At 33.0% G+C, this 115879-nt stretch overlaps 3 protein-coding genes and 1 long non-coding RNA gene across 14 annotated transcripts; 2 read left to right on the top strand and 2 right to left on the bottom strand.

Moving 5' to 3' along the window:
* Positions 1-14069: 14069 nt before the first annotated feature.
* Positions 14070-44642, top strand: LOC127718280 (heterogeneous nuclear ribonucleoprotein L-like). Of its 5 annotated transcripts, none has more exons than XM_052224278.1 (17): positions 14070-14159; positions 16620-16729; positions 17098-17146; positions 22115-22153; positions 22869-22948; positions 24157-24235; positions 25926-26108; positions 27571-27634; positions 32026-32097; positions 32763-33130; positions 33917-34072; positions 35254-35375; positions 36932-37062; positions 38628-38701; positions 41015-41072; positions 41531-41626; positions 43239-44642. In XM_052224278.1, exons 1-17 carry the CDS (start codon positions 14097-14099, stop codon positions 43367-43369), a joined length of 1875 nt encoding a protein of 624 aa, XP_052080238.1. In that variant the 5' UTR covers positions 14070-14096; the 3' UTR covers positions 43370-44642. The 5 variants fall into 5 exon arrangements, with proteins under 5 accessions (XP_052080238.1, XP_052080239.1, XP_052080237.1 ...); XM_052224279.1 differs by lacking the exon at positions 38628-38701 and adding an exon at positions 37839-37912; XM_052224277.1 differs by having other exon boundaries at positions 22869-22969; positions 32026-32079.
* Positions 44643-51248: 6606 nt separating this feature from the next.
* LOC127718766 (ankyrin repeat domain-containing protein 50-like) lies at positions 51249-58964 on the bottom strand (the record flags this gene model as incomplete). The annotated part of the gene is made up of 1 exon (XM_052224818.1): positions 51249-58964. A coding segment is annotated over one exon (1707 nt), but the record flags the coding sequence as incomplete, so codon positions are not given.
* On the bottom strand, positions 58948-87782 carry LOC127718278 (ankyrin-1-like). The gene is made up of 6 exons (XM_052224273.1): positions 87644-87782; positions 76570-77035; positions 75181-75410; positions 69786-69975; positions 65434-65508; positions 58948-62548 (listed from the first exon to the last, which is right to left on the bottom strand). Exons 2-6 carry the CDS (start codon positions 76787-76789, stop codon positions 58968-58970), a joined length of 4296 nt encoding a protein of 1431 aa, XP_052080233.1. The 5' UTR covers positions 76790-77035; positions 87644-87782; the 3' UTR covers positions 58948-58967.
* A 6835-nt stretch (positions 87783-94617) lies between these two features.
* LOC127718282 (uncharacterized) lies at positions 94618-97840 on the top strand. Of its 7 annotated transcripts, XR_007989697.1 has the most exons (6): positions 94618-94979; positions 95336-95512; positions 96006-96200; positions 96378-96695; positions 97405-97582; positions 97746-97840. It is a non-coding gene; the product is annotated as an uncharacterized LOC127718282 (long non-coding RNA). The 7 variants fall into 7 exon arrangements; XR_007989699.1 differs by lacking the exon at positions 95336-95512 and having other exon boundaries at positions 94618-94959; positions 95986-96200; positions 97746-97838; XR_007989698.1 differs by lacking the exon at positions 95336-95512 and having other exon boundaries at positions 97746-97838.
* The last annotated feature ends 18039 nt before the right edge of the window (positions 97841-115879 follow it).

Here is a 115879-nt window from a genome sequence, read left to right as displayed (position 1 = left end):
TAAAAGTTTTGATTTAATATGATAAATAGGAGCTGTACCATTTGTGAATGCATTCCATACTGACGGTTGATATCAATTGTAAAAGGGCATGTTTCAATATCATAATATTTAGCATTTTCAGTGCTTACAAAATATTAAAGGAAAGTTGAATAGTTGTATGTAATAAGTATTTCTAAATTATTCAATATAATCTGTCTTATGTTGAATCTAATCACCATTCCATTTGTTGGCTTCGTTTGTGTTGAATCATGATAGTTTTTAAACTGTTATAATTTTTAACTAATAGTAATATCATGGACCAAATACTGTCTGAGAAGTACTTCATCAGAATTAATCTACTATAGTAAGTTATATCTTCAAATCGTATTAGAACAGGTTTTATTCATAGATAAAATTCTATGCGGATGCCTTAAAATTAATTTAAAGAAATCAATGTGAAACGCACGAATAACGTTTCATCCAAGGATATATGCACAGTTCTGCGGAAATTAACTCCATCCGTATTGCCAGCTATTGGTACAGCATAAGAAAAAGGTAAAACTGATCGAAAACTGCTGTACACGATAGTAAAATTCATTGTATTGCAATTTAAGCTCTTAATTTTGTTAAGAAGAGTACAAACCGTTTTCTTGGCAACGGTTGCCGCTAGTAGAGCAGGTTAACACATGTAATATACTTATGTGAAGTATTATACATGTTATATTAATCGGATAATAAAAATGTTGATGTTAAAAAATGTAAAAAACATCTATGCATGCTACAGTGGGAAATCTATTGACAAAATATTACCTCCCCTGTAAACACTGAAAACTAGGGGCGTGTTTTTTTGTTCTTCGGTTGTGAGCCAGAAGAGGTCCATTTCTGGTTTTTTGAATAGGGAAGATCTTCTGGCTCTCTTCCACCTCTTCTTTTTTGATAGGTAGTTTAGACGGCAGAGGCACATAACAAACATGGCGTCGTTTAGTCTAAATGACATTAATAAATTTATGAATGCAACTATATTAGAATGTGAGCTGTGTTATAAACGTTTTTATGGTATGACAGTCTTAGTAGGACATCCATGTAGGACGATAAGCTGGATAAATATAAGAACTACACGGACAATAACAGTTACGGGACGACTATTTGATATTCTAGGGAAGGGATTTTGATTGATTATTGTTTAACGCTACTTTCAACACTAAGTTTGGCTATTACGTGGTGGTCAGTTTAAATTTATAGATGAAGGATGGGGAAGGGAACAGGGCATTATTAACTTTTTCAATTTGTCGCTAATTATGCCTATTTTTTAGCTCTTACCAGGCAACTATATTCATATATGAAATCCTCCTGTCCCCCATCCCAATAAATGAATAAATATCAAATGGTTTTTCTTCTTATTAAACACAATTTTAAATCAGTGATTGATTGTTTGTTGCTAATTTTTAACGCCCAGTGACAAATATGTCATGCATGTTCATGACTCGGTTCAGGAAAACATGAGTTTAAAATTCAGGTATATAATGTAAAAACGAAGAGATGTATGATTGCTAAAGAGGCAACTATCCACCGGAGTTCATATATGAAGTGGATGTAAGCAATTATAGGCAACCGTAATTAAGGCCTTCAACAATGACAAAACCCAATACTGTATTAAAAGTCGTCTATAAAAGGCCCGACGTGAAAAGTGTGAGAAACAATTCAAACGAAAAAACTAACGGCCTAATTTTACATAACAAAATAATTTACAAAATATCAAATATGAGTCGAGGCATGAACCAACGACAACCACTAAACTATAGGCTCCTGACTTGGGAAAAGCACACAAAGATTATGGCAGGGTTGATATAAAAACGAAGATTGCCAATGAGACAACCGTTCACAAGAGACAAAATGACACAGCAATTAACAGCTATAGGTCACCGTACGGCCTTTAACAATAAGCAAAGCCCATACCGCAAAGTCAGCTATAAAAGGCCCCGAAATCACAAATGTAAAACAATTCAAACGTGAAAACTAACGGTCTAATTAATGGACAAAAAAATGAACGAAAAACAAATATGTAACACAGCAACAAACGACAACCACTAAATTACAGGCTCCTGACTTGGGACAGGCAGATACATACAGAATGTGGCGGGGTTAAACATGTTAGCGGGATCAGGCCCAACCCACCCCTAACCTGGGACAGTGGTGTAACAGTACAAGCACATGTTTGTGAGCGCTCAGTCCTTCCCGAAGCTGGGACAGTGGTGTAACAGTACAATATAAGAACAACCTGCACAAATCAATTGCAATTAGATTAACTCAAAAGATCGGTTCGAGACACACAAAAAAAACTTACATTAAGACAATAGACACAAAGCACCGAAATAAGAGTATGCAATTACTGGAAGTTTGTTCAAAGCTAATAACAACTAGTACTGAAATAAATCTTGTTCTCCCAGACTGAAGTATCAACCAGTACACAACCAACGGATTTATTAAAAAAAAAGAAAAGAAAAACAGTCTGAGAAATGTCTGGTATACATTGTATACTTGCATATTGATACATATACAAGGAAAATTTTTGAAAAGTGGTGGTCCGAAGGTTTTGACCATCGAAATTTTGCAATAGAAATAATAGTTAGGACCAGAAGATTTTCTTCAAGGACCACCAGAGAAAAAAAATGATTTTGAGAACTTTCCGATATCTTTGCTTTATACAAAAATAATCCAGTTTGGTTACTTTAAAAAAAAAAAGGATAGACAAGATGTCCTTTTTGATCATATTCGAGACAAACATTGACGAATTTTTGTGCAGTTTAAGACTATTCTTAAAAATCAAATAGTGGGGGTTTAAGCCAGATTTGTCTAGCAAAATTGAGTTAGAGGAAAGAACAAAGAAAAATGTCACGAACAGAGCACACTTGCAGTCATGTCTACCGGACGTATCTTAACTTTCTATAAAGTCATCGTAAACTTCATTTATGTCATCCAACATAACAAAAATCTGCTATATTCCACGGCAAATTGAATTTTTGTTTTAATGATCTTCCGTAGAATATCTCTAGAAGAGGTCCAGATTCATTTTTTTGAACTCTTCACCAGAAGACATTCTGGAGATGTGCAGAAGAGACCAATAAAACACGCCCTAGATCTTCGCAATGTTTGTCCCATTTTAGCAAGAACGCTATCAATAATAGATCCACGGGAAAACGTTCTAGTAGATAGTAAAAATAGAAATGATTTGCAATAAAAACAAAACTTCCATTTAATGTTATCATTTCCCTCCTTAAGTAGCTAACAACGAGTAAAGCCGGCTATAGAAGCTTGATGTAAAATGGGTTTAAAATGTTGATGTGCGAATAAATTCCTAGAGTACCAACTTCAATTTATTTTTCTACCGGCTGTATATCTCTCTGGAACATGCTAATATCCGTGTTTATATATACATCTAGACTAGAGAAAGTCAGGGAAAAAAATTCCAAAGGAATCGATTGCAAAGATTGGCACTTTTGAAATTAAGTTACAAAGCAAATTCAAACGGACCTTATCTCGATGTAAACATTGAATGTGAATAGATCGAGAAGACCGCAAATACCTGTACAAAAATCGAGACGACCTTTTCTTAAAATTGCATAAAAAAATAGTAAAAAGATACCTACTTTATAAGAATATTTATCTTTAATTTCTTAACCTGCACAGACATACTTTTGAATTTTTATATTCACGAAAAGATAATATTTCTCTATTGAATGTACATGTGACAAGAGCAGACCGGTGTGCTCGATAACTTAGGTGTGAAAAAATAAGTATACTTTTGGAAATTGTAACATGCTACTTTGTGGAACACTCCAAAAATTGGTGACCCGAAAGATCTTTAGATTTTGTATATACATGATTTTTTCCATTTTTTTTTTTTATCAATATGCAGCAAAGATTGACATTTTTTAAATTTCAGTTTCACAAGCTTCTAATGCAATTATCTCGATAAATACTGAACATAAAACATCGTGTATTTGCATGTATATTTCTAATAACACAATTTAACAAATAATTTCTTTAAAATGTACAATTATTATTTAGAAATAACTTTTAATCAGTATCGTCACCGGCATTGTTTTATTATTAGATTCTCGACTCTATCATAAGAAGAGTGAATTTTCTTTTGTTTTCGTTCACTAGATTTCCCACTTGCTACCTTTATCATCAGTATGTTTTTGTTATCTCTACCTTGCTGGATGGTAAAATTTGAGCTGCATTTAATTTGACGTGGGAAAATGAAGAAAAAAAAGACAAATTCTACATAGAACAACCTCGTGCAATCGGAATAACGATTGCCGCCATTATAAATACGAACATTGCTGTAAATAATGATCAATTGATTACATTTTCTAAATTATATATGACAGGACATTTTATAATCTTTAATCTGTGCTCATAGAACTAGATTAAATAAATGACTATCAAAGGTTACTTGTGACTTTTACAAATAAGGCTTCAATAACAAACATATCATATGGGGACGTGCTTACATATATACCTGTACTTGCTAAATTATGTAAATGGAAAGGCAACGCGCACTTTCATTTGTTTTAGGAAATAGTGTTTGGTTCAGTGTTTCCATTTCATTGTTTTGTAGAAAAAATATAGCGGAAATTGTGAAGTCAGTAAAAAATAATAGTTCAGTAGAAGACATATCTGTAAACAATAATTATACATGTATTCGTTTTCATTATCACAATAAACTGTACAGAAGAACACTTATTGGTATTGTAATGTAAAACACTCACCTGTAAAAACAATGGATTCTGTTGATAGAAAGAGGTAGTTATACTCATCGTAGGCTAATAATAATACTTTTTGAGTGAAATATTAGCCTGTACATATGAACAATTTGTCAGTTTCAGAAGCAAATGTAACTGTTTCTAATTTGTCAGTTTCAGAAGCAAATGATAATATAAACAATTCGTCATCTTCAGAAGCACATCACGCAATTTATAAATCGGAATTCTTTTTAGTTACCCAGATTTGTGGACCACTTATTTTGCTATTGCTTTAAACGTTATCATTATAACAGCCTTCCTGCAGAAAGATTTTATTTTCCCGTCAACAATCATTCTTGCAGCTTTAGCATTTTCAGACACCATTGGTGCCATTTGTCTATTCTTTCCAAAACATTTCGGATTTTTATTCCAGCAGTTGGAGTATCGAGAGGATATGTCAGTCAGGATTGTTTCCAGATATCCGTTTTAATTGTCTATTCGTTTCTGGTTGTACACTGTTCCTATTTCCGCACTTCATTCTATATCATTGACCATGTTGACTCTTACAACATTGCTTGTCTTACATAAAAAGTAAAATAACAAAAATACCGAACTCCAAGGAAAATTCAAAACGGAGAGTCCATAATCAAATGGCAAAATCAACAGCTCAGACACATCAAAAGAATGGAAATTAGCTGTCATATTCCTGACTTGGTACAGGCATTTCCTTACGTAGAAAATGGTGGATTTTACGTGGTTTTATAGCTAGGTAAACTTCTCACTTGTATGACAGTTGCATAAAATTCCATTATATTGAAAACAATGTTGTTATAGCATTGCCGATCGTAAGCAGGAGATTTGTTTTTGAAAAAACATTATCACTTCACTTTTATCATACTGTTGAAAAATTATCTCCCTTTTAGATTTATGTTTCATTTCCAAGAGAAAGCAAAATTCTGTGAAATCAGTTTTGAAAAATGGGTCATCGAGTTTTTGTCCCAATACGTTTTTATTCTAGGTTCCATAATTTTTATCTTTACCACTGTTTTCCTTACAATATGTTCAATTTACATAAGCGCAAAACTAACTTCTTTTATCGCACCGCCGGTAAATTATCACGTTGTGATTGGTTTAACGCCGTCACGTGGTGACCCCCTATGGATCCGTAGGGGGTTAGTAAATTTCATAGAGGGTTCATGACGTCACGTCTACTGTTAATAGTGACGTCATCTATTAATGTTGTTGTGTTTAATTGTTTATTTCTCTACAAAACACAGCGGAAAAAAGTATCGCGGGCGATAAATTCGTTATACGGTTAACTACTGACCACCTACGGACCATAGAGGGTGAATAAAATCCATAGGAGATTCGGCCTTCGGCCTCACCCCCTATGGATTTTACTAACCCTCTATGGATCCGTAGGGGGTCAGTAGCGAACCATATAACTTATAGTAGCCCAACTATCCAACGTACAGAAACTAAACGCCCACGAAATATACATAGACCGGTCTGCAGTTATTGTTGTCCTAATTGCAATTATTTTTATCGTATCAGAATTCTTATCAATTATGTGAATGTTTCAAGTCATCTTTTTAAGTCTGATTTTCTATGTAACAATCTATTTTAAAAATTCAGTGATTTATCGCTACTAGTCGTAGGTTTTGCAGCGAACTATTTTGTTTATCTATCAATAAGCAAACAACTCCGCTCTAACTTGACAAGACATTTGCAGTGGTGCTTTCCCTTTATCTATAAGCAATACATGTATATACCTGACGGAAGGTCTTCGAACATATAACATGTAATGGGGATATAAATTAAATTATGATCTACCATGAGCAAATCGACTTTGGAAGATAGCATTAACATACACAGATACACTGCCTCCTATCTACAAAAAAAAATGAAAACAACACGTTAAATAAACAGACCAAAAGCTAAAGAATAGAGAATAATGGGGTGCTGAAATATAATGAATAGAGAGTATAGGGGTGCTGAGTATAAAGAATAGAGAATAATGGGTTGCTGAAATTTAAAGAAGAATATAAACAGAAAATCATGGGCAAAAAATTGTATTGTGCACGCTATTGGTGCTTCTTTGAAAAAATGCGTTAGATAGCGGGTTAATCCAATTCACGCTCTTTTCTTACACAATATATATCTATGATCAGCATATCATTCGAAAGGAAATAAACCAGAGAAATCAATAAAATATATGAATTTGTGCTTTGTATATTATGTAAAGAAAAACTTTGCTCATTTCGACGGCCATAACGTCATTTTAAGGGTGTCCCGCTGTTACAATTTTGTTGTGTGTGTGTCTTTGAAATCATAATGCGGACTAGTGAGTAGGTTAAATGAGATAACATTTTACAACAGTATTGTATACAATTGATGAAAAATAGCTTCATTAACGTTTTTAACTGTGAGTGAAAGAAGATTGTCAGAAGCGTTGAGCTTAGGAAGAGAAAAAAATGCCCCATTTAGCTGATCAGCTCCTATAAAAACTTTCCGCCTTCACTATTATAAGATATAACAGATGCAAGTGGCTTTTAATAATATCAGAAAATTTATACATGTCCTAAAGAAGCTTTATGAAGTCATCACTATATAACTGCAGTCTTACTTTCAAAACATCGTCAGTTTTCCCGTGTCCAATAAAATGTCCCGATGGATAAAATGACGCATAGAATAACCAAGAGGCTGTTTATTAAACGAAATTTTATTTGATCCCCAATTTTGAACACCCTTTAACCGATATGAACGGAAAATACATTTAATTTATTCTAAAATGATGTGATATATATTTTTGTTTGAGCTGCAGGTATAAAATACGAAACGATCTAAGATGTCCAATAATATGTCCCCATAACTGTAATTGGACGTTCACGTCATGATAACGCTAAACTATATATTTTTTGCATATTTGGCATACAATTAATTTTATAAAATGATCTGATCTATATTAAATAAAGATCTTGTTTAAATATGCATCAAAGTAGATCTACATTGTATAAATAATTTAAATATGACGAAATATTTAAAACGGATGTTTGACAAAGACCAGGCTCCGAGGCCAAAAATGTGAGACAAGTTTACATACACAGTCTCACTTTTAGAAAAAGAACATACAGTGAAAATGAAAATGCATTCATAAATGAGCTCATCTTATTGTTTTCCCTTAGCCAGATTATAAACGACTCACAACCAAGCTATACACCCTGACCTTAATTCCTAGCTTTGTAATTAAAGAATTGTGGAACTATATATGTGAATAAATTTTTCTAGCTAGTTTGCAGAGCCGGTATTTTGTTTCCGTTCTTATATTCTTAGCTCTATGTAGTAGTATAAATATATATATGTTTACTGTGAGTAGAACATTCTTGTATCATCTACCTAGCAACATATTTATGAAAAAGAAGGTTGTTACTTCTAGAAGTAATGTGTGGCATAATGGAGTTTGTTATCTCGAATCTCCAACATAATTGCCTGCTACATTGGCTTGCGATGGACGAGTATTAAAATGTTAATTGAAACTTGTCTTTTACATTAATTTGAGTGTTAGGGTAATAGTTGTCCGACAAATATTATGGATTGCACGCAACTGTGTATGTAGCAGGTCCAGTGTAATAATTTACAGATACTCCCAAGTACATTTTAACCTAGTTTAAGCTCCCTTTAGAAAAAAGTCACCATGCACTCTACCCCACATCTTCCAAAAAAAAAATGTCTATTCATATTTCTTGAAAGCGTATATTTTGTGGGAAGTACATCATTGTTTGCATGCATAACCAATTTATAGAAAAACTTATGAGAGAATATTAAATACAATAAATATACTGCACACACTGACACCATAGTTTCCTTTTTCACCACTAAATCAACCACAAAATGTCTGCTGTGTGTATCGATGGTTCTCTCTGAGCACTTCGGCCTCCTCCAACAATAAAAATTGAACGCCACGAAATAGCCAATCGTGCTGAATTTGGCGTTAAACACAAATAAACCAATCAACCAATCTGCTTGTGTAAAAGTTCATTTTTGTGCATAGTAGATTTATTTTTTCTCTTCGCAGAACGTCACAAAAATGGCTGGAATATTGCTTTTTATACTTGTTAAAATTAAAAACACTCTAACCGAAACCCGAAACCCGAAAATAACCCGTTTGAAAACGGTCTAAAAATGTCAAAGAAAATTTAGTGTTAACCGATACACAGTCATATTTTGAAATTGGAAGCGCTAAAACAACAATTCATAGAATAAAACGTACATGAAATGCACTCCTTGTCCAAAGTACTTCCTTTCAGAAAACATTGATCCATGTATATTTACGAAAGCAGGTACTTAAATAATATATATCTTGTCACAACAAAATGAGTATATTTTTAAAAATCGGTTTCAGCCTACTGTTGATCAAATATCAGTTAATGTAGCTTTTTTGGGGGGTCTATATAAAAAAGGTTAGAGTTTTTCATTCTTTGCTAAAGTGCTATAATTTCAAAAACATAATAAAAGTGTGGATCGCCGACCTTTTTTTAGAGCTTTAGTTTGTGAAAAATGTTCAGATTTTGTAAGGATTATACACGGGAAATGTACATTTATACGAATATAAAGAAAACCAAAAAATAGAGTTTTAAATAATTTATATATGAGAAGACAGCTCTTATAATATGCTCTCCGAAAGCATAAAAAACAAAACGGAATACCCGTTCTCGGTCGTTTTCTTACTTCGTCACAAGATAGGTAAATGTATTGTAAATTCCTTTATAAAATAAATTATAAACATTCTGGATTATTTGCCTGATAAAACAATCATGATTTAAATATTTCAATCAATGAAACATTTTTTTTTTTTAATGAAAAAGATGTAACCATAAGATAAGCTCATTATTTATTCTTTTTTAATGAAAATTTTACAAATTAATTTCTTTTATTCATCATTCAATCTTGCTAACAATAACAGTAAAAAAAATTAATCGATTATTTGCAGCTTTCTGCAATAAAAAAATAATTATTTAGACCCCGTTCTACCTTAAAATATTGAAAATCGACAATAGCAGGACAAGAACAAGTATTTCTATTTCAAACGTGATGCATATTTTATAAAGTTTTTCTTAAGGGATTTATCAAAAAATATTGCCAATTTTAAACAATTTCCACAAAATCGTAATTGATGTCAAAATCGTGAACTAATACGCATCTGATGATGATTGTTCGAGTTAAACCGATAGTATATGAAATATGAATTATAACACCAGTATAAGCGACTTTCTTTTTAGAAAAAAATGAATACAACGGACATCTTATGAATAAAGTGTAGATAAAATGAGATTATGAAAAGAAAAATATCAGGCTATCGTCTATCAACATCTTTCAAATAATCAAATTAAGAAGCATTTGAATATTAGCCAGATTTTAAAAAGACACATTGAGGGAGAGAAAATACCATCATCAACAACGTGACAAAAAGAAACGTATGATAGAACAGAGACAGAAACAAGAAACAAAGTATTAACAATTTTACTAGCCAAGATTGAAGAAGCCTTGCGGCACAAAGAACATTGCTAAATTTTCAGAAAAAGAAGAAACTTATAATACAGATATATATGCACATAATATTTTGGAAGCACGCTCTTCATACATGTCATAAGAGAAAGGTAGTGTCCGTTTTTCCCTGCATTTGTTTCGCTCATTGTATCAAAATCAGTTTTGAAGTTTCAAAACATTCTGAATTTTGAAAATGAAAGACGCTAAATATTTTTTAATTCTATGGAAATTTGGATATCAATGTTTGCATTTTTTAATGCTAACCCCGGCATGGAAAAATGAAAATTCATAATAAAGCGACTACGAAAATCTCTGCAAAATGAAGACTTCTTAGAAGAATGTAAATTCAACGTTAACTTTAAGTGGCATTTTCACATAAGTGAAAAGCTTGTACGCTTGAAACGTTCTTTGGAACAACGTTAACATCCTTGTTTTATTGGCTCAGTGGTACCAATACCGTGCGCAACGTCATAATAGAGAAAATTGGCCTTAAAAATCAAAGAATATAGAAATGGAGGATCCCATCCAGACCCTCATATATACAAACAAACAATATGTAAGTCAATACTCATGGCTGTCATAAAATTTTATTTGATATCAGATAACGACTTTATTTCTAATGAAATATTAATTTTTCATCGTTTTAGAAATGGTTTGTCTTTGAATTTAAAATTGGATTCACAGACATCCGTGTACTTTATCTTTTCAAAAGATATTCTGAGTGAATAGAAATATACGAACGAAACAGTTTGGGTCTATACTTTGAAATGTTGAAGTTCGAATCCAACAATATAGTTTCAAAATGTAATATATATGTATAATGCAACTTCAGTTACTTATATTAAAAAGGGGGGGGGGTTAAAACCCACGAGTCGAAGAAAAAGACCACCATGGACGAACGAAAAACAAGGAAAAGACAAACAACAGTTCATCAAAACACCACACAGAAAAGTAAAGATTCAGTAACACAAAATCCACTATTTTGGATTGAACTTAGGTGAACTACGGGTGAAAAGTTGCTCCCCTAGTGACAACCGTACCGTTGCTAGTGTAATCCACATACAAATGACATTACTTCAAACGCCTTTGTGAGGGTCTGGGTTGTTTAACAGAATAAAGAATACTAAGCAAAAAGTACAGAATAAAGAGCTAACAAATTAAAAATAGAGAAAAATAGGCCAAAAATATGAAGAAAAGAGAATAATGGGGGTGCTAAATTATAAAGAATAGAGAAAAATGTGACAAATGAAAATAGAGTAGAGCAAAATTTTGTAATATTCTGAAGGTATTGGTACGGACTTGGAAAGAACATCCTGGTTTCATTTCTACAATACGATGAAGAAAAAAAAAGTTTTTAAACACAAAAAACACAAAACACAAAAAAATCATCAATTGATTTTGGCGAACGATGAAATAGTTATTCCAATAATAATTATAACGAATAGCCGAAAATGATAATTTTACACAAGATGTGTTTTAATCGCTGTTTAAGAAAACAAACTGACTTTATCAACAGTGGAAAGTCCAGCAGCAACGTACCTCCCCTGCAAACACTATAAGATCCAAAAGCTCTTCGCTGTTTTGAACGGTCTGACTATACTGATTAAGAGTTCACAGGAAAACGTTCTGGTAAATAATTATATAAAAAATCAAATGAAAAAAGAATGATAAAAAAAATGTTATCATCTCCGTCTTGATAAAGCAAGCGATTATGACAGCAGGTTTAAGGAGTTTTGTGTTAAATTGGTTTCGGCACACCAATTATCTCTTTATATAAGCAGCTATGAAAAAGACCAACCAGCAAATTTTTAATATGTACCGGATCGTGTAGAAAGTCTTAAGATTTGCGCAACGATTAGAATATAAGATGGCTGGCACTACTAGTATAATAGTCCCAAAATATGGTTATATACGAAGAGGATGTTATAAAATCGTGTTGACAAATATTTCGGCTGCAGTAGTTGAAAATCTAGAACACTTCACACTTTCATGTACTAGGAATAAACTACCTCCATAAAATAAATTCATACCTAAACAACTTAAAGGTAGGGCTATACTTGGACATAGTATATTGACACGGCCGTTGATATCAAGTTCACTCCAAATCCTCGCAAGTCTCGTAAAATCTGGTGGAGTCCGGTAATTAGGTATATCATAAGGAAAAACCTACGAGATTCTAATCGAGAATACGGAAGGGGGACAATGTCTCTTTTTTTCTTCTTCTTTCATGAGGAATCACAAATTACCCGTATACAAGCACGGTGGCATAAGTGTACTATTATGATAATAATATTATAAGCAAGAATTCATATATATTCAAGTGAAGCTGGGGAAGGTTAAACGATTAATATTTCTTTCTTTTATAAGATGCCAAAATTTATTATTTTTTAATTTTTTTTAATTTGCCATATATATTTGGATCATATTATTAATTCCCCTTGGATTTTAATATTAATAATTTTTAAAATTTTAACTTTTAATATGGACATATGACAAATATTTTAAAAAATGTCACAGAGGGATTTTAATATTGGGTATATAATCTTATTTTTATTTTGATTTAGCTTATTCTTAAAAGTATATAACGAAAGAGACATATTTTAGATTTTAATCATTGAATACTACTTTTAGAAGTCAAGACCAATTCAAAATGATTTTTTGACAGCCGAAGCAGCTTTATAAGTTATAAGTTTAATACCACATGTATAATTAAAGACACATTAACTCCCTATGTAAATTAAATCCTTTTGAGTATCACTTATTTTTATCCAGCTATTGCTTTTGACATACATAACACCTATATATGTAAATAATATAAGTTTGTAAAATTAAACAAAATAAAAGCCAAAACTGTATAAATTACTCTTAAAGTAACATTCACAAAAAAGAAGTCTACATATGCTGTACTGACAGTACATAGTCTGTTAAAATACATTTACAAAAACAAAAGTTTCTCTACATAATTGTCCTTATACTCTAATATTATTAGAGGTGTTCCTGACTATACATGCTATATAGGAAGCTAAATTAAATACATAGAAGAAGAAGATTCTAATCCCGTTAGTATAATAGTCCCCAGGTCTATATCAGAACTTGGTTGACTGTGACATGCGTATATAAATAGTATAAATACAAACAAGTCTAAATTGAAAACAACGTTCAAACCTATGATTGTGTTGGATAAAAACCGCAATTTTTATACGTGTGCATACAAAAAGTAAATAGTATAAATATACACACAAAAGCATAAACTATGGAATCCATACTAAATTAAAAACAACACTTCATGGAACTAGAAACTTTATATTGCAGTTCTGACATGCATACCAGTAGAATGAAACAGATGTCGGGGTAGGGGGCGAGGGCGTAGCATTGGGCATGCTTCTATACAAGATCATATATATACAAGTCATGTCATACACGGACACATTTTACTACCCAATTCGCTTGATTAGTAGTGCTTATATATAGCTTAAACATACTTGTATCTATTGTTTAAGTGGTGTTTTTCACCTATTTTATACTTGGATAATTCACTACGTAGTGCTTTAACACTTTTTTACGTATTTGCCACATAGTGCTTTAATGGTCCCTTTTAATATTGGGCATATTTTACACGGCAAACTGGCGATGAACGCTTTTATCCATTAATATCCAATGGATTGGGGTTGTAAACATTTTTTTCTTCGGCTAATTTGATCCGATCCCTTCGGCCGATAATGACTGTTCCCTAATCCCTGGCATGATCGAACTTTCCGGGATTAAGGAACATTCCGTCATTGTCACGGTATTTGTTCTCTCCTTAGCACATTTGCAAGAAAAATGGCCGGATACGAGGGTCATGTTAACAAAAGACAAAGAGTTGACGATACACATTATGACAGAGTAAGTTGTTGTTTATATTTTGATAAATCAATCCATCTTTTGATAAAAGTACAAATTCTATAAAGTGCAATACGAATATGTTGGAACTAGGATCGTAAGTTTGACCGCGTGGGTAGGGGAGACAATTTACCATAATTATTGAATTAACTTTTGTCATTTCGTCTCTTATTTTTCTTGGCATTTGTCTTTCATCCTTTGACATATGATTTTTATGTTCTTACTTCAACGGTTGTGTTTTAGTTCGTCGATTTTTTCAAATGATGAATAGAATTTCAAAATTCGAATATTTTTTTGAGGGGGTCTCATTGGGGGGTTCTGATCCCGGATCCCGCTTACTGTTTTGTCAGATTCCCGTATCCCGCTTACACTATGTACGTAAGCTATCTAATTTTTTTGTAATTTCCCGTGTCCTGCTAGACTTCATTTCCCGTTTTCACGGCACAATAATTTGACTTTCACGTGTCACGCTTTCAAAAAATCGGCAATCCCGGGTCACGCTTAGACCCCAATGAGACCCACTTTTGACCCTCTGTCTCCGATATTCGATAAATTTATCTTAGTGTTTAAACTTTAAAATAGGTTTGTTATGTATTTTTAATGCTTTATATAACTCCTTATATATTAAAATATATGTCCTTCATACTTACTCACAAATGTTCCATAGAATCAAAAATTGCCATCCAATGTAAAAATGAGGCAGTATAGTTGACGGTTGCCACTTACCACTACCAGATAATATCTTGAAGCAAAGCTAACACCCATTCCACCTTAGTCCAAATAATAATGACGTTTTGAAAGGCTATTTTTTTTTTGGCTGTGATGCCTTCAATTCCTTCTATGTCATATAGCAGAAGGCATTTTTTCCAGCTGCACTTTCAATGCAATATTTTGAGACCTAAATGCTATTTTACCATGAAATTTTCACTGACGGCTAGAAATGTTTGCAAAATCTTTCTTTTAATGTTCTTATTCAGTAAATTAATCATGAATTGAGTTACAATTGCAGCCAAGTTGACAATGACCCACATTTTTCAAACCTTTCACAAGATATCCTTCACCTCTAGAATTTAATACAAATCAAAATAAACTCCATAAAATCTGAAACCCAAATTTGGGATAAAACAGCCCTCAAAGTAGCTTCTGAAATGAGGTTGCCAACTGGCCACCAGACATGAAAAATTAGTGGTCAACTCAAAGTTTCAGTGGCCAGGAAATAATTTCAGGTTGCCTACATTTTTTTTCTAGCTAAACAACCCTTGTGAAATAAAAGTATTAAGTTTTTGTTCTGTGTTTTTATGTTGTTGAGTGTAGAAAATAGTTTGTATAAATCAGCTGTAAAATAACCACATGATTTATTTAATTTTATTTCATTGTACATGTACAAATGTACATGTTTTCTAACAATCTGCGACGTTTAGCGGTAGTACGAAGCCCCAGTCTACATGGTCTAGTAAAATTCTTATCGGACTTGAGCAGAAGCACTGGTGATTGCCCCATCGATCAAGTGAACGTCTGAAATCGTTTGCGAAATTGTAGCCGGTATTTTATTGAATCTATGAGAACATGTTACAAAATTGTCACCGACCGTGTTTCATCTGTGTACTGACGAAATCGAGAACGAGGCTTGACCATGTGCTTTCAATAAACACAATCTATCAATGCCAATGGTTTTCTTTCAAATGGCATGTTATAGTCAAAGTTGTGACTGAGTGCAAAATACGAAGATAGTGTGCCATTTTCAGTCAATGCTTACAAATGACCTACAATTACCTGATGCAATAAAGCGCTGACAAGATCAAGCTTAAATCTAAAGGGCGCTTGAAATACAGTATAAATTTGTGTAACAGTCAAGCGCTCAGACGATTTTTTAAAACTCTGATCAGGGCTTAATTTCCAAAAATTAACAGTCGTCAGATCTTCAATATTCTAATAGCCCAAATGGTGACCAGTTATGAATTTTTGGTCGCCAATCAGCTTTTAAAGTCGCCCAGGCGACCATTTCAGTAGACTAAATTGAGGGCTGTAAAATAAATCAAAAGGTATGGAAATCCAGATCAGTCAAGTTTTACGGAGTTTATATACTGGTGGAATAACCTGTTTCGTACATTTCAGCTCGTGTAAATTTTGTCATTTCCATCGCCTATCCAGTTAAACCATCAAACATTTTTTTTAAATTGAATTCAAAACTGTTAATGATTATTCCTTTGTATATTCGGTTCAATTCTTATGAGGAAAGAAAATAAATGGTATGTCTAATGTAAAGGATAGGGACAAGAGACTTCCCAGAAGTTTCGCCTACTCCCAACATGAAGGGGGGAAATGACAAAATGTTAAAAATAAAATTTACTGCGCAAAATGTATAATTCTTATTAAAATATTCAAATTTGCATGTTTGATTTGTCCACATGTGTTAAATTATTTTGTCTTCTGAATTGTTGGAATTCCTTCTTTTACTTTTAGGAAGACAGACACAACCCTGAACCATCACCGGTGGTCCACGTTAGGGGATTATCAGAATATATCACTGAGGCAGATTTGATGCAGGCTGTGCAGCATTTTGGAACTGTGAAGTATGTTTCATGTGTGTCCAAATGTTAAAGATTTGATTAGAAATGTATATCCTACCATCTTCATGTATTTGAAAGCAACAATTTATGCAAAAAGGAAAATTTCTAAGGTGACAGTATGGTTGGACATATACATTGCTGTACTACAAATCTTATGAAAGGAGTCCTAATACAAGTGAAGTTCAAAATTATTTTAGCGGTGTTGGCCACTGACATTGACCAATAAGTCATGAATGTCAGTGGAAGTCTGTAACTAATTTGATGTTTTCTTTAAAAACATTTTGAAATGCAATGAAAAATGATATATAAAAGTTGATGTTTGTATACGTTCATGAAACACATGTTAAGTTATTGTGGTATTCTTTTCACAGTTACATTATGATGATGGGGAAGAGACACCAGGCTCTAGTTGAATTTGCTGTAAGTATGGAATTGAATTAATATGAATAAGAGTTGGTGGTATAAAAATGGTAAATTTGTCTTGTGAGATTGCAACCCAACAGCACAGGTTAGCCATGAACACACTTCATCTGAATTGGATTTTTATTACTTCCATGTCAGTCCTGCGCACTCATTTTAAACTTCACTTTTGTTTTAGATATTGAATTCAATTCCAAACCTTTACTCATTTTTTTCTAAAATATTAAATGTGCAAGTCTTATGAAATATGTAGAAGTTGCATTTCCATTCCAAAAAATGGGCACATGCATGACACAAGAGTGGGCTTAACTTTTAATTGTGTGTTAGAAAACAATATGGAGTGACACATTTCTATTTTACATCTAAATACTTGCTCATACGTTACTTTTTTAAAAACAAGTTCTGCTTTTTTATTCAATATTTTTTGAAAACCTGAGGGTAAAATAAAAAAGTTTTAGTCCACAGCAGGCTAATGAACAGTATATAGGATTAAAATTACAGTGTGTATTTAAACATACTTAGGGTTGACATACCAGTGTTCTCCCCAGGATTTTTTTAAGGAGCAAAATTCAAGGGCGTGTAACTCTTTTTTTAGAGTGAACTTTTGTGATCTGAAGCAATAAGTCATAAATCGTGACATGCAATATGAATTATAATGCTTTGTGTTATGTGTTTAATAATGCAGAGTATTAATGAATTACAAGAATATATATATGAAATAAATTGATTTTAAACACAAAAGTTATTTATATTCAGTCAATTAAAGAAGTCAAAATATAAATATTCATCTCTACTCTCTGCTCCTTCTAGGGATATTGTTTCAAGATAGTGTTATTTTGTTGGACAGTCTAGATCTGTTCCTCAACTTTGTCTTTATCCTCTTCAGGGTTAAAAATTAAACCCCCACTCACAATAACTTTTGCTTATACCCTATTTAACATTTCTAAGCCATGAAAACTCAGTCAGCCACTTGTCATTGAAACCAGAAACTGTACATGGTGCTTGCTTTTATCAATTGCTATAACTTGAGCTTGGTTGGGATTAGGAGAAGCAATGAAATCTGCTTATACTGACAGTGTAGACCAGGGCTTCCAAAATTATTTTTAGCCAGCCGGACATTTTATATATTATTCCGATTTTAATCCCTTAAGACAAAATAAACAAAAGGCAATTATGGTAATCAGTTGCCAAGTTGGCCATCCCAATGATTGACATTGAAAAAAACGATATTAAACTTTCTTTGGTTCAAATTTGAAGTTCTGACGTAAACTGTTAAATTGGCAGTGCATCATTCGAAGTGTGCAACTTCAGAGTACTTATATCTGCCTTAGCCTCTTTATTTGTGCAAAATAACGTTGTCAAAAACTTTTACTTTCGTTTTATGAAGTAATACCGGATGTTATCTTGACAATGGTAAAACATGGACCAGAGACGGATATGTAAATTCCGTATATGTTTGCAAAGTATGAAATCTTTCTACGTTATTTCTTCAAGAATATATTCGAAATAAACGTAAGATAAAGGTATCAATGACAATTTAAGCATTTTTTTTGAAGAAATTAGGAAGCATAATTAAATGTCACACATGCGCACACGTGTACTAATTCAAACAGAGACATGTCTCTGGTTCAAACAACGTGGTTATGACAATTTTTCATTTTCACCTTTTTAATTTTTTCATCAAATCATATTTTGTAAACGTATTTCTGATCATTTAAATCTTTTTGACTAAATTAATTAGATGCAAACCGCTGAAATGTAAGAAAATAACTTTGAATAGACCGATCAATGTCCGGTTCAAAATAGTTTACCTGTCACCTGAACAGGTAAATTTCAGCTGTTCGACAACTAATTAGCCTTGATTAAAATGAGAAGGTATTAAAGTAGGGGTTGTTTTGATAGTACTTAATGAGCATGTCACCTTTATGACCGGAAATGTGTGGCTGTTAAAGGCAAAATGTTGGGTCAAAAAGATCGCAAATTATGTTAAAATGACCGTCTCTTAAGAAAGCATTGAAAACTAAAAAGTAGATGACCGTTTTATGCTTTTCCCAGACGGACTTTTACCGGACATTATACAAATGTCCGGCATATATGACCGTTTTGGAAGCCTTGGTGTAGACGGAGGTGTATTCCCCTTTTCATTAGAAGTCATTGGTCTGAAAAAAACTTCTACTTCCATCATCTACCTTTTGCTTATAATTCACCCCTTTGTTATTTGCAGAGAACATGTTCATTCAGAATTAATAAAATCGAATATGGTTAAGATATTTGGTATACAACTTTTTAAAACAAATTTTTTTTTTTATAAATGAACAGCTGACCAGTTTCCGTAGTTTCACATTACGCTTCCGTGCGTATAATTGTTTAATCCTATCTTTGACAGATAGATATAAACAAAACTTTACAAATTCATTAAAGTTAAAACCATTGAAATTATTTACCAGTGACATTATACAGAAGCTGCTGGGATTCTGTACCCGTGTTGATTGTCACATATTTCCCGACGCACGGATTCACGATCGATGTTCAATGATCATTTTATTTCTAAAAATATGACAGTTTCAGACGAATTTACCTTGCAAACAACATTTTTTCACTTTCTATTAAAGTAAATCACTCCTCGTTATCTTTAATCAAACTTTATTTTAATTTTTTCAACTAATAATACTTTCATTCATAGTTTTCATCGTAAATATCTTTAGCAATGTGTATTCAAATTTATCATGTGTATTCCACACGTTCATTGGTCGTGTTTAAACATATTCTTCTTCTCGACCAATGAAAAAATTCGTTATATAAATGGTCAAGTGATCACACACACGATGCGTAAATACAATGTATTTGCGATCTATTTCTTCAATTTCTGCACTGAAGTTTTTTAAATTTTTAATTTTCTTCAAAAAATATCTATCTTCTTGATGATCGTTTATGCTATTACCTGATAACATAGTCTGATAAGGCTGAGATAAGCGTGGCTCAGGTAAAACTAATTATCAGTTATTGTGTAACACTGACTGACCCATCAGCAGTGATCAGTAACTTGACAATTTTAACCAACATTTATAATGAAAATGTGAAAATTAACACGCTGCGGGATCAAGTATTAAGGAACAGCGGCCAATTAAGACGCTGTGGGATCTACAAAAATATTATGAAGGCGCTGCGGCACGGCAGCGTCATATTGGCCTGGGGAGAACACTGCATACTACAGGGACTTTTATAGCTTGCTGTGTGGTAATGGTATTGCTCATTGTTGAAGGCCATACTGTCACCTGTAGTTGTTAACTTCTATGTCATTTGGTCTCTGGTGGACAGTTGTCTCAATGGCAATCATACCACATCTTATTTTTATACCCCCGCTTTAAAAAAGTGGGGGTATACTGTTTTATTATTATACCCCTGCTTTAAAAAAGGGGGTATACTGTTTTACCTCTGTCTGTCCTTCCGTCAGTCCATCCGTCCATCCCATGAATATTTTCGTCACATTTTTCTCAGGAACTACTTGACAAGGATTTCTGAAATTTGGTTTCAGGGTTTATATAAGTAAGTTACACCGTGTGATGCGTTTTCAGATTCATCACTCAACAACTTCCTGTTTACCCAACACTTGTATTATTAACACATGATAGCCAAGTTGAAAATTTTCGTCACATTTTTCTCAGGAACTATTTGACAAGGATTTCTGAAATTTGGTTTCAGGGTTTATATAAGTAAGTTACACCGTGTGATGTGTTTTCAGATTCATCACTCAACAACTTCCTGTTTATCCAACACTTGTATTATTTTACACATGAAAGCCAAGTTGAAAATTTTCGTCACATTTTTCTCAGGAACTACTTGACAAGGATTTCTGAAATTTGGTTTCAGGGTTTATATAAGTAAGTTACGCTGTGTGATGCGTTTTCAGATTCATCACTCAACAACTTCCTGTTTACCCAACACTTGTATTATTTTACATATGATAGCCAAGTTGAAAATTTTCATCACATTTTTCTCAGGAACTACTTGACAAGGATTTCTGAAATTTGGTTTCAGGGTTTATATAAGTCAGCTATACCGTGTGATGTGTTTTCAGATTCATCACTCAACAACTTCCTGTTTACCAAAATATTTCACCAGGGGTATCATCAGTGAGCAGTAGCTCACAGTTTTACTTGTTAATATATACATGTACATTAAACTATGCACAAAAGCATGCAAGATTGTCAATTTGAATTAGTCAAAAAGGGGAAAAGTACCAAGCAGAGTTAGTAAAAAAGGGATAGGGTACCAAGGAGGCAATCAAAAACCATAAGTGGAAGGAAAAAGATAATACTATAACCCAAAGAAAAAGAACAAATGATAAAACAATAGTCCTAAAAACACTAGCTACACAGAAAAATTTCAGTTGAGTGCACGTGTCAATAACATGAACTCCTCCAAAAAAAACTAAGGGTGAACCACATGCTCCATAATGTAAGACTATAAATTACCTAAAAATCTTACAGCTCTTCTATGTAAACAAAAGGTAGGTAGTCTGTTTCAGTCTGTTTACTATATACTGGAATTTGATTGGACAATAAACATAACTTCATTGCATGTCAATTTTTATTGTCTAATCAAATTCCAGTATATACAAAACAGACTGAAACTCTGCCTACCTATTGTTTGCAAACATCCAAGCAAACATAGCAAGCAAGTTGATCAAAGGTTTGCTTTGCATGCTTTTATAAAAGAGCTGTAACAAGAAGTAAGTCTTAGAGATCTTAACTGCTGAAACTCAACATAACAATGATTTTACAAGAAAATGTATAAAGCATCATATTTATTAAAAAAGTTAAATTTGGATTTTATTTTTATTTTTTTGTATGAAATTGAATTGAAACACATATTAGAATAACAAGAACATGAAGAACTCTTTCATATTTTACCAGAAATGTGTTATGAATGTAAACTAAAAGTTAATTGTTTTTTTTTTCTCTACAGGATATATCTGGAGCAAAAAACTGTGTCAACTATTCCTTGGTAAGTATGAAAAAATTGTTTGGCCTGAAACAATATGTGTGTTTTGGGTTTCCTTCCAAAAAATTAAAGGGGCCATAGGTTAGATTTTTTTTCTGACACAATCTTGAAAAAAATTGTGTTTTTCAGAGTTTTGTTATGATATTTTACATACTAATAAACCTAAACTTCGAATATCTTTAGTTTATCAATGAACAAATGCTGCATAGGTTTCACAAAATTTTTTATCAGTTCTGTCTCGCATGTCTCATATTTTTACAAAATGAGTTTGGCGTTGACCACAACTGATATTAAGTTTGGTTAATTTTTTTAGAGAAAAATACTCATAAAAATGTTAGGCTCTGTGCTCAAAATTAGGGTCGGTCGCAAAACCCTAAACACATACCTTTTTATGACCTTAGTGTGTAAAAACATAGATTTCACATAGTATATTGATTAAGCAACTATAACACATTTTTTTTGAAAGGTCATGTATTTATTAGGGACATCTTGATTTCAGTCAAACACACATATTCAGTTATTGGTAATGGTTATGTATGATTGTGCTCTCTTCATATGTATTAATTGTTGAATCCTAGCAATTTAAGAACAAGTTTTGCTGAAATTAAACAAAGCAAAATTAATAAAACAAACAGTTATAAAAATTGAAAATGGAATTTCTGATGAATTGTTTTGACTCTATTATCAAATAACATGACCGTTTTATATTGATTTTCAGAACAATCCAATTTATGTTGGACAGCAAGCAGCATTCTTCAACTACTCAACTAGTCAAAGAATTCAAAGGCCAGCACCTGGGTATAATGATCCCAATTACATGTAAATTGTAGAACCGTTTGTTAGTCAGGAAAATTCTTTTAATATAGTTATTATTGTATAATCTAGGCATAGCTTAGAATGTAGAATTCTATATACTGTACATGCTAATTCAGAAATATTTGCAGTGTTGAATAATAGACAAAATTGTAAAATTATTTATTGTGATTTCAGTAAATGCTGCATACAAATGATGCCAGCAAAAGTTTAAAATGCAAGTTTTTATTTTTTGGGAAACTCCGCTTGCAATAATAGAATAAAAACGTCGCAAAAAATTCTGAATTTACAGTAGTTATTATATAATCTTGGCATTGCCTAGAAAGTGAGCTCAGCAGGTTTTTGCATTTCTTAAACATCAACTCTGGCACCCATTGAACCATTTTTGACCAATATCAACATGAATATTTTTTATAAATGGTAATAATGTATATCACATGTTTCTGTAAGAGCTCACTTCATGTGTAACAGCTTTGCCATTGTGTATTTACCATAACAATTAAGAAACGTGCGCAATCTGGGGCGGATTAAGGCAGAGGTGTAAGTTCGCCTGCGGATTAAGGCAGAGGTGTAAGTTCGCCTGGACTAGAATTGTATATCATCCAAACCATTCAACCACACAAGTATGCACTTCAAGCATAAATAAAAAACGGATCAATTATTAATATTTAGAAAATTTGCACAAATAACATATTTTATGGAATTATATTACCTATCAGAGATCATGTGTGTTAATGAATTTTACAGAACTAGTGAATTAGTATTTCTAATTTTAAGCAGAAGTTTTGCTTTCCCCAACAAGTTATTTCTTTGTTAAATCAATGTGTGATTCAGTTTTCTTAGTTCTTCATTGACCAAATTCAATTGTGGCGTCAAATTTTCTTGCCTTTAGTGTGATTTTACTATTTTAACAGCAGGAAAACGAGACTAATAACGTCTCAAAGAAGGAACAGATTTTTTTTATCAGATTATTGATGCAGTAACTTTAAATTAGCCAACATCATTTAGGAAACCAGATTCCACTGTTTTCTGTGCTGTAAGATATTCCTCCACTCTCAACAATTAAATATAAAAAAAAATAATTCTTGAGTGAATAAATATCAATTACTGCTTGATGCAGCGGTAAAAATCTAGATCCCTATATTTTAATATAAAGGAAACTTCCTTGATTATTATTTCATTACTTTTTACAGGATGGGAGATGACCCTAATCGACCACCAAACCATATACTATTATTCACAGTCTTGAATCCACAATATCCAATCACTGTGGTAAGTACAACATTTCTGATTGGTCTACAAATTATTCATTTCAACTACAACAGTTTTTGTCTCACCTTGACGGAGTCAAAAAGCAAGACATAGGTATGCTGTTTCCGGCGGCAACGGCAGCGTCAACAATGTATTAGTTTGTGATTAGGTCTAGTTCATGGTGAACCACTAGTGGTAGGTCAGTGATATTTGGTATGCAGTTGTATTAGCATTCGCACATCTCATTACCATGGAGATTATTTGGCCCCGCCCCCTCAGTCAAGGTCTATTGACTTTAAAACTTTGCTTAGTTGACATGTATTAGTTTGAGATTAGGTCAGTTTATGGGGAACCACTAGTGATAGGTCAATGATATTTGGTATGCTGTTGTATAAGCATTGGCATATCTCATTTCCATGGAGATTATTTGGCCTCGCCCCCTCATTCATGGTCTATGACTTTGAAACTTTTGCTTAGTTTTCATGTATTAGTTTGTGATTATGTCAGTTTAAGATGAATCACTAATGTAAAGTCAATGATAATTGGTATGCAAATGTATTTGCATTTGCAAGTTGCATTTCCATGGAGCTTATATAACCCCACCCCCTAATTATGGTTCATTGACTTTGAAACTTTTACATAGTTTACAAGTTAATGTTTGTGTTTAGGTTTGTTTAAAGGGAACGACTTACGAAAAGACAATGGTATTTGGTTTGCAGTCGTATTAACATTGGCACATCTCATTTCCATGGAGATAGTTTAGCAGTATACCTTCAGTCATGGTTCATTGACTTTGAATATTTGCATAACTTACATGTTAAAGTATTACTATTTTAATTTCAACATTTGCATTATCAAAATAACAAATAGGCGAGACATATCTCTGTGTTAACAGTTGATGATGGCCAGCCATTGCTAAGTACAAAGTTTTGATTGGTCTACCAAATAACGAGTTATATTGTCTTTAACAATCCTGAATAATACTGACATATATAGCTGTGATGAGTTGCTAGGTTTGCAGCATTGAGTAAAAGTCTGAAAGTTGACTGGTTTATTGCAATAATAGGCATTAAATCTCAATTTGAAATTTTAGCCAGAAATAGTGGACATATTGGGAACTAATCATATTTTCTCCTTTTAGATATTAAACCAGTTTGTTTAAATATGAAAATAAAATGAAGATTAGTCAGTCATGTTGGAGATTCTTTGTAATTGTAACTCATGGGCAAACAAAGGAAGCATTTCTTTCTCCTATATGGTTTTTAAACTCTTGTGTAAAACCCTATGATCTGATTGGACAACAATGTCATTGTTGTCAATGAAGCTACCATTTACATGTCAACAATGAATAAGCTGCCAATTGAACTACTTGTAATCATCTGGGTTTTTTTTGCAGGAGATAAACCCAAATGTGATTTCAATTATTTTTTAACCACCTGGTTGATCTTTGTAACCAATGAAATATGATTTTCTGCATCTTAGTTTGGGGAGTTTATTTTAGAGCTACTCCATTAAAATGTATGTGGGAGGGTAGGAAGGGACTTTCAAAATATCCCTACAACCAAGAACCAATTTTTAGATAATTTTGCATAATGTTATTAGACGCATACTGAAAAAAGACCCATGACCCACATTAAATAATTAAACTTCCCTTCCTACCCTCCCACATACATTTAATTGAATAGCCCTTAATTGTTCTCTCTATTTTTAGGATGTTATGCAGACAATTTGTTCAGCCCATGGTCAAGTGTTGAGAATAGTCATCTTCAAGAAGAATGGTGTCCAAGCTATGATTGAGTTTGAGAATGTTGACTGTGCTACTAGGGCCAAGCAGGCATTGAATGGAGCAGATATTTATTCTGGTTGTTGTACACTCAAGATTGAGTTTGCCAATGTAAGAATTATGATTTACCACAAAAAAATGATTTCTTTTGCTTGAATAATTTCTCAGAATTTGTGTCTAATCAAAGATGCAAATTAAAATTCCTAAGAAACTCTGAATAACCACACAATTTTGGTAAATTTTGTCTAAGACCAGTACATGTAAGAGTGTCTTGATGGGGTTTTCAGAATAGAGAAGGATAGGCTAGACTACAGAAAAATGGGTTAAAAAAAATTAATGGAGAAGAACAGGCCGAAAAAATAAAGAACAGAGAATAATGGGGTGCCAGAAAAGAGAAAAATGGGAATAATATATAAAGAATAAAGAAAAATTACTTAGAAATTTTAAGAATACAAAAATGGAGGACCCCTCGTCAAGACCTTCATGTAAATGACACTGGATATGAATAGAAAAATATATATGTCGGGGAGGCAGCAACAAAACCAAACATGAAAAGCAAAATGACATTTAGAAGTCAACACTAGACTGGTGTCTCTACAATATGTCAAACTAAATCAGCAATCGAAAAAAAGTAGTGGACTGTCCGACACATTTAACAGACTATCAAATATTTGCACTCAATATCAAATTCTTGAAATGACAGAAAAGCATCTACTTACAAGGTTACTGGCTGGGGACAGGCACATAAACATTCTATTTATAGAATCTACACACGAAGGTCAATCGTGACAGTGATATTTGCTGATCAAAAAAGGTTAGGGGTGTCTTTTTGCGATTTCACTAACATTTTGCAGTTTTAATTCAGAAAACACTGCATTTCTATTTACAGCAATTGTCACACACATTTAATTGGAAATTGTATCTTCATATGTATATAAATGATTCTGTTCAATTGTATAACATATAAAATTGTTCTGACAATGAAGGAAAAGGAAAAATTCAGACAGTCCACTTGACCATTTAAATAGTTGGCATAAATTTAGAAAAACAACGGATATGTGGTATCCATCCATGACACAAAATCAGTATTTGCACAGCAAAAAAAAACCACAAAAAGCAAAGGAACAGCGCTTTTATTGCAGTTCTTCATCTCAAAGTCATATTGGTTCAGATTTGGTCTCTGTCTAATTATGCTTATCATTCTTGTGCATACAGTCAAAGTACAAAAAAAAATAGTTTAATTCCGCCTCATGTTAATGTGCTTGGTCCATTTCAGATATTGTGCCAGATAGTTGGACCATTTCAGAAATTGTGCCAGATAGTTGGTCCATTTCAGAAATTGTGCCAGAAAGTTGGTCCATTTCAGAAATTGTGCAGGATAGTTGGTCCATTTCAGAAATTGTGTTGGATAGTCATTGTTTACTACTTAGTACTTTTTGTCTTTGAAAGAATAAATAATATCTGTGGTCGGTTCTTGGAATTCGCTTGTGATTTAATTCTCTAACTGACAAAGTTTGGCAATGCATGTAGTTGTATGTTAATTTGTATGAAAAATTTATTTCTTCTTTTCTAGCAAACAAGACTCAATGTAATCAGAAATGACTCAGAAAGTTGGGACTACACAAACCCTAATCTAGGTAAGATTTGTTATATGTTGTACCCATTTTTTCAACAAAATCTACATGGCGTCAAAAAAGCGAAACTTGGGTATGTTGTTTCCCACAGCAGCAGCAACAATTTGTTAAAGTTTGAGATTAAGTCAGTTTAAGGGGACCCACTTAATGATAAGTCAATGATATTTGGTATGCAGTTGTATAACTATCAGTACATCTCATTTCCATGGAGATTTTTATGCCCCACCTAGGGGCAGTATGTTATTCGGTCTGTGCGTCCGTCCGTCTGTCTGTCCTGCTTTAGGTTAAAGTTTTTGGTCATGGTAGTTTTTGATGAAATTGAAGTCCAATCAACTTGAAACTTAGTACACATGTTCCCTATGATATGATCTTTCTAATTTTAATGCCAAATTAGAGTTTTGGCCCCAATTTCACGGTCCACTGAACATAGAAAATGATAGTGCGAGTGGGGCATCCGTGTACTATGGACACATTATTGTTTTACCCTGCCCCTTCAGTCTTGGTCTATTGACTTTGAAACGTTTGCCTAGTTAACATGCTAAAGTCTGTGATTAAATCAGTTTTAAGGGAAACACTTTTGATAAGTCAATGATATTTGGTATGCAGTTGTATAAGCATATCTTATTTGCACAGAAATTTCTAGGCCCTGTACCTTTAGTCATGGTTCATTTTCATAATTTACATGTTCAAGTATCTATTTTCATTTCAACATTTACATTTTACTCTCAAGATTACATACATGTGAGACATATTTCTGTGTCAACAGTTTAAACTTCATATTATTATTTTTTTATATTCCTTATTCCACCTGGGAAGTTTAATTCCTGATCATGTTGAAATAGCTCATAAAAACTTACCAAACAATAGAAAGAATGAATTGATTTTCATCCTAACTTTCTTTAAGAGAAAAAAAATGGTATTGAGGAAACTACATCTGTCAATGGTATGTCTGTCATAATGTGTTAAGGATGGATCCAGTGTCAAATTTTACATTTACAATAATAGAACTCTATATCTGTTTCCTAGAAGGACATAGTTTTACAGCAAAAGACCTTATGATGGAAAAGTAATATTTTTTTTTGCTTTCTGTCAAGTATTTTCTATTATGGCAAAAAAATCAAAATTTCATGGAAATAAATGCTTATATCTTGAACAAGAGGACACATTTGAAATTCATATATTTTTTAGTCCTTTTAGACTTCAAAAATCTTTTATCTTTTTTGGCATTCGGTGTAGTTTTTCGTAAATGGCTTCTCTATTTTAATACCTGGATCTGAGCCTTTGACCTTTTTTTTTTGTTATTCATTGAAGTTTAGTTTTGTATTGTTGTTGACATTTTAAAAGTTTCATACATATAAAACATTATTTGTGACATACAGGTTACTAAAATTTTCATGAATAATTGTTGAAATATGTTGCTTTTATTTTCAAGGATTTGTAAAATAACATTGAAACTTGAATTTTTGCAAACATTGTTACAAGAACATTGAAACTCTTCATATACAACCATTAACTGTAAGTTAAAGTACAAATAGAAATTTTACTTTACATTTCATTTAAAACATCACTTTTCCACTGGCATTTTGAATCACATCCTTAGTGTTCTCTAGCATTGTGGGAGATCATGGATTTTGTCAAACAAAAGACTTAATTGATATTTACTGATTCTCTGTGAAAGGTTCAGGTATTGAAGAAATGGCAAGACAGTTCAGCTAGAAATCTGTTTAAGTAATAGGTCTTCCTGTGTACCTAACAAGTTTTCTTGTAAAAAAAAAAGACAGTTCAGTCTGAGGGACTTGAACATTTCCTATTTTTACAAAAACATGATTTTGTGGAAGATTTTTTGGCATCAATTTTTCACCTATGTAAAATAGTAAAATTTCGATTTGTACTTAAACTCTAAAAGACATAACTGTAGTTCTATATTTTTTCATTACACATGTACATTCTGTAGCAATTACATTGTAAACTATTTTACAAGACAGCTTATACATTTTGAAAAATGACATTGTAATTTTTGTAATTACACAAAATATATTTGTAGAACATTTTGAATATTGATATACTTTTTTACCTGTAATTCAACATAAACACAATACTTTTTTTACATGTAATTCGACAAAGCATTTAACGTAAACAGTTAAGATTTTTTTTTTTTACGACAAGTTAATTTCAAACGTTTCATTTCTAAAAGATAAAACAACAAAAATATATTAAGTTTACAAATTAAACAATTTTGCATTATGAACATTTGACTTGTGTGAGCAAAATGAAAACTGATTTTGAATCTACAAAATTGACAATCTTCCAAAAGAAAACACTAAAATATAGCAGTTTGGAAAAGAGACTTAAATTTTATGTATTTTCTACAGTATATAATTCGGATACAGAAGTAAATGCATAATTACAGATGTTCTCAATATAGAAATAAAGAGATCAAAACTGAAAAATATGTTGAAATGTAACAGTCATGGACAGATATTTACCTGTAAAAATGTTCTTTTTCATTCATTTTTGTTAAAAAAAAACTTTTCCACTGTTTACCAGAAAATTGGTTGAACTAAAAATTCAGGATTGAATCAAATTTAAAGCATACAAGAAAAAAATGCTCCTAAAAGAAACAATGGAATTTATGCAATCAATATTCTTGGTAAACAGTGACCAATTATTTCACATGTACCTTTTAAAATTCATTTCACTACAACAAGATTCAGCGTTTTACTTGGAAACTTAGTTCTGTGGATTATTACCTAGTTTGCAGCTTGGAGATTATGAAAAATACTCGATTAAACAAACATTGAACTAATAGCCTACTTGTGGATGCCAAAGAGATGGAGCCTGAAAGATGACAGCTTACGTAATTCCTCGAAATGCTTTTGCAGAAACCAGAATAAAAATACATGTATTGCAACATACAAAATAACTCCAGTCATTAACCTACTCTCACAGAAATATAAATATGATGGATTTTTCAATTGTTTTACAAATCAAAATCTTAAAATAGACAAGACAGCATTTTAAAACTTGCAGAATCAATGAAGACTCAAACAGACCAATCAAGACCTGGATTTGTACCTTGAAATTTCATACAAAATGAACTGTGACATATATGGACTTTATATTCTTACCACCAGAAGAAACAAATTAATTGCTTGATACCTATAAATGGATATACCTACAATACCTGGTTATAAATCAGAAAACGAAAAAATATCAAGGTTGGAAAGCAAACAATAAATCTCTACAGAAGTTTCATCCTAATCCCACAAAGACAGACCATAGACAACATACAATCACCCAATGGGAAATTAAATTCAAACAGACCAATCAAAACAGGGGTTACAAAAACAAAAACCTCTCTTTATAATGTACTGATTGTTTCGATTGGTTATTTATTAACAGCACCATGGGAACAACTTGGATGCAGACTTCTTCAAGTGCTGTATTGTGGATGAGTCATCAGTGGTGTACAAGATCCTACTGAGGCATTATATTATAGATTAGAATGTTACAAACATGTATACAATCACACAAACATTTGCAGTCTTTTTATTGACATATATTGTTTATGATTGCTATCAGTGGAGCTTTTTAGGAAGACTTTGTAAAATGTATCACGTTCTTACATTCTACATCAAAATACCTCTTAAACTTGTATTTTTATCAAACTCATAGAAAAAGTTAGAGAGTTTTCAGATAGATGGGTATCATATAAGAAAAATAATGGAATTTTTAAAATTAGAAAATGGGCTCCTTCAAATATATACAGTAAAGATTATCCACTTGTAGTCCCAGTTCAGTTAAAATCTGTTATAATAAATTAAAAAATCGGCTCGTTCAAATATAAACAGTCAAGATTATTAACTTTGTAGTACAATTCAATTTAAAAAACCTTAGAAGAATTGAATATTTAATTTTGTGACTTAATGCACTTTAAATTGGACTCTCCTATAAAAACCAAAAACTTCAGAAACTTGACAAATTTAAAAAACATTTAGAATTAACCTTCTGGTTCAACACTTCAGAGTTCTGAAAAAGTGGTGGTCGAAGGCTTTGACTACCAAAATTTTTACAAAGGACCGATACAATTTTGATATTTTGCAATAGAAATAATAAAAAGGACCTGCAAATTTTCTTGAAGGACAACTAAGGAAAAAAATATTTCAAGAACTCTGGCATTTGATGTTAAATAGTGATTTCCATACATAATGTTATGTTTATGTATACAAGTGAAGAGAATACATTGAAATGATTTTATATTCTAAATCTTGAAATTAGATAAATGGATGATTATGGTTTACATTCTTTATTATATATAGATCATAAAATTGAGAAGTAAAATATTTACCCGATATATTTGTTGAATTTTAAAATTTGAAATTTTATTTCTACAGGAAATGAACCACCAGGAGCAGGACGCCCACTTTTACCAGATCCTAGATATCAAGGTCAGCAAGCCTCTTATGGTAATTACATACACAACGTGGCCGAAGGTTGTATCTGAAAAAAAAATACAGTATTTTGAAGTTAAAATCGACTGAATTTTGTGCAAAATTATGCACCCCTAGGGTGACTGGGGTAATGTGATAGGTTATAGTTTTGATTTTGGGTTCACTGAGCATGAACGTGATCGTTTTGACTTGTTTTTAAGGAACAAATATTGGTACTGAATAAAAACTTGAAAAGTTTATTGAAATTAAACCAATTGATATTACACACAATTTCTATTTGCAAAAACAACCTAAAATTTAGTCTATGATAACAAGATACTTTTATATCACAATACTAATAAAAAAAACTCTATTTATTACTAAGAGTTATAATTCCTATAAAAGTATTATGTGCCTTCTTAAAATTTATTTCATTGTTTAAAGCTGCTTCTCCTTTGATCATCCAACCACCTTAGTGGTCTCAATGATGATAGCCCTCCTTGAGAGTTGGAGGGCTTTGTGGTAGAATCCCTAGCCTGGTGAAATAAATTTAAATTTCAGAATTGCTGCTATTACAGAAAGAAAAAGGCTTTATTTATTAACTATATTGTTGTGCACCTTTTGTTCAAAACGGTAAGAAAAACCTTACAATTGAATGTATATGAAAATTTACTGTTATATTTACAACTTTAAATCTGCAGGGTCAGGACCACCACCACCTCAGGGAGGTTACTCACAAGGCCAAGGGGGGTACCAACAGCCTCCAGGATCAGGATATGGACCCCCTCCACCACCACAGGGAGGAGGGTACGGAGGAGGCCAGGGAGGATATGGTCAGAGCCAAGGCTATGGACAACCACAGGGAGGGTACGGAGCACCTCCTTCAGGAGGCTATGGTGCACCACCACCCCAGAACAGTTATGGAGGTGGAGGGGGGTATGGTGAGGGTGATGGATATGGAGGAGGTTATAATTCAGGACCACCAAGAAGTGGTGGATATGATGACAGGTATCCACCAAGAGACCGAGGATACGGAGATAGAGGGAGCTATGGTTCTGGAGATAGAAGGGTAAGTGTTAAAACTGGAGAATACTGTAATAAACCGAGTAATTTTTGCAATCAATATTTTTTTTAAGACTTTCACAAGAAGTACAAAAATGCAAAGAAAAATCTCCATGATTAGGTAAAACTTATATCCTTCCTTATATAGATACAGCATTAAACTATACTTGTATCTGGTGTTCAAAATTTTCATTATATTCAAAAAGAAAAAAGTTGAACAGAAAAATCACATTCCACAAAACAAAAAAGTTGGACAGCACAAACCTCACAAAAAATTGGTTGTGATCACAAATTCTACTAAAACCAAATCATTTTAGGTAGGCTATTCTCATTTTCTTCAGGTCTCATGTCATTGTAAACTGAGATATGTTGCTGATTTGAGACAATTTTTCAGTTGATAGTGTATCTTGTTATTTGCAGCAATTTATCAAAGATTAAAGATCTAGAGCACTTTAACATTTATTTATGCCTTCTTGAATTTAAAATATCCATTTTCCAACATGAAACTTATTGTTTTGCATGCATTTTTGAACTCCAAAATTCTTTTTGCTTTACAACATTACGAAAGGTGATGTTCTATCATTTCTATGAAATAGCAACATGATTGTGTGTTTACAAATCTAAATTGTGTTCCAAACTTCGAGACTCATGGAAATGTTACCAATCTGCGAAGAACAAGTTTAGTTGCAACAAATGCCTACAAAACTCCACCACTTTAAAATACCTAAGGTGTCATTGGTATTTGAGGTTGTAAGAAAATAATGGCTGATGAACAAGAAATTATATTTTACAGGGAGATAGAGGTGGATACAGATCAGGTTATAGTGATGGACCCCCTGGAGCCAGTGGACTCTCCCAGGGAGCAGTAATTATGGTGTATGGATTGGACAATGAAATGAACTGTGAACGTCTATTTAATCTCTTCTGTCTCTATGGCAATGTAGTTAGGGTATGTATTCATAGTAAAATATGGCAGGACAAGTGTAAAGAGAGTATATGAGACAATTTCAAAAATATTTGGTAAAAGCAAAAAGAGCTGAAGTTATTGCATGGTCTTCATTAAAAATAGTAAAAACGGTCATTTAAACATTTCCCACTGATGGCTGGCTTCTCAGAATTTTACAAATATTGAATTCAAAAACTCAGCTAAATCTATTGACTATTTGCTACTATGCTATTGCTGTTGTACTGTCTTCAGCTAATAAGGTTAGTTTTGCAAGGCGTGGGATTTAGGCCCCAGGGAAACATTATTTTTAATAAACTGTGTGATTTGACAATTATACAAGTCAGTTGTATGTTTAGGTAAGTGGTGAACGATTATGTAGAAGAAAAGTGTGTTGCTGTTCATGTCTATGATCACCACTGATAAATTTACAAGGGAGGTGCTTAAAGAAATTAATCTTTTTAACTGTTGAAAAATACTTGTAAATTTTATACCTTTAGTATACTATTAGTTCTACCTATATATATATATATATATTAATATTTATGTATTTTAAACTTAACTTTAGTCATTTAAAAGTAATCTGAATTAGAATTGTTTTTCAAACCATCTCAAAAGTAAAGGTTGGTACTGAAAAAATCAGAAGTAGTGCTGGAAATCCAAGGGTGGTGACCACTTTTGAATAGCCTGTGGTGGTCCCTGATGTATAAAATAAAATAAAAGGTGATAGGATAAGCTATTTTCCTAATGCTTGTAGTTTATAGGTTTGGTTGGCTTGCTTGCTTTGTTTGTATAAATGTTTGATCAAGCATTGTAATTAAGATTGACATCTGCAATCAATAGATAGGCGGGGCTTGAGCTTGTATACATTATACTTATAAATGTTATTGGCTGTTAAGTAGTGCAAGGTATAATGTAAACAAGCTGAAGCCCTGCCTTTCTATTGATTGCAGATGTCAATCTTAATAACCATGCTTCAGCAAACATTTATAGAACAAAGCAAGCAAGCAAGCCAACCAAACCTTTAAACTACAAGCATTAGGAAATTAGCTCTAATAATATGTAATCTTATCTTTTAAATTTTGTTTAAAACAACTATAACTGTGATAATGAATGTAAAACTGTGTTAAACCTTAGCAGTTGATAGGTTGTAGTATTATAAAATGGTTTATAATCTTTTCATTTAGATTAAGTTTTTGAAGAGCAAGGATAATGCTGCTATGGTACAGATGGGCGATGCCTTGGCAGTTGATAGGTGTATGAACATGTTAAATAATACATACTTCTTTGGAAACAAACTACAGTTAGGGTAAGTATTGAGTTGATAGAAGAATGAGAAGATCCAAAAATTATTTATTCGGGGAGTCACCCAAAGTCATAAGTTATCAAATCTTGGAATCTCTATCTGGTTATTGACCTTATTTCACCTGGCTTTTTATAGTTTTTTTTTACCTTTTGCAATAGAATTATTAATGTTCCTATAATCCACACTCAAATGAATCAAATGATTCGTGAATTATTTAGCTATATAATGCTTTTACATTTATTAATCACTTTTTATACGACCACAAAAAAATTTTGGGGTCGTATAATGCTATCACGTCATCGTCGTCGTCATCCGAAGACTTTGGTTTCGGGACAATAACTTTAGTTTATGTGTATGGATCTCTGAAATTTAACCAAAAGGTTCAATACCACAATAGGAAGGTTGGGATTGTTTTTGGGGGTGATGGTCCCAACCTTTTAGGAATTGGAGACCCAAAAGGGGCCCAAAACAAGCATTTTTCTAGTTTCAGGACAATAAGTTGTGTATAAGTATTGTGATTGCTCTGAAATTGTACCACAAGGTTCAATACCACAAGTAGAAGGTTTGGGATTCATTTTGGGGGTAGTTACCCAAATCTTTCAGGAATTAGGGGCCAAAAAGGGTCTAAAACAAGCATTTTTTTTATTTTCAGGCAATAACTTGTGTTTAAGTGTATTGATTTTTCTTAAATTGCACCACATTTTACAAATAGAAAATTTCTTCAAATGTAATTTTTTTCAATTAGGGGGGGAGGGGACAAACATTTTTTTTTTCCCTCAAGATTTAAGAAATTATAAAGATTTCTTAAAATATTATTGTTTAGGGGGTAAATTTTTTTTCCTCAAGATTTAAGAAATTGTCAATTTTCCAAAGAAAAATTGGGGGTCACAATTTATTTTGCTTATTCTTTGTATATAGTCTGAAAACAGATTTACTAAGTATTGCGCAACAGCACAGTGTATTGCACAAAAGCAAGAAATCTTCAATTGAATATAAATTCAAATCATATAACCAATTTTAAGTTCTTTGACTACATTTATTCTGTGTCAGAAACCTATAATGTGTCAAATATTTAATTACAATCCAAATTCAGACCTGTATCAAGCATAAATATTGTGTCCATTTTTGCCCCAACTGTTCAGGGTTGGACCTCTGTGATCGTATCCAGCTGCGCTAGGCGAAGCAGTTTATTATAAGATAAAGAACGACATTTAATGAAATTATATTGTAGAAGAGTGGAATTTTTGTGTGTGGTAGAATTGACCCATTCATAGATGAGGGTGGTAAAGGGTTATTTTTGTGCAACGTGTTTTGCCATTTTTATTATTTCACGTGCAGCCATGAAAAAAGGTTCGTTATTCACCATGTTTCGTGAAATCGGTAAAAAGATCAACGTGCAAGATATTTTTTAATTGTTCATTCATCATGAAATTGAAATCATGCAGATAATACCCCCCTTTACCCCCCCCCCCCCCCCCCCCCTTACATAGATTTGATGAAAGTTATTCCCAACAAAATCACAAATCATAAGCAATGTACATGTATATGTTTCTTTTCAGACATTCTAAACAAGCTTTCCTTAAGGATGTAGCCCAACCACATGATTTACCAGATGGCACCACTTCATTTAAAGATTTTATGGGAAGTCGTAACAACAGATTCTCTAATCCTGAAGCTGCAAGCAAAAATCATATCCTTTTTCTGAAAGTGTTGCAGTATGTTCCTTTAATTTGTGTTGCCATGGATACAGGAAATATTAAAATTTGCCATTCAAAAATGCTCCTGTAAGAAGAAAGTCTCTTGTGTCCTTTGATTGTGAAATTGTGAGAATGATTTCTTCATCTCTGTTAGTTTATGTTTTTGGAAAGGAATTTACATGTCTTCCATTTCATTGTTTTGCTGTTTAAAGATGCAGTAAATAGATAGTTGTTGTTACTATTAGTTACTGTAAAGTGTACAATTAAAAAGACAATTTGGAAAAAAAACAAGAAAAAATGTTTGGCGAAGAATGTCACTCTCACTCTATGATGAAGTATTTTGAACGGTCCAACTACTATCATGACTTTATGCATTTTAAGACAACAACATTGAAAATATAAACATAACTAAAAATACAAGTTTAAAACAAGTGCTATAAAGTTTGGTTGATGAATTGGTTTTCAAAATTGTGAAATGATTAATAAAGACGTAAAAAAAATCCCCTCATTGCATTTTTGGGGATTTGATATATTTGGGATTGAATTGAAATCCAGAATAGGTAATTAGAGAAAAGTAAATATTTATGAAAATCTTTTGTCTTTGAAAAATACTTTGGTAAAAGTTTTTGTTAAATATTCAAGAAAATGAGCTTTGTTTGCAAATGAGTTTCTGTTTAACAAAATTTGGCATATATAATTATTTTTTCTGCTGAAAAGCTTAGAATTCTAAACTTTAAACTTTAAATTTTTCTCCTTAACAACTGTGCAAGTATAGTAGCGTCGTCCAAAATACTTCATTTCTTCAATACTCCACCAACCATTTCAGAGGAGGAAATTTCTGAGGTATTGTTTTTAAACATATTGAGCGACACGTTTCTTTAAAAACTACTATTTTGCTGTGCTGCATTGCAAAAGTTTTATTTGTAAATTTTGCAACAACAAAAAATCAGTTAATGTTGTGTTCTTTTTGTTATTCTTTTTGATTGGAGCACAGCAAAATACGTTTATATTAATTAACTGGTACAAATTCTTATAAGTATATTTGTTAATTCTGTACATGTCAAGATTGTTTACATTTGTTTTTATATACTGGAGTTGCTATCTACATTAATAGTTTCTTTTCATGCTTCAAAATTTTTACAGAGGCTAGAAAAAAAATTATAAGAATTTGTACCAAACTTGGGAGTTTATACTAATTGGTTAAATTGTTTTTTACTAACACAAATATTGTTATGGGAATGTCATTTTCTTAATATCAGAATTGAATTCTTTTGTGTAAAAAAGTACTGAAGCTTTATAAGGGATATTCCATTACGTTGTGGGTCATTAAGGGTGGTATGTCCATTTGATATGTGCAAAATTACTTATATAAGTATGTGGGGAGGACTTTGGAAGTCCTTCCCTCCCATGTCCATTTTAATGGAATAGCCCAAACAAATAAGAAAGATCCATTATGTTTTAGCAGCATATTTCATGAAACTAGAGTTTGTGTTATGTGGCCAGAATAAAATGCATTTCTATAACTGATTATCCGAAACATTTCCTTAACACTGTTTAAGTATTGTAGCACCGACTGAAATGCTTTACATGTATAACATCCCACCTAATTATTCTGAAGAGGAAGTCCTAGAGGTAAAGTGAAAACACATTCCATTCAGAAGAGCTTTGGTATCATGTCCTTCCTGCTTTTATGCAAAATATTGTAGAAATGAGATATCAAAGAGTACTTCTTAAATCTTTGCTTTACGGAATGTCTTCATTTTGTTTAAGTAGAATGGAAGGTGTCAATTGCCCTCTGGTGAAGTTAAATGTTTTCCATATATATATGTAGGACTCAAATCTATGGTGGGTTCCAGACCTATGGCAGATTCCGAATCTATGGTAAATATGACGTCATGCCATCCCAAATCTATGGCAGATTTTTTAAAATCCTAATCTATGGCAAGTTTTTGTTATTTCCTAATCTATGGCGGATTTTTGTTGTTTTCAAATCTATGGCAGATTTTGTGCAAATGGAGATCAAGGCAGAAACTATACGATCAATGACTTGTCTTAAACAGGTCGAAATGTACGACAACGTGAGCATGACTATAAACATTTGTGAAATAAACATTCCATAATGTTCAACCAAATCGTGATGGCAACCATAAAATGTCCTAAGTGTAGCAGTGATATACCATAATACAGACTTCGGGATTGAAATGATGTGCCCCATAAAAATAAGTATTTTCTAATCTGTGCAATGTACCTGTTAAACCCATTCATTAAACCAACTAGTAAAAATGGAAGTCCCTTAACAAACAAGAAAGCAGTTTTTTTATAAAAAGAATTAAACAGTTTGACTTTTCACAATTATATTTATTTGAGCGTTAATCAATCTTTTTTAACTGATGACGATTTAAGTCAAAGTGGTATATCCTGTAATTTCATCTCTCACTTTATATACTTTGCCAGCCATAGACGCTAACATATTTACTATAACTCCTTTCCTAAAATATCCAATACTAAAACAGCGGTGCCTTTCTTCATCGCGGGATACGGACGATACAGCAAATATTGTCCCTCCTCTGAATAAAAGGTCACACCATCGGCAAATTGTTCTAGAGGGAAAGCGGAAAGTGTTTCCCTGTGTATTTGTTTGTAAAAATATGTGAGCCCCGTGTTAAATATCTGTTTTTGATTTACATTCTACATATAATAAAAAATGTATATAAAATGGTGTTCAAATCTATGGGTTCCGCCATCGTTAGCGGCGGCGACGACGCAATATGGCGTTATTTTATTGTGACGTTATATGTTACTCTTTTTCCCGGAAAGATCTGCCATAGATTTGGAGAAAACAAAAAACTGCCATAGATTTGATTTGTTTGGCGTTTGTAACGTCATATTTGCCATAGATTAGGAATCTGCCATAGATTTGGAACCCGCCATAGATTTGAGTCCTACATATATATATTTGAAATAGTATAAATTGGTTATTGCATTTAGTGTAAAATCCTGTAATTCAGACACTTGAATTACAACAGTCACTATTCATATACTTCTCTTTCAATTCTAATTCAACAAAAGTATTCTGCATTGCCTATGCGGTGACAATACTGGTACCTAGACGCAAAGCTCTGTTGAAGTCTGATTAACACAGAACTTTGTATCTTGAACGTATTATAAAAGCTTCACCGTTATATACATGGATACCAAGGGTATGGGCATATGAGGATTTGAAAGATGCCACAAAATTATGTTCAGAAAAGATCTACAACATATTAACAGGTTATAAAACATTGTCTGTCATGCTTTAGATATTTTTTAAACAGTTCAATGTTGTAATTTAAAAAGATTTATTTAATGCTTTAAAATAAATGGTAACTTGAAATTGCTATATACATGTATTGGAATTTCTGAGTAGTCATCCAGTTTTGACATCTTATAAAGATCTTGGTAATTTTTTGGTCAGATCATTTGATAAGATGAGGATTTCGATGACATTTGAGTGATCGATGGATGATTATTTTAGTTTTAAACCTCACTAGCACAAAAAGACAGTATTGAGACACTAAGCATGTAAAAATGATGATATAAAATGAAAAGTAGATAGAAAAAATTAGATACAAAAAAAATAATTATAAAGGGAGTTGAGTAAAAAACAAAATTTTGACTACCACTGGAAATAAGGACAATTGGGATGAAAAACCTCTAAGAGACATTTTAGCGAAGACTTCTGTCGACTCTTTTTTCTAATGATGATTGAGCTACTGGTCATTACTAGATTTTACCCAGCCGATGACCTCTTGGAACAAAATTACCAAAGAAACGTTTTTTTAGACAACGCTAAAGATTGCACACCATATAAGACTTGAATAAAAGTTAATGGTTCAGGACTGTGTGGTCATTTCACACTAGTGATATTAATTGTATTTACTAATAATATTTATAATTTTTTTCTAGTTGTTTGACAGAAGTGGGGCAAAGAAACCATCCAAAGTAAAAATCTTTCCCAGTAAAAGTAAGTACAAGAGTTTTCCAAAGATGACTAAAATGATTTTATTGATTGCTTATAAAAAATGAGGATGTATTATTTAATAAATTTCTAAAAAGCAACAAAACAAAAAACAACATGTTCTTAATTTGTCATTTAGACACTCCCTAGAGGCAGTGTTGTAAAAAAGCAGAAAACACATGTATAAACAAGTACAAAACGATGAAGAACATACAGTTATGTGGTTTTATGTGACTTTGAGATAAAGAACAGCAATTAATGCGCTGTTCCTTTACTTTTTGTGTTTGCTGTGCATGTACTGATTTTGTGTCATTGATGGATACCCTGTATCCTTTGTTTTTCTATTATATTAAATATACTTTGGAATTTATTTAAGTACATACTAATTTTTGTGGCTTGATAAAAATTAGTAAATGCATCTTTTTTCTATAGATGATTTATATACTATTAACTGATTTTTTCAGGTGAAAGAAGTTGTACTGGTCTATGTGAATTTGAAAGTAAAGCCTGGGCTATTGAGGCTCTGATCTTGACAAACCATGTTTCTATAGATAATCCAAGTAAGTTACACCTTATCTACTTAAGTTTGTATAAAGTACAATAAAACTTGTTTGTTTGGTAGATGGATTATGATATCCATATTACCTTTAAAATTTAAACACAAGCCATTTCCGATAGTTTAATGAAGGAACACAGCATTTTCATTCAGCATAGACTAGCGATATTTTATTTTATTTTCCCTATACCTTCGGCGGTCAAACACTTTACAGCATTCCCGACGCGATTGGGAGTAGTACCTCTGGCCAAGGGAAGCCAGTCAAAATGATATGGAATTGCTATTAAAAAGTCGTCTATATTTGGAAATGAAGATTTTAATTGAACACAAAGTTTACACAGAACACAACTGACAATAATTTATTGTATAATTCGTTCCACTGTGCAAGAGTGCTAACACTTGATGGCAGAATAATTTTAACAAACATTTCAACAACAAAAACATTGTATTTTTATTTTATTTTATTTTATTTTAATAGTTTACTTCCATATATACTTACTTTCACTTTCTCTTTCAATTGCTATTTATAACGTTACTCATATTACTTCTGCATATTAACTTTAGTTACCTCCTATTGAAAGAGGAACAATTGTCATTTTAAGTCAATAGACGACTCATTCATGCATTTTCCGTACATTTCCAATTTCACAATGCTTATTATGTCACAGTAAGAGTTGATTGTCTGTATTTGTGCTGATTGACCTTTGGTCAACAGGCATAACTCATTAAAAAAAGAAACTCTAAAATAAGTCTACAATATCATCAAAGATTCAACAAAAGGATGCATGAAGAACTAGTCTTTATTTTCAATAGTTAAGAATTCAGCTTCAACAAACAAGTAAGCAAATAAGTTTGATACGCTCAATTATACAAACTAGACACTCAAGTAGGTTTACCTTTAAAAAGAGAATATGCTATATAAATACTGAATAGTTCTTGTTTTCAATACATAATGAAAGCACAGTATAAATAATTGGTTTGAATACTTTTAAAATGAAACATCGAAAGTTTAGGATGTTGTAAAAAAAATGAAAATAACACCTATAATTTCATGAGTCTGAATAGTTTTTCTAGATTTGCCTTCACCAGGAAAGCTCAAAGCCGAATATTTGAAAGCCAAGAATGTATAAGAACTAAAACAGTCGTTCCCTTATATATATATATATATATATATATATTTACAATTTTAATTATTTTATAAAAATTTGTAAATTTCAACAACAAAAATGCCATGATCTTATTTTAACCAATTTTCAGGAAATTTTTATCTTTTACCTCAGAAATATTTGTTTTATTTTATGAAAACCTTCATAGCTATGCTTGAACCATACTTTCAAGAATATCTAGCAAAACTATAATATCACTAGTCTGACCTAATTTTCCTTTAAAACGAGCAGCGTTCGGACACTTACATACAGTGACTCATTCCCCTTTTGGGAATACAAGGTGAAATGTTTCTAAATGAACATATTTTCAAAACTTATGGATAGAATGGTGGACAGGTGGAAATATCTTAATCCACATGTGCTTTAGTTTTATGTGTTTTTCTGGTTGATACCATTGATGATATCAGTAAGCCATGTTATAATATATAAATTTACATTTTCTCTTTTCAGCTGGTAAGGCACCATTTATCTTCAAATTGTGCTTCTCGCCAAACACCATCTCAGAGGTCGGAGAAAGGCGAGAGAGGATGGAGAGGGTCAGAGGAGGAGGAGACAGAGGGGATAGAGAAGATAGGGAGTGAATAGGTCATGTGATACGACCATGTGATGTCAGACATTTTGTCTGATTTACTGTTGTGTACATTGAAATATCCTGTTACTGTATACGTGTGTGTATAACATGCAGTTTTCACTGAAACATTTCATTGGATATTTAATAGATTTTCATTTCTTAATTATGACAAAAGAAATTTTTTCAAGGTCTATGTTAATATTCATAAAATCTTGTTTTCAAAAAATGTAATAGTTCTAACTAATTTGTATATGTTACAAGATAGGCTGTCCTTGGAAAGTATGATTTTAGATGTTTCAAATGGGCAAAGTTTTATATTTTATTCATAATCTTTCATTTTGCATCACATTCATATGTATCATGTATAATAGGGAAATAAGATATCTCTTGAAGCATTATCTCAAGTGGGCAGCTAAACTTGTGAAAAAACATTTTTGATTACTAACAAATGATAATGAGGTTAATGACTAGAAAAAGAAATTTTCCATTATTATTTAGATAGAAAATATACTAGATTATCAAGATGGGTTTAGCCAATCATGTTGTATTGTTAAATTCTGCCAGGAATATAACTAATGATTCATTGAATTATTCTAATATGAATTCATCAATGCTTTGATAAACCTATTGTGTCCACAAGTGAGGATAAAAGACAACTGTAATAATGTTTTGTGCTTTAAACTTTTATTGTTCGTCATTCATCCCATTATATAGTTAAATTGGTAGTACAACCAAGTGTTGGATTGCAGGATTCTCAGCAATCATGATCCATTATTTGTATCACCCATCTCATATATGTTGTTGTACATTTTTTAATTCAATCAATTCTGTAGAACTTATACACCATGTTTAGAAATACCATTGAAAGATCAGTTTTAAGTCCTAAGGTCTTGTCATCGCTATAAGTTTTAATTCATTTATATTGTCAGTGATTTAGATAAACAGATGTACGAGGGTGTGGGTGGGGATTTACAGAATAGAGAATAATGGCCTAAAAGAATTAATGATAACAGAAATGAAGGACCCCCAACCAGACCCTCATGTACTCAGTTAAATCAAACAAAAGAGATCATATTGCATACAATAATGGACAGCAGAATCTCATTCAACCTTTCTTTATGAGGGAGTACATCCACTTTTAAAATGCATGTGCTGATATGTAACCAGATAGTTAACTATCTAATCAATGGTATTTTTAGTCCAGGTGTAATGTATTTTAACTAATGGATTTGTCTGTAGAAATAATATTTCTTGTTGAAATAAAAAGACAATTTTTCATACTATCTATTGTTATTTAATCAAAGTTTTCATATCTATAAGACACAATGTGCCAGTCCTATGATCTAACAGTGTTGTTACCAACAGTATATATTATCATACCATTCTATCCACATAAATAGCACTAAACATTCGTTGGAATCTTACCAAAAAGTAAAACAACAAAAATACCGAACTCCAAGGAAAATTCAAAAAGGAAAGTCCCTTAACAATTTGCAAAATCAAAAGTTCAAACACATCAAAAGAATGGAAAACAACTGTCATATACACTGGACGATAAGCAACCAACAATCAATCAATCAATCAACTGTCATATTCCTGACTTGGTACAGGCTTTTTAGTCCCCTACCGACGAAGTCGAAGGGGACTTTAGGTTTGCACTCCGTCCGTCTGTCCGTCCGTCTGTCCATGCGTCAGTCCGGCAAATCAGCTTTCCACACTTTTTTTCTTCGTTCTTGAAGATATTGATTTGATATTTGGTATATAGTTTTATCATGACAAGTTATAGATCAAGTTCGAATTTTGTTCCTGTCTGATGATTTAGTTCAGAGTTATGGGCCATATCTAATGTTAGAGTACTATGTTAAACCATATTTTTGTACAAAGGGAGATAACTCATTTTTTTAAAGACATTCTTTGTTAAATTATTGTGAAGAATTTTTTGACAGGTTTGTTTGTTATTTAGTATAAACTAATTTTCTGAATGCTATATATATAAAAAAAAAATTATGAAGAGAAATCCTTTGATTAGATAATAATCTATTTTTATTAATGTATATATTTCAATACACTACATTGTGTAGATAAAAGTTGATGACATTTGTAGATAAGTTACAAATCTATATTAGTTTGTGACAAATGAAAGAAAAATTTTTAGTTTCTGTTCTCTGACTTAAGTTTGCCTCAACCAAATGTTATGAAACTTATTCACAATGCTTATTACCACAAAACACAGATCAAGTTTGAATTTTGGTGGTGTCACTTTAACCGATCTAGAGTTATGCCCCTTTATAAAAGGAAAAATTGCAAAATTTTTATTTTCTTCTAAATATCAAGTTTATTTAATATATTTTTAAAATTGGAGTTATCTTCCTTTGACCATGATTATAGTTGAATCAACTACAATCAATGCTTTATACAATGCAATGTTTAATTATGACTTCCACTGATAAAACACATAACAAGTTGAATTTGGGTAGTGTCACTTTAACCATTATTGAGTTATGCCCCTTTATAAATAGAAAGATTGCAAAATTTTTTAGTTTCCATTCTGTAACTGAAGTTTTCCCCAGCCAAACATTATGAAACCTATACACAATATTCATTACCACAAAACTCAGTAAGGATCAAGTACAATTTTTTTGTTTCAGTTCTCTAACTTGAGTTTGCCTCAACCAAATGTTATGAAACTTATACACAATGCTTATTACTACATAATACAGGTTAAGTACGAAATTAGGTGGCAACACTTTTACCATTCTAGAGTTATGTCCCTTTATAAACATAAAAATTGCTGAATTTTTTAGTTTGTCTCAACTAAATGTTGTAAAACTTATACACAACCGTTCTAGAGTTATGTGTGTTTACAAATAGAAAAATTGCTGAATTTTTAGTTTCTGTTCTCTACTTAAGTTAGCCTCAACCAAATGTTATGAGACTTACACACAATGCTTAGTACCACAAAACTCAGATCAAGTTCAAATTTGGGTAGCGTCACTTTTACCGTTCTTCAGTTATGTCCCTTTATAACTATATGATATGCAAGCGGGGGCATCATCTGTGTCCACATGTGGACACTATCCACATTTATTTCATCTTGTTTCTAAGATATTGATTGATAATTGGTATATAGTTTTATCAAGACAAGTTACAGATCAAGTTCAAATTTTGGTTTCGGTCTAATAATTTTGTGCAGAGTTATGGTCCTTGGACTTGAAAAATTCATTCATATAATCAGTTTTCCACACTGTTTTTAGTCATGCTTGAAGATATTGACATGATATTTACTCTTTGTTTACACCATGACAAGTTATAGAACAAGTTAGCATTTTGTTCCAGTATAATGAATTTTTACCCGGTAGGGGACTATGTATTGCCATGCAATACTCTCAGAATGCTTGTTTTATGTAGGAAATGGTGGATTAAACCTGGTTTTATAGGCAACTAAACCTCTCATTTGTATGACAGTCGCATAAAATTCCATTGTATTGATAACAATGTGTCATTAAAACAGACAGACATAATAGGTAAAAATGTCAAAAATAAGGGTACAATAGATACAACAGCCACTTCTTCAGAAACTCAAATAATGTACTCATTAGTAGCACTATCAATAGAAAAAAAAGTGTATGTGAGGTAAGAATCTTAAAAAGTATTTAAGGAACAACTCCAAAGTTCAGAAAATATGAATGAAATTTTTGAATAACCTTCAACATCTTAGCCCTTGGACAAAAATAAAGCCAAAAGAAAGAGCAAACTTGGGCATTAAAATCTAATAAAAAAACCTAGAAATTTGAAAAAAAAACTATAGCCAAAATCGTCATATGTAAATTTCCCTGAAAACAGGATGAGAAGTGAAACAAGAAAAAGTAAAACAGATTGGTTCTGTTATTAATGAGGTACTGTAGGGCCAATTAACTCTAAATATTAGTTTTACTCACAGGGTTAAAATCTAAAAGTTGACAATTTTACTGGAATTTGAATGTAAAAGTGCCTTTACCAATTAGTTTGATAGAAACTATCAAAGAAGTGACATGAAACAACCTTGCAGTGACAAAATTCCTGACTTGGGATGGGCACATGAATATGTATGGTAAATGTATGTTTTTTTGAGAACTCAACTCCCTTTTAATCTGGTCAATGGACTTGCACTAAGTATTCAAAAGAACCTACAACTATTTGTTTTGGTATGACAGGAATGTCCTCATCTGTGACCCGTTTAAAAAAAGTCCACGTAAAATCTTGTCATCTGGATCAAAAAATCCACTTCATTATCTGCAGGCATTACAAAAATAAAAGTTTAGACAAGTACAATTGTATTAAAAGTCCAATGCTCGTAATTCGACCAACAGTAATTCTACCAGAACGATGCACAAACCCACAGTTGGTCATCACTCGTGTATCAAAATTCAGATCAATATTTGCAGCCAGAATGAATATAAATGACGGACTACTGTTAAATTTCAGTATGGAATCACTGATATGGGTAACACTTTATGATCCAGTTGCACAACTTTATAAACTTTAAGTTGTATTATAAAAGAATTGCTGGTATTATATTTGTCATTTTTTGTCAAGCCTGCTACTTCTGTCATAGGGATTGTGATCCTGTGGCAGTGGCGCTAACTAACTACTTCAAAGCTTAATATTTCAGAAGGTAGAAGACCTGGATGATCCATACTTTGTATATAGATGCCTTATGTTATGAAGTTTCCGTCTGTCATATGTCCATTGTTCTTGGCCTCATTTTCATGGTTCAGTGACTACTTAAAAAAAAAGAATTTTATTTGTAATGTTGATTTCTCTCTTATTATGAGTAAAACGATAATTATATTGAGTATGTGCATACCTTGTAAAGTCCTCATGTTTGTCAGACAGTTTTCACTTGACCTCGACCTCATTTCATGGATCAGTGAACAAGGTTAAGTTTTCGTTGTCAAGTCCATATCCCAGATACTATAAGCTATAGGTCTACTATATTTGTTGTATGGAATGATTGTAACGTGTACATGTCCAACTGGCAGGTGTCATCTGACCTTGACCTCATTTTCATGGTTCAGTGGTTAAAGTTAAGTGTTTGTGTTTTGATCTGTTTTTCTAATACTGTATGTAATGGGTCACTTTATTTGGTGTATTTAAATATTTTACGACGTACATGTCCGTCTTGCAGATTTTATTTGACCTTGACCTCATTTTCATGGTTCACTGCTCATTGCTCAATGTTAAATTTTTGTGTTTTTGGTCTGTTTTTTTTTTCTTAAACTAAGCAATAGGTCAACTATAATTCGTGTATGGAATGATTGCTAGGTTTATATGCCTGTCTGACTGGTATCATCTGACCTTGACCTCATTTTCATGGTCATTGGTCAATGTTAAGATTTCCTGGCTAAGTTTGTTTCTTGGATACTTCTAGTATAATACATGGAATGGTAGTAAGCTGTACATGTCTGTCTGGCAGGAATCATCTGACTTTCACCTCATTTTCATGGTTCATTTGTCAATATGAAGTTTTCATGGTTTGGTCTGTTACTTGTATACTACAAGCAATAGGTCAACTATATTCGATGTATGAAATGATTGTAAGGTGTACATGTATTTCCGGCTTGGTTTATCTGACCTTGCTCTTACTTTCTTGGATCATGTTAAGTTAATGTACTACTTTTAGTGAAACTTTATACTTATGATTATCAACATAAAATCAATAGTCAGTAAAGCAGACGAGACATTTCAGCATGTGCACTCTTGTTGAAGAGTCATCTGGTGAATCAATAAGTCAATGTGGTCCCTTAAAGGGCATTCCGTTTTTGTCTCGCCTTCGACAAAAGTCGCAGAATGCGAGATGATGATTACAATCTGGCGGCGTCGTAGACTATCTGTATAAAGCTTTATATTTCAGAGGGTGTCCTGGAGGCTTCATACCTTGTATACAGAGATGCCTTATGTTACAGAGTTTCCGTCTGTCATATGTCTGTTGTCTTTGACCTCATTTTCATGGTTCAGTGACTGCTTGAAAAAAAGTTAAGTTTTTTTCTTATGTGAATTTCACAGTTATTATGAGTAATAGGATCACTATATTTGGTATATATGTTGCTTGCAAGGTGTCCGCCAGACATGTTTCACCTGACCTCGACCTCATTTAATGGATCAGTGATCATGGGTAAAGTTCCATGATTAGGTCTGTTCCTCGGATTCTTAAAGCAGTAGGTCATCTATATTTGGCGTATGGAATGACTGAGGTGTACATGTCAGTCTGACAGGTTTCATCTGACCTTGACCTCAGTTTCAGGGTTTATTGGTCAGTGTTTAGTTTTTGTTTTGGTCTGTTTTCTTATATTATGTGCAATAGGTCAACTATATTTGGTGTCAGGAATTATTGTATGGTGTACATGTCTGTCTGGCAGGGTTCATCTCACCATGACCTCATTTTCATGGTTCATTGATTAAACATAAGTTTGATAAATCTGTTACTCGAATACTGTCCACTTTTCTACATTGTGACATCACCGAATTTAGATAGTTACCATGAGTAACATGACGGATACCACTAGTAGACCAGGAGCTGCTTACCTTTCCGGAGCACCTTGGATCACCCCAGCTTTTGGTAGAGTTCGTGTTGCTCATACTCTAGTTTTTTATGTAGTGCGGTTTGACTTATCATTGTTTTTTTTTTGTTTTTTTTTGCCATTGCGTGGTCAATTTATCTTTGACTCATGAGTTTTGAATGTCCCCTTGGTATCTTTCGCCTTTTTTATTTTTCTATAACTTATAGGTTTTGAACACTACACACAAATGTTTTGCCATGTTCCTTGTTGGACACTCACTATTGGATATGCCGTTGTTATCCTGTGATTCCGTTTATCTTTAGTCCAATGCTTGAGTATTTTTCCAACGCCAGCCTGCTAACAAAAATCCGCTATTCACGATTCTTCATAACCATTTTAATCAACCGAACCATGATCCTTCTTTATCCGTGAAAGTACGAATCAGTGACAAAATTTACTACTATACTAATATCCCTATACGCCTTTCCGAAAAGAGAGAGAAAATTTCGCATCGGTAATTTAGGTACTGCAGTGTCATACGGAAGTTTTTCAAGTTCAGCCTGCAGTGATGTAGATGTAATGAGTTTATTCAACAATAGCTTAAGATCCAAGCGTATTCATGGTATTACCCTCGTTCAAATGTGAAAAAAAGTCTTCGTTATCAAAATCACATAATGGGAGTTTTGATAACCTTCTTTTGTATCTCCTTTATCCACTTGGTTCACATTAAAATACATTCTCACCTATCCCATCATTCTTTTTCCACTGCCTGTAAACATTATAAAATGTTTAAGGGCTCATGCACTTGACACATGATGTACATGCATAATATGCTTTCCCAATGTAAAGGCATTTACGTGTAATTTGTGAAATAGTTCTTTTCCGTCTATTTAAACCAGTAAGATCAGAACCATTACACGATGAAAGTAGGAAATTCTTTCCAATTCAGTTTTTCAAATTAACAACATGCTTTCAACATCAGCAACGTTCTCCATCACAAAGAAGACACATCTAAAATTCCGCTTTATTTTCAAAATGCAGGTATATAGGGTTGCTCACCCATTTTTTCAATATAATAGAACTGTCAAACTGCCATACATGTGGGATGTTTAGCTAGCTATAAAACCAGGTTTAACACACCGTGTTCCTCGGAAAATGTCTGTACCAAGTCAGGAATAAGACAGTTGTTTTATATTTTGAAAAAGTCTAAAGTTTGATTTTGTCAGTTTTTATGGACTTCCCCTTCTTAAATTTAACTCGGAGTTCGTTATTTCTCTTATACGTTTTATTCATGGCTTAAAGAAAGGTTTTAGAGAAATAAGGATTTAAAGATTATAAATAGATAAGTGATAAATAAATTCTATTTAATTGTTGAGTCACACATTGATAGTACATTATACAAAACATGATAAAATATACAGTAGAGCTAATTTCCTAATGCATCCAGATTAAAACTTTGGTTGGCTTGCTTGCTTGCTTTGTTTGAATAAACGTTTGCTCAGGAATTGTAATTAAGCATCTGCAAAAATATAAATAAGCAGAGTTAATATGTATGTTCAGTGGTTGTCGTTTGTTAATGTGGTTCATAAGTGTTTCTCGTTTCTCGTTTTATATATAGATTAAACCGTTGGTTTTCCTGTTTGAATGGTTTTACACTAGTCATTTTTTGTGCCCTTTATAGCTTGCTGTTCGGTGTGAGCCAAGGCTCCTTGTTGGAGGCCGTACTTTGACCTATAATGGTTTACTTTTACAAATTGTGACTTGGATGGAGAGTTGTCTCATTGGCACTCATACCACATCTTCTTATATCTATTATATTCAGATTTAATTTGACATTATCAAATTATCAAATTTAACTATATAAGGGTTTAAATACGCCTACTTACATTGTAGATTGTTTGCAGATGTTAAACTTAATTACAATGCTTGAGAAAACGTTTAGGCAAACAAAGCAATCAAGCAAACCAAAGTCTTAACCTACAAGCATTAGGAAATTAGCTCTAAAACAATCAATACCCAGCCTTTGAGTTGGCTTATGAGAAACATTTTTACAAAATAATTCACATTTATATGATTATATCATTTGCTAAAGTTTGCGTTTGTCCAATTGAAAAAAAAAAACCCTCATTATTTACATAAATACCCATTCAAATAATATATTAGAATATATGAATTTTGTTTACTAGATAAAAAATATAATTATTTTTTTATTTTATTAATTGAACATTTCCTTTATCAATTTTCAATGCATTCTATATGAATACACATTTTTTAAAACAATTTTCATTCTTCTATATCTAAGCAGAAAACAATTCAACTTATTTTTCTGATTTTTAGTAAAGGTACACCAAGTTGAGTGCAAAGTTATGAATACCATAAAATAGATTAGAGAAGATTTTATTTTTAACTTTGACAAATACCAAACGACAGAGGGTCATTCTAGGGAAGTGAACAAAAAAGCATTGGAAGTACTTGTCCAATTGATTACACGATCTTCAAGAAATTAGATTTGAAATTGTTAATCAGCTATCGGTATAGTTCATCTCAATTCTATGAAATTTAATGGATGGCTCAAGGATTTGTTGCCATGTATACCGATAAAAAAAGAAACTTAAAATTGTACTGAAATTAGATTTATACACAAACAATAATGGTATTATAATTGATATAACATGATATGTACAATACAAACAATTGTTTCTTTTCACTGAATATTTTGATATTTACATTGTTATGTGTATTTTATAAAGTTGGTGCATCCGAAGTGCATATCTGGATTTACTTCCATCAAGAACTCTCAAACCTAATAAACCAATATTTGTCTCGTGCATAATAACTCAACTCAGTCATATCAGACTTGCATTACATCTGTAATAATACAAAATAATCACAAAGAAGCATTTTAAACTCATAGTTAAAGTTAGAGCTTTGACATAAAATAATGGCCATAATATTCATGCACTAACAATACTATCACTTCATAATTTTACATGTTGAACATTTCGCATTCACAACCAAACTGCTTGTTTCATGGCATTGATTGCAGTAACAGTACAAATGTACAATGGTATTAAAAACAAGATTCACAATACACATATAATATGTACAATCGTCTTAAAACAAGATTTACCATACACTTATTAAATGTACAGTCGTCTTAAAAACAAGATTCACCATACACATATTATATGTACAATTGTATGTAAAAACAAGATTCACCATACACATAGTATATGTACAATGGTATTAAAAACAAGACTCGCCATACACATATTATATGTACAATTGTATTAAAAAAACAAGATTTACCATACACATATTATACTTTTGGTAAAAAAAAACTCCCTAGCTAAAATCATAATACAAAACCTCACAGAAAATCCTCACAAAGTAAGGAAAAATACTAAATGATAGCTAATGATGAATGAAAAATTCTGAATTCAAGTGGTATCAGTTGTTTCTGTCTGAAAAAAATAACTACATTTCAAAATCTAGACATTTCAAAGTACTATATGTTGAGAAATACTATAAATCTATAAGAAATTTCAACATGAAGATTTAATGCATTCTTTCTAAACATACTCTAAAATGTCTTACTGCTTTATATTTTATTTTGAGGATAAAAGAAAAATGTTTCAGGAAATTAAAGATTTTAAAACTTGTGCATTTCAAAGCATTACACAATATACATAAAACAGAAACCTTAACAAAAAGTACATTTAGTGTAAAGGCATGCTTTTTTAAACTGTAAATAAAAATACGAATGATAAGTAGCAATTGCAAAATCTAATTTTTTTAAAGGAAACATTAAGAATCAATATACACAATGGATTAGGCCGGCCGTCAATCTTTTGTAAAGGGGGATGGGTGGGTAGGAGCATGTTCTTTTAGCATTTGAAAATTTGCAAGAAAAAAAATATGACATTGAATCTCCCATTGAGAAAATAACACATGACCTCATACAAAAGATAAATGATCGGTGCCTTGCATGATGTTGGGATGCCAAAGAATTAATTCACCTACGTAGAATAATGAATATGCAAGCCATGTGGAACATCTTTAATGGGGTCTTTAATCTATGAGTCAAACGATTATTATTTTCAAATGGTTTGAAGCATTAAAGCAAAAATATATATTTAGCCAATTTTACTCCTATAACTAAAGAACAAGTATATCAATATAAAAACATGGGAACAGTCTTTAAATGTTATGATAACTGTAAGTTTTACTCTATTCAAAAACTATTGCAGTAATTAAACTGAAAGTTTGAGCAAAATATTTGTTTGTACATGTGTTACACAATGACAGCTATTTACACTGGTGCAAATAAATACTGGAGTTTACAAATACTATGACAATCGACAAGGTTTAAATAACAAGATGTCTTTATATAAAAATAATGCCATTAGCCACACTCAGATGGATTGAAAATATCGCCTTTTGTCAACTCAGATAGAGATATTAAAAGTTATAGTAAATTATATGTTTCAATATAAACAAAGTGATAGTAGTTGAAAATAAGTTAACATCAAAATCTATGTTTCTACATGTAGAAACACATTGAAAATTATCAAACCTAAGGTTACATTAAAATCATCTGTCTATATATACACAATGATACCGACAGTCATTATAAAACCAAAATAATATATTTCTTTACACACATAGTGTCAATCATTAAACATTAGGGTACATCGAAATATCTTTACAAGACAAAAGGCAGTGATTCAATGTTAGGTCACAGAAAAATATTTTTTCAATAAAAACACAATAGTATTACAAATAAGACTACATTATATACATGATATATATGTATATACAAATACATTGACAGCTATTGAACATTAGACTATATCTACATAATCAGTCACTGACAGTAAGTAGACATAAAGTGTCATAAAGATATTTTTCCCAATGAATCTATAGCGCTATAGTGATTAGATAAAATTTACAAACACTGTTGAGGAGGTAAATGATAAAATAAGATTACATCAAAATATCACAAATAACATAACATGTCAAAAAGAATATGCTGAAAACAACATGTCAAGAGAATATGGTGAACCCCTTATGGCTGTTTAATAGAACCAAATCACACTGATTTAAACATGCTTCATGGACAGAAACTCTGAAACGGTGAAAATTCTGTATTCAAGGACAACAACTCTCATACGGAGTTGTTTGAAGTTTCATTATATTGGCATTTTTGCAGTGTTTTGTTAATTGGTTTTGTGGATTACAGATTTTGCCTACCTATCATAATTTCAATATGAAAAGCTAACATTCTAAAATGTGTCAAAAACTGCTGATAATCTAAAGATCCTGTCCATCAATGAAAGTTTGCAAGATAGTTGTAGTAAAAGTGCTAAAATGGGTATAAAATATTTTTAATTTATTTCATTTTAGATAAAAAAAAAATACATGATTATTGAACAAAAACATCACACTGTAGCACATGAACCTAACTTTTTCTTAAATATGATAAGCACATTCTGTAACAAAATATACGAACAATCTAACTACAATGCTACATAATATTACATTTTTTCATTGAAAGTCATATAAAATGTTTTCTAACTTCTATTCAAAATACTTTCTACCTATAGTTTGCTCCTTCACTGAAGTATGTTTTGCATTTAGGGGCTATCGATGTTGGGGAGACGTTTGTTTCGAGGAGGTTTTGAAAAGTACACATTGAAATGATGTCAAACAAAGTAGTAATTTTAGGATGATATTATCAAAATTTCTTTAACTTGCTAATGTTTTGATTTTGGGTAAGATTATTAAAGAAACAAATAACAACTATAATTCCTTGATGAAGTGATCACAGATATTCACACCTTTACATAAAGATAACTACTGGGATAGCATGTTGATTCATTTGTGTGTTTATTATGTTTATGGTTTCATCTGTTTTCTAGTAATTCGGATATTGTATACTCAATGTATACACCATTACAGTGATATTGACACAAGGCAATACATAGAGTTTTTTTTATACAGAAAGGACAAAATTACACATGGAATATTTAGCTTTTCTGAAGCTATTTGCATGTATCAATCAAATTGAGCTGTTGTTTGTGTCAATAAGGTTGATTAGGAGTCTTTAGCTATCTTGGAACGTAATTGACAGAAAATGATCGGGTCAATGTTAAGAAATGTAAGAAAAAATTACGTCAACAAATTAACAGCTGTAAACAACCAACAACACTAATTTTGGAACTGTTTATGCCTAAATGATGAAAATCTAAATTAACTTGCGTTTGAAGGTCCAATTTCAATCCATTTCATGTCTTTAAGCTTTTTAGCTTTTTTAGTTGTCAAAGTGTTTCTTGTATTTTTTTTTACCTTTCAGGGTTTTTTGTTTATCTATTAAAGTAAGAACTTCTGTAGTAACTTCGTTACCTTTGTGCTTTTTTATGATTTCATATATATTGTTGGGGATGTCAGATCTCCTGGTTTTGCCTCATTACATTTGTGTTTCTCCATTCTGTCATTAAAGATCTTCGTTCATCTCTTACCACCTTTGTCATTGGTTTTGATTCCAAAACATCGGGGTTTTTTCATTACTTTTTAATTATCTATTTCTATTTGAGTTGTATCTACTATATTATTTACTCATCCTGTGTTTATGTCAGACCTTTGCTTTCACTTTTTTTCTTTTTTTCTTTTTCGATCTTTTGTAGATGTCAGATATTCAATTGCAACTTCTATTACGGTTTTTTTGTTGTTACTTTTTGTTGTTTTGCTTTTTATCAATGTTAGACATCTGGTAATCACCTTCTTACTATTAGTCAAACCGATTATGATGTCAGATCTTCCATTTATACTATGTTAGTTTTTCTCCATTTTGTTTCGGTCGATCTTCAATTGCCACTTTCTTATAGTTTTTGAATTGATCATGCCATCATATCTTCTGTTGATATTTTGCTACTTTTGTTCTTTCTATAATTGATTGTGATATCCAGTTATCATTGTCTTAATATTGTTTTTTCCATTTGGCATTGATCATCAATTGTCCCTGTTGAATTTAATCACTCTGTTGGAAATCAATGATTATCTTTTTTCTCCAGGAAGGTTATGTATTCAAAGTACATAATTCATATAGGAAACAAATAAGACTAATATACTCAAGAAATAATCAAAAACTTAATAGTACTTTATTTTTGTAGAATTCAACCGACTTTTTTGTTGTTTGTTTTGTAATCTTAGCATTGTCATCTTCAATCCCTCAATCAATATCTTTCTGATTTTTTTATTTAAACTGATAAAGCCATGACACAAATTTCAGGTAGCTAGGTTCATAATCTAGTACCAGTACAAAATTGAAAAATGTACATTAGGACTGAACGATTGAAATCAAACATGACCCATCAATACCAAAAGCATATGATATAGAATGTGTGCTTTCATCATATCTATCACAGATCTATGTCCATTATCAATTGCAATGGTCAAAGGGAATTTCCCATCAATTTTACATATGCCTGTATCTGCTCCTTTGCCTAACAATAATCGTACAATATCATCATGTCCTACTTCACATGCATAAAACAATGGTGTGGTGCCATCTTCTTTTTTCAAATTGATGTTAGCATGGTGATCCAGAAGACAACTGACTACATCTTTCCTACCAATAAAACAGGCAATGTGCAATGGAGAAGACCCAGCTTCTACATCAAAGGAATAATCTGCTGACTTCCTACTGACATAATCTTTTATATCTGATGACCCATTATTTGCAAGACAATCAAAACAATTTTTTTTTACTTGGTCTAATGTTATCGTTGGATGGTTACTTAATATATCGGTTATATAATGTTTCCCATGGATACAACTATTACAGTTAGCATTGTTCTCTAAAAGTAACCGAGTTATTTCTACATTTCCATTAATTGAACTGAAATATAAAGCATTACCACCATCATTTGTCTGGGCATTAATGTTCGGTTTCGGGTTATGTTGAATCAATAGCTGTACTATACTGGTGTTGTTGGTGGCGCATGATGTGATCAGCGGTGTAAAGCCATCATCTCTACATAGATTAATGTTAGGGTTCTTCTGTAATAGCAACTTTACTATATCAGCATGTTCGTTTTGAATTGCCATTAATAAAGGACTACAGCCAGTATTGTCACATTGATCAACGTTAGGATCATTCTCTAACAGCAACCTCGCTGTATCAGTGTATCCAATCATAATTGCCATTAACAGAGGACTAATACCATCAGCGTTAGATAGATCAACATTAGCATTCCACTCTAACAGTAACCTTACTACATCAGTATGCCCAAACCAACTTGCCATTATCCGAGGACTTCTGCCATGAGTGTCACATAAGTTAATATTAGCATTCCCCTCTAACAGTAACCTTACTATACTAGTATGCCCAGTCCGACTTGCCATTATCTGAGGACTATTCCCATCTATATCACACAGATCTATGTTAGGACTTTTCTCTAACAGTAGCCTTAGTATACCAGTTTGTCCTTTCACACTTACCAAATACAATGGACTGCAGCCATTGATGTTACATAGATCAACATTAGATTTCCTCTCTAATAGTAACCTTACTATATCAGTATGTCCTTTTGCAATTGCAATCCACAGAGGACTACAGTGTTCTCTATTACAAAGATTAACATTTGGGTTCCTCTCTAAAAGCAATCTCACTACACCAGTATGTCCGTTTGCACTTGCCATGAACAGAGGACTACACCCATTTTTATCACAAAAATTTACATAAGGATTCTTCTCTAATAGCATGCTCACGACAGTTAAATACCCATAATAACTTGCAATGGCTAGTGCACTGACCTTATCTATGTTACAAAGATTAATATTAGGTTTTCTTTCTAAGAGCAATCTTACAACATTAGCGTGGCCTTCTTGACTTGCTACGTACAGAGGACTACTTCCATTTTTGGTGCATACATCAATATTAGCGTTCTTCTCCAATAACATACTCACAAAAGACGTATTCCCTTGAAAACATGCAATGAACAGTGCAGTGGCCCCACCTGTGTCACATAGATCAACATTAACGTTCTTCTTTAACAGTAACCTAACTTAATCAGTATGACCAATCCGAATTGCAATGTACAAAGGACTACAGCATTTGGCACATAGATTAACGTTAGGATTCTTCTCTAATAACATACTCACAAAAGAAATATTCCCTTGATAACATGCAAGGATCAGTGCGGTAGCCCCATCTGTGTTACATAAATCAATATTAGCGTTCTTTTTTAACAGCAACCTTACTATATCAGTATGTCCATTCCGAATTGCAACGTACAGAGGACTACAGCCATCTTTGTCACATAAATTAATGTTGGGACAATTCTTTAATAGCAATCTAACTATTTCAGTATGCCCTGCACGACTAGCTACATACAGAGGACAAGTTCCATTTTCAAAGTAACATGGATCAAGGATCAGTTCTGACAGAGACTCTCCAAAAGTTTTATTTACATTTTGCCTAACTGTGCGAAAAAGACTATAGTCAATATTGACACATATATTAATGTTAGGATTCCTAGCTAACAACATATGTACTATATCATAATGCCCATTATCACATGCTACGAACAAAGGACTTATACCATAAATGCTACATTGATCGACACAAGGGTTCTTTTGTAAAAGCAACCTTACTATGTCAGTATGTCCTTCCATGGTTGCTACGAGCAGAGGACTAAATCCTTGAATGCAACATACATCAACTTTATGGTTCTTTTGTAATAGCAACCGAACTATATCAATATGTCCTTTCATACTAGCTGCTAATAAAGGACTTAAACCGTTAAGGTCACATAGATCAACACAAGGATTCCTTTGTAACAGCAGCCTTACTATATCAGTATGTCCATTTATACTTGCTTTGAACAATGGACTACTGTCATTTGTGTCGCATAGATCAATGTTCGCATTCTTCTCTAATAACATGTTCACAATGTCAGGATACCCTCCCTCACATGCAAAACTGAGTGCAGTGACCCCTTGTTTGCTACACAGATCAATATAAGGATTTCTCACCAAGAGCAGCCTCACTATGTCAGTATGTCCCTTCTGACTTGCAACTAAGAGAGGACTACAGTAAATAATGTTACATAAATCATCATTAGCATTTCTCTCTAACAGCAATTTTACTATATCAGTATGCCCATTCATACTTGCAATGTACAGAGGACTACAGCTGTCGTTGGTACATAGATCAACACTAGCATTCCTCACTAACAGCAACCTCACTATATCAGTATGGCTATGCCGACTTGCTATGTACAGAGGACTACATCCATCTTTATCATAGAGATCCACATTAGGGTTCCTTTCTAAAAGCAACCTTACTACATCAGTATGTCCTTCTTGACTTGCCATGTACAAAGGACTACAGCCATTTTTATCACATAAATCAATATTAGGATTTTTGTGTAATAACGTGGTCACAATAATTGTATACCCTTTATAACTTGCCCTGTTAAGTGCAGTGACCCCATGTATGTTACATAGATCAACTTTAGGGTTTCTCTCTAACAGCAACTTTACTATATCAGTATGCCCATTCTGACATGCCATGTACAGGGGACTATGCCTATTATGGTTGCATAGATCAACATTAGGTCTCCTCTCTAAAAAAAACCTCACTATATCAGTATGACCATTCTGACTTGCAGTCAACAGAGAACTACAGGAATTTTTGCTACATAAATCAATATTAGGTTCCCTCTCTAAAAGCAACCTTACTATATCGGCATGTCCTCCTTGACTGGCCATGTAGAGTGGACTATAGCCTTTATTGTCAAATAAATCAACATTAATATTCTTGTCTAATAACATTTTAACAATTGGAGTATACCCTTTATAGCAAACCTTGGTAAGTGCAGAGACCCCCAGATTGGTACATAGATCAACATCAGGATTCCTCTCTAACAGCAGCCTTACTATAGAAGTATGTCCCTTCTGACTTGCCATAAGTAGAGCATTTCTGCCATTATTATTGCATAGAACAATATTAGTATTCTTTTCCAACAACAACCTTACTATATCAGTATGTCCTTTCTGACTTGCCAGTAACAGAGGACTGCTGCCATTATTGTTACATAAATCTACGTTAGGATTCATCTTTAACAGCAACCTAACTATATAAGTATATCCTTTCTGACTTGATATTAACAAAGGACTACAGCCGCTTTTTTCACATAGATCAACATTAGGATTCTTCTCTAATAACATACTCACAATAGCAGAATAACCTTTACAACATGCCATGTTCAGGGCAGTGACCCTGTCATCTTTATAATAATCAACATCCACTTCATTATCTAACAACCACTGTATCATATCTGTATACCCATCACGACAAGTCAATATTAGAGGAGTAGTACCTGATCCACATTCCTCATTTGATATCACTGCATCTTTGGTATTAGCCAATGTTATTTGTTGTACTTTGTCCAGTCGTATTAAATACTGTAATAACTGTTGTCTGAATGATAATGCTTTCATATTAGTGCTACTAAATACTAATGCTACCATTCCTGCTAACCAGTTCTCTATCAACCTTTTCAAATATTTATCTAAATATTGATCTTGTATTTCAATAATGAAGTCTATTGTTTTCATTTTGTCATCTGGTGATTTGATCCAAAGAAAACGTTCATTTACAAAACAACTATCACCATGTTCTATCAAACATTCAATCATTTTCTGACCAAAGAAATAAGCAATGAAGTCAAACAGTTTATCATGTATGATACTATAAATTCCATTCTCTTTACATATAAATGTACCATCTAAAGAGTCAAGTGCCACTTTAAGTTCTGCCTTGGATGTACTTCTGTTCAATTTACAAGCCTCACATGTGTCTTCTATGATATGTCGTTGTTCATCAGTAACTTTACCCTGGAACCATTTCTCTAATAGTCGATTATTAAATAAAATACATAAAGCAAGACTGCAAATTTTATGTTTTCCTTCATCTCCATGTCTGCCTAAATTGTCCAACTCTTTTTTATAGACATCAAAAGGAATTCTGAAAAATTCTTTGACATCTGTACCTTTTTTTTCATGATAAAGATAACATAAAAGAGGGAAGAATTCACAATGCCTAGCAATTTCATTAAGATTCTTACTTTTTGTACCAATATACTTATATGCTATTTTTGTTTTTTCGTTTTCTGTAAGACATAATTCATCGGATATTAAGTTACATTCGCAGTGTACCAAAGGGGATAACATTACAAACTTCTCATCTTTATAAACTTGCAATCTACAACATACAATCATCTTACAACTCTTGTCTGCCATAATTGTGTTTATCACAGGTAGCATTTGTACCCAGGTCTCAATCTGTTGTTGGTTGGCAGTGAAATTTCCAAAGATATCATCTACAATGAAGACTGTCTGTTTACCAGGTTGGTAATAATCTCGTATATCAGATGGTGAATGAACTGGTATTATTGTGTATCCCTCCTTCTGTAAAACCAGTGCTGTATGTCTAGCGATAAATGATTTCCCTACTCCTGCTGGGGCAGTCAAGGTCACACAGCTGTTGTCTTGTAAATATTTCATGACGTGATCGCTAGCTTTTGTAGTCACAAACATCTGATCTTTCCATTCCCATTCTTCAATTTGTTTAATTATCTGATCTAAATTATGTAAATAAAGTCTTTCAAGGATAATAATGACACAGCTTGCAAAATCCTAACTAAAAAATTATACTCATTAAATCTATGATCATGATCAAACTTCAAAATATTGTTCTGATTACTAATACATTTTCTGATATAAGATAATTGATAAAGGTTATATGACTTGTAAAAATAAGAAGATGTGGTATGATTGTCAATGAGACAACTCTCCACAAAGAAACCAAATGACACACAAATTCACAACTATTGGTCACCGTTCGGTCTTCAATATTTAGCAAATCCCATACCGCAAAGTCAGTTATAAAAGACCCCAAAATGACGAATGTAAAACAATTCAAACGAGAAAACTAACGGCCTGATTTATGTACAAACTAATGAACGAAAAACAAATTTGTTACACAGCAACAAACGACAACCACTGAATTACATGCTCCTGACTTGGGACATGCACATACAGAATGTGGCGGGGTTAAACTAGTCTGAAGGCACCAACCCTCCCCAAAACCTGGGATACAGTGGTGTAACAGTACAACACAAGAACAAACTATAAAAATAAATTGAAAAAAGGCTTAACTCATCAGATTGATACAAATAAAAATACATCTAACAAAAACACAGAGTGGACGTGGACGGTTACTTATACATCCACACAACAGAAAGACACTAAGTATAGATATGAGAATACTCGCAGTTACTGATAACTAGTTCAAAGCCAATAACAATTAATGAACTATATCATGCATCTAAGACTAAAAGATCAATCAGTACACATCCAACCTCCAATGGATTTAGTGTAAATACGTCATAAACAGTCAGACAAAAACATCACCTTGTACAATGCCAAGATACAGGTATCGATAGATTGTAGAGCCATAAATGTGCATATGTATATACAAATAATATTTAGTTTGATCTTAATACACTGATAACAAAATCTATATTAATACCAATAAAAGTAAAATTCAAAGATCTAATTATAGTTTTGAATTGGTAACCTTTTAGAAAAAGTTTATTTAAAGGATCGATAAGTTTACCCGGATCGTTTCCAAATTTCCAGGCTCGGTAAACAACATCTCCGTAAAAATGAGGATGTGCTATCTCGTTTAAAATAAACTTTCTATAGATACAACAACTTCAAAACCAAATCTTTATATCTATGAAAGAATTTAGTAAAGGTTTTAAGTAATTTGTGGTAACGAAATCCATGATTTAATAATTTACCAATGATACATAGATTCATTGAAATCCAAAACGTTACACTAGACACGGGCATAGCGATCGAGTTGTGATAAATAAACACCGTAAGATGGCGACAAAGGCACATCACCGTCTAAAAAAGAAAAATTAAAAATACGGAACGAAAAATCGTCCCTTTTGTCGAAAATTTTAGTGTAGAGTTTCCCGTGTAAAACTGAAATGTCTTAATCTAGAAAAGAACAGTTATTACCGTTAATATTTGATTTATTTACAGTAAGTTTCGTTGGGTAAAACTCGGCAGTATATTTAGAAAATTCTTGATTATTTAGCGAAAAAATATAATCAAGATAACGGTAAGTGTTGTTGAATTCATCAATTAAATGCAATTTAGACGGGTCTTTACTGAAATTTGTCGTAAACTGTAATTCATAACAGTACAAGATCAAGTCTACTATTAAAAGGACGCAATGGAAGTCCATAGGAATACCTACAACCTGTCGATAAACTTATTGGCGAAACGTACATGAATATTATCAAGGAGAAAATTTTTATTTTTATTTCTTGCCATTTAGTAAAATTATGATTAAGTAAGGGTTATGAGAAAATTAAATCAAACCGAAAGTCATAACATTGAATAAGAATTACAATAACAGAATACATAAACAATTTATAAAACAGTCGAAGAATTCTGATAAAAACTGTATTGAACAGCCCGACAGAATGACGTTAGTAAAACAAAACAGACATATGACAAACACTGGTCCGAAAAAAAACCAGTTATATCGTAGTGCATTTTTTTAAGACAGGAAACGCAAATTTAAAAACTCTGCAGTAAATATAAAAATAATCAGTATTATTTTAAAAAAAATAGTTCGTTTCATTTATCTAATTTTAGGTATTGGATATTTCTTAAGTTGTGTCTTCCTGTTCATGCACCGTTTTCGTTTGATATTTACGGCTCACAAAAATGCAAAATATGTTGGTGGTTGGTGCAGTTTGCTACTAATCATGGTGGTTGATTGACTTGTTAATGTTTTAAGTACAATTTAAATACCTATTGTTTGATTGTTAGTTCCTTAAAGGGGCATTAACTGCCAAATTCATGTTCACCGATTTTACTCAAATTCTCATATTTGATTTATAACATACTAAAACGTATATCAAAAATACAAAATAAACAATAACAACGCATGGTCTTTGTGTGTATTTTTGTCTAGACACCATCTAATTAACCATCGAGATGACCTCCGAAGACTGCCGACGGTCATATAACCCGATATTAACACGAATATAAATATTAACAGAAAGTGAACACGTGCAGTTGGATTTTTCTAGGTCTGTTTGATTTCATATTATAGATATGAATATATGTCAATCATCTTTTTAACCTGTATAAGAATGAGTATTTGTGGATCGAATCAGTCAATAAATGGTTTACCTTTGTTTCACTTTCAATGTTAACATTCTTTTCCTTTTAATACCTGAACACGCCTAATTCATGCGTAACCCATCTCTTGCTTTGGTGTTTATGAAGTCTGTATTATGTGAGTTTTGGTATTGGGCAACATATCAGTTGAGATATGGATACGACATACGTTAGGACAGAGGCTATGCCGAGAATTGTGAATAAGTTGAAAGCATGTTAGGAAATCGTCCAGTTGTGTCAATATGTGGAAACAGCTTACCTCTAATGTTCTTTGGAATAATTTCTTTCTGCTCTGTTTTTAATTCCTCAATTTCTGTCAATAGTTCTGCTTTTGCTAAAAAAAAGTATTTTCTGTTGAGTGCAAACCAATCAATAATGTAAACCATATTTCATGTGAATATCCTACAGTGAACGTCAGAACTGTAACTTTGTCTCTGTAACATTGTGTAAGTCAATGGGTTTTATACTACTGTATAGTTGTACAAAACCAATGGAGTTTAATTCCAAATGTTGATATTGTCCTTACATGATTTGGTAAAATAAATCATTAGACTTCACGGATGATAACAAAGAAGTTTCTGTTTGTTTTGTTTACACATTGTTGTCAATATAATGAAATTTTATGCAACTGTCATACAAGTGAGAGGTTTAGCTAGCTATGAAACCAGGTTTCATTCATAATTTTCTGTATAAGGAAATGCCTGTACGAAGTCATGAATATGACATTTGTTTTCCATTCGTTTGATGTGTTTGAGCTCTTGATTTTGCCATTTGATAAGGGACTTTCCGTTTTGAATTTTCCTTATAGTTCGGTATTTTCGTTATTTTACGTTTTACTAGTATTCTTGGTCATTTAAAAGTATATACACTGCAATTAGTACATGCAACTGCATGAAATAATACATGTATAATTCACACATTTGCACAATGTTGAAGATTCATAACAGAAATATACAGCAATCAGCTGGTTAGTTACAAGTAGATTGAAAATAAAATATACATGTGAAATATAGATGGAACTTTAAAAAAGAATATAAAATATATGACAAACGGGATGATTTCAACCTCAAAATTATCAATATCCATTTTCTAAGCAGTAACATACTCTCTGCCTTGTCGTATGGTGTTTACATATCTCAATTGATACGCTATGCTCGTGCATGGTCACACTATACGGAATTCATATACAGGAGTTTCCTCCTTACGCAGAAACTGCTCCAACAGAGTAATGAGGAGGAAAAGATTAAAAATGACACTCCGTAAATTTTATGGACATCATCACGAATTGGTTGATCTTTACGATTTGTCTGTGTCTTAACTATCTAACGACATTTTAACCACGTCTTAGATTGTGGCTTTCCATCTATACCGTGTGGTCTGCTTAGTTTCGAACGTGACCTATTCCCGAAAATGAATGTTTTGCCGAGTTTGAATTCGCATTGTTATACGACGTGTCTCGGTATTTATATATACAACATTCCTGTATTTAGTTATGATGTTTCTTTTGTAAGACCGGTTGAATATTTTGTTATGTCTTATGTTCGCTGTTGGAGACGATGTGGTTTGGTATTCATATACATGTATTCCACTTTCGGTCATTTTGTTGTTACTTTCTTTTACGTGTGGGTCCGGTGGGTCATTTTGTGCTGAGTTGTTGTCTGTTTATTTCTTTTGTGTTCTGCATTCTGTATTTTCGGTACAATTCATATATGTCTTACTTGTCAGTATAGTCAAGTTACTTGTGGTTCGTCTACATGTTTTTGTTTTATGTTGTTTGTTTTCATGTGTGTTTACTGTTAGGTCTTACATGATCTTGCCTTATATTACAGTTATTATTTTTTTTTCAATTTTCTATATGTATGTAAAAGTTAAGATAAAAAATCAGCTACTTTATTTAAATGATTTTAAGTTTAAAGCAACTTTGTGCACAGGATAATTTTGTTTATACACAGTTTTATTTAGAAGAAAACCCGAATTGGTTAGGAAATACAAATAATAACACCATTACAAACACATTTCCATTTTAATATTCGTGGCATAGTTAGAAAATACATAAAATATCAACATTACATACTCAATTCCAATTTAATATTCTTGTACGTGTCTATAAATAAAACAAATCTATTTTATTTTTAGAAATTTACCTGTGATGATATAAACGTCACAAAAAATACGTCACTTTTTGTGACGTTGATCCATTTATATGACGCTCAGTTTATATTTCGTTTGTGGTGTCCGGGGTGCTGTCGTTAATTCATGGGAGGTGTTCGTTGTTATTCTGCAGTTTACATGTTGTAATGAATTATTATATAATTTATTTATGTATTCTCTGTGCTGAGTGTTCTTACGTTTGTTTGTACTGTATTCCTGTCACTTAATGTTGTCATTTTAGCGGTATTTTTAACATTGCCATATAAGCGGGAGGTTTTGCTAGCTTTAAAACCAGGTTCAGCTTATGAATGATGTTAGTTAATTACAGACAACAAACAACAAACGTCCAAGAAAGGGCAAAGGCTCAAATTGGCTAATTTAAGTCAAGACATCTAACAACAATTCTGGCTTAAAATTGGTACATTTCCCTTTAAAAATTATAATTTCTTCCAACATGTCGGTCTCAAACAAGATCAATTGTGTACATTCTCTACAAACTTTTCACATTTGCATGTTTCTGTTCTTATAAGTATTTGTTAAATGGGTGATTCGTGAAAAGCCGTGGCTTACTGTTGTATATATACGAACCACATATTTTCAAATCAAATCCTGTTGGCCAACATTTCAGATAAAGTATATATCGCGATCAGCCGCTTCTTATACTTGAAACTGAAACTTGGGTTCGTTTAGTTTTCTGAGATAAATAAAGAAAAAAGATTAAAATTGAAAACCAATTGTTCAGAGAACAATTGACGGTCTTTCAACTACAATTTTCTTAATAATTGATAGGTAGCTACTTCTGATTTACTCAAAGTTACTTTTGGCGTCCGATCATAGGTTTCTTCATAACATTTCACTAAATATATGGTTTCTATATACTTTTGCCTGAAATAAGGGAGATTATTGGCTCCTTCCGGTTAAGAAAATGTCGCTTCCGATCTCAAATGATAGCTTTATTCACACTGATTCCAAAAATATATACTTATTATATACTTATGCCTGTAATAAGGAAATAATTTGCTACTTTCGGTTTATAAAATGTCACTTTTGGTCTCAAATGATAGGTTGATGTATGCCCATTTAAAAAAACATATGGTTTCTAGGTACTTTTACATGAAATAAGTGCAAAAATGACTACTTCCGGTTCACTCAAGGTCACTTCCGGTTGACATTTTCAAGGTCATATGTCACCCAACATTTTGCAAAAGACCTTATGGCTTCATCATGTACCAATCTGAGGTAATAATCAATTTACCTTAAAATAAAATATTTCAAGGGCAATTACTCCATTTAGGTCTTATTGGATTGTTTCAGACCAAATGTATCATATCTTCATCACAATAAAGCAAACATTTTGCACTAGTTCTTTAGTAATAACTTTAAAAGTGTCAGGGAAAATGCGAAAAACAAGCAAAAGTCAAAATTGAGAATATGACCTTGACCTTCGACTTTAACCTCATTTTCTAAGTTAGGACCCAAGGACCTCAAATAACAAGATTCTAGGTTTGTACGGCTTACGGTTTATGAGATACAAAAACATAACGACAAATTTATTTGGTAAAGGTAGATAACTCCTATAAGATTTCACCGGATCGCTTCGATCCACCAGCCAAAAATTTCTGAGGATGTAACGAAAAAATATGAAAAAGAATTTTGTCGTTATCTCTTTTGGTTATGGAGGAGATACACTAACAAGAAAAACAGTGTTTGGGGAGATAACTCTTACAATAAAAAAGTCTTCGGCTTAACAAGATCAGTTTTTAAAGCGCAATCTAAAATATCTAAGCGACATCTTGCGAAACAACTTTACACCGCAAGAAAAGGGTTTGGCGGAAGAAAAAATAATAATAATCAGAACAAAATCAATAGGTCTTTCCACAGAAAAGTGGAAAGACCTAATAATTAGGAAGTTTGTGATAAACTTGCATAAAATCTATGAAATATAAACAGACACTCAGAGCAGAACCAAGTCATGGTCTCATCAATAAACACTCGCTTCAAAACGTGGACACAATACCTCTTTGAAAATGTTTGTATCAAATCGAATGTCTCAGTCCTCAGAAATAATTATATACCAACAGCAGAGTTAAGACAATCATCAACCCATGTCAGTCTTGTACGCAATTTCAAAGTATAAATATTGAACGTATTCTTGTCCTGGTCCTTCTAAACAATACCATCTTTTTTCCAGTAATTCTTGGTACAAAATGATAATTTGACGACCGGATCGATTTGATTATATACCATGAACACTAACATCGACAAAGCACCTTGCAAATTCCACAAACATTGAAAGTAAACACATGCCTATTAATTAGTTGATAACTAACTATCCGAGACCTGGTTATAAATATTATTGTATACAATTAGTCGTACGGTATTTTTAATTATGCAATAGGATTTTTTGTTACACTAGTCGTACATTAAGGGGAATCATCTTATACTTTACTATATATTTACTTTCCACATTCTTTGCTCGTTCCTCTTCATGAGATATTTTTAAATTCTTGAATGACTGTTTCATTTCCTCAATCTCATTCTTTGATTTATTTATTTCCAGAATGATTTCTTTATTTGTTTGATCGAGTACCTTTGCCGTTAACTGATCACAATCCTTCTTCATTAGTGGTCCACCTAATCTACCAATAGCCTAGAATATTATAAAAATGTTTTCAAAAATAAGCAAAGCCTCTTTATTTTAACCATTTATATTTCAATCAGTCCTTCACTAACTGCCAAAAATTTCAGGAGGAATGTTTTTTCTTTTCAATAGGTGGCTGTGTGTGTTTCTTTCTTTTTTGTATTCAACATCCTCTGCAATGTCAATAACACTTTATGAATTTCGTGCCTCCGAAGTGTCTTTTCTAAATTCATCTTCATCAGGAACTCTCAAACATAAACATTAAAAAGCCAAGGATGTATAAATACATAGAAATGTAATAAAATATATGACCAAACAGGGACATGAAAAGAATCGCCTAAAACATCTAAGGTACACTTTGTTTAAGGGAGTTTGAACCATAGATTCTCAACAATTTCTAATTCTATCAACGAGGAATTTTAAATTAGTAGTTTTATGAATAGTGTCATCTTGCTTATGTGCTTTGCCTTTTTGTTTTTTCTTTGTTGGCATATTTGTTTGTTTTTATAGTGATTACGATTATAACACAATGTTGACTGCTGTTCCCCTATTTTAGACATTTTTACCTAGAATGTCTGTTTGTTTTGTTCACACATTGTTGTCAATATAATGGAATTTTATGCAACTGTTATACAAGTGAGAGGTTTAGATATCCATAAAACCAGGTTTAATCCATCATTTTCTACATAAAAAAATGCCTGTACCAAGTCAGGAATATGACAGTTGTTATCCATTCGTTTGATGGGTTAGAGCTTTTGATTTTGCCAATTGATTAGGGACTTCCACTTTCCATTTTGAATTTTCCTCGGAGTTCAGTATTTTTGATTTTATTTGTTATTTTACTTTTTATGTGACTACTAAGATGATGATCCATTTGGGACGTATATATCATTTGCAGCGGTAACAACCCCGTGCTAGTAAACGAAAATAATACGTATTATTACGTATGTCCGAAGCGCTTTTCTGGATTTTCCTTTATCAGGAACACTACATCCTAAACATTTAAAAGGAAAGGATGTATGAATACGTAAAAACATTTGGAACTATGTGACCAATAAATACATACAATAATATCCAAATTCACCCAAGGTCAACTTTGTCTGAGGGTTTTGGAAAATTACTTTATATATAAATTCTGATATTGTTTACCGCACATTTTGTTTCGACCTTTTAAATACTGTAAAAATTCACAGTGATTGCTAGCCTGTTAACAATGGCGTTGCTAGTTCGACCCCCACCTATAAGCTCATATCTTCAGATATCTCCAACAATAAAAACAATATAGCAAAGAGTTGCTTAGTGTGGTGTTTAACATCAACAACTAGATATCATTGAGATGGGAGCCATCTCTGTGGGCCCCGATGTGAATAATGTGCGTTAAAAAAATTGTATCTTTACCATAGGACATGGGGTTGTCAACTGAAACCAAAGTTTTTGACCTTGACTTTGACTTAGGAAGTTGTACATAAATTATGACACACCCTTTGGTGTTGGTTTATATACATGTCAAGTATAAACTTTGAAATCATAACGGTTCTCAAGATATAGAGCGGACACGATCTTTACCATAGGACATGGGGTTGTCAACTGAAACCAAAGTTTTTGACCTTGACCTTTGACTTAGAAAGTTGTACATAAATTATGACACACTCTCTGGTGTTGGTTTATATACATGTCAAGGAAAAACTTTGAAATCCTAACGGTTCTCAAGATATAGAGCGGACACGATCTTTATCATAGGACATGATGTTGTCAACTGAAACCAAAGTTTTTGACCTTGACATTTGACCTAGGAAGTTGTACATACATTATGACACACTCTCTGGTGTTGGTTAATATACATGTCAAGTATAAACTTTGAAATCATAACGGTTCTCAAGATATAGAGAAGACACGATCTTTACCATAGGACATGGGGTTCTCAACTGAAACCAAAGTTTTTGACCTTAACCTTTGACCTAGGAATTTGTACATACATTATGACACACCCTCTGGTGTTAGTTAATATACATGTCAAGTATAAACTTTGAAATCATAATGGTTCTCTAGATATAGGGTGGACACAATTCAATTTGTTACGGACGGACGGACAGACGGACGGACAGATGGACGGACAGACGGACAGACGGACGGACAGACTGATCACTATAGGGCGTCCGCCATTCGGCGGGGCCCTAATTAATTAATCAAAATTCATTAAAATATAATGATAAAACACAAAATCATCTTTACATTCAATATATTAAACAATATTATCCGGGTTTTTTTTGTGAAAATACATATAGGTCCAAACTCAAATATGAACAACATATGATTTTGAAATGCAGTATGCAGAAAACAATCCAAGCATAATTACAAATATTTTGGAGGATTGTCAGTTTTATTTATAGACAATTGAAACTGTTTATTAAAAATTTAGATATTACTAACCTTGATTATGAATGGGTTAAACTTCAAAAGAACTATTTTGATTTAACAGAAAATCAGCAAATGAAAATGCTTAGTATTGATGTTTTTCTTTAAATTTAAAAAAACATGGCGAATTTTACCTTGTTGAGATTTTAATTCCTAAGAGTATTTTCAAAGCATGACTACATTTTAATGATTTATGGTATTTATTTAAGTAAACACTGACGGACAAAGATCTTACACACAGAACAATATTCAGATAAAGATTTGAATGACAGAAAGCAGGTTGCAGGGTGATGTTTTTAACCCCTTTACGTGTTATAAACCGAATGGGTCGAATACTATTGATGTTGTTCTTCTTTGAGAGAGTATCATCGACCACATGTAGTAGTTTAAAGTCTCATATCTATAAATACCTATTTTGTCAGAAGCTTATTGTAAACGGAATTAAAGGTAACTTGTGATATACAAGCAATGACGTGTTTATATCTTATCTTATTTGTGGTGGTGACTCCGATTATTACTTTTAGATGTCATTGGGCTCGGCTGACATATTAAAAAAACATCAACAGTACAATAATAAAACAACACAACATTTATGATACATGTGCAGAGCCAAGGCATATTATTTACTCAGTTGTATCATGATCTAAAAACAAACAATAGGTACAAAAATGAGTGTATACAACTGGTTTTATCTGGACCTCAAAGAGATTATGGTAAAGTATATATTTAAAGTATAGTAAAGACACACTTGTTTAAAATAATTTTATAAACTTAATTGTTCGATCAATATAGATAGGAAACAGACATATCCGCAACACATACAATCACTTTGCAAATTGGAACCTAATGAGTTATCTAAACGATTCCAAAACCCATGTTAGACATGTTCTGCATATGGCTCTCAAACTTTCAAAACCTGAATATTCAAAAACAGATTTAGGCATACAAAGAAGAAAAAACAACAGTTTGTACAAGAAAACTTTTCAACTCATGTCTTTCCGTCTGAACTATACCCAAATGTTGTCTCAACAATTTAGATATCTAATATCCTTACAATTATAAAGGAACCTGAATGACCAGTGCCATGAACAGAGTGTTTAATGGTGTTTTTAATAATATGTTTGATGATTTTTTTGAAAAATCACTTAATTCATGACTGTTAATTATGAGTTTAAAAAAAGCATGAACGTCTTACTACATTGTTTATTCTAAAATCTTTTTTTTATAATAATCGAAGCTTAAAGGATGGAGAGGTGCATGCCTGCATTGTTGACTTTCAGAAAATTAATGCTAATGGTATTCATTCCAGTATGAATTATAATACTATCTGGTTTGGTTTGGCATTGATATATGTGATTAAAGGGAGTATTTTCTACACAACCGTGTCTCAATTTTGGGATAATTTGTTTCTGAATGAATGTATAGATCTCCTTAGATGAAAGGTGAAATGAAGTTTGGCACCCAGTAGTTCAATCAAAGTTTCTTCTAATTGGAGGCATATATCGAAAATCTGAGAGACAGTTTTTTTAACTAGTGTTTGGTCAATAAAAGGGATGAAAACAGATTTTACCTACCTTTCACCTGAATGTGCTATTTTTATCCAAATTGGGAAAGCACTTTTCTAAAGTCAGTTTAAGAGATGTATTTTTAATTGATTCTACCAAAATAACTATCTGTAGATTAAAAAAGAGTAATATTTCAGCTTTAAAATGAGTAAAAGATTTTAAAGATCCATAGAGTAATTTTGGGAAAAAATCTTTAAAGACTGTTGGTTGGAGTTGAAAAAAAAATATAACTTTCACCGTATAAGATAAAATAACTAGTGATACTATTACTGCAATTTTTATATTTGACTTCAAAATCATTCAGCCATCTTCATGCCTTTTTTTTGCACTAGAAACTAGGGGATATATGCGAACGTTCAAAGCACTTTTCTAAAGTCAGTTTAAGAGATGTATTTTTAATTGATTCTACCAAAATAACTATCTGTAGATTAAAAAAGAGTAATATTTCAGCTTTAAAATGAGTAAAAGATTTTAAAGATCCATAGAGTAATTTTGGGAAAAAATCTTTAAAGACTGTTGGTTGGAGTTGAAAAAAAAATATAACTTTCACCGTATAAGATAAAATAACTAGTGATACTATTACTGCAATTTTTATATTTGACTTCAAAATCATTCAGCCATCTTCATGCCTTTTTTTTGCACTAGAAACTAGGGGATATATGCGAACGTTCAAATCCACGATTTTGATATATAATCTGATATTTTGAACTATAGTTATATTTGTGTTATAATTATACTATGTAGGATTGTATGACTTATAAAACACCATATTTGTTATATTTATATGACCCACTGGTGCTTCTTAAGAAAAAAATGTATTGTATTGTGTCATTGTATTTTTAAAATGATTTTTCAACAGATTGTTTTATAGAGCAACACCGTCCTGGATATGAAAATAATTGCCACTGAACTTTAACAATGTTTACGCAAGCAATAGTCAATCAAAGAATGACTTACATTGTTTAATACATGGACTTACAAGTTCATAGATGTTGCTCTTTTCACCCCGACCCCGACCCTGAATAAACTATGGCATAATGATACTTCATTGTCAGCCAAATAACCAAGATTTCTGTCCTTGCATATTATTTTGGTGTATCTGGTATTTTGGTAAGATGTAATTATGCACAATCTCTTGCTTAATTATTCTGAATATACGATATGATATTCTTCGGCATTATTTTGCACAACTATACCACATCTATTTTGTTAATTGTCGTAATATCATACAAACCTCACTAATGTCGTTCCAAGCAGTAGTGAATAAAGCAGTGTCTATCTTGCTGTTTTCAAGATGGGCTAGGTAGTTTCTGTAATACTTTATCCTTGCCAAATCCGAAGCAGGTGTTTTCTCACCGGATCTAGGCAGGTGATCATATCCTTTTACAGGATCAGTTAACACTGCTAGGTTTCTCAGTAATGTTATCATCAAAGTTACGTCAAAGGTGTCCGACCTTGGAATATCTGTCAATTAAAAATTCTTAACTCAATGGACCAATGAATATTATCAAGCAATTCTATAAGCATTAAAATTATTCAAAATAAAAAACAATCCTTTGATTAAAGTTTTTGAAAATTCTGAAATTTTTGCGTGCATTGATTATTGTGATTGTTGAACAATGATCCAAAATTCTAGTTTGATAATAATGATTTTAGGTAATGTAGCACACAAATATTGTTACCAAAATTTGACATTTGAGTTTTAATGTTTACGAAACCTATCTCGTCACAATTTTCGCATCACACAAAATTCTGAATTAGCAGAATCTTCTTTCCTTTTTTGATTTCCCCTAAGATCACAAAACCTTTCTCAGACAAATTAGGCAATATCGATTAACAAAACAAAAATGAATTCAAATCATTTAACAAATTAAGGTATCACGTGAACTGAACATTAACAATAATCCATGCAAAAAAAGTCAAGATTAGATTATCTCTATCAGATAGAAATATACACAGTTGAATTGTTCAAAGATCAATATATGAATATCATAACCATCAAAAGTAGGATGTAATATTCCTTTTTTTTTTAAATTATACTGGTACAGTCAAATGTAAAACCAAATCTAAATGTATATATGAAAGATTTTAGGAAAAGTTTTAAGCAATTTCTGGTAACGAATACCTTAATGAATAGCTTACCAGTTATAATTGAATTACGCCATTGAAATCTGAAACGTCACTACAGACACAATAAGCGAACGAGTTGTTAAATATGCACACCGTAACTAAATAAACAGCCAAATAACAAAAAGAAAGTTAACGATAGGAAACTAAAATAGCCCCTAAATAAAATTGTGTACTAGTTCAGTGAAAATGGACGTCACACAGTGTTTTATACATACAAGGCTGCTTACGAAAAAACAAATTACACTGTTGCTGGTTTAGAACATGTCTAAGTGTTTTGATACATACCACGCAGCTTAAGGAACAACCAATTCCACTGCTGCTGGTTTATTATATGTCTCAGTGTTAAATACATACCAGACGGCTTAGGAAATGACAAATTACACTGCTTCTAGTTTATAACATGTCTCAGTGTTTTATACATACCAGACGGCTTAGGAAATGACAAATTACACCGCTGCTAGTTTATAACATGTCTCAGTGATTTTATACATACCAGGCGGCTTAGGAAACAACAAAGTCCACTGCTGCTGGTTTATAACATGTTTGTTATCCTTAAGTTGTTTCAGTTTGAAATACTCTTTCCTCAGGGTTGTATCTAAACAGGAAGGGTGAAATTCTTTATCAAACAAAGCTCGTGCTGCACGTGGAGAAATCCCTGTTATTAACAAGCCCATTCTCACAAAGTTGTCTTCTTCTTTGGAGAGAGATGTCATCTTTGTTGGTGTTAATTTTGTTTATATCCACAATAAGTAGTAGGCAACTTTATATATAAATTAACTTCATACATATTCTTTTCCGAATCATGGCATTCATGTTATTGTACCTTCACATGCATAAATCATGGCGTATTCATGTACACATTATTCATAGCACTTACATGATGATATCATGGCAGCACATATGTTTCATCTTCAGAATTAAGATTTGTTTTCATCTATATGATAATATAAAATTTCATCCTGAATTAAAAAAGAAAGTTTCGGTGACAAATATTAACCTTTTAAAGTTGACAGCTTATATAATTTATGAAAAATCAAGTTACAAATTTTGTTAGATTTGTTATTTCCTATGTAACATATGTAATCAATTATATTAGAACCTTGAAAAAAGGTGCAATAAACACACCTTTATTTTAACAAGGGTTAGGATTATGGAAAACATCGCACGGAAAAATAGCATTTTCATTCATTAAGTTACGTACTTTACACAGAAATTTAACCATATATACAATGTATAAATCAAGACCTTTATGGCTTGTAAATTGTAAGAGCAATGGAAAGTTGCCATATGATCAAATCAATAAATGTAATAGAAAAAAATCATTTCTAAATTTGAAAATTGACATGTTGAAATGCGAAGATGCTTGCTGAATGTATACAATGTTGAATGTCTTTGAAATTGACATTGATCATTGAACTATAGAACTATATCAAGGGTTCAATAAGACAATAAATCTTTAAATAATTCTATGAACCAATTCTTCTTGACCAATTACTCAAAAGTGGTTGAAATGAACATCAAATCGTATATCTTAAATTATTCTATGAACCAGAAAAATTGGTGTCGAGTTCAGATGAACACATTTTTACTTAGCCTCTTATGATATTGCAATGAGTTCTTTAAAACATAATGACTTGATAAAAGTCAGAAATAATATCCACGATTTCGACAGGCGTTCGATTGCCTCTGGGGGATTGATAAATATTTATTTAGGGTTGTTTATTAACATAATTTATTGTACTGTCACATCACAATTTTTGACACACTTAATTGTGATTTCACATAAAGATTGTTTGACATATTTTGTTGTAATGTCACCTTACAATTTGTGACATATTTTATTGAAATGTCACATTACAATTTGTGACATTTTTAATTGAAATATTACATTATACTTTTTATATATTTTATTGTTATGTCACCTTACAATTTTTGACAAAGTTTATTGTAATGTCACATTGCAATTTGTGACATATTTTATTGAATATCACATTATACCTTTTATGTATTTTATTGTAATGTCACCTTTTAGTTTTTGACAAAGTTTATTGTAATATCTCATTTCAATTTGTGACATATTTTATTGAAATATCACATTGTACCTTTTATATATTTTATTGTTATGTCACCTTACCATATTTTGCAAAGTTTATTGCAATATCACATTACAAAGATTTTTTAATTTATTGTATAGTAATGTTATACGAAAGTTGACTTACCCTTTTTTTAATTAAAAATAGAAAGAAATGTGATGTTAACAGAATAATATGTTCTACTAAATAGTAAAATAACAGAAATACCGAACTCCAAGGAAAATTTAAAACGGAAAGTCCCTTATCAAATGACAAAAACACATCAAACGAATGGAAAACAACTGTCATACTCCTGACTTGGTATAGACATTTCCTTTTGTAGAAAATGATGCATTTAACCTGGTATTATAGCTAGATTAACCTCTCACTTGTATGACATTCACATATAATTCCATTATATTGACCACAATGTGTAAGTAAAACAAACAGACATAATAGGTATAAATGTCAAAAATTGGGGAACAGCAGTCAACATTGTGTTACAATCTTAATCACTATAAAACAAATTGCTAGTTCAACAAAGAAAAACAAAAAAACATATAGACACTCTATAACACAACAGTGGGATGTATAAATACCTAGCCACGCGAGAGTTTGATACCAAAAAATGGACTAAACAGTTATGCAGAACAACACAACGACGGACCGTAATTAAAATACGTAGCATGTGCTCTATGAGAAACAATTGTAGTTGCGCTTCAAGGCTGCAACGAATTATCTGAAATAACTCTTTACATGCTTTACTTTAGTGACCTGTGGTTTTGCATTTCCTACCCCTTTGGTCTTTTCTGGATAGATGTCTCTCTGGCTATCCTACTTCATCTTTTTATGATGTACATAAACATATAAATTTATGTAATTGCCAAAATTAAATAAAGTTACTAAAAAAACCAATCACTAAAACTTACGTTGAAACAATTAATGCATGAAAATAAGGTGAGATCAATAATCTGTCAGACCATAGAAGTAAAATGAAATATAATACTTTCGTGGTCAGACCAAAATGTACACCTTACAATAATTTTTTTTTAAATCCACCAACTATAGTTGACTTTTTATTTACTATTTTTGTAAAGCTAACTTCCTCCTGAAATTTAAAAATGATCGATTTACAATTTGAATAGTTCAAGGTCTGATAAAAACCGTCAGAAAGACATGCACTCCATACTTTCCTTGTATACACCTATTAATATTGTTTACCTATACGTTTAAACCCGCTGCATTTGTTTGCACCCGTCCTAAGTCAGGAACCTGTTGTTCAGTGGTTGTCGCTTGTTGATGTGTTTCATAAGCGTTTTGCGTTTCTCGTTTTTTATATAAATTAGACCGTTGATTTTCCGGTTTGAATTGTTTTACACTAGTCATTTTGGGGCCCTCTACAGCTTATATGTATTGCATGCGTACTAGTATATGAAGCTTGATATCATTTTGGGGCCCTTTATAGCTTGCTGTTCGATGTGAGTCAAGGCTCCGCGTTGAACCCGTACTTTGACCTATAATGGTTGTCTCATTGGCACTCATACCACATCTTCTTACATCTATAGTAAAACCAATTATAATCGACTTTTTATAAAAATAGTAACTGAGAAAATGATCCAGAAAATAAACTAATTCTGAATATTAAAGTCAATTTCAAACTTTAACTGTATCCTTAACAATATCTTGAAGTTTAACTGGTAATCAATAATTAAAACAAAATTTAAATTTTCAAATTTATTATTTCAGAGGATTGACGTGAACTCAATTTTAATCAATGTTTCGAAAACTATCTTGAACTGTAAGTCTAACTAGATCATCGTCAAAAGCTATGAATATGATGGTTTAAGTTTAGTATTACTATTTGATCTCAACCTCGCTGTTGTCAAAAAAAATAATCAGGAACTTGAGCAAACCTAATTATTCCCTGTCAAAGAGATAACTTCCTTAAATCTTTTATCAATTCAACTTGTTGTCCTTTTTTTGAATAATTTTGATCATTATTCTTAATGCAGTCTTATAGTGGAAGCACATGTGCATAATGTATGTTGCATACACTACCTCTCTATCCTTATTAAGAGAAGAAAGCTTTGACTACTTCACTAATATATAAACATCAATTTTGGAAAAAATGCAGAACTTTTGTTTTGCAAAGGGTAAAACGATTGTAAGTTTGTTAAAGGACCATGGAAATTATTCAGTGGAGGGGCAGTAAACTACAAATTTCATTTTGAAAATAGATGTCCCTTCGATAGTCAACAGAAAATAGTAATTTGTTTATAATTTTTAGATGTGATATGATAAAAACACTCAAATAAAACATTTGCCAACAAGTTGTGTCATGGATAGATACGGGAAAAGAGGAAGTTGATGGGTGATGAATGTGAAACACATCAAAGACACAACAGAAACACTAAAATGCAACACACATCGAAACGAACTATAAGATAACAATAGCCATTTTTTCTGATTTGGTACAAGACATTTTAAGAAAAAATGGTGGGTTGAACCTGGTTTTGTGGCTAGCCAAACCTCCCGCTTTAATGACAATGTTAAATATAACACTAAAATGACAACATTACATGACAGGACCACAATACAAATAAATGGAAGAACATACAGGACAGAGAAACACACAAAAAAACAATACAATAGAACATTACGACAAGCTTATAGTTATCAAAGGTGCCAGGCCTAAAGATGAAGAGCATTGATGACCCAAATTTCCAAAAAGTTGTGCCAAATACGGCTAGGTTATCTGCCTGGGATAAGAAAATATTTAGTATTTAGAATAATTCATATTTTTGCAAACAGTAAATTTATAACTCAGATATAATATGAAAATACGTATTGAGTAAAATGGAAAAACTTTAATTGCATGTAACATTTTTTTTTAATCTTACTGTCTGTCAAAGTCTTTTAATTTCTTACATATATCACCTGTAGTTATTGTTTTTATTAACTTTTGTGGTGTTATTATGGTTTTTATTCTTGTTGAGGTTTTCGAATAGACTAATTTCTAACCACATTGGAACAGTCGACTTAACGTGGATAATAACGGACAGTCCTGGTAAATTTTCTTACTCAGTGCTAAAAAAGAATCAAGATATTTGGGATTAACGCGTTATATTCAAAATGTCTGCGTACGATTATTTTTTTTTTCAAACGCAACACATAAAGGGAACACTACTCATTAAGACAAAAAAGATGTGAGACAGAATAATGTGTATCGCCGTATTTATGATGAATTTCATTCAGCCAAAATGTTTCCATTATAACGAGTAAGTATCAAAGGTCGCGTTATAAAGCCTGGAAATTTGGAAACATTTGTTGAATTAGGGATACATCAATGCTATACAGCGTGTACAGAAAGAATACCAATACCAATTTTTTGTGACGATGAGACGGTGAAGAAATGATGCAAAGCAGATTTTATTAAATGTATTGGATAAAGAGGTGTGCACCTCTTTTACACTCCCTCCATATGAAACGAATCGGTCAATCCTGATCAGAGATGGTATGTGTATTATACAAAGTCTTTAAATGTACAACATTTTAAGAGATTTAGCCAAACACTACTTTAAAAACCTAATAGCTTGTTTTGAAAATTTTGAGTGTGTCATGAACATGTTTAATCGGTGTGGTGTAGAACATTTTATAAAATCAGCAGAAAGAAGGAGGAGGTCTTTTTGAAATGGTAGTATGATTTTTCATATCACTTGAGGTAGATTAATTCTAGATTTAAAGAAGTGTTTATGTACACATGAAAATAAACAGCATCTGATCAGATTTTTAGTTGAATATGCATTCGTGCTCTACAATGAATTTGATTTGCAAGACCACGACGAAATCTTCCTAGCTTGATCTTGACAAAATCCAGACACTGTGAAACAATTTTGTACCGGAACTGTAGCTGACTTTAATCAGCTGTAATCAGGAAGAGGCAGATACAAAAACTATTCTGCAGTCTCTGTTTGCTAATGTACAGGTGATAAAAAGTAGGGATGTCAACTCTGTAAAAAAAAATACTGATTTTATCGACCGATAATCGAGTACTCGCTCGAGCTCGGAAAAATATCTACAAAATGGGAAAAACAGTAATACGCATTTTAAGATCTGTTGGTCGTTGCCTAATTGACGATAAGCCGTTTACATCCTCATCTTGGGCTTTATAATTTAAGTCCCAGGCTTGATCTACCATAATTTAAATATATAAGTTTCCTAAACATTTTTTTTTATCAAACTCGTTTTCACACAAATATCCATAAGATTTTGTTAAGACTTCACAAGAATGATAATTGATTTTAAAATCATTTCAAATTGCATAATTTATATGGAAAATAACAGGGTATTTTTTAAAAATCCGCTACTATATGAGCTGATAAAAAACAATATTATCATAACAGTGAGTATAATTTATTTAAATATGATTGATACGTATATATTTTTGTTGATATTTCAAAACTTTTCAAATAAACGTGTGAGAATGAGAGTGCCACTCATTTTTCATTTTCATTATTCTTAGAAAGACATTTACTACGGTATTATATATTAAGAAGTCATCGATGTGATGCCTAATTGTCCGTTTTACTTTATTTTGTTTGTTCGACATTTCGGTCTTATATGGTGCAACATGTTTGTGAAGTTTTTCAAAACGAAAGATTTCGGAAGCATTTTAAGTGACAATATTGCACAAACAAACGAAACGATTATTAAGATAAGATTACTTCGAAATTTCTATTGAAATCTCCAAAAATTCCATTCATTAAAAGAAGAGAACAATGTACTAACAGGAAACCGATTAATCGAATCCCATTTTGATATTCGATACTCGCTACTACCGAGCGATATTCGAATTCTCAAATACTGGGTTTTTCCAGGGGTCGCATTGTAATAAATTCACCAGACATTGACAGTGACTAGTGTAAATTATATTCCACAGATGTCAAACATTGATGAATTGCGGTTACAGACAGGATGCATTTCTTCAACGAAGTCTGGAAGACGGATAATACCCGTCCATGGCATATGCAATGTTTTTGAAACTAGTCATGTCTAGCACAATACCAGCTGATCTGGCTCTTACAGGATGAGATATGTCTTCTTTCCTAGGCATTAGCATTAAGCAGCTAATAAGGCGTTGAGAGAAACCCCGTTAATCTTTCAAAGTTTGTAAAATCTAGCTGGTTCTGATATCGAAACTTCTGTTACAGTGGGAAGACAACTAATCGCTGGTCTATATGACCTCAAAGACACGGCTCAAATAGTACATGGAGATATCAACGAATTCGGAGTGAAGTCAGCGCTATCTAAGGATGCTTCCTTGTCGAAACTATCTCTTTTAGAGGCAACATTCAGACAGTGCATGATTGGAGTTACACTCGAAGTGTACATCTGGATGAATGCTCATATCGCCAAACCACCACTCTTATTTCCTCTGGAGTATGATTGGAAAATAAGGAATAGCTAAATACTTTCAGTATATTTTGATGGTCTAATGTCCTAGGACTTTTTACAGGACCTCTTTTGCACATGGAAAGGAAAAACTATTTGTATGAAATCTTATCCAAAGTCAGGAGCCTGTAATTCAGTGGTTGTCGTTTGTTGTTGGTTACCTATTTGTTTTTAGTTCATTTAGTTGTCGTTTGTTGCTGTGTTACATATTTGTTTTTCGTTTATGTTTTTGTACACTAATTAGGCCGTTAGTTTTTTCGTTTGAATCGTTTTACAATTGTAATTTCGTGGCCTTTTATACCGGTCTATGCGGTATTGTCTTTGCCCATTGAAGAAGACCGTACGGTGACCTATAGTTGTTAATTTCCGTGTCATTTGGTCTCTTGTGAAGAGTTGTCTCATTGGCAATCATACCACATCTTTTTTATATATACATCTTTATTTTCATGCATCAATACTATGTTTATGAATTTCATAATGTTTAAATGTTCACAATAACAAATTGTCGGCATTCCTATGGGAACGAACTGTGCGCCTCTCCTTGCCGACCTCTTCTTATTTTCATATGAGTCGGAGTTCCTTCAGCCACTTGTCAAAAACATGAAGATCAAAGAAGCCAGATCATTTAATTTCACATTCAGATATATTGATGATGTTCTTTCCATTAACAATCCAAACTTTTCTGATTGGGTTCCATTAATATATTCTCCAGCACTAGACATTAAAGAAACAACAGACACAGCTTCTTCCGCCTCATTTTAGACTTATACCTCGAATTTGACATAAGCGGTCATCTCAGTACCAGAATCAATGACAAACAAGACGATTTTAATTTCGAAATTATCAATTTTCTCAACCTTAGTAGAGGGTTGCTGCTCACAAGGAAGCTATTAAACCAAGAGTTCCAAATGGTGAAGTTGAAATCATCCCTTCGTAAATTTTACGGACGCCATGACGAGTTGGTTGACCGCTATGGAATATCCGTTTCACAGATGATAGCAGATATGTTCCTAATGTCGTAACTACAATCCCGTTCCCTTTTCACGAATGTGACCTACCGTATTTACCGGGTTTGTGCTAACATGAGCAACACGACGGGTGCCACATGTGGAGTAGGATCTGCTTACCCTTCCGGAGCACCAGAGATCACCCCCAGTTTTTGGTGGGGTTCGTGTTGCTTAGTCTTTTAGTTTTCTATGTTGTGTTTGGGTACTATTGTTTGTCTGTTTGTCTTTTTCTTTTTTAGCCATGGCGTTGTCAGTTTATTTCCGATTTATGAGTTTGAATGTCCCTCTGGTATCTTTCGTCCCTTTTTTAGTAGCAATATACCAACTTCACCTGCACATGGGATATACAAATCCCAACTCATTCGGTATTCAAAAGCTTGCAGCTGCTACTCAGACTTTGTAAAACGTCCCCAGTGTCTAAGCAGAAAGTTGATGAACCAGGGGTATGTCAAAGAACGTCTCGTCCTTTTTCTATAAAAATTCATCAGAAGATACCAAAACCTTGTTGATAAATATTCCGTATCAACTTCACAAATGATACACGATGGTCTTGAAGTATAGATTCTAGGTACTGACGTTGTTTATCATCTTAATAACGTGTTATAGAATTCTTTTATTTTACTTTGTAAATTATTACTTTTACTGTTTAGTCTATTTTTTGTAATATTCATTTGACGTGGCTCGGTACTTACTTAATAAAATGCCTGTACCAAGTCAGGAAGACAGTTGTCTTCCATTCGTTTGACATGTTTGAGCATTTGATTTTGCTATTTGATAAGGGACGTTCCGATTTGAATTTTCCTTGGAGTTCGGTATTTTTGTTATTTTACTTTTTATCAAAAGTATACTATTATAAATTTAACTATACGTCTATTATATGTATAGGTGTTTAAAAGTAATGTAAGGAGGCCATGTCCCTGTGACAGGTTTCATCAGACCTCGACCTCGTTATATTAGAATTGTATCAATGTTTAGTTTGTAAGATTAGTTTAGTTTGTAAGATTAGTTTAGTTTTACAATAATAACATACAAAAGGTCAACTATGTTTGGTGTATAAAATAATTGTAAGGTGCACATGTCTGTCTGACAGGTGTCTTATTCTGATTTTATTTTCATGCCTCATTGTTTTAAATTTATGTTTTTGTGTTTGAGGTATTTTGAATAACTGTAAGTAAAAGGTCAGTAACAAAGATGTATATACTCAAATAAAGATAAGGAGATTAAGTAGGATTGCCAGAGGGACGTCTATATTCTAAGTTTTGTTATAGAATGACAATTCCTTTCTTAATGATAAGTACGATCGTAAGAAATATCATTCTCTTACTTAAATCTAAGATCAAACAAAACAATAATTGCATTAGAAGTATAGGTCAGACAATACTTGGTCATTTTTTATGAATATTTAAAGCTTGTTGTCTGACAAATTTAGAACATACTCACACCTTCGATTGACATAACAAAATAAGCATCCAATTGTTATAATCAAACCCTTATATTAGCTCACTTTAAGTGTTAAAATGGTTAGCAAATGGAATTTAAATCATATTTAATGGCCATTTCAACAGATGGAATGAAATAGCAATGACATAGTTTGGTGATAAAAAAGGATAAATTATCAAAAAATTGAAATTCCTTCATGTTAAAAAGCACACAATTTTATATAATTCAGTTTTTCTAAAACTGAATAATTTTTGATAATGAAAACACTTCATCAATAAGTTCTAAAATTAAACCTCCAGGGTTTTGATTTACACTTGATTATAAATTTGGTTAAACTTGAACTTAATTTAAATCGATGTCTCAAAAACTATGTTCAACTATAACATATCAACAAAAACTTTTATGGTTTTGTTTTGGTACTTATATTTGATCTCAAACTCTCTGTAAAAAATACCTAAGGAGCTTGAGCATAGCTCCCCTTTTCTCTGTAAAAATACCTAAGGAGCTTGAGCATAGCTCCTCTTTTCTCTGTAAAACTACCTAAGGAGCTTGAGCATAGCTCCCCTTTTCTCTTTAAAAATACTTAAGGAGCTTGATCATAGCTCCCCTATTCTCTGTAAAAATACCTAAGGAGCTTGAGCATAGCTCCCCTTTTCTCTGTAAAAACAATTTTATTAATTCAGCTTTTTGTCCTTTATTCTGCGTGTTTTATACAACATAATGCAGTCTTGTAGTGGAAGCATATGAAAAAATTTAGTTGTGTACATGCACCACCTCTCTATCTTTATTTTTATATTTTTTGTTTACTACTACTATACTAATACATTGTACATTAGTTTGGAGAAAATGTAGCCATACAAAAATTATCAGTATAGGGGGCAGGTTTAAAAACTACAAATTCCATGTTAAAGGAATGCATGTTCCTCGGACAGTTGGTTTTATAGTATACAACAAATAGTAACTCATAACTAATTTTTATATGTGGTATGATGAAAACACAATAGCAAACAAGTTGTACGGTGAGCTTTGCATTGCCTATTAATGATATTATAGCTATATGTATACGGTAAAACAGGGAGTTGACGGTTGATCAATGTGAAAACACATCAGATTGTATTGCATCCTTGATATCAAATTACAGACAGCTTTTATTTGTAGTTTCTGAAAAAAATTTGAATGGGACGGATGGATGGCCGTAGACCTATATAACCCCCCCCCCCCCCCCCCTTTTTATCCTTCAGGGCGATGTTATTAAATGACTGTGCTTAATTATATAGTTATACAATATGTTCTGCCTTTTCTCAATACCAATAGTCGATTTCCCATTAACTGTTTTAGTTTCGAAGTCTAGATTTTCTTGTTGACAAAAGGACTACATTCCTTGTTTTGTGTACTCAAGCTGATATGAATTTTTATTACGTAATCATCCATTTTTACCATAAATGTGTTGTCAGTTCAATCCTGTACAATATACCGTGCTCTTTCCATTTGCTTTATTTATACAATCTGATTTCATATCTTAAAACTGATCCAATGGTGACAAATGTTAGCGTTTTCCTAGTGAAATATTGTTAGTATAAAGCGAGAGTATGCTTACCATTCTTTTCCAGTGATTGATTTATGATTGCAAGATGAATTAAATTGTAACAACTGGACACCATTGTACCTTTTGAAAACAGGTTTAAAAGTTTGACTTAGATATGAAAACTTCCGGCTTTATGGCAGTGTTTACATTCCATTTACTTGCAATTGGTTGTAATTGATTATTGGCAAAATGCCATAGTACTTCAATACTATACCTTTGGTTATGTCATTTTTATTTTTTAAATGAATGATATCTGATTTTACATTTTTTATATTTAGTTTTATTATTGTTATTAGTTTCCTTATATGATCCCATGTTGGGTGTATCATATATCATTCAATTTATCAAACAAATAATTCTATTGTACAAACATTTAAATAACACAACGTCCCAAGTTTAACACCAAAATTAAATCTTATATTTTTGTATCATAAATGCTAAATTATCCTTATTTATATTACCAATACCCATCTTCATGATAGCGTTTTCTGGTTTAATTATCCTGTTAAATAATCTGAAGTCAGTACGTTTTCTTATCTGAAAAACACTTTTTCTCTGTTTTCAAAGTAAAAAAAAACGATTGAAGTCTTCATTTTTTGGCACGTAAGGAGGTGTTCGATCATCAAGCTGTGGGGGTTTTCTGTACAATTCATTCTGTACGAATAGATTACTTACGTAAACGTACCAACCTTATTCATTTTTCTATTGGCTGTTTACGTACCTGATCTATGTCAATTCTCTGTATCTGTATGAAGCTAGACCAAAGGCGTTCTTGAAAGAAATATAAAAAAAAAATCGATATTGATATCCAGCAAAGATCGCCATTGTGAAATAGGGTGAGCTGGTGATGACGTTCTTGGTTCAGTTGAGGACGGAAGTGGGTTCGATCCCTGGTCAGGTGAAAACTTGAAAAATTAGTATTTGTTACTTTTGCACTAAGCATATGGCATTTTGGTAGAGCAAAGACTGGTCGGCTCGGAGTCGTAATAATCATATCAATGATGCGTCCGGGGATGTCTTCATGTTAGCTTGTGAACTAGCAGGTTGAAAATCCGACTCATCTAGACTGTCTAGTACAAAGCAGGTTTCATTATTGATGTCACATAAACATGTTATCATCCTGGTATGCATGTAATAATTGCCACTGGACGTTAAAGAAAAAATCCATCCATCAATCAAAGATTATAACTTTTGAATTTAAGTCACAAGGTAAATTCCAATATAAATATGTTATGCGAATGATAAATGTACAAATCATTTATAACTTTCCCCAAAATGTATGCTATTGATACTGACAGCGACCAAATCATATGGTAAATTCGGGTTTATTTGGTGTGACTTTGAAAGGTGGCCGCGAGTAAAAATATTGTCTAACATATTATATTATCTTTTATCTTAACTGATCAAGGAATTCCTGAAGGATTGCTCTAATAAGTTTTAATTAAATTTATATGTGATCGATAAGCGATATATGGCCATGTGAGCAACAGCAACAAACAACTATAGACATCAAACGCATTATCTTTTAAATGAGAAGTCAGGATACTAATGTTAATTTTCGTTTCTACTGAGAAGAAAATTTAACAATGTTATATCTTGTGAATGAACTTAGATTTTTTACTGAATTTTGAAATTGTCGGAAATTTGTTTTCGGAATATGCTTGTACCAAGTCAAAAATAGGATGGTTGTTTTCCATTCGTTCCTTTCGTTGGTAAACTAGTAGACGAATGTTTAATTTTGTCGGGTGTTATGCACTTCCTCCTTTTTAAATTGTTGAATTCTTTATAAATACAAAACATGTACCATTTACAAGTAATTGAACAAAAAATGTCCTACTGCATAGAAATAATAAGAGATTATTAAAGAGAAAGAAAAATCACAGTTTAAGAAAAACGTAATGCAGATTTGTACAATTTAGAAAGATATTTCATATCTATTTTTCATTTGTTTTTCATCGTCAAATCTATAAAGACTACCAGTTAACCATGGGGAAAAACAAAAGATCTAAACATGGTTTTACAGATTGACGCTATATCATAACACTAAAATTATTCTTATTTAATAGTTGCATCTACCATTCTACACATAGGCATAAATTGTTTCTATTTTGAACCCGCTAAGATTTTTGAACGCAAAACAAATAAATTCTCAAGCATGGCCTTATTTGCCCTAAACTATAATTTTAACATTGATAAGATTGAAACGAATCAGTCTAGACCCTGATAATAGTGACATGTTCACAATTTTGTTCTACATAAGTCTTTACCCACGTTAAATTCAGTTTTATGGTTATTTATATTATGGATAAAACAGTTATTCAGACAGGAGGTAGGAAATAGTTAGAATGTAACAATTTGATTTTGAATACAGGAGCAGGAACATTTTTCGCGAACTGAATTTTAAATAATTATCTGTTACCAGACACGACTTTAGGGGTAGGGGTCGACCTCCTCCCTTATGGAGCTTTAAACGTGATTAATAAAAGGATTTTTTACAATTGTCACTCCAAACGTTTGTTTGCCAGGGGTTCCCCTTTTTCAAAATTCTGGAAGCGCAACTGCCGGTTATGTGTTTCGCTCGGCATATTGTGTGCACAATTATTATATCCTGTATTTTTTTTAGGCAGAATATTCATTTTCATCCTGTGTCAGGCAAGATAATTTGTTTTCATATTTTCATTTATATTTGAACCTCCCTTGAAAATATTTTGTTTTAACTCGCTAAATATAACGCAGAAGATTTCTATTTACATGTACATGTTTATCTTAAATCCGTCTTAACCAAAATCCTGTATCCTATGCATAGCCATAATCGGACAACAACCCGACAAAATAATAAAACCAACAGCAGGTTGGCTTTCGGTGACTTTAAAATTGAGAATGGAAATGGGGAATGTGTCAAAGAGACAACAACCCGACCATTAAATGTGTTGGTTTAATGTAATGCATGTTGTAAATGTATTTGCAACCAGTGTTTTATGACATGTAATGGGAAATTCTAACAATCGGTAACTTGTGATATCTGCTTACTAGTATTATAACTCCGACATGTTGTATCGTCCGGCCTATTACTATTATCCTAACACTGGCGTCAACAAAAGTCTGTTGTATATTAATTTCACAATACTTACACATGCTGTCAAACTTAATTGAGTCAGCAGAATACGGAGACACAATGAAGTATAATTGATTGATTCAGCGGATTGATTGTTGGTTGCTTAACTTCCAGTGGTAAAATATATTTAGAATAAAAAAATATAAAAGAATAGAGTTCCAATGTCCCCCGCGTTACACATATTTTGTGTATCCAAGGTACACGAGCAATCACTAAAAAAGCACTTTTATTTTTGTTCCTTTTATTAATATCTTAGAGAAATGAAGGCTTTAGAGCAAATGCAATATGATTTCCAAGGAGCATAACTCGTTAAAAATATTAGATCAGCACTTATTTTCGAAAGTGTCAAAGACATTGCTGATATAAACCTATGATATATAAGTTTCATCAAATTCTAGCAATAATTGTACACATGAGAACGCTGACAATGCAATTTTCCCTATAATCAATATTTCCAAGGGGCATAACTCTTTAAAAAATCATTGATCGACACTGATTTTTGAACTCGTCAAAGACATTGATGATATAAACCTATAATATAAATTTCATAAATATCTGGCAAGAATTGTACACACTAGAGCGCCCATAAGGCAATTTTCCATATAATTAATATTTCCAAAGGGCATAACTCTTTTAGAAATTATTGATCGTCACTGATTTTCGAACTTGTCAAAGACATTGCTAATATAAACCTATGATTTAAGTTTCATAAAATTCTGGCAAGAATTGTACACATGAGAGCGCTAACAATGCAACTTTCCATATATTTAATGTTTCAAAGGGACAAAACTCTTTTAAAAATAATTGACCAGCACTGGTTTTCGAACTCGTCAAAGACATTGCTGATATAAACCTATGACATAAGTTTCATAAAAATCTGGCAGGAATTGAACACATGAGAGCGCTAACGATGCAATTTTCCATATAATAAATGTTTCCAAGGGGCATAACTATTTTAAAAATAAATGATTGGCACTGATATCCGAACTTGTCCAAGACATTGCTGATATAAACCTATGATATAAGTTTTATAAAAATCTGGCGAGAATTATACACGTGAGAGCGCTAACAAGACCGGACAGACGGACGGACGCCCGGTGTTTCTATGTCCCCCGCAACGCGTTGCAAAATTGTTTTCTAAAAATTGTTTTGGTTTCTATTTCTTACGAGAAATTAAATCACCCGTATTTTCAATAATAAATAAAAATTCAGATATCCTTCAAAGAAAGATAATCGCTAGTTAGAAAAAGGGATTAATTTCAAGTCCGAACAGATATAATTGGTTCTAACACTTATTGTCAATTCTTTTTAAAGATAATACAAAGATTTATCCACATTATGCAGCTTAATAAGAGGGTCTGGATGGGGTCCTTCATTTCTTTATTCTTTAATTTTTTAGATCTTTTTTTTCTATATTCTTTATTTGATTTCGCCATTATTCTTTATTATTTAGAACCCCATTCTCTATTCTTTATTATTTAGAACCCAATTCTCTATTCTTTAATCTTTAACTATTTTTTCTCTATTCTTTATTGTTTTGCCCTTTGTTCTGCACTTTTTGCCAATTATTCTCTTTTCCGTAAGCCCCATCCAGACCCTCTAATAAGATAACCATTCAATAATGTATTAATAAAATGTTATAGTTAAAATAAAAATGAATTAATCAGGTGTTCAACCGAAAAAAAACTTCGTGCTTTCGAAGCGCTATTCTGGATAATCCATTAGCAGGAACGCTTAAACCCAATATTTTAAAAGCCAAGTAGGTATATAATCTAAACACGTGAAGAACTATATCACCAACTATCGCACCTCGGGTAAATTATGACGTTAATTATGATTGGTTTAACACCGTCACGTGGTGACCCCCTATGAAGAACTATATCACCAAATAGCCAGTCATCTATGGTAAATTTAGCCTTTGGGAGTTGGAACCTTTGTTTCTTTATTTATAAACTGGGAAATCCGTATTTTTTTCAAATTCCTGTCACAAGAAACAAATCAAGTAAGTTGACATTATTTTTCAAATTGTAAAATGGTTATATTTTGTCCTTCAAATTTCACAGGGACGATTGATACAGTGCTAAAGAATTCAAAGAGAGGCATAGAGGTGTCTGAGGAGGCAGCTATTGTTAACATACTTGACAGAGGAAGAGTTTCCATCAGGCTTCTATAGTCAAAGCTTGTAATAAAAACAGCCAAAAGCTTACACAGGAAGACTTGTATGTTAACATAAGAACTTTTAACGAAATCGGTATATGTGAGAAATGGTCTCACTGCGACGCGTCACATGTCAGACTAGTGCTAATGATGACAAATACCTTATGAAATAGTTGCATGAGTCAAGATCAGAATTAAGATGAAGCAGTATTATTGAGATGAAGATCAATATTCGTTAATTTCCAGGTTAATAACTAAACTGCTAAATTATAAACCAAATTATATACAAGTTGTTCATTGTTTTACGATTTTATATTATTAAACATTATTTTATATAGTTTGAGAACTTTAAGAGATATCGATTTGCATGTATAATTGTGTTGTGGCTGTATAGAATAGAATAGAAAATACCATTAATATTATTTCGGTAATGGATGTATTTAAAAGAGAAAAATGGTCTAAAAATTATAGAATAAAGAAATAAAGGACCCCCATCCAGACCATCGTTACTAGCTTGTACTCTTGGTCAGTCTTTCAACTTTTATAAGTTAATATGATAGTTATTGTCAACAAATAGTTGACAGAGATATCGAACTCGGAAGGAAAGAGGGACGGCCAATTTCCCCTGCATGTGTTTCAGTCACAGTGTCAAAATCTAAAACATTATAATCCTACTGGAATTTAATTGAAAATTAATGATCGAGTCTTTATATATATATATATACACTTGAAAGCGTTTTTAACAATTTTACATATTTTCATAAAATCCAAATGTAATTCATGTAAAAGGCATGTTGATACTGTATTGCAAATTTTACGTTTTTTTTGTTTTTTTATTATTAAAGTACATTAGTGTGTGTGTGTATGTGTGCGTGTGTGTAAAATTTTCAAATTTCTTCGATGACCGATTTTTTTCTTATGTTTCAGGAACAAGATCGCAAGTTTTTGCAAGTACAGTGTATCGTCTAAAATTCTTATAATACATGGAACAGATACAATGCTGGACACAGCTAAATCTTTAGCCGACCATAACATAGACAAACCGATTTAATTAACGGGAGCATTTCGTCCTGAAACGTTTAAAGATAGTGATGCCGATTTCAATGTTGGATTCGCTTTGGGGGTTCTGCATTGTTTAGCGACAAGAGATGTTTACATTGCTATGAACGAAAGTTTGTTTCATTGGTCAAACGTGTCACATGACGTCGGTCAAAACTATTTTGCGTAATAAAATAACATCTTAGTATGTAGGTAATCTTTATTTAAAGTCGGGTTGCATATATACATAATAACAAGGAACATGAGCTCTTAAGAGCTCTTTAACCGACTAATATAATAAACAAAACATACATGTAATAACATCAGATACATATACAACGCAAACATACAGACATCAAGCTGAAGCTAGCGAACAATAACAAGCGAACAATAAGCCAGCGAACAATAAGGCGATATATCTAAAAACCGAAAAAATGAATAAGACAGCAACGGCCGTTAAATGAAAAAGGCAGAAATTCCGTTCAAATATTGCAATTTCAACTCTATCATGAAATGGTATTTATCCCATCAATTGATCAAACAAGTCACATCTCTTTTTAGGCTAAAAGAGGGACGAAAGATACCAGAGGGACAGTCAAACTAAAATTCAGTACCACAGTAAATCAGCATCTGTCAAGGGATTATTTGTAGGTGTAAGACCACCCGTGCACCCACTTCAATTTAGAACGTATGTAAAAGTAGTCCTTCCCTGTAAAATACAGCACCTTTGATGTCATTATTTAATTGAACTAAGATACACATTTGCAGAAATGGGGGTTGGCCTATTCCATGGCTTCTAGAGAAAAATAATGAGGGGTGTCACGGGGTATGACTATATAGGTCTTGTAGAGGAGAAACAGGCGCATCTTTTGCGTAAGGTATCGAAGGGCGCTATGTTCAAAAATCTGAAACTAGAGCTCAAAATTTGAAAAAAAAATTGTTAAAAACAGGGGGGTTGGCCTATTCCATGGCTTCTAGAGAAAAATAATGAGGGGTGTCACGGGGTATGACTATATAGGTCTTGTAGAAGAGAAACAGGTGCATCTTTTGCGCAAGGTATCGTAGGGCGCTATGTTCAAAATTCTGAAACTAGAGCTCAAAATTTGAAAAAAAATTTGTTAAAAACAGGATGGTTGGCCTATTCCATGGCTTTTAGAGAAAGATAATGAGGGGTGTCACGGGGTATGACTATATAGGTTTTGTAGAGGAGGAATAGGCGCATTTTTTGCGCAAAGTATCGAAGGGCGCTATGTTCAAAAATCTGAAACTAGAGCTCAAAATTTGAAAAAAATTTTATTAAAAACAGGGGGGTTGGCCTATTCCATGGCTTCTAGAGAAAGATAATGAGGGGTGTCACGGGGTATGACTATATAGGTCTTGTAGAGGAGAAACAGGCGCATCTTTTGCGCAAGGTATCGAAGGGCGCTATGTTCAAAAATCTGAAACTAGAGCTCAAAATTTGAAAAAAAATTGTTAAAAACAGGGTGGTTAGCCTATTCCATGGCTTCTAGAGAAAAATAATCAGGGGTGTCACGGGGTATGACTATATAGGTCTTGTAGAAGAGAAACAGGTGCATCTTTTGCGCAAGGTATCGTAGGGCGCTATGTTCAAAATTCTGAAACTAGAGCTCAAAATTTGAAAAAAAAATTGTTAAAAACAGGATGGTTGGCCTATTCCATGGCTTTTAGAGAAAGATAATGAGGGGTGTCACGGGGTATGACTATATAGGTTTTGTAGAGGAGGAATAGGCGCATTTTTTGCGCAAGGTATCGAAGGGCGATATGTTCAAAAATCTGAAACTAGAGCTCAAAATTTGAAAAAAAATTTATTAAAAACAGGGGGGTTGGCCTATTCCATGGCTTCTAGAGAAAAATAAGGAGAAACAGGCGCATCTTTTGCGCAAGGTATCAAAGGGCGCTATGTTCAAAATTCTGAAACTAGAGCTCAAAATTTGAAAAAAAATTGTTAAAAACAGGGTGGTTGGCCTATTCCATGGCTTCTAGAGAAAGATAATGAGGGGTGTCACGGGGTATGACTATATAGGTCTTGTAGAGGAGAAACAGGCGCATCTTTTGCGCAAGGTATCGAAGGGCGCTATGTTCAAAAATCTGAAACTAGAGCTCAAAATTTGAAAAAAAATTGTTAAAAACAGGGGGATTGGCCTATTCCATGGCTTCTAAAGAAAAATAATGAGGGGTGTCACGGGGTATGACTATATAGGTCTTGTAGAAGAGAAACAGGCGCATATTTTGCGCAAGGTATCGTAGGGCGCTATGTTCAAAATTCTAAAACTAGAGCTCAAAATTTGAAAAAAAATTGTTAAAAACAGGGTGGTTGGCCTATTCCATGGCTTCTAGAGAAAGATAATGAGGGGTGTCACGGGGTATGACTATATAAGTCTTGTAGAGGAGAAACAGGCGCATTTTTTGCGCAAGGTATCGAAGGGCGCTATGTTCAAAAATCTGAAACTAGAGCTCAAAATTTGAAAAAAAAATTATTAAAAACAGGGGGGTTGGCCTATTCCATGGCTTCTAGAGAAAAATAATGAGGGGTGTCACGGGGTATGACTATATAGGTCTTGTAGAGAAGAAACAGGCGCATCTTTTGCGCAAGGTATCGAAGGGCGCTATGTTCAAAAATCTTAAACTAGAGCTCAAAATTTGAAAAAAAAATTGTTAAAAACAGAGTGGTTGGCCTATTCCATGGCTTCTAGAGAAAAATAATGAGGGGTGTCACGGGGTATGACTATATAGGTCTAGTAGAAGAGAAACAGGCGCATCTTTTGCGCAAGGTATCGTAGGGCGCTATGTTCAAAATTCTGAAACTAGAGCTCAAAATTTGAAAAAAAATTGTTAAAAACAGGATGGTTGGCCTATTCCATGGCTTCTAGAGAAAGATAATGAGGGGTGTCACGGGGTATGACTATATAGGTTTTGTAGAGGAGGAATAGGCGCATTTTTTGCGCAAGGTATCGAAGGGCGCTATGTTCAAAAATCTGAAACTAGAGCTCAAAATTTGAAGAAAAAAAATATTAAAAACAGGGGGGTTGGCCTATTCCATGGCTTCTAGAGAAAAATAATGAGGGGTGTCACGGGGTATGACTATATAGGTCTTGTAGACAAGAAACATGCGCATCTTTTGCGCAAGGTATCGAAGGGTGCTATGTTCAAAAATCTGAAACTAGAGCTCAAAATTTGAAAAAAAATTGTAAAAAACAGGGGGGTTGGCCTATTCCATGGCTTCTAGAGAAAAATAATGAGGAGTGTCACGGGGTATGACTATATAGGTCTTGTAGAGGAGAAACAGGCGCATCTTTTGCGCAAGGTATCGAAGGGTGTTGTGTTCAAAAATCTGAAACTAGAGCTCAAAATTTGAAAAAAAAAAGTTAAAAACATGGGGGGCTGGCCTATTCCATGGCTTCTACAGAAAAATAATGGTGGGTGTCACGGGATATCTATATAGGTCTTGTAGAAGAGAAACAGGCGCATCTTTTGCGCAAGGTATCGAAGGGCGCTATGTTCAAAAATCTGAAACTAGAGCTCAAAATTTGAAAAAAAAATTGTTAAAAACAGGGGGGTTGGCCTATTCCATGGCTTCTAGAGAAAAATAATGAGGGGTGTCACGGGGTATGACTATATAGGTTTTGTAGAGGAGAAACAGTGCGCAAGGTATCGAAGGGTGTTATGTTCAAAAATCTGAAACTAGAGCTCAACATTTGAAAAAAAGTTAAAAACAGGGAGTTGGCCTGTTCCATGGCTTCTACAGAAAAATAATGGTGGGTGTCACGGGATATGACTATATAGGTCTTGTAGAGGAGAAACAGGCGCATCTGTTGCGCAAGGTATCGAGTGGCGCTATGCTGCATTTTTGTACAACCTATACTTTTTGCACTGGGTAAATGCAGCATTGAAGTAAATGACTGGGTAGCGTTGAACGTTGACGGTTACGTGGATGTTTTGCAAACTCCAATGCTGAGATTTGGGTACTCCTGTGTACGATGTCCGAGGGTAGCACGTTTAGCTGCATCGATAGGTAATGTATCTGCAAATTAGGAGATGGAGGATGCAGTACAGATACTGGTAAGACTACAAGAAGCAGTTTTTTCTCTTGCCCTTTTAAGACTGGTTTAAAGACTCGTTTAGATCACGACTTAACCTTGTTTGTCAAGTAGTTATTGTAAGTTACTAGATTTGATGGTATGCTTTTCATCCTGGAATCCTGGAACTTCATGTGAAGTGTTTCATGCTGCTTGGAATAGGCAATAATTAGTATAACAAACGTCATTTTATGTAAAGCGTTTGCAAAAACTCCCTTAAGCGTTTGAAAGCGTTTTAGAAAACATCATCTAGTGTTTAATACCGTAAAAAAATTAGCGTTTAATGGTGACAAAGCCGTAAGGCTCAGACCAGCATGAAGTTTTGACCAGGGCCGAACGGTGAATGTGTCTGGAAACTCTGGTTGTATTGTTGAAAGAGATCTTGACAAAGTTGGATCGTCTTGCGCGAGAGTTTCAAGCAGTTTTCACAAAGATAGAATCAATCAGCGTTGTTGAGTCCTACTCGGACGTAGAAGTCTTCGCACTATTTTGTTTACTCAGCACCAATTCATCAAAAACCACCAAGATCTTACTGTTTGTGTCAATTCCCGATGGTCTGTTCGAAGACGAACAATGACATTGATGAGTGATGTGGGACATTTACCTATATCGGAAATCAGGTCGCTTATGTCATTTGTAAGAACCTCTTCCCCAGTGCGTTTTGCAGGAGTAGATAGATAGGTCGATGAAGAGATTTTCCTAACTATCGTAACATAAACACCTGACCGATTTTTTAGCAGCGTCGGCTTATAACGGCTTACGGCAGTCTGAAGTGTAAGTAGAATACAAAGACAAACAGCCGCTTCGAATTAACGACTAGCAAGGGGCGACGACGGAGGGGTGGATCGAGGATATTCCACTTTATGAGTACAACCAGTGGATGTTTCATGAACAAGCTAAATAAACCCGCCCCGATCGTTTGTTGCACAACTTCACGGGACCTGTTACTTAGCTGAAAAAACGATTACATACAGTAAGAACCACAAACACCTTGGTCCATGGGTCGCTCAAGCTGTGTATCGTCATGATCTCTTCTTTTTGTACACTTATTTGGTCCAACGGAAGGTGTGTATTCCTTATCAAATGTACATAAATTCTTTGTGATTCGAACCTTGTCATCCACGTGGAACCAAGCCGTGTAAATGAGCTATCGATGCTCAACATAAGAATACAACAACTCGCAACTATGTGAATGACAGGAACATGCATTGATAACTTTGCACTCTATAAAATCTAGCAATGAGAATGAAGATCGAACGCGACACCGTTTGACACCTCATCTTCACCAAAGTTCAATTGGTCTGGGCGTCTCAATAGAAAAGTTCGTTGGACGGATAAAACATTTCGACGTAAATTCGAGAAACGATGCCTGATCGCTGTTCGTTTAGGTGAAACTTGGATTACAGTTCTATCTCAACAGAACAAAGAATTCACGTTTGTTCTTAGCATCATCAATGTTTTCCTTGCCAAATACGACTGTTTAGTGCCGCCAAAGCCCAAGAAGGTGTGACGATCAAGGTTGCTTTTTTATACCGTATTTAAGTCAAGCATTTTCATAAAACTATGGACGGAAAAGGTAACCGAATTCCACAACAAAGAGGTCAAAGTGCTATGCCGAAAACACGACGTTGATCCCGCCAGAATGGAGAAAAGCCGAGTTGTCTCGACCACTGGGACCACACCATGATAGGAAGATGATCAAATACTTTAAAGCCAAATCTACGCGCACATGCGCGATTGGTACTTTAGATGATCTCGTTCACCAACAAAAACACCACCAAAAAAGAGATCGACTTAAGACCTTTGGCAGCAAGTCATAAGAAATATGAAAGAAAATAAGGTGTACTGTAACTTGTATGCAGACATGCCTACTATACAGCAGGGTCGGATCCGCGTGTTTACCAATTCCCACGATTTCAACGATGAGGAAATACAGGGTTCCCGAACTTCTGAATACCTCGTACCGCTTCGATAAGGTATTGCGAAGGCGAAATCGGGGTGATGTCAATGATCTCTTTGAGAAATGGATAGGTAATCTCAGTCATTTATTTCTTGGATCAAACAATTAGACATGGAGTCACAATCTCTCTTTTCAAACACAAAGGTTCGTGGTTCGATCTCCGTTCCTGGGAGATAATCAGGGACCAAATTTTCGGCTCTCCCTTGACACCATTTGCGAGTATTGTCTTCAGGAACGATGATAGTCTGTCGGAAGGGTACGATAAACGGCTGACCCGCGTTAAGAGAGATCCATATCACTGCACGTAAAAGACAACCTTGTAGATTTCGAAAAAGACCAGGCTGATGCCGCTACAAGGCAGCACTCGCACCGGCAAAGTAGAGAGGGATATAATTAATATAAGTTACAATAACTTGTTTCCAAATCCACTAAAAATAACTATGTTTAAACTAACCTCTCTAGAAGGTCTATATTCTTGATGATTCCCCAAGACTGTAAAGATTATGAGAATGTAAAGGTTACTAGTAACCAATGGGTTTAACGGTTTTCCCTGATATAGCAGGGTTACTAGTATAAAACTATGCTGCATTTTATTGTACAAGAGGTGTCGACGTGAATCAATTGGCGTGCGGGTTCTATTGAGAGGAGTCGCTTGCGGGTACACTATTGCCTGTAGGTGAAATCATGATATGTATGGGTGTATCAGAGGGAGTAACATGACTAGCTTGAAAAACGGTAGTATTGACGGGTAAATTATGACTAGTTGTTTGTGAGGATTGAATGAGTTTTTTAATTTGACGGATTTTTTAATCTAAACGAACATATACTGATCTGTTTGCTGAATTTCTTCCACCACGTCTTCATCCGAGCAAGCTTCTACAATTTTATTATTAAAACCTTTCTGAATATCACTTTTCTGTGACACGGCATCTTAAATAGCTGTGACTTCCTCAATTTCTATATCGAGACTATCTCTGCAGTTATGTCTCCAAAATTCTTCCAAAGTCTTGTAAGTGCTCGTTTATGTCCGGAACGAATGGCTTTTAGCTTTGTATCCATTTTCCCTTCTTAAGATAGAAATAAAAGACTTCTTGACTATGTGATAGATGTACTAGTCATAGTAACATGTCAAAGTGACGTGACATAACATTAAGTGCAGCACATAGTAAACGTCATGTGTGTGGTATTTACGAGAGGTATGATTATGATGCAACGTATTACCCTCAATTTTTAAGGTTTCGATATCTACTCTAGTTTATTTTAACACATCTCACTCCGTCAATCTATTGAATATCCCCATCTTGTTCTTCCTATTTCTTTGCATACCAAACATTCATCACCTTGTCCTCTGCCATTTTATTTTCGTGAAGTTAACTAATCAAATGGTTCTGCATGTTTGAGTTTGTGGTCACACTTGTCCAGCTTGTCCATTATTTTTTCTCATGTTCTTTGATTGCTGCATCATATTCTATCTTCATTCATTTTATATCCGTTTAAATCTGGTCGCACTAGGTTTCATACGTGCTGTCTTTTACTTTTTTAATGACCCACCATTCCATTTCTCAGTTTTAGTTTGAAAACCGGATTTGTTTTTATCTCTATCGATTTATGAGTTTTCGCACAGCGTTATACTACTGTTGCCTTTATTCATTACAGCATCCGAACTGGCCATCGGAGCTTTCAGACTGGTGATATGGTTGTCGTTCATGTTCCAGTATTTGAAGAAACTACCCATGATCATCCCTCTTTATCAATGGCCCTTTGTGTTGTTCCATTTCCTGAAAAGTGCTATTCGGAGATGGGCGAGCGTTTCCAATGGATTTGGGCTCTTTCTGATCGGCCGTCCAAGTTCGTCCCAAAGATGTTCCATTGGCGATAATCTGGAGACATTGCTGACCACGGCAACACACGAATGTGATTATTCTCCAAAAAATCATTGAAATGTGTGCCACGTAACAACGGGCGTTGTCCTGCTGAAAAACGTGGTTAAAACGATGCCTTCGGAGAAACGGGAGAACGAGTGGAGTCAGAATTTCGTTCCTATACCTTTTTGCATTAAGTTACCTTCAATAATTGTCAGATCGGTGCGTTCCTGGTAGGTTATTCCGTCCAATACCATAATTCCGCCACCCTCAAACCGATCCGTTTCCTGTACGCACGCATCAGAAAATCATGCATTGCACCTCCGGTAGACCATGGCTTTGCCGTCGCTAAATGTCAAGTTGAATTTCTATTCATCGGTAAAAAGGACATGTCTCCATGTAAGCCTATTCCATCGAATCCGTACCCGAGTCTATTCAAGTCTCGACATCCTGTGACGCTGCGTAAGGGTAGGTCCCTTCAACGGACGATGAGCTCTTAGGCCAACTTGATGCAGTCGGTTACAAACTGTTTGGGAATATAGCCTGTTGTTGTTTCTTCCATGAGTTTGTCGTGCTGTTTGTGACAAGTTTACAAATCGATTCCGGAGATGAATAATGCGGATGTGACTGTCTTGACGTAACTTCGTTTCACGTTGCCTGCAACCTCGGGGACGATTATTTGTCGTGCAAGTATCTCTAAGACGAGTCTTAAGCCTTTCAATATTCATTCTAGAGACATTGGGATGATTTGCAACCTGTATTAGAGTCATATTTGCTGCCACAACCAATAGCTCGTTCTCTCTCATTATGACGTAGACGTGGCATTGACTTACGTGCTCGACACATTTAATGATCAAAAGGACAACTCAATTCCATCTCTATACAGGTAAATGTTTGAAAAAATGCTTATTTGTTTGAAATCAGAAAATGACGTAACGTCGTCTTCGAATTTTTAACAAATTAGTAAATGATAGATAAATCATTCAGGTCACTAGTTTTAATCTTGAAAATATTATAAATTAATATACATGTATGTAATTTTTTTTTAATTAAAAACCAGGGTAACGTTTCTTTTTTTGACTAGTAAACATTTATTTATATCAGACAATGCCCGCACGTGGACGAGGGTACTGATACCAATTTAAGAATGTGGCGCTTGGATTGTCATTGATAAAGTTAACTGGTCTGTATGTAGTTTTACTATCATATCTTTTTAACAACTCAGTACTCTTTGCCGAATTTGTTTTATTCTGGTACAAAACCTCTGATATAAATACACTTTTGAAAAAAATACAATGTAGACTGTCTATTAAGTCTGTAATAGTATATAGAACTTTAGGTTGTATACCAGCTGGCCTTCGCACTAAAGTTCTTTCATCTTCATCGTTTTCTTTTTCGAAATACCCTTAAAAAAAATTCAGCCAGTGTTCAGCCTTCTCTTTATCAGTACTTACATAACACATTTTAAAATCTCTTTTATCATGTAATTCGGATGGGGGAATTTGGATTTTCATTTCGACTTCATATGACAAGAAATTCTTCTTTGCTGACTCTGGTATGTCTTTTTCACGGTTTTCACGTTCTCTTCTGACATTTGAGTTTGCTCACTAAATTCTAGTTCCTTTCGACATAATTAAACATAGCACCTCTTGAAGCTTTGCGCAAACTATGCGCCTGTGTGCCCTCTACAAGACCTTTATAGTCTTACCCCGCGACATCCCTCATTATTTTTCCAGAGGCCATGGAATAGGCAAATGCCTGTTGTTTTTCCCAATATTTTTTGAAATTCCGAACCCTAGTTTCAGTTTTTGGACAAAGCGCAACTCGAAACCTTGCGCAAACCATGCGCCTGTTTCTCCTCTACAAGACCTATATAGCTATACCCCGTGAAACTCCACATCATTTTTTTTCCTAGAAGCCATTTGATAGGTGTAATACCATCGATGCATGATACGTCACATCCGGTTGCATACGAAAATAGGTCGAAAAAAATATTCCCTTGAATTTGACAGTTGTAGGTAATTAATCCATCATTTTATTGCAGTAAAACATATCTGGGTCATAAACATATACATGTATCTTGGGTATTTCAAAGCATCATTTCTTTTTTATTTGGGGTTTCTATAGAATATTTTGGAAACTTGAGGTTACATGGTTACTTAAGCTTGTACACAGGTTATATAAGGGGGAAAATTTGATTGGTTAACTTACAGTTATGGTTATTTTCTTATATGCAATGAAATTTTATGTGAATGTTTTTCTATAGTACTGGACAGGATAAAACTTTACTCATGCCAAGTATTTTTTAATTTGAAACAAAGATAAATTCTGCACAATTTTTTGAAAAGTGCAAATTTTAAAAAGACTAATAGGGGGAAAAAATGGTGGTATTACACCTTATATTGGGTGCTGAACATGCACCTTTAACCTTGTGAGTACTCTCATGTGTTAAAATTTCTTGCTATTCAAGTGAAATATTACAAACAATGAAATATTCTGAGTGGATTGAGTCTCCAAAACACATTTTATGAGAACATTTCCTTGAAATAGTACTCTACCATGAATATTAGTTAACAGAACAAGCCATACTTCACGGTGTGTTGGGGAGCTTTTTATCCTTTTTTCTTATATTCTGCTATGATAGAAAGTTTTCTTTCAGAAATATTTTAATAAATATATAGTTATAAGTAAATGTGATTATTTTTTAAAGCAGTACCAACAAATTATTCACTAATAGAGAAGCTTTTTATGTCCCTCTCTGGAACGCAGCGTAAATTTAAGTTTTACGTAAGGACTTATTTTAACCTCCAGTAAACTTTTATATGGATTGTTCATTCTGCTTGAATACTTCAATTACTCATTGTAATTTATTATAACATTTCTATCATAAATGAGTGAAAGTTACTTCATTATTTTTATTTATTGGCCTGAAAAGTTGAAATTTTGAGGAAATGACATGTATAAATGGACCAAAAGAGACCTTATAAAGAAGACAAAGGGGTCCATTACTGGTATGTATCATCCTAAAGTCATCTTTTGTATCATATTCAACTGTTTGTACGCAGATGAGATAACTATTTAATCATTATTGGTCCACACTATATTCTATCATGATGCGGCTTGGTTTGGATTTTTCGAAGAAATTTTGCACGAATCGCTGAAAATGTCGTCGTACATTATACTAGATTTTTCTCAAACTATTGAACTGATTATGACAATACATGACAGGAATGCTTGAAAAAAACAGTATTACAAAGGAAAAAATCCCTTTCAGTTTATTAAATAAAAATGTCTTCTTCGGGTGTAATACCACCAAATCATGGCACGTCACATCCGGTTGCATACAAAAATAGGTCGAAAAAAATATTCCCTTGAATTTGACAGTTGTACGTAATTAATCCATCATTTTATTGCAGTACAACATTCTGGGTCATAAACATATACATGTATCTTGGGTATTTCAAAGAACCATTATTTTTTTATTTGGGGTTTCTATAGAATATTTTGGAAACTTGAGGTTGCATGGTTACTAAAGCTTGTACACAGGTTAAATAAGGGGCAAATTTGATTGGTTAACTGACAGTGATGGTTATTTTCTTATATGCAATGAAATGTTATGTTAATTTTTTAATTTGAAACGAAGAGAAATTCTCCACAAATTTTTGAAAACTGCAAATTTCAAAAAAAATAATAAATGAAAATCTATGGAGGTATTACACCAATAGGCCAACCACCTCTGTTTTTTTTTTCCTTTTTTTTTCAAAATTTGTCTCTAGTTTCAGATTTTTGAACATAGCGCCCTTCGATACCTTGCGCAAAAGATGCGCCTGTTTCTCTTCTACAAGACCTATATAGTCAGACCCCGTGACACCCCTCATTATTTTTCTCTAGAAGCCATGGACTAGGCCAACCCCCCTGTTTTTAACAATTTTTTTTCAAATTTTGAGCTCTAGTTTCAGATTTTTGAACATAGCGCCCTTCGATACCTAGCGCAAAAGATGCGCCTGTTTCTCCTCTACAAGACCTATATAGTCATACCACTTGACACCCCATTATTTTTCTCTAGAAGCCATGGAATAGGCCAACCCCCCCCCCTATTTTTAACAATTTTTTTTCAAATTCTGAGCTCTAGTTTCAGAATTTTAAACATGGCGCCCTTCGATACCTTGCGCAAAAGATGCGCCTGTTTCTTCTCTACAAGACCTATATAGTCATACCTCGTGACACCCCTCATTATTTTTCTCTAGAAGCCATGGAATAGGCCAACCCCCTGTTTTTAACAATTCTTTTTCAAATTTTGAGCTCTAGTTTCAGATTTTTTAACATAGCGCCCTTCGATACCTAGCGCAAAAGATGCGCCTGTTTCTCCTCTACAAGACCTATATAGTCATACCCCGTGACACCCCTCATTATTTTTCTCTAGAAGCCATGGAATAGGCCAACCACCCTGTTTTTAACAATTTTTTTTCAAATTTTGAGCTCTAGTTTCAGATTTTTGAACATAGCGCCCTTCGATATCTTGCGCAAAAGATCCGCCTGTTTATCTTCTACAAGACCTATATAGTCATACTCCGTGATACCCCTCATTATTTTTCTCTAGAAGCCATGGAATAGGCCAACCCCCCTATTTTTAACAATTTTTTTTTCAAATTTTGAGCTCTAGTTTCAGATTTTTGAACATAGCGCCCTTCGATATCTTGCGCAAAAGATGCGCCTGTTTATCTTCTACAAGACCTATATAGTCATACTCCGTGACACCCCTCATTATTTTTCTCTAGAAGCCATGGAATAGGCCAACCCCCCTATTTTTAACACTTTTTTTTCAAATTTTGAGCTCTAGTTTCAGATTTTTGAACATAGCGCCCTTCAATACCTTGCGCAAAAGATGCGCCTGTTTCTCCTCTACAAGACCTATATAGTCATACCCCGTGACACCCCTCATTATTTTTCTCTGGAAGCCATGGAATAGGCCAACCCCTCTGTTTTAAACAATTTTTTTTCAAATTTTGAACTCTAGTTTCAGATTTTTGAACATAGCGCCCTTCAATACCTTGCGCAAAAGATGCGCCTATTTCTCCTCTACAAGACCTATATAGTCATACCCCGTGACACCCCTCATTATTTTTCTCTAGAAGCCATGGAATAGGCCAACCCCTTTTTCTGCAAATGTGTATCTTAGTTCAATTAAACAATGACATCAAAGGTGCTGTATTTTACAGGGAAGGACTACTTTTACATACGTTCTAAATTGAAGTGGGTGCATTGGTGGTCTTACACCTACAAATAATCCCTTGACGGATGCAGATTTACTGTGGTTCTGGATATTAGCCTAAAAAGAGGTGTGATCAAAGGATGGGATAAACAACATTTCATGATAGAGTTGAAATTGCAATATTTGGACGGAATTTCTGCCTTTTTAAATATTTTTCATTTAACGGCCGTTGCTGTCTTATTCCTTTTTTCCGTTTTATAGATATATAGCCTTATTGTTCGCTAGCTTCAGCCTGGTCATACAGACAGCACATACATGTATTAATCATGTAAATACATACAATGTAGATAGCGAATGCAAAATAAAAGCTAAGAAAGATATATATTAAAACAAATGTCAAATATCAGCACATAGTAACACACAATATGTTTATCCAAGTAGCACATGCAATATTAAACACTATAAAGCACAAGCAAAGACTGCAAGCTGCTACAGCACAGGTAATGCATAAGCAAAGCAAATAAATAATAAATAAAAATAACTACAAAAAAATAAAAAAATATAAATCAATTGTTTTAAAAACAATTGTTCAACGGTCTTTCCCCTCCGAAATATGATTAATTGGTTTTTTGGTTTTTTGGTTGGTTGGTTGGTTGGTCGGTCGGTCGGTCGGTCGGTCGGTCGATTGATTGATTGATTGATTGATTGATTGATTGATTGATTGCATGCATGGCACTTTTTCTGTGCGACGCAGCTAACTTAAATAACGCCTATATTCTAACCGAATGTGACTGCGTACCTTATACATCCCACACAGCCAAACGGACGCCTGAGATGTCCTCATAAAAATTGATCCTAGCATCATTCGTTTATAAATTTTCTCTAGTTTCTATGTTACCTCGGACTTCCATTGTTCATCTATTTGTTGTGTATGCATTTTGATTGAATTTGTAGGAAAACGGAGTAAATTTTATCTTGGAAGTTTTATTTTCCTTATTTGGATATGCAATGTTTTATTCTAAATTTAGGTCCGCGCGCGTGATGATGTTTTGAAGTCACGTGACGCTCGAATATATATGTCTGGAGTTAATTAATTTCTTTTCAGGGGAGACCGTTGAACAGAGCACATGTGTATTGATCAGAGAAACACGATAACTATTGTTTTTATTTTGTACAGGTCATTGATGTCGGATCATGCATACATATCACGTACACATGTTTACGGGAGCACAGATTTGTATTTTAATGCATGATTAAAAAATTTGATTGTAGGATTTCAGCAATATTTACAATTTTTCTACGTCATTGAATTTTATTTCTCAATCAAGCGGACCGCGTCTAACGGGAACATGAATCGGAGCCGATTTTTGCAGGAATGAATTTCTATTTAAGAAGTTTGTACATCAGAAGGATTGCATTTTTACAGTCAAATGTACAGGACTGAACTTCAAAGCGAAATGGGATTCCTCAAAGTAGAAGAAAGAAAAAAAGGGGGGGTGGGAGAGAGAGGTGGAGGATGGTGGACCTTGGTTGATAAATTAAGATAAGATGCATGTATACATCATGATAGCTGCAAAGATTGAGGCTATAATTAGTTCATTTTGTTCATTTTACTATTTCAGTGGCATGGAACCCCTAAAACAATGACGCGTACCATTTTGACAAAAACTTTCCAGTTATATCATGTCGCGACTAACATTTTGGTCAAATTTTTTTTATACGGCTTACGGTTTACGTGTTACAAAAACATAACGACAAATTAATTTGGTAAAGGCAGATAACTCCTTTAAGATCTCACTGGATCGCTTCGATCCAAATTAGGCAAAAATTCCTGAGGATGTAACAAACAATTTAGAAAAAGAATTTTGTCAATATCTTTTTTTGTTACGAAGGATATGCACACACATGATAAACAGTGAATAGGGAGATAACTCTTGCAAAGAAAATGGTTCGGCTTAGCAGGGTGAAATTTAAAAGCGCATAAACTATACGATACAATATGAGAAATATCTAAGCGACATATTGCGAAACAAACATTTAACGCAAGAACAAAATTTGGCGGAAGAAAAAAAAAAAATAATAATAATAATAATAATCAGAACAAATACAATAGGTCTTTCCACAGAAAAGTGGAAAGACCTAATAAAAACATAAAACAAACAGCAGGCTTCAAGGTCAAGTCATGTGGCAGCAAGGAGTTACATTATTTACAAGAACTGCAGGTACAACTTTCTGAAAAACACCAGGTGGAGATAAAATTTTTGAACTGGCCAAAAGTTGATAAGCTCCTTGCCTCATTTGGCAAGGAGTTCCAGAGTCTTGCTGCCTCATAACTAAAGCTCTTTTTACCATACCTTGTTGTTTTTGGTCGTGGTATATCCGCTATGCCTTTGTACCTGAAGTTATATGAATTTTCTTTAATGTTTATCAAATTATATAGGAATTCTGGACTTGATTTATTAATTATTCTATAAGTCTCTAATGCCATGGTTCTCATTCTTTTGATTTTTAGTGCTGGTAGTTTAGTCTATTCAAGGAGTGTATCGTAAGAAATTTTGTAGTCATCATAAATGAATCTGAGTGCTTTTTCTTGCATTTTTTCTATTTTCTTTGTGTTTTGTTCACTGCAGAAGTGTCATGTGAGAGGACAATAGCTGAGGTTTGACAAGATAAATGAGTGGTATATTGTAAGTTTAGAAAGTCTAGTGAGATGAGTGCCGATTCTTTTTTAGTACGTTTAGTTGTAGTGCGACTTTTTTACATATATTTGAAATGTGAGTGTTGAAATCCAGTTTAAAGTCTATTGTTACACCTAGAAGTTTCACCTCATCGTCACATTTTATGTTGAATCCATTTAGGTTGAAGACCATATTTTGAGTGTGTGTTTTTTTAACTATGGCAATTGCCTGGAATTTTTCTGGGTTTGCCTGCATTTTGTTGAAAGAAAACTATGATATTAGGGAGTTACTATCTTCCTCTAAAGGTTTTATTACTGATTCCAAAAGTAGTACCTGATTTAGAGAGGGTGTTATCATCAGCATAGTTATATAAATCACGGTGTTTGACAAAAAGAAAGATGTCATTTATGAATACATTAAATAATACAGGGCCTAATATAGATCCCTGAGGAACACCTTTATAGATATCTTGCATTTGACTGATACTCTGTCCTATTTTTACACACTGTTTTCTTGTCGTCAGATAACTTTTGAGCAGTTCAAGAGCAGATGGACTAAGCCCATATTTTTTCCAATTTACAAAGAAGTAGATCATGGGGAAGACAGTCAAAAGCATTACTGAGATCCATCAATATTGCTGCTAAGTATTTATTATTATCCAGTGCCTTTTTCCAATCTTCCAAAATTTTAAGTAATGTTGACTGACAGCCATAGCCTGATCGAAAAGCCGCAAGGAAATGGTAGAAAATATCATCAAAGTATTTAGTAAGTTGATTTTCTATGGCTGTTTCAAAAATTTTTAATATAGCAGGTAGAACACTAATTAATTAACTACTAGTATCGTTCGTTAGTAATCTTAGCTAGGAGAAGAAATATAACGTAGACGGATGAAATAATGTATGATTATTTAAGGCTTTGTTTTGACTTCTTTTTTCCTTTTGTTTCCTTTCTTTCTTTCTTCTTTCTTTTTATTTTTGTTTCTTTTTGATTATGTACTGTGGTAATAAAAGGAGAGTCGGGGATACATCTAGATTCTGTGACTATCTCAAATTTTGTAAACTTTTATTTCTTCGACGACCCAATTCTAGAGTAGTTTTTTTTAAACACCTCAATAGCACCTTTATATTACTTCATCTAGACCGAGTTACGGAATAAGCCGAAGTCACGAGTGGATGTAGGGAATAAAAATGGTTCCGAATGAATATCATCAACTCCTAACCAAAAACATAAATTTTACTAGCCACGAGATTTCCAGGGTTTGTGTGGTACCTAGGTAGTCCACAATTTGTTTTTTGCATATTTACCCAGTACATACTGTCAGACAGAAAACGCCCTGTCAAGTTAATGTGAAAGATTTGTTGAAATAACAGTGTTATGGGTCTTTCTGTATATCGGCAAAGGGGCATTCGATGGCAGCATTTCGAGCAACGAACACAACAGTTTATTGATTTACGGTTTTACTGAACAAATTACTAACTGGCACTGAGTAATCTCCAACGGTCTATCTGAACACGAATTTCAAATGTACTAAAAGTTGTTGCTATGGAGTTATTATAAAATTTGTCTCAATAAAAGCTTGTGGTAATTTTTTTTATATATATAGTTTTACTTAGATTCACGATGCATGTCTGTACCACACACAGCATGCGAAGCGTGAAGTTCGGATAAGATGTAATTAACAAGATTACATCTCATATATTCATTTGATACGGTGTAGTTATTTTAATGATGCCATGTTAATGGTTCTTACTATGAAAACTCTGTAGAGCAGAACATTTTACATTTTAATCACCTTGAAAATTTTATTATCAATTTATGCAGTTACAAATAATTTCCACTTCAGAAAACCCGTAAAAATTTCTACAGTATGTATCATGAGGGGCCCTCTATCGTGGTTCTCGCGAGAAAATTCAAGACTTAGTGTTATGGTTTATTCCTTGAATGCGTACATCCTTTTGGTGTCTTCCTGCTATTCCTACATTTTGAAAATACTTTTTCCTTCTATTCCTACAAACAAAGTACAATAGCTGTTGTTTTAAGGTAATTTGTTGTTTTGCAATTTAAATTTAATTGATGTACATGTAAATAAGTGTACAAAAATACCGCCTTTTCACATATTTATGAAGAATTATGATTATAAAGTTAAAAACATTGATGCAAAAAGTAAAATAACAAAAATACCGAACTCCAAGGAAAATTCAAAACGGAAAGTTCTTTATCAAATGGCAAAATCAAAAGCTCAAACACATCAAACGAATTGAAAACAACTGTCATAGTCCTAACTTGGTACAGCATACAGAGAATAATATCGAAAATTAAATATAGAAATGTACTTTTAATTTATATCAAAGGAAAATCCGGATATATCAAATATGAAAAGTAATGAGAGAGAGAAGGCTTTAAAACTAATACAGATATGAAAAATCCAAATTGAATTATACATATTACACAAATAGTTATCTTAATTATAGACAGCCTTGATGCTTGGATCAATACTACAAAAGTATAAGGTTGAATAAAGCAAAGCCAAACTGCACTTCATATCACTCAAAGTAAAATGACCCACAGAAACCAGATTATCGCGTGCATCGCACCAGGACCAATAAATAGGACAAAGTCATGTATTAGTCCAAGATCACAATGACTATATATAGATTAATTTTATGGTAAGTTCTGATATCTAAACATATTTTACCGTTTAGTAATTTTGATATTTTTTTCTCTCATGTATAGGAAAAGATTTTTTATAGGAGACTAAGTGCTTAAAGTATAATATGGAGCTAAAATACTGCTTACATCATTGTGTTAGTAAATTATCTTTTGGGACCAATTTGTTTTATTTTTTTAGATGGATGAACTCAATAGCAAACACTTTACATTACACGAAGAAATAAACAGAAGAGTTTTGAATAAAGATAGAAAATAAAATAAAACAGAATAAGGATACAGGACAATTTCCATGAGACAAGAACATGCATTTGTTAGAACTTTTTTAAAACATTTTCTACTATATGATATTTTCAAATTGGACATTTGATTGAAAAGCAATGGCCATTTAGTGAATGACTGTAAAAGGAAGGCAGAACTACTGATACAACAATTTAAATCAGTATTCACCAGAGACAACGACAAAACACTGCATAAAACATCAAAATACATAAAGAACTCAATCCCATCCCTAGAAATAAAACATGAATGCTTCGAAAAACTGCTTAGACAACTAAATCCAACTAAAGCATCAGGACCAGACGGCCAAGGACAATCTCCGGCGCAGAGCTCACATCCGTTCCGTACTTACTTCGTAGCTAACATCTCGAGCGTATTCAAAAAAGGAGATAAACGTGTACCAGAAAATTAGACCGGTATCACTAACATCTTTGCCGTGTAAAATACTAGAACACATCGTCTGTAAGCACATACTAAACCACATATACAAGCACAGGGTACAAACATCACTTAACCATGGATTTAGATCTGGGTATTTATGTGAAACACAACTATTAGTCACACTGCACGACTTCATGAAATCACACAATGCTGGTAACCAAGTTGATGTTGCTATCCTGGACTTTTCTAAAGCATTTGACACCGTGTCACACATCAAATTATTACACAAACTAGATAAATATTGTGTGAGAGGACCACTGGATAAATGGCTGGAAATGTTTCTCACCCAGTGAAAGATGAAAGTTGTCATTGGTGGAGAGGAATCTAAAGAAGCTACCGTCGACTCAGGAGTCTCACAAGGAACCCTACTTGGACCCTTCTCTTCCTCTGTCATTTCAACGACCTGCCAATACAGTAAAATCAACCGTTAGACCTTTTGCTGACGATTGTCTGCTATACAGAAACATAAAAACACAACGTGACCACACACTACTACAAGAAGATCTGGTTAGCTTACAAAAGTGGGTCAAAGACTGGGTGGGGTATGCGCTCTAACTGAAAACAAATGTTACTTCCTGAGCATTAGGAACAAAAGGCAGAAATTCTACACCCTTGATGGACACATACTCCAACAGGTCCAACCAACACAATCTATACCTGGGACTACAAATATCAGAAGACTTAAAATGGACCACCAACATCTCAAATGTAGCCAAGAAAGCAAACTCAACACTCGGCTTTCTCAGACGTAACCTACGATTCTGTCAAAAAGACTGCAAGAAAACAGCCTACATCTCATTGGTAAGATCCACAATGAAATATGGGGCAATAGTATAGGACCCATATACAACGGACAACATCAACCAACTAGAAAGGATCCAGCGTAGATCAGCACGATTTACCACAGGGAATTACAAATCTAGAGAAGAAGGATCGGTCACCAAAATGCTTACCGTCCTGGAACTAGAGAACTGTAGTCCAGAAGAAGAAGCCAAAGATAAGTGTGTGTACAAAGTGGTTGAGGGTTTGGTCCCAGCTATCAAACCTAAAGAACTTTTGGTAAAAAGCAAAAGCAAAAGGATTTAACCCAAGCGCTTTGGAAACTTTGAAAGTATAAATATAGTAAACAACTCGGTCAAGAACAACTCAATGGCAATTGATACAACAAATTGCAAAACCGAACAATTCAAGAACTCATTATTCGTTAAGACTGTGATCCATTGGAACCAGCTGGAAGAAGATATAATATGCGCCAAGTCAGTTGAGAGCTTCAAAACAGCTCTCCAACACCATCAATAGGTGCTCTCTCTCTTGTCGAGTTAAAGTCAGAATTGGTAACGTAACAATACAGATACAGATACAGATACAGATACAGATACAGATACAGAAAATCTCAAGAGGTTTTATGGATATTTACCTGAAGTTGATTAGCTTTATGTTATTACAAACAAATCTGATTTAATCCCTTCTCTATTTAACTTTTCCTCCTATTCCTACGTGGATTTTTTTGGTTTATTCCCGATTGTCCCACTTTTTAAAATTTTAGAATTCTGATTGTCCCACATGAAAAGTTCTTATTGTCCCACATTATTTTTATATTTAAAATCTACTTGAATAAACAATGTAATTGTTGTTTGTCTTGCAATATCAAATTAAAATAAATTATTGCATGTGCGTATATACTATAATAACACTTTATTCCAAAAGCAATACAGCTTATAGGATAATAATTTTTACAAAATATTCTTGAGTTACACAATATATAAATATAAAGGTGTTCATGAAATAAAATATAATACATATATACTAGTAGTCGGCATCAATTTTATACATGTAAATATGAATTGTTGAATAAATCATCATTAAAATGCACTTCTGATTAAACAGTATAACATATATGTAACTTAGTAAACGATATCTATAATGTTAGATTATTTTTAAATCAAATATCAATATTTTTTTTAATTTTAAAGTTGTTATTTAAATTTTAAATATATGGACGCAATTTTGTCTTCTTTCCATTTTTATGAGCGCTCAGACTGAAAGGTCTAGAGACTGATTTAAAAACAAAAACAAACATTTACAATCACAATGTTACATAAGCATAAACTATTTTGTTACCTAATGATTAGAATTGACATCATCAATTTAATAAAAATAGAGTGCAAGATCTCAACCTATACTTTCACTTAGGGAAAAGAGATAAATGTGACCCAGTTATGTCATCAGTGTCTTCTAAAAATATACAATTTTATTAAGAAGATGAACTAATTGCTGTTAAACGTCCAGTGGCAAGTTGAATGCATAAGCAGGACGAGAACATGTTGGTGTCAGATGAATATGAAACCTCCTTTGAAAAGAACTAGACCTACAGAGTCATCAAGCCGGATTTTTAACATGCTAGTTCACAAGATAATAGTCTACAGGAAGACATGTCACCCTTCACAGACATATTAGTCTGAGTAAGGACTGACCAATTTTTGCTCTTAGTCGAAAATGCGACGTGCTTTGAGGAGAAGCAGAAAATTCCAACATTTCATTCTTTGGTTTTACCCGACTGGGGGTCAATTTCTTTTTATTGTGTAAAGTTAGACCAGATATCTATACAATCAACATATTTGCACATTATTTCGTTTTATGTTTATGATTTTCTAATTCAAGGATTTTCTTAACAATATTAATAAAAAAACTTTCCCCATTTGTGTACGCTTGAATTTAATGCTTACTTGAACAATTTTATGA

This window comes from Mytilus californianus, unplaced genomic scaffold (assembly GCF_021869535.1).
Source record: "Mytilus californianus isolate M0D057914Y unplaced genomic scaffold, xbMytCali1.0.p SCAF_10, whole genome shotgun sequence".
Classification (NCBI taxonomy): domain Eukaryota; kingdom Metazoa; phylum Mollusca; class Bivalvia; order Mytilida; family Mytilidae; genus Mytilus; species Mytilus californianus.
The sequence above is the reverse complement of the archived record's forward strand: the minus strand, read 5'-3'. Positions and strand labels throughout refer to the sequence as shown.

Excerpts from the sequence above, each read along its gene's own strand:
- LOC127718280 (XM_052224275.1), top strand. The coding sequence starts at position 14,097 with ATGGCCGGATACGAGGGTCATGTTAACAAAAGACAAAGAGTTGACGAT. Across the intron at positions 22,154-22,868 it reads ACTGTGTCAACTATTCCTTG|AACAATCCAATTTATGTTGG; the intron begins GTAAGTATGAAA and ends ATTGATTTTCAG. Across the intron at positions 35,376-36,931 it reads GGAAACAAACTACAGTTAGG|ACATTCTAAACAAGCTTTCC; the intron begins GTAAGTATTGAG and ends GTTTCTTTTCAG.
- LOC127718278 (XM_052224273.1), bottom strand. The coding sequence starts at position 76,789 with ATGACATCTCTCTCCAAAGAAGAAGACAACTTTGTGAGAATGGGCTTG. Across the intron at positions 69,976-75,180 it reads CTTGGAACGACATTAGTGAG|GCTATTGGTAGATTAGGTGG; the intron begins GTTTGTATGATA and ends ATAATATTCTAG. Across the intron at positions 65,509-69,785 it reads ACGAGCAAAGAATGTGGAAA|CAAAAGCAGAACTATTGACA; the intron begins GTAAATATATAG and ends ACTTTTTTTTAG.